General features: G+C 33.2%; 11 protein-coding genes across 17 annotated transcripts; 5 read left to right on the forward strand and 6 right to left on the reverse strand.

The window, feature by feature from the left end:
• Positions 1-1,022: 1,022 nt before the first annotated feature.
• LOC110783733 (uncharacterized) lies at positions 1,023-5,116 on the forward strand. The gene is made up of 5 exons (XM_021988099.2): positions 1,023-1,376; positions 2,834-2,989; positions 3,331-3,463; positions 3,568-3,607; positions 4,623-5,116. Exons 1-5 carry the CDS (start codon positions 1,098-1,100, stop codon positions 4,708-4,710), a joined length of 696 nt encoding a protein of 231 aa, XP_021843791.2. The 5' UTR covers positions 1,023-1,097; the 3' UTR covers positions 4,711-5,116.
• A 992-nt stretch (positions 5,117-6,108) lies between these two features.
• On the forward strand, positions 6,109-8,404 carry LOC110783735 (uncharacterized). Of its 2 annotated transcripts, none has more exons than XM_021988101.2 (3): positions 6,109-6,658; positions 6,742-6,818; positions 7,624-8,404. In XM_021988101.2, the coding sequence occupies exons 1-3, from the start codon at positions 6,581-6,583 to the stop codon at positions 8,189-8,191; spliced, it is 723 nt and encodes a 240-aa protein (XP_021843793.2). In that variant the 5' UTR covers positions 6,109-6,580; the 3' UTR covers positions 8,192-8,404. The 2 variants fall into 2 exon arrangements, with proteins under 2 accessions (XP_021843793.2, XP_021843792.2); XM_021988100.2 differs by having other exon boundaries at positions 6,130-6,658; positions 7,579-8,404.
• Positions 8,405-12,350: 3,946 nt separating this feature from the next.
• Positions 12,351-17,975, forward strand: LOC110783736 (ATP-dependent zinc metalloprotease FTSH 2, chloroplastic). 2 transcript variants are annotated; one of them, XM_021988102.2, is made up of 5 exons: positions 12,351-12,547; positions 14,183-15,386; positions 15,579-15,892; positions 16,974-17,214; positions 17,473-17,975. In XM_021988102.2, exons 2-5 carry the CDS (start codon positions 14,208-14,210, stop codon positions 17,812-17,814), a joined length of 2,076 nt encoding a protein of 691 aa, XP_021843794.1. In that variant the 5' UTR covers positions 12,351-12,547; positions 14,183-14,207; the 3' UTR covers positions 17,815-17,975. The 2 variants fall into 2 exon arrangements, with proteins under 2 accessions (XP_021843794.1, XP_021843796.1); XM_021988104.2 differs by having other exon boundaries at positions 12,455-12,585.
• Positions 17,976-19,081: 1,106 nt separating this feature from the next.
• Positions 19,082-25,162, reverse strand: LOC110783738 (pentatricopeptide repeat-containing protein At2g41080). Of its 3 annotated transcripts, none has more exons than XR_008932567.1 (4): positions 24,840-25,162; positions 22,515-24,668; positions 21,911-22,177; positions 19,082-19,459 (listed from the first exon to the last, which is right to left on the reverse strand). XR_008932567.1 is itself a non-coding variant. In XM_056843186.1 (2 exons), the coding sequence occupies exon 2, from the start codon at positions 24,625-24,627 to the stop codon at positions 22,648-22,650; it is 1,980 nt and encodes a 659-aa protein (XP_056699164.1). In that variant the 5' UTR covers positions 24,628-24,668; positions 24,840-25,162; the 3' UTR covers positions 22,354-22,647. The 3 variants fall into 3 exon arrangements, 1 of the variants encoding a protein (XP_056699164.1); XR_008932566.1 differs by having other exon boundaries at positions 21,911-22,207; XM_056843186.1 differs by lacking the exons at positions 19,082-19,459; positions 21,911-22,177 and having other exon boundaries at positions 22,354-24,668.
• Positions 25,163-31,602: 6,440 nt separating this feature from the next.
• Positions 31,603-41,308, reverse strand: LOC110783739 (ras-related protein YPT3). The gene is made up of 2 exons (XM_021988106.2): positions 40,917-41,308; positions 31,603-32,343 (listed from the first exon to the last, which is right to left on the reverse strand). The coding sequence occupies exons 1-2, from the start codon at positions 41,135-41,137 to the stop codon at positions 31,911-31,913; spliced, it is 654 nt and encodes a 217-aa protein (XP_021843798.1). The 5' UTR covers positions 41,138-41,308; the 3' UTR covers positions 31,603-31,910.
• Positions 41,309-48,959: 7,651 nt separating this feature from the next.
• On the forward strand, positions 48,960-55,491 carry LOC110783740 (2,3-bisphosphoglycerate-independent phosphoglycerate mutase). 2 transcript variants are annotated; one of them, XM_021988107.2, is made up of 10 exons: positions 48,960-49,119; positions 49,318-49,479; positions 50,032-50,159; positions 50,249-50,399; positions 50,485-50,688; positions 51,511-51,935; positions 53,023-53,215; positions 53,305-53,400; positions 54,868-55,023; positions 55,131-55,491. In XM_021988107.2, the coding sequence occupies exons 2-10, from the start codon at positions 49,330-49,332 to the stop codon at positions 55,293-55,295; spliced, it is 1,668 nt and encodes a 555-aa protein (XP_021843799.1). In that variant the 5' UTR covers positions 48,960-49,119; positions 49,318-49,329; the 3' UTR covers positions 55,296-55,491. The 2 variants fall into 2 exon arrangements, with proteins under 2 accessions (XP_021843799.1, XP_021843800.1); XM_021988108.2 differs by having other exon boundaries at positions 48,964-49,119; positions 49,326-49,479.
• A 4,665-nt stretch (positions 55,492-60,156) lies between these two features.
• On the reverse strand, positions 60,157-63,691 carry LOC110783741 (probable WRKY transcription factor 65). The gene is made up of 3 exons (XM_021988109.2): positions 63,246-63,691; positions 62,804-62,950; positions 60,157-61,044 (listed from the first exon to the last, which is right to left on the reverse strand). Exons 1-3 carry the CDS (start codon positions 63,392-63,394, stop codon positions 60,462-60,464), a joined length of 879 nt encoding a protein of 292 aa, XP_021843801.1. The 5' UTR covers positions 63,395-63,691; the 3' UTR covers positions 60,157-60,461.
• Positions 63,692-81,927: 18,236 nt separating this feature from the next.
• On the reverse strand, positions 81,928-85,584 carry LOC110783744 (chaperone protein dnaJ C76, chloroplastic). The gene is made up of 9 exons (XM_021988113.2): positions 85,241-85,584; positions 84,790-84,918; positions 84,585-84,714; positions 84,339-84,459; positions 84,144-84,225; positions 83,525-83,575; positions 83,108-83,146; positions 82,896-82,995; positions 81,928-82,227 (listed from the first exon to the last, which is right to left on the reverse strand). The coding sequence occupies exons 1-9, from the start codon at positions 85,475-85,477 to the stop codon at positions 82,097-82,099; spliced, it is 1,020 nt and encodes a 339-aa protein (XP_021843805.2). The 5' UTR covers positions 85,478-85,584; the 3' UTR covers positions 81,928-82,096.
• A 2,233-nt stretch (positions 85,585-87,817) lies between these two features.
• On the reverse strand, positions 87,818-90,227 carry LOC110783746 (60S ribosomal protein L11-1). 2 transcript variants are annotated; one of them, XM_021988116.2, is made up of 5 exons: positions 90,075-90,227; positions 89,795-89,902; positions 89,647-89,689; positions 88,697-88,892; positions 87,818-88,255 (listed from the first exon to the last, which is right to left on the reverse strand). In XM_021988116.2, the coding sequence occupies exons 1-5, from the start codon at positions 90,075-90,077 to the stop codon at positions 88,057-88,059; spliced, it is 549 nt and encodes a 182-aa protein (XP_021843808.1). In that variant the 5' UTR covers positions 90,078-90,227; the 3' UTR covers positions 87,818-88,056. The 2 variants fall into 2 exon arrangements, with proteins under 2 accessions (XP_021843808.1, XP_021843806.1); XM_021988114.2 differs by lacking the exon at positions 90,075-90,227 and having other exon boundaries at positions 89,795-89,908.
• Positions 90,228-114,025: 23,798 nt separating this feature from the next.
• LOC110783747 (aspartate aminotransferase, mitochondrial) lies at positions 114,026-119,759 on the forward strand. The gene is made up of 10 exons (XM_021988117.2): positions 114,026-114,362; positions 114,515-114,600; positions 116,131-116,337; positions 116,440-116,545; positions 116,635-116,739; positions 116,839-117,011; positions 118,336-118,495; positions 119,063-119,158; positions 119,261-119,355; positions 119,440-119,759. Exons 1-10 carry the CDS (start codon positions 114,159-114,161, stop codon positions 119,510-119,512), a joined length of 1,305 nt encoding a protein of 434 aa, XP_021843809.2. The 5' UTR covers positions 114,026-114,158; the 3' UTR covers positions 119,513-119,759.
• A 345-nt stretch (positions 119,760-120,104) lies between these two features.
• LOC110783748 (shaggy-related protein kinase eta) lies at positions 120,105-124,887 on the reverse strand. The gene is made up of 12 exons (XM_021988118.2): positions 124,535-124,887; positions 123,568-123,660; positions 123,405-123,464; positions 123,045-123,317; positions 122,455-122,529; positions 122,305-122,361; positions 121,957-122,097; positions 121,803-121,853; positions 121,617-121,712; positions 121,221-121,304; positions 120,829-120,930; positions 120,105-120,674 (listed from the first exon to the last, which is right to left on the reverse strand). The coding sequence occupies exons 1-12, from the start codon at positions 124,631-124,633 to the stop codon at positions 120,591-120,593; spliced, it is 1,215 nt and encodes a 404-aa protein (XP_021843810.2). The 5' UTR covers positions 124,634-124,887; the 3' UTR covers positions 120,105-120,590.
• Positions 124,888-144,179: the final 19,292 nt, after the last annotated feature.

Here is a 144,179-nt window from a genome sequence, read left to right on the forward strand (position 1 = left end):
AACTCTCCATGAATACATGACATTTATGTACAAAGCATAAATAACCTCTTAACATGTTTGACATTACGTACAAACATAAATAACCTCTTGACATCTTTGACATTACGTACAAACATAAATAACCTCTTGACATCTTTGACATTACGTACAAACATAAATAAATCCTCTTGCATGCATATAATCAATATATACATAAATATATTTGGACAACATGCTTGCTATTTAAATTCAACGAACATGATACCTTACTAAACATGCTTGCTAGAAAATCAAACATGAACACCATTCGAGTAACATGAATCACAATCAAACAAATACTCAACATGTACACACATGCATACTAGGTTTGACTTAGGCTTGTACGTACCTTGTGTACTTAATTAAAGGGGCCACCTTGTTATTCAATCTACTCAACTAGAAATCGCCTCCTAGAAATCACCATATTTAATAAATTTCCAGCAATATATTTTAATTTTAACTTATGAATTAATTAATTTTTAAAGTAATTAATTAACCTAATTTATTCCTTGAAATCCTAGCATGAAAATTTAATTATTTCAAGCATTAAAACCTTCAAAATTGGAGCTTTAATGATTACTCCCTCTGTATTTATTTAAGAGATACACTTGCCTTTTCCGGCCGTATTTATTTAAGAGATACACTTGCCATTTTTAGCAACTTATCAACCCCACCATCTAATTATATAATATCTATACACTCCACCCCCACCCCCACTCCCTAAAATAACATGGTCCCCACTTGTTTTTCTTATTAAAATATCTATTCAACCCCACTTGTTTTATTACTTTATTTCATTCAATTCTTTTTATTAATACCCGTGCCCGGTCAAGTGTATCTCTTAAATAAATACGGAGGGAGTATAAAGTAATAAATTATAATCTGGCGTATTTTGAGAATTAATGCATCTTCCAGCATTATCGAAGGAAATCTCTCCTTTGAAAAGTGATAATTAAAATAATAATTAAAAAAATGTTAAATTGAGCCGAAAATGAAGATTTTGATACGGAGTATGCTATTAAATTGAGCCCACCACAGTGATATTGGGTGGTTCTTTGTTTGTTTGAATCAAAAGAAGAATGGATGCTTTAGGAGGTTCTTCATGGTGGAGCACCCACCCTTTCAATCAATTCCGGCAACGAGGAAGAAAACGTAGAGGAGAGAGAAACAACAAACGCAATGTCTCTTCGTCGGATTCTGCCGCACAATCCACCGCCGGCCACCGTTTCCCACTTAAACAAGCGGTCACTGCCGGATCTCTCGCTTTGGCCGGCGATACCATTGCTCAGCTCCGACATCGTTGGACTTCTAAACCTGACTCCGACACTGTTTCTTCCACTTCCGATGACTCAGATAAGGTTCAACTTTTATTCTCTCTCCTTTTCAGTGACTCGTTGTAGTTGAAATGGTGTGTGTTTGCAACAAATTGTTGGTTAAATACTTGAGTGAAAGATTTTGTGCCATTTATGCAATTATTTGGCCGCCAATTTTGTTGTATGATCAATCATATCACATTTTGTGCAATTTTTGCTGGGTGTGTAATGAAATTGCAGTTTTTCAATTTGATTGTTTTTGTATGATTTGCTGGATTGTATTTTGCGCTTGTGTTTCTTATTTAGAATGTAAACTGTATGATTGATGAATTTTGATTGAGTCAAGGACAACAGACGTTGAAAATTGGCCCTCTCTGCCGAAGAGACAGGGGCTCCTGTGTTTCTTGTTTTGTGTGTTAGAACATACATTCATGCAATTGATGGCTGTGTAGAGGTTTATGCACAGTACAGCATACCCAAACTAGAAAGCAACAATTTAGCATGAGCATCTATACGGGAAAGTAACACGTTTGTTTGTGCAAAAACACAAGAACAACTGACCAGATGGTGAGGTTTAGGGAGATCCACTGTAAACAAGTTAAACACTGGCCTACCATTACTGTGTGCATAATGTCATTGCAGTTTCTTGATTACGATTTATGTATGTTTCTGTATGGTTTATTGATTTGTATTTCACGCCCGTGCTTCTTATTTGTAGTAATAGGTTTATTGGCAATTTTTTGCTTGTTTTTTTTTTGTAGAATTCTCTTGCATTGTCATGACTTCATACTATTGGAAAGTCTTTCATAGTGTTAGCACATACATTCATGAAAGTGATGGTTGTATTGAGGTTTATGCATAATATAAGTATTATATGGAATCCAGAAACAAATTAAGCATTGGCGTTCTATATGGGAGAGTAACACGTTTGTTTGTGCGAATGATTGAATAAGTTCAGCACAAGAACACCTCGGCATTTCCTCCCCCATTAGGGCAAGGTTAAGAGAGATCCAGATGTATACAAGTTTAAGCCTAACCTGTCATGAAAATAGTATTTAGTGATTTGATCGTGCTGTATTCAATTATGTGCGTCATGCCTTAATCTATGCCTTCTCTCTGTTGGGATTGTCAGATAGCCAAATTTCAGCTTGCTTCTCCTTCCCATCGGCTGAATGTGATTCAATCTCCGATTCATGTATTGAATGTGGCATTTTAGATACGGAGTACCTTCTTATGAAAGCGATAGGCTGAGGCTCAAATCCTCAACCCACTTACCCAATTCTCCCCCTCCCCCACCTCCTCCTCACTATATGGGTTGGCCTCAATATTGTTATCTTGAGAATTTATCCAAGTGGAACTGTGAAAGGTGAACTTGAATTGCCATCAGGCATTCAAGCTCATATTTGATCGGTAACTCGCTGAGATTTTTCTGGCTTTATTTCATGGTATTTGCATTGTGGCATTGTAGATTTAAGAAAAATTAACTATGGTTTTTTTTGCAGGATATTTTCCAGATTCTTCTTGCGAATCATGACTGGCTACGAGCCCTTCGAATGACTTCCTATGGGTTTTTGTTTTATGGGCCTGGTTCTTATGTGTGGTATCAGACCCTAGATCGATATCTACCTCAGCCAACAGTTCAGAACCTTCTGACAAAGGTATTATTCTCTAAGACTCTAACACTAGACACCATTCCTCCAAAATTGGAGAGATCTAGAGGGAAAATGGAGGTCACCTTCTCTTTCCCTTTGTTTCCCCTCTCCGTCCTCATCTTTCCCTCTCCTTCCTTTCCGTTCTATCTTTCTAAGTTGCTATCCAAACGCACCGTAAGTGCTGTCATTGTTTACTATCATTGTTGTTGCCTTTGCTTCTTATGTTATTTCCTTGTTTGTTTTCTCTCATCATTGAGTGATTGATTGGATTCACATGCTTTCTGTTTGATGGATTGCTCCAAACCTGGACTTGTGCTATCCGAGGTTAATCATTTAACAACTCTCAGGTTTTGTTGAATCAAATAATTCTTGGTCCAGCAGTTATTGCTGTTGTCTTCGCATGGAACAATTTATGGCAAGGGAAGCTGTGTGAGCTACCAAAAAAATACCAAAAGGACGCCCTTCCTACTTTGCTCTTTGGTAAGCATGCAAATACAATTGTTATGTGTTGTTTTTTTATTCAAGGTCAAGAAATCCTTTTGAGCTCACGACTCTGATGTTGTGTATTTGTATTTGAATTGCAGGATTTAGATTCTGGGTTCCATATAGTGTACTGAACTTTTGGTACTACTTCTATCTCTTTCTTTTATGTGGAAAAATGAATTATATATTGATGTCATGCTTTGGGATAAACTATACGTAGTAATATGCACTTAGTAGTTGACACAATACACACCTATAAAAAAATTGTCAAAATAAGAGTAGACTTTTCCCTGATTTCTTAACGGCTTTTCAAATGTGAAAATGAATTATTGCAAATGTTGACATGTAAATATGTTAATTAGTGAGTACGGAGCACCAAGGAAGGCTTGACTAATGGTAAAGCCGTAAAAGTTTGGCCTCATGACTTTCAAGGTCATGGGATCAAACCGTATTGGGCACTTTGGGATGAGGATTCCATTATACTTCCCCATCACTCCGAGGTGCCGGGGTTTAGCAGGTTCCGTCTCCAGATATCTAAAACAACGTGTTAAAAATTTATTAATTTTTAACTGAAGGATATGAAAAGGAAATGATTTACTTGATCAACTACATATACATTTTTGAAGAATGCAAACATTTGGGGACATCTAAAAGAGAATTGTAGGCAACATTTAGAAATGGAGTATATGTCTTCTCTATTGTTCCAAAATGACAGCTATTAACAAATTACCTAGTATTGATCCCGTGCTATGCACGGCTTTTGTTTTGTTTTAAAAGTGAGTTTAATTTTTCAATTTATCAAAAAAGAGTAAATATATTTCATTTCTTGTTTCACTAAGAAAACAGTGAAGATAGAAATATAAATTGGTATGTTTCTTGAAATTAATAGAAAAATTTAAAGATAAAAGGGTATGAAGTTTATTGGAGGTGAAGGGGCATGAATTTTTTTGGTAGTGAACAAACATGGAAGTGGAGAAGGAAGGGGCATTGATTTTTTTGGTGCCGAAAAGACATGAAATTGGAGAATGAAGGGGCATGAAGTTTAAAAAATATAAAATGTGAAGATGTTTGCAAGGAGGGACATGTGGCACTCCAAATTTCTTGCAAATGTGTCTGTTATTAAATTGTTAAATTGATCTCCCCTGGCTTATTGTAGGGTTGTTCCTCTTCAGACACGGGTGGCTTTCATGTCATTTGGGTCCATCTTTTGGAACTTTATCCTCTCTTCAAGAATGAGCAAGTAATGCTGCATTGCCATGATAAAATTGTGCAAACAATGTGAAAATTTCTACAATCCAGCTTAACAGGTGCCAATCCTGATTAGGTTTCTTTCTTCCTAGCCGCTGATCATGCAAACTGTTCCAAACTAAACCACGAGCCTAAACAAGGTACTACTTGAATGCTTCGGATTTGACAGACCGACAAGAATTGATCTTACTTAAATTTGGCTGGATAATTTCACTGAGCAAATTGTAATGGTCTAGGAGATAATTTCACTGTTATATTTGTTTTTTTTTCAGACTTTTGGTTTTCAGGTCAGATTTTTATGAACTTAAATTTGATTGCAATTGAAATGTAATGTGTTTGCGGACGCGGAACATTTTGATGCAAATTGAAACATACACTGCTGAAAAATTTACTGGCTCAAAATTCACGTGGAGTTTGCGGACGCGGAACATTCTGATGGAAATCGGAAACATACACTGCTGAAAATTTTACAGGCTCAAAAATCATTGTGGAGTTGCTGTTGACAATGACTTAATTTTGGAGAAGTGTTCAAATTTTTCATAAAATGGCACACACGGACACATACTATGCTACTAGTGTCAGTGTGGTAGTACGTAGTAACTGATTTTGTGTTAAATTCCTTCCTAATCCTATGTGTGTAAGTTAAAGAAAGCGATTTATGCTCTCAAGCAAACCCCCTGGCTTGGTACACTGGACTCACAAATTATCTCGTTGGACAAGGTCTCAAATGATGTGTTTCAGACACATCTCTTTTTATTCTCCATCATTCTACTATACCAATTTATCTCATTGTGTACGTGGATGGTATTATCGTCACTGGGCCTAATCCCACTTATCTTGAATTGTTCATTAAATTCGTTACCAACGGGTTTTCTTTGAAGGATCTCGGTAATCTCTCGTACTCTTTTGGTGTTAAGGTCATGCCCACCCCCATAAGGTCTCTTTCTCAGTCAACAAAGATATATTTTTGATCTCCTTGAACGAATGGGTATGCTTAAGTCATATTCTTCTGAACTTTTTCTGGCTGAATTGAATAAATAATAATACAACAATAGTAATAGTAATAATAATAATAACAACAACAATAGTAATAGTAATAATAATAATAACAACAACAATAACAATATAACCATAATAATAAAAAAAAATTAAAGATGAACATTACAATATAATTAAGAGTAATACTTTTTTTGATTTCTAATACTTGCAACGTTGGTCACTTTTACGTATGCCTATGCACAACTTTGATCATTAATATCTTTAATTCACTTTAAACAAAAGTTATAAAAAGTTAATACTTTGAAGCTACAAATTGAGACGAATTTAACAAGATCATACATGATTATGTTTTTTCTTACCTATAAATCACAACAATAGTCAAAATAGAATATGTGAATACTGAATAGTGTAAAATACACAAGCGTTGCGAGTATTAAAAATCGGAGGAAGTAATTAACATCATGATAATAAACAAAATAATAAAAATTAAAAAGAATTGCCTGGCTTTGTAAATATTGAAACGGTGATCCGATCAATCCAAACTCAACCGAAAAAAGTATGCAACTAAAACCGTTGAATCCTTTGTCAAGACCCCACAAAGAATCAGATTCTTTCTTTGATATACATCAAAGTCATTTCTGTGACACCCATTACCCATTGCTGAGTATCTTCAACAGGTACAGAATAAAGTAGCAGAACAATTTACAAAGTGTAAGTGGCAAGAGACAGGCAGCAATGCTTAGTATGAGACGAAAAACTTGAATAAAACTCCATTCTTTTAATGCTATAAGAATTCTCTGCACTTAGCAGCAACCCTAAAGATAATCTCCATTGCTTTAACCACAAAGACTTGATCGAAAAGGCACAATGATCAGGGGGTATAGAGATTCTCCATTTCATCAGGATGAGCAACTCAGATGGAACCATCATTCTATTTTTCAAGACGTAAGGCTAGTAGTTGAATTATATAACTTTGAATGAAGTGCTATAATCTTATTTCATGTTGTTTGATGTAAATATGACTGCAGAACCCAAGAAATGGCGCACCGGCTGGATACAGGCCGTTTGAGGAAACACCTGTCATAAGACCCTTTGGCCTAACAAGGTAAATCTTAAAAATTCTTCACATGATATGCACATGTAAGGAAAAGGAAAAGGAAAAGATAAAGATGTGAGATGGTGTACAGTTCACCTTCGATGTGTTGGGTAAATCTAGCATATTCGTTTGTTTTTGTGTTTAGAGCAAGATTAGCGCTAGTCTGAGCAACGGTCTTATTGAGTATTAATCTAAGACCTCCCATTTAAGTGGAAGAGTATGACAAAAGTTTGAGCAAGAGTCTTGGAATTCCAAGACTCTACTTAAGACTTTTAAACCGTATATTCAATCTTAATTATGATTATTTTTTCTTTTTTATTTTATTGTTTTCTTAAGTTTGAGGAGTTTTGAATAAGTACGAGGGGTGAAGTGGAAAAATTAAGTAAGTCTGAAAGGGTCTCAACAAGAATATGAGAAATTAAAAATTAATAGAAAAGATTATGTGGAAGTCTTAGCTTATACCAGCGCTAATCTTGCTCTTAGAATAAGTTTAGAATGATATTATGTTGATTGTCTATATGTATAGCAATAGTGGTCCTACATTTTTTATAATTATGATGTGAAATTCAGACGAAAAAGGACATGTTTGGAACTTTAGATTAATAGATAAAGACTAATATGTTGCGTTAAACGGATATTGTGTTGTATCAGTAGTTGATTAGACCTGTAAGTAAGCATGAACCTGCAACACGGACAGATTTACAAACTCTGATTGCTGATGTTGAATATGGAGATTCTGTTTTTTAGAACTGAGGCCTAATTATTGCAGTTTTCCCTCGGATTTTTATCCTGCAACACGGTTTGTAATTCTCAGCAACAACACAGGTCACGGTGACGGAATGAACCCTAGGTTTCCACAATCTTCACAGAGGATAATACCCAGATACACTAGCAATGAAAGCACGCATGTACCTACAGAAACCGATGATGACTCAAAGCTGACAAAAGAAGAACAAGTGATCGTTCTCAAGAAACTAAAGAAAGAAATATACAATCCAATGCCTAAGATTCTGGCAAGAAGAGTGAGCTTATACTACAGGGATGTTAACAGAGACATTACTAGCAAGTCAATGGAAAAGCATAAAGATGAAGATGGGAAAAGTTGTGCTGTTTGTTTAGAGGATTTTGAAGCTAGAGAAGAAGTGATGGTGACACCTTGCAGTCATATGTTTCATGAAGAATGCGTAGTACCTTGGGTGAAAAACCATGGAGATTGTCCTGTTTGTAGGGCCACTTTTTATGAGAGGAGAGAAAGACTAATTAGAGGCCAGCCATTCAACGACAACAACAGAGGGGTTAGGGTACCTGCTCTGTTTTCTGATGAGCTCCTTTCTCTTTTCCAATCACTGGATGAAGCTTTTCCTTGGAGATTTTTGAACTAATTTCTCCCAGATTTTACAAAGTTATGCCATGGCATAGAGGATAATTAATCGTGTAATGTGTAGTATCAAAACAAGTACAAGTATAATATATATATTTCGAAAATGATAAAGTTCGCAACATGCGACCTTTAAGTCGTGTCACAATGATGACATGGCATGCTTATGTGTCATGATTTAAATTGGAATCTAAAATATTTAACTTATAAAAATCCATTATATATGTTTCAAAAAAGGTAGGAAAATCTTAATATTCTAATTTGTTTCCTTCTTTATATCGACTACCTTATTTACATATTTTCATAGTAAAAATATTGAATTGATAGTAAAAATATTCTGATGACACATAGCCTACGTGACGCCTATATGTACCAATTAAATTGCGACACATATGATTGTGATAACTTAATGTTGTCACAACTTGCGACCTTTATCGTCACCTAAATATTTATCAAACTTATGGTTGGGCCTTTCATAGTATGACATGATCAATTCAAGATGCTGCAAATTGCATGAATGCAAGATCTAATGACAATAATCCGAGAACTATCAACTTTTTATTCAATCAAAATATAGGATACAGTCATACAGGTAGTTACAAACCATGTAAAAGTCCCCAATATAAGTTTATAGGATCAGTTCACATTTTTGTCGCAACTCAATCACCAGGTACTATTTTAGGTTCCGTACACGTACGGATATTCAAAACTTATTAATTGACCTTCTTTTTTATAAAATATTTAACTGAAATATTTTTCCCTAAATCTAATGCGTAATTAATAAATCTTGAACGTAATCTTTAATCATCTAAGATAAAATTTTCTCTCTAATATGTATTTTATATTTGAATTATATGTTGAATATGATAATTTGACCAAAATATTTTATATGCTTAATATGTTAATTTGACCAAAATATTGAGTAAATATATTTTCTATAATTGATTCGGAGTATGTCGATTTGACTAAAATATTATTAAAATCGTCTAATACTATAATATTCTATAATCTTATACTGTATTTCTTTTCCCATACATAGCAGCTTATACAAAAGAAGAGAAAATAAAATAATAAGTAAAGTAGATTAGTTTTTTAAGAAAGACTTTTTTGGCGGGAAGATGACATGTGTCATTCCCCACGCTTGTTTTAATATAATCTCTATTTTATAAGAGCATCTCCAACCGTAAGCTAATTTGACAATCAACTTGTTATGCCACATAAGATTTCAAGCTATTTTATTGTCTAGCTAATTTGTGCTCCAATGGCTAGCAACTAGCTTGTTATTTAAATTAGTCCCACTTGCCCCACTTGTCAATTAATTATTTGACAACTTTGGGAGCTAGTTGTCAAGCTAATTTGCTTGGCCAAGCTAATTTATTATTTTCACTCCAATGATCTAGCTATTAACTTGAAACTTTTATAAATTTCAAGCTAGTCCCTAGCTACAACCATTAGAGATGCTCTAAGGTAACTCTTGAGGTCATTATAGTAAATGACTTTTTAGGTTCCCTGTAGAATATTCTATAATACCATACTCACAATTAAAATTGAGAAATAATGCCAAGATTTAAGGAAAGTGCGATACAAATTTACTACCTATGCTATTTTCCTAAAGAAAGCATTCTTATTAGAAAATAGTCAAAGCAAGATTATTTAGTGACAACAATTATTCGGTAAAATATGCAAATAATACATATAGTATATTCACTTTTAAAGATTAGGATAAAAACGAAGTAATAAAATGCTTAAAGTATATAAGTACTCCGTAATACAAAAGATTTAGTAGTCATTTTTTAAGATTAGTAGCAAACTGTATGATTACTTTATTATACACTAGAGATGTAAGGGGAAAAAAACATACGCTTTACTCAGCAAAATATTAGTGTTCAATACAATTTGCTAAGAAGAAGTAAATTATACTCCCTATTAATTATACACTAAAGATGGAACAACAAAAGATACATTAATAACACTGATTAATAATGTTGGTAAAATAATACTTGGAATAAGAAGAATATCAAGGTATATAAGATCGAAAGTCGAAATGGAGGCATAAATTAATACTCCATTTCGGTCGAAGGTCGAACGTAATACCTAATTTTTTTTAAGAAAAAATTAATTTCTGATTCAGTTTTATAGGTTATTGTTTCGACTTACCATATATATTTAATTGTGGTACTTTGAGAGTAATAATATTATACGACCTCACACAACACACGTACTTTAGCCTTTAGGCTACTTAGCTACGGAGATAAAAATTAGTATTTTAACAGGCTTCAATCTATTACTCCGTATAACTAAATGCTTTTATGATTTTATTTAGGTCATATTGTATTTAAAATTAAAAGGGAATTCTTTTACTCCTAATGTATGTAATCCTGTCATGAAAAAGGTATTCCCAGCCTCCATAACCAATTTTTTTTTTCGTGGTGTTATCCACGTCAATTGAATATTTTAATCCAGAACATTCCTATAATGTTAATTATGTGCTTCAAATCAATTGGCAGAGGAGTGCAAATTGTTAGACAAGTGTATTGCAAGGGAAAAAAAAAGTGAAACCACTATTTTATATGTTTAATTTATTTATTTTGGCACTACAATTTAAATATTTCGTCATGTAAAGACATGAGTATTACATTGTTTCACTAATTAGATGTTTATTTCATGAAATGATGTCTAATTTTTCTTTAGATATGATGAACTTTGTAAATAATTTTTCTTGGCTAGTATTTTTTATGTTTAGTTGTAATAACATAACTTTAAATTTTTGTAAACTCTCGCATGCATCGCGTGCATAAAAGACTAGTGTAATAAATTAGAAGAGCAACTTTTGTTTCTCTATTTTGAATCTCGATCTTATTTGCATACTTAAAATTTTTATTTACATAATTTGCAATGAGCGGTGGGATAATCTCTACCTCTGAACTAGGGTTGTTTATTTGTGGGCTTGGGCCGGTAGTGGGTTGAGCCCTAAGATTATTTTTTGTCCAACGGGTCTGAATGGAAAAATCAACCCATTTTTTACGGGATTGACTTCTTGTCCATACCCGCCTATTAACTGGGTTGGGCTTGACCCCGAGCTAACGAGCCTAAAAGTATTTTAAATTCTTTTACTAATTATAATGGATTTACTTTTGTGTTTATGGTTTGATTTTTTCTTTTAATGGTTTAAAATTTTATTTTGCTTAAATTATCTCTAACTTTTCGAGCTTCATCCTATAAAACAAAGTGAAAAATAAAAATGGTGTGATATTCTTGTAAGAAACCAAGAAAGAAACAAGTTATTTGTCCTAAATATATAAGTTAATAATGAAAAGTCAAGAATCCAATGTTTTTCTATCACTTACAAAATAAAAATTAAATAAAAGTATAATAGATTAACTAAAAAAACTTTTAAATAAATTTACTTTTTTTTTTTAATAAACGGGCTGGTCGAGCTTGCACGCGACAAATATTATCTCGTTCATATCCATCAGTCAACATTAACGGGTAGGGCTTAACCCACCCAAATTTTTATTTTTTTCCAAATTCATTGTCCAAGCCCACTATTTAAACGGGTCGGATAGACCGGACTTAACAGGCTATTCCGTCCATAAACAACTCTACACTCAACCCTTTTTCCATGAATCAATACACTCAAGCATCTTCTAAGCATAGATGAATCATTACACTCAAACATCTTCAAAGCATAGATGAATCAATACACTCAAGCATCTTCAAAGCAGAGAAGAATGAAGATGAAGCAATCAATTCCAATCATTGTGGTCGAGAATCCATATATGCCAATCAATTTTCCCAAATACGTATAAGGAACATGATGTTTTCAAATACGTTATTCTACTTTTCAAGAATTAACGATGAATGATTTTGACTTACCCTGATTTTAAGGATCTGTTCTCTGCAACATACATAAGGTACTATCATGGTTTGAATTTTATAATATCCGAATTTTTCTAGTCAGATTCGATCTACTAGTTTGTTTAAACATTAATCGCATTTCTACTTTAAAAAATAAGAAATAATCAATCATCATATTTTAGTCAACTAATTGAGTGTATTATAAATTTTTTAACCACACCCATCTAAATTCTAAACATAAATTTGAATTTGATAGCTAATGTGGGTAGACACAAGCAAGAAGAATTTGTAGACATGGGCGAGACAACGCAAACCAAAAAATCTAAAGCATTAGAATTCAGAAGGGATCATGACTAGCCATTACAAGGATGCCACGTAACCGCTTCAAAACCACATCCATTTCCTCTAAAATACACTACGAACCCCTCTTCCTTTGTATCCTCCTCCCTCCCCCTTTTCCTCCTCAAATTCTCACTTTCTCTCTCCTCTGAATACTCCCCAGGTACTTTTTCTGCAAATTTTAGCTATTTTTGTTTGTGGGTATGTCTTATTTCTACTTTTAAGTTCATTTTTTCTATTCAATTGTTCATGAATTCTGCTTAGTTTAGTGCTTAGTCTTGGAAATATACAACTTTTGTTGAATATTTCATTTACCAACTTCCATTTTTTATTCTGTTCTCCAAATTTTGTGATATTACGTTAATTGAGTGATTTGGGTGTTATTGATAAGCATTTGTCTTGTTAAATTAGGTATTATCTAGTTCCAATTGAGCATCAATTTTGTCATATGTATGAATATTGAGGTCCTATATTGGTTGCAGCTTTAGTTTTGCTTTATTGGTTGATAACTTATTTTTATTGGTCACGTTTGATTGATTACTAGAGGTTCCTGTGAAGTAAGTAAAAGTTACCATGACTATCATCATTCATCATCAATCTAATCAAGTGCAAAGGATGAGTTGCTATTAATATGTAGCATTTTACGAGTATTTGTAGAACTTTACCCCGTTGTGTGGCATGGTTTTAGCTTAAGAAGCTATAAAAGCAAATAATTGATTGATATGCGATTGATTCATAGTGGGTGTTCGGTTTTTAATTCTCTATCTGTGATAGTGCCCTTTCCATCTGCTCATATAGTCTAAGGAATTAGTTCTCTCATCTCTAGATATCGTATGTACGCTCCTCTTGGCTCTTCATCCTCTCCATATAGAAGAAATCTGTGTGTGATATTCTAGCAGTTTCCTTTCGTATCCCTTCTAGTTTTTACCGGCATTTTTTAACAGAAGAGACACCACTTGTGTTGCCTGAATCTTTGAGTCGATCTTGACACTTCTGTTTCCAATGCTACTACTAGAGCCGTCTGATTTAAGTAGGTTGACAAGTAGTAGAAGTCTAAGGATTATCCTTAATTCACCGTATCAATACAAAATTTGACTGGCAAGAATGACAAGGGGATGATAGCTGAACATTAAAAGTTATGTTTTCAGTTGCTTCAAGTTTCTCTTTGCGACTATCTTTCTATCCTTAAATAGTGAAATGTATATTGTATGGCAACCCTCAAAATTTGAATTCCCGTGATACAACCATTAGGTTGAATAGGTTCTAATTTTACCCAACCAAAATCCAATATCAGGATCCAACAAGAAAGTTGTTACTTTTTAAAATTCAAAAAGGTTACTTTTTAAGCTTGCAAAGCTTCAGAATATTACATAAGTACAATTGTTAAAATGAAATAAGGGCTAATTTTTAACTGATACAAAAGGAAAGGAATCAACTTACCAATTATCATCCCCGTGCCAGAAATGAAGTTCAATATCCGCCTTTTTTGTTGAAAGTGCATCAGTTAGCTACAGATTTAAGTGCAAATAGTACCGTGGAAGCGTATTGTGTTCACAAATAAAAGACTAGTGTTGTTATTGTGGAATACTAAAATCTTAAGATAGTTGGTTCCTCAAATCAAACTATGAAATTTTGAGCAAGATATGGAAGTGCCGATCATATTAAAGGCTAATGACTTTAAGATCTGTGATGGGCTTTTTCTCTGGGATCTTGTTCAGCAATTATACTTAATATTCATATGTTTTTGCTTCTGGGCTGATTTCTGCCTCCTTTTTTCCCCCTTTTATTTGTCTTATAGGGTAAGCACTCGCAGTTTGTGTGAAATGGCTGCTTCATCAGCCTGCCTTCTGGGACATGGTTCATCTACCTCAAGCAGTAAAACTATTTTAAAAGAGAGACTTTTTCATGGGCATCTATTTGCAGGACGCTCAGTACTGTTAAAATCACAAAAAGCTTTTATTGTGAAAGCGTCTTCGGACAAGGCACAAAGTGATGGAAGAAGAGGCTTCTTAAAATTGTTGCTTGGGAATGCTGGAGTTGCCTCGACTTTGGTTGCTAGTGGAAATGCTAATGCTGATGAGCAAGGAGTTTCTTCTTCAAGGATGTCTTACTCGCGATTTTTGGAGTATCTTGACAAAGATAGGGTGCAGAAGGTAGATTTATTTGAAAATGGAACCATAGCTATTGTGGAGGCCATCTCTCCTGAGCTAGGTAACCGTGTGCAACGAGTTCGGGTGCAACTCCCAGGTCTTAGCCAGGAGCTTCTGCAGAAGCTTAGGGAGAAAAATATTGATTTCGCTGCACATAATGCACAAGAGGACTCTGGTTCTGTGTTGTTTAACCTGATAGGAAATCTTGCTTTTCCACTTATCTTAATAGGGGGTCTTTTCCTTCTCTCTAGACGTTCTGGTGGAGGAATGGGAGGTCCGGGTGGTCCAGGAAATCCTTTGGCCTTTGGCCAGTCAAAAGCCAAGTTTCAGATGGAGCCTAATACTGGAGTAACTTTTGATGATGTTGCTGGTGTTGATGAAGCAAAGCAGGACTTCATGGAGGTAGTGGAATTCCTGAAAAAACCTGAGAGGTTTACTGCTGTTGGAGCTCGCATCCCTAAGGGTGTTCTTCTTGTTGGCCCTCCAGGGACTGGAAAGACCCTGCTAGCTAAGGCTATTGCTGGAGAAGCTGGTGTTCCTTTTTTCTCCATTTCTGGGTCAGAGTTTGTTGAAATGTTTGTTGGTGTGGGAGCATCTCGAGTGCGTGATCTTTTCAAGAAGGCAAAGGAAAATGCTCCTTGCATTGTGTTTGTTGATGAAATAGATGCAGTGGGAAGGTCAAGGGGTACCGGTATTGGAGGAGGAAATGATGAAAGGGAACAGACACTAAATCAGCTTCTGACTGAGATGGACGGATTTGAGGGTAACACTGGTATAATAGTTGTTGCTGCAACTAACCGAGCAGACATTCTTGACTCTGCCTTGTTGAGGCCTGGACGTTTTGACAGACAGGTAAATCTAATTTTCTATCTTCATAAAATTGACCATTTGCTGTGATATTTTATTACATCTCTTAGGTTGTTTTCTTGTGAAATCAGCATTCCAACTTATCTGTCGTCTGGAAAGACCTGAAGCACAAGAAAAAGTAGTTAGTTGAAACGATGAGTAGAACTAAGGTATTAACAATCCTATGTTCTTATACAGGTATCGGTAGATGTTCCTGATGTACGTGGACGAACAGATATCTTGAAGGTCCATGCTAGCAATAAGAAATTTGATGGCGATGTCTCCCTCGAGGTTATAGCTATGCGAACACCTGGTTTCAGTGGTGCTGATCTGGCAAACCTCTTAAACGAAGCAGCTATTTTGGCTGGACGCCGTGGAAAGACAGCAATTTGTTCCAAAGAGATAGATGATTCAATTGATAGGATCGTAGCTGGAATGGAAGGAACCGTAATGACTGATAGTAAAAGCAAGAGTCTTGTGGCGTATCATGAAGTGGGACATGCCATCTGTGGGTAAGTGAAAAAGACATTCCTACTTGGTTATGACTTTTGAATGATACGAATAAATTAAGAAACTTGATATATCTTTGATAGACACATGTAACTTGCCCAACATTTTTGAAGAGTCGGAGTAGTTTAGTGTTATAAAGTAAGTAAGTTACCGACAATTAGTCACCCTTTGTTTTCTTTTCTTTTTTGTCTTTTCCTAATTTTCCTCCAAATGAAATGAATAGAGTACGAAGGTCTCTGTATTTGATTTCTTTTTCTTGTTTTTAAGTAACATTTCCTGGTCATGAGATATTTTGTTCTGCTGTTGTTTTACCATATCATGTACCCCTTTACTTCAGGTGATTGTTTCTTTCCACTTTAGTATCTCAAGGACCTGAATCCCGATAATAACATCCGTCTCTAATTTATAAATCACCCATCTGACACTTTTGCCAATTCTGAATTATGTTAAGTTCTATCTGTTGTACAAGCATAGAATATATTTAAGGAGAAAGTGGTATTGCAATTTTGAAAGTTGTTTTTGGAAGTTGTCTCTTTCTAAATTTGAATGATTACGTAGATATGGTGGTAAACTTTAGTATCAGACTATCAGGTGTGAAAGATGTATGGATTAATCTCACTGAAATGGGTAATATAATAAAGAAGTGGGATTTTCTGGACTTTCTTTCAGATCATAATAGGCTTGTGGAATAAATTGCATGGCTTTATTATCAGATTCGGAAATCATTTTATGTGAGAAAAGTTTGGTTCATTTTATTAAGAGTAATAATCTTTTAATAGTTTTTGAGTTCTCCTGGTTTGATAACTTGGATTACTATTTGGATAAAAACTGTTTTTACTGTAAATGTTGAACATGGTAGATTTCAGCCTACAAAACAAATGGAGTATCAGTGAATCCAGGCAAACTCGTGAAACTATTCTAGAAGTCTAGAGCACTTGCAAACTTACGATCATGTTGGTTGTGTGTTTATTTGTACTATCATTGTCTGACATGAATGCCTATTTTGTTGTCAATAAAATTGAGTCTAGTGGTTTTGTCATAGCAACTAGTAATAATAGTGTCCTATCATTAATTTGGATGCAGAACTCTGACTCCTGGGCATGACGCTGTCCAAAAAGTGACCCTCGTACCACGTGGTCAAGCACGAGGACTCACCTGGTTCATTCCTTCTGATGACCCAACCCTCATTTCAAAGCAGCAACTCTTTGCAAGAATTGTTGGTGGTCTAGGTGGCCGAGCTGCGGAGGAAATCATCTTTGGTGAATCTGAAGTCACCACTGGAGCAGCTGGTGATTTACAGCAAATCACTGGTTTGGCTAAGCAGGTAACTTTGCAACCACCTCCTCTTCTCTTGGTGAAAATTGTTATAATTCTAACGAATAAAAAGAAGACTCCTTTTTTTCCTTGGAGTTTTTGTGTTCTTATCCTTTAAGTTTGTTGAAGCCAATACAGTATTATTGATTAATTATTTTTATGTTCTTATTCTTTAAGTTTGTTGATCATAATCACCAGATTTTTTTATAGTTTCTGAAAAAGGAAACTGATTAATTACTGTGTTTTTTTTAAAATTTATTTATTACAGATGGTGACTACTTTTGGAATGTCCGATATTGGTCCATGGTCTCTTATGGATGCATCAGCACAAAGTGGAGATGTTATAATGAGAATGATGGCAAGAAATTCCATGTCGGAAAGGCTAGCTGAGGATATTGATAATGCTGTGAAGAAAATTACAGACGAAGCTTATCAGATTGCCTTGACACACATAAGAAACAACCGAGAGGCCATTGACAAGATTGTTGATGTTCTTCTAGAAACAGAAACCGTTAGTGGGGATGAGTTCCGAACTCTTCTCGCCGAGTTTACCGAGATTCCCGTGGAAAACCGTGTACCTGCAGCAGCAGCTTCCCCTGTAACTGTATAAGCATATATATATACAATCAGGTGTTCTCTCTTCTTGTTCATCTATACCAAGTTATACCATCTCCTATTTGGAGTTTTGACCATATTATTCTCATGTAATTTAGACACTGTATAATTGTAATTAATTAATTAATACTTGGAATCTAATTCCTTTGTGCTGTCTATCCTTCTCTGCAATTCTCTTTAAAGGTCAACTTGATCCTATATTGGCCCATAACAACAGCTACCTGCTACGGAATATGCAATTGCTCAAACACAAGCTCAAAGTCAAACTTAAACTAAACTAATAATGGTCTTGCACACATACAATCCTGAGGATCAACCAATTTAGCTAAACGATCACACAAAGTATAAAATAGTTGTCGCTCGAAATCTCTGTAGAAAAATCGAACTCTAAATTAAAAACATTACTATTTAAAGGTGGAAATTTGCCTCAACAACATCAACTACGGTTTTGGGTGCACCCAGCACAACCTTTGACTAATAGCCAAAATAACACCAACTAAAATTATGGGTGCAACGCATGTCATTAGTAAAGTCGGAATCCCAAGACTCCACCGGAGACTCAAAATTCTGCCGGATCTACAGTATTTTATAATTATTTTTTATTTTTGATTATTTTTTAGGGAAATAATAGTTATTATTTATTTTTATTTGATAATGTAACATAAACATATTGAAGATAACAGAAAACATAAATATCGTGGTCAAATCATTGCAAAATCTAACAATCAAACCGCACAAGAAATAGCATACTCGTACAAATTACTCGTCGGTGAAATTGAAGAGGGAGAAAAAGATCGGTTGATCATTAGTCTGTTCTTTAATAACGAAAGGACCAAATAAAACTAATATTTCCCTAAAAAATATTAAACATATAATTAAAAAGCATATAAAATATTGTAGCTCAGGCGGAATTTGGGATCTACGGCAAAATCTTAGAACTCCAGCATCATTAATGACATGCGTTGTAACTCTAGCATTAGTTGGTGCTGTTTTGGCTATTAGTCAAAGATTATGATGTTGAGTTCACCCAAACTATAGTTGGTGATGTTGAGGCCAATTTGGCTTTTAAAGAAAGAATAACTTCTTTCCAGATATCAAAATAATTTACAACAGACGAAAATATTAATTCTGAACAACCGAGTATATTGCTCAAAATGTGTCTGTGTGTGCCGTTTTATGAAAAATTTGAACAGTTTGTCCAAAATTAAGTGGTTTTCAATTGCAACTCCGCAATGAATTTTGAGCCAATAAAATCAGCAGTGTGTGTTCAATACCATCCCAAATGTTACATACATTAAATGTCAATCGCAATCAAATTTTTAGTTGACAAAAATCAGACCTGCTAAAAACCAGAAGTCTGAAGAAAATAAAATAACAGTAAAGTTTTACAATTTGGTGAGTTAAATAATCCAGCCAAAAGAAAAGCAGATCAATTGTTCTTGGTCTGTCTAATCTGAAGCATTCAAGTATCTTATTTAAGGAAAATGATTTAAGTTTAGAACAGTTTTTGCATGATCAGCGGGCTAGAAAGAAAGCTAATCAGGATATGCGCAGCTGACAGCAGTTAAGTTGGATTTATTTGCTCATTTGTTGAAGAGAGGATAAAGCCACCTGTGTCTGAAGAGCCAAGAGGAACAACCCTACAAAAAAAGCCAGGGTAGATCAATTTATTCAGTACACACTACACACACAAAAAAAACAGAAAATAAAATAAAAATGACAAGGAGGGAACATTGCTTATCCAAAGGGCCATATGCTGAAATTAATTTGTTAATAGCTAACATTTTGGAACCAATATATAGACAAGATAAATACTCCATTTCTGAATGTTAAATTTTTACCACTTGGTCAAGCCTTGTCACTCCCGGTCTGGTTCATTACCTCCCGTCACTTTTTTACTCGGTTCGACTTGGGCAGGTACAAAGAAATTGGGGGAATCTTTAATTTTGCTTTCTTCTTCAGAGGACAGTTTGTCCTTAGTTTAATAGTGTATTGTCAACTACTAAGTACATAAATTTGAAGTCTATAAAAGCATAGTTTATCCCAAGTCAATTATTTATTCATTTTTCCGCATATTTGAAAGCCAATGCATCACAGAGAAAGAGATACAAGTAGTACCAAAAGTTCAGTACACTTATATGGAACCCAGAATCTAAATCCTGCAATTTAAATACAAATATACAACATCAGAGTCGTGAGCTCAAAAGAATTTCCTATCTAAAATGCCACATTCAAAACATGAATTAGAGATTGAATCTCATTCACCCTACCGCTTTCATAAAAGGGTTTGTTCTATCTGAAATGCCACATTCAGTACATGAATAAGATATAGAATCACATTCAGCGAATGGGAAGGAGAAGAAAGCTGAAATTAGCTATCAGACAGTCCCATGAGAGAGAAAGCATAGATGATGCCATGAAGCATCAAAGCAATACTACTTTCATGGTTGGTCAGGCTTAAACTTGTATACATCTGGATCTCCCTAAAGCTCGCCCTAGGAGAGGAAAGTGCTGAGCCATTCTTGTACAGAATTCCATTCGCACAAACAACATGTTACTTTTCCATATAGATTATAGAGCGCCAATTACTATTTTTTATGCACAAACCTCGATACTACCAACACTTTCCAGGTATACTTGTGCTAAGACAGTTAACACTGTAAAAGACTTCCCAGTATCATGAAGTCATGACAATACAAGAGACCATTACCTTGAATAAGAAGCACGGGAGCAAATACAATCAAGTAAATCATACAAAAACATACATAAATCAAAATGAAAAAACTACTATGTCATTTGCACCCAGTAACAGTAGGTCATATTTAAATTTGTTTACATCTGAATCTCCCTAAAGATCGCCCATTAATGAGTTGTTATAGTGTTGAATTAATTCGCACAGAAAACCGTGTTACGTTCCCCTAATGAAGCCCAAGCTATATTGTTGTTTTCTAGTTCCGTACACTATACTAGCACAAACCTCAGTACAACCATCGCTTGCATGAATGTATATGCTAACAGTACCAAAGGCTTCATAATGCCAGGAAGGTCATAACAATACAAGAGAATTCCTCACAAAACAAGAAACCCAGGCGCCCCTGTACCATATTATTTCACGGTGTTGAGCTTATAACTCATAATAAAAGAGGGGAAGATGATGAGCAAAAGATTAAGTATTAATACTTATCATATTTCACTCTATTTAATTATGAACTACAAAACAACTATTTATGTCAAACAAAACAAGCTAAAAAATAAGGAGCCCCATCCCATGATTTGATGATCATGATTAACCCACTTACTAGCATGATCTCAACAACCTAAGACCCACTTACTAGATAACAAATCTGAAGAATTATGAGAAGCATACTAAGCTTCCTGCATCTCTTACGGAGTATTACAGTAGAATAGCTCTCATATGTGACCTCTAGGATCATGTGAACTGATCGCAACAGAATGCCCCTACACCAGCTACCATTTTGTCTGCTAGCTTTCTTGTATACTGCTGTTTAGTTTATTGCTTTGCTGTTGCTTTCTTATTGGTCGCTTAGTGTATATATCTCATAGTATAGTCCTAGGTTTAGATAGAGTGATACAATTGTAAAGAGAGAAACACAACAGGCGCAGCCCTCAAATGTTAATATAGAAAATCTGGGTTGTAACACCCAACAAAACACACACATTAAATTGCATATTTTAGGAATCTGAAAGTATAAACTTTCTTTAAATCAATAACACGAGAATCCTACGCAACTAACTAACTACACATTTGAAGCAACTAATCCAACACCCAGATGACCTTATCTTCAGCAAAGTAAGAGGGTCAATTGCCAACGTCCGTTATCCTTGACTCAACCAAAATTAGAAGCACAAGCGCAAAAATGCAAAATACAATCCAGCAAGTCATACAATAACATACAAGAATCAAATTGAAAAAATGCAATTTCATATATTCACAAAATTGCACAAATGTGACATATTGATTGATCATAGAACAAGATTGGAGGCCCAATAATCACATAAATAGCAAATATAAATATACACCACTACAACTCCAAAGAGTTACTGAAAGGAGAGAGGGATAAAATTTGAACCTTATCATGGTCATCGGAAGTAGAAGAGGCAGAGTTGGGAGTCAGGTTTAGAAGTCCAACGGTGTCGAAGACGAGCAATGGTGTCACCGGCCAAGGCAAGAGATTCGGCAATGACCGCTTGCTTAAGTGGGAAACGGTGGCTGGCGGTGGATTGTGCGGCAGAATCCGACGAAGAGTCGTTGCATTTGTTGTTTCTCTCTCCTCTATGTTTTGTTCCTCGTTGCCGAAATTGATTGAAAGGGTGGGTGCTCCACCACGAAGAACCTCCTAAAGCATCCATTCTTTTGATTCAAACAACTGACCACCCAATGTCGTCACATATTTTACTCTTTTTTATTTAGGGAAAACATAGAATGTACTTGAAGATTAAAATAAATTGCTCAAAGGAAAATCGAACTCAATAAAGGCAAGAATTACAAAACAGAAAATGGCAATAAGCGATCTGAAAAACTAAATAAGGCAGAACTGATATATAAGCAATGAGGATAAAATAAGATAAATATTTATCTGGAGTTCTACCAGCGTAGGGAGGGTAACATGCTAGCTTCTTATTGACTACAATTGCACTTTAACCTTCAAGCTAAAGCAAATTTTAAAAAATTACCTGTTTCCAGCAATCTATAGTCTCCCCGATCGAACAAATAGGATTTTCTAAATGTCTACGGGTGCTGCACACAAGAGCCTGAACAAATTGTCATGGACAGTCAAAATTTCTTGCTGTCAATTATCCTACGTTCCTACCAGTAATCACTGCACGAACATTCACCATTCTTGAAGTGATGAAATCTACTTGTATCGCGCACTATAATCTCTCTGTCCTTAACCGTAGATATGTACTTGATAGCCACATGACAATCATCACAAATACGCAAATTCTTCATTACCCTAATAGGAAAAGCGGGAGGAGTGATCATTAGAGCAAATGCGATGGCCAGCTTTTCACTATGCTGAGCCAAATTTTGCTCTTTTGCTTGTGTGTCCATGTCTTGCAAAACAAATCCAGTATCTGGAATATACCCGCATTTTTTTATGTCTGACATTAGTTCTTTCAGATATGAATAAATCTCCAAGGACCTAGGATGGTACTTAGCTCCCATGGTGAATTGGTGAACCTCATTCTTGAACTCAAACCAACTAACACCTGGCTCTTTCTTTACTCGTCTATCCCTCATGGCTTTTCTCACAGTAGAAACTTCGTCCCACCTCTTTGCAAAGGCTTGGATATTTGCAAGCAGAACATAGGAACCGGAATCCAGAGGATCAAGCTTGAGGACCTCTTCAGCAATCCTCTTAGCCATATCTACATTTTTATGGGTTTTACAAGCAGATAACAAAGCTTTCCATATAACAGCATCTGCTTTTGTGGGCATTGATCTAATCATATCTTCTGCTTGCACGAGACAACCAGAACGACCAAGTAGATCAACAACACACGTGTAGTGCTCTAACCTGGGCTTCAATCCATATTTTTTAACCATTAGGTCAAAATATTCAAGCCCTTCATCCTTCAGTCCACAATGGCTACAAGCATATAGCAAGCTCAAGAAAGTAACCTCGTTTGCCTCCAGTCCTTCTTGGTCCATTTGATTGAAGAGTTCAATGGCTTCCCTTCCTTTGCCATGGAAACCATAAGCAGAAATCATTGAGCTCCACAGGACAACATCTGCATCTTTACAGTTCTTGAAAGCTTTGTTAGATTCTTCCAAGCATCCGCATCTAGAATACATGCTTATCAGTGAACTAACTAGAGGAACTACAGAAGTAACACCCCGCTTTATCACTTCAGCATGTATTTGCTGTCCTTGTCCCAGGGTCCCTAGTTCAGAACACGAGCTAACGACACTAATAAATGTAATTTTATCAGGTTGAAATCCCGCCTTCTTCATCAAATTATACTGCTCTAAAGCACCCTCAGGATACCCGTTTTGAGCTCTTCCAGCAATAAGCGTATTGCATGCAATCACGTTATGGATGGGCATCCCTTGAATGATTTTCTCTCCATCCTCCAAACATCTGCACCTCATATACATATTAGCCAATGCACTGCCAAGAACCAAACTCAAATCATGACCACTTTTGATGGCATAACCATGAACCTCCCTCCCACAAAACAAAGCTCTCAAACCAGCACACCCTCGAAGCACACTACCCAACGTAAACTCATCCGGCCGAAACCCCAGTAAATGCATCCTCGAAAACAACCCCAACCCTTCCTCATTTTTCTCATACTGTACCATCCCCGTGACCATCGCATTCCAAGTTGCAACATTTCGTTCAGGCATTTCATCGAACACCTTCCAAGCACTCCCAAAATCACCACATTGCACATAGCCATTAATCAAAATGTTCCTAGACATCACATTTTTCCACGGCATCACATTATATAACACTAAAACAGTGTCCAATTCGCCAAGTTTTCCATACATGTTCAACAAATGATTGTTCACAAACTTGTCTAAATAACAACCAGAAGTAATTGTCAAAGCATGAAGCTGTTTTCCCCATGAAATTGATTTTGCAGAAATACAACCATGAATTAGGTGAGAGAAAAGATTTGGGTCTGACCATATTTCAGATTTGAAGCTCTGAAATGCTTCTTTTAGGCGTCCCCTGGAGCAAAGGTTGGTTAGCACGTTGATTGAGGAAACGTCCAACGGTTGAGTAGAATAAGAACAACAACCAATTGAGCCAAGCGATCTGAGATTGAGCTTGCCCATGCAACCAGGTTCATTGCCAAGCAGCAGGTTATTCTGTTACTCTGTTACATATAGAAATGGGAGTAACAAAACTGTCTAAATAATAAGTTTGAAAAATAGCAAGTTTGAGTTTAAACTATAAACTAGACCCAAAGCATACTCATAGATCAACAAAATCAGAGGAACAATCAAACAATAGTTACTAAAATTAAATTTTGAAAGAATGAATTTACCTGAATTTCTCCTTGTAGGCGGCGACGGAGTGGGTGCGGGGTGGCGAGTGCGGAGCGGAGCGGAGAGTGCCATAAACTTCTCCTCGTAGTTGGCGGTGAGCCGGAAACGCCGTGGAGTTTGTGGTGATGCTTACAAAATTCAGAAGTGGGTGAAACTGTGAAAGCGGGTAAGCGGCTAGGCGAGTCAGGCGACCGGCGGTGGTGGGTCCGTGGCTGGCCGGCGGCGCTGTGGTAAAATGGGAAGAGAAATTTTTGTACTCCCTCCGTTTTGTGTGATGAGGAAGGGGTTTATTTTTTACTTTTTATTTTTTTTAAAGGTTTTTTTCAAAATTTCTTACTTTTAAAAAAGGTACTAAATGCGATGATATTTTCTCTAAATGCAGTACAATCTATCTATCTATTACTATATACTAAAAGACACACCAGAAATGACACGTGTCACGTCCTAGCGAGTCCTTGTTTTTTTTTCTTTTTTATTAAAAAAAAGCTTTTAATTTAAAAATCTTTTGAAATATTTGATTTCCTGATTATTATTTTCTTATTCTTTCCTTCTATTTAATGTAATAGAAGTATTTATGAAAAAAAATTATGATTTTATGTATTACGACAAGGATAAAAAAATGTATATTATTACTGATTTGAAGAACATATATGTTAGGAATAGAAAAAAATCACAGTTTTTTTGATAATACTGTTTCTATAATATACGTAATAAGCTATTACGGAAACTACATAAAAGCAAAATAGCAAAATATTTTTTTGCTTTTCATATAAAATTTCAAAAAAATGCATTATACTCTTAACCTACAATAGTTAATAAATAAATAAACAAATTACACTGAAATGTGTTACTATACGACCATACCCAAACAAAAAACAATTATTTATTTTTTATTTTATGTAAAACAAGTGTTAAAAAGTAGGTCCAACAAAATTACTTATAAACCTGAAAGCATGTTGTATACCCAAATATAGAAAATAGGGTATTATTGATATGGTTATCAAATCAATACCATAGCCAAAAATTTGGATAGATAGAAGGTACGGGTATGGTTATTGTACGTTACGGATATTATTCAATTCTAAAAGAAACTGATATATAATAATTGTCTGATAAGTTTTTTTCTTATATTTTCCCAACTTAAGTATTTTTGTCGAAACGCTAAACTCTTAAAATCGCACTAATCACTTTACAATCCAAATAAATTAATAATTTTCTCTGATTTTTACCAACATTTATTGGTAAAAAATGATTTTATTTTATTAAAAACTTCGTTTAAATAAATTATTCAGAACAGAAAAAATATTTTTTAGTCTCATCCGTGCGTTGCACGGGACCTAACCTAGTTAATATAATATCAGTAAAATTACATTCATCCTTAATTAGCCTTGTTTTAACTTTTTCACTTTTTTTAATGTTTATTGTCTTGTAAATTACTAACCCCATAAACCTTCGACTTTCACCTTATTTCTTCAAATTGATGGACATTGATGACGAAGCACTCAATGACCTACAATACATATTATTACGCAACAAATCTTTCGCATAATGGTAGTTGGAATTGATCAATTACATGCGCATAAGAACTACCGAAACACTTGATATACCGCAGGAAAATATTTCTGGAGCTAATAGCTAACTGCCGGTGGAGCTCTTGATCACCTTCCGGATGCTTTTTTCGGAGAACTTAACAACCTGGCGGTGTAAGTTTTACATAGAAGGGATTTCCTTAAACAACAAACCACTTAACAAGGAGGGAAATTGATTGATTCAGCATGTGAGAGTTCTTTGGTTAGTGGGTGAAAAGAACCCAGCAAAAAGAAACGAAGAAGAGACGTGAATGGATCTTGGGTTTGAAGAAAAATGTACTTTGGTCTTTTAGGATTTTAAGTTCCATTAACTGGTTATGCATTTAGGGGTTTTTTTACCTGCATTTAGTACTTGCGTTTTAAAATTACCATCTTGAAAGGTGACAAACTTTTAAAGTTACCACCACTTAATAGAAACTGAACATGTTTTTTTTTTGTTAGTCGGGCCCATTTTTTCGTTTTCTTTTATTTTCCCTCCCTTATTTCCACAATTCTTCCTCCTCCCTTCTTCTTCCTTCTTCGTCTTTTACCCAAAATCAATCTTTTACACAACCGATAAGGAAGAAATACTTTTGAAGAAAAGGCTAGATCGGGTTTAACCGTTTAAGCATCGAAATTGTGAATCATCACCTGATTAATTACGCTCTATCGGACAATGATTTTTCTAATGCAATATTTACCGCTGTCAAGACAATTTTAGTTATACTGAACATATGTCATGTGCTAAATTTCTCTTCTTCTTTTCAATTCCCTTCTACTAAATAATGCGCAGAGAAAAAAAAAAAGACAAATTAACACTAAGGGCTCCACTAACCATCTATAAATTGTCCCAACTTTGAATACCTAAGGGTAGTCCCAACTAGGACATACGAAGTATATTTTATTTCAATGGTCAATTACGTGAATTTACCTACTAAATTGGTAAAATTGATCATGAGGCATATTTTCATGTGCTTGAAACTGGGACTTGGATAATACTTCGTACGAGGATATTAGCACGTGTTTTATTGTCATCTTCAATCTCATTATTATTGTCTAAAAATCCTTGTATGTTAGATTGTCTACCTGATTTTCGTTCGTAATTAAAAAAAACAACTAATGGCATGTTTGATATCATTTTTTATTTCCAATTTTCTCTTTTTTCCAAAATTAAACCAAAATATGAAAACCACAAAAAGTAATTTCCTCAAAATCAATATGATTACTATAAGTATGACTATATTGAGTTCATGATTCAGTTTAAATCATACAACTTACAAAACCAAAAACTAGAAACCAACATTGTTACAGAAATTTTTGATATCATATCAAAGGACTACATCTACCAACTGGGTAAATAACCCACCATTAATTTTAAAAAAAATTATGGAGAGATAGACCACCATTAATAAACATTACAAATTTATTAATAAAGCTAATGTGGCTTGTAGTTCCACTACTCCCTATTATTAGTGGGTATTTTTTTTTCCATTTGTCTAATCCACTACTAAATTATTGTATAAATAATTATAGCCATACATTTTATTAATACTCCCTCCGTATTTATTTAAGAAATACACTTCGGGCACGAGTATTAAGAAAATGAATTGAATGAAATAAAGTAATCAAACAAGTGGGGTTGAGTAGATATTTTAATAAGTAAAACAAGTGGGGACCATGCCATTTTAGGGGATGAGGGGTGGGGGTGGGGTGTAGATAGATTATTTAATTAGATAGCGGGGTTGATAAGTTACTAAACATGGCAAGTATATCTCTTAAATAAATACGACCGGAAAAGACAAGTGTATCCCTTAAATAAATACAGATGGAGTATTACTGGAGTTTGGTCCTCCTCTAGGCTGTAGCACATGTTTATATTTGGAGTACTCTCTCCGTTTTTATAAATGAATCACTTGTCTTTTTTGGGTGTCTTTTTTAAATGCATCACTTCTACATTTGGTAACTTTCTACATACTCCCTCCGTCCCAGAATACTCGAACATTTTCCTTATAAAAACGTCCCGGATTACTTGCAACGTTTCTACGAATGGAAATTTTTATTAATATTATATCAATTTCTCACTTACCCAATGACCCACCTCCACCCCCACCCCCTTACCCCTTTAAAAGTTTGTCACACATCACATTACCTATATTAAAAATACCTCACTACCAACTACCATATAATTAAATAATAAGTCAATTACAATGCATTAAACTTTGCGCCGGTTAAACCGTTTTGAGTATTCCGAGACGGAAAGAGTATTTTATAACTCTCTCTATCCTAGATTATTTGCACCATTTGACTTTTAATAATTCACATAATTCATGTTGACCATATTCTTTTGCTGGTATATGAAAAATATTACTCCATCCATTTCTTTTTGATGTATCCATTTGAAATCTGGGGTGGTTTTAAGAAAATTGGAATCTTGATTTGTATGAGTATAAGTGTAATGACTGGGTGTAAGAGAAATGATTGGAGGTAACAGATTATAATAAATAAAAGAGTGAGAAAATAATAAAGAAATAAGGTAAGAGAGAGGAGTGATAATGATGGGTGATAAAGGAGGTGAGAGAGTGGGTATATGGGAAAGGGAAAAGAATTAAATATTATGGGTGGGGAAAATTAGGTGGGAATATGGGTAGAATCTTTAGGTATTTTGGTAATTAAATAGAAATGTAAGGGTATTTTAGGATAAAATGTATGTCCAAAAATAGAATAGATTCTAAATGGATACAACAATATAAAACGCTTAAAATGGAAACGGATACAACAATAAAAAACGGAGGAAATAGTATGTACTCCCTCTGTTCCGCATTGATATTCCAATACACTGTAGATCTAAAGACCAAGAAATAATATAAATAACTGGCGCTGGGTATATTTGGGTCTCTTCAATTAAGTTGATAAGGGAGAGAGGGAGTGTGTGATTAAAATAAATTGAAGTGTGGTCCCAAAATTGGATTTTTTGTGAAAAAGAGGCAGTCCATTTTCAACAATTTAGTAAAAAAAAAAGTGGCGGTCCACTGTAGTTCATATACTTCCAACCAAGTACTCCATACATATTTATTACCAACATAAGTCGGCGTAGTTGGTGGGGAACTCACCTTGTGACTTGGAGGTTACAAGTTCGAGCCCCATCAACTGCAATATGCTTGGGAGTGGCTCAAGCGAAGACCTGCGAAGCTGGGATGGTTAACCTGTGCTATGTGCTGGTTCAGTAGGGTCCCTTCTTCTTACCTTAAAAAAAAAAAAAAAAGTACTCCATATTTATATAAACTTTTATATAAGGCGGTCTTACACAAAATACCACTTTGGTATTATATAAGTTAGGCATTGAAACTAATTAGTTATGCAATGAAACTAATTAATTATGCAATATAACCAATTAGTTAAGCCATTAAAGTGGTCTTTTCGATAAGACAGTCTTACACAAAAATAGTTGCCATATTTAAAGGAATTTTCCTTCACATTTAATATAACAACCACTATGAAAATATACCAAATTCTCTCCTACGGCTACTGTTATTTAAAAAAAAAAAAATCAAGGTTGCTGTTTATATTCTTGCCTAACAAATTAACAATGGCTTTAGATCCATGTTCAAGTCAGCTAGTGCTAGCATCTGGTTTAGACCAGGTGGCAAAGACTCCACCTTCGGAACATGGTCAATTGGTCATCGTGAGCCTAGAGTAAACGTGGCCAAAAAGCAGCTTATCATCCAACTTCTTGAACGTAGGACGACGTTTGATGATCTTTCATAGAGCTCATTTCTTGCAGCATCCCTAAAATTCAACTACATCCCCAAAACCATCAGCAAAATATGGCACAAGGCAGTTGCTGATGTTCAAGCACAAAAATCAATTCAATATGAGAGTTACTACAAAAACAAATGTGGAGCTAAAAACACTCCAATTCCAGCACATAAAATTACAGAAATAGAAATAAAAAATAGGACAACATAGATCCTTGGGAAAGCAGTTGAATCTGGTTGTCTCAACGGTGCATAGGCACATGAAGCAAGGAAAACTCGAGCCACACACCAACCCTTTGAAGCCAAGTTTGACTGAACATAAGAAAAGAGCAAGAATTTCTTATTGTTTAAACTTCATCATGCCATGTACACACACCACAAACCCCACATATTATGATATGCATAATGTAGTTCATATAGACGAAAAATGATTTTATCTTACTAAGGAAGATCAACGTATGCTTTTGGCACCAAATAAAGTTCCACCACCTCGGGCTATCAAATCCAAAAACTACATAGCAAAATTTATGTTTATGAGTGCAGTAGCAAGACAAAGGTGGAATAGAGAGGGAAATTGTACATTCGATGGTAAACTAGGGCTATTAAAACTCTAAGCTAACTAAGTTAGCCACAACAAATAACTACATGGCTACATCGAAACTTCACCTATAATTACAACAATCCCCAAATTGCTAAATTTAATAATTAAGGTCCCAAAATAAATTGGGGTTTTCCTTCAATTGACATTGCAAATCTTAACATTCATAAGAAAATAGACTTTAAAAACACTTAGTAGTTCTTTTGATCCGACTTTTTTTTTTTTTTGGGTGCAAATGAGCCATAAGGACAGGGATGAGAATCGATCCCAGGATCACCTGGAAACGGGATGAAAGCTCTAACCAACTGAGCTATCTCTTTTGATCCGACTTTGAGATATCTGAAAAGTAACTAGGGGAGAACACTTCCTCAATGTAATTAATGACTTCAAGATGTAATGTCGAGGGAGGTATTGAATTTTCATCCTCGACCTTTTGAAAACGAGAGGAACTTGTTATGGGTCTTGAAATTATGTATTTAGGAACTATCTCCATACATTCATAGGTGTCGTCTAGTGCTTTGTCGCAAAGAGAAGAACAATTTGAATCCGGCTTAATAAAGTCCTTGCTCATCTTTTTGGACAGGATCCTTGTCTTTGAAGCTTAAGTAAACAACTTAAGTATGCACATGATTAAATAATCCACCCTCCCTAAGTTTGTTTAATCTCTTCTCATTTGAATTAAAAAAAATTCAATAATCTAGATCACCTGTTTTAACCATCCAAAATCGCAGTAATATAGCCCACAGTAAACTCTGGGAAGGGATAGAATTGTTGGCATGTTCACAGACCACAGTGTTAACCATCCAAAATCGCAGTAAAAACACGAAATAAATGTTAAACGTAGACCAGAACTTATGGTATGTGCTATAGAAATGCAGGTTCGGTAACTGTTGCTATCATTCAAGTGACCTTCTAATGACAATTCTGAACATAAAGAAGCCTTGTCAATCAAACCCATGCAAGAAATACTTGAAAATAGATTCTACTAAATGTGTGAGCATTACTAATATATAGACATTGAAAATCCCTATACTTTTTTTTTGTTTTGTTTCGAGGAACAGAATGATATGCAGAAAGTTCAACCAGTTAGGAATTTTCCCAGGGAACCAAAAAGGTATAGCAGCAAGCAAAGACTGAGTAAGCAACTAGCTAGTTTGAGCAGCAGCCTATTTTCTTCCAAGCTGAGGTTTCATTTTTGATATTTATACTCTCTCCCTGAGATGGAACAGCCGATGCAGAAGCATCACCAGCCTCGACTGCCTTCTTACTGACAATACGATGAATCTGAGTAAGAACCTCAGTGAAAGCTAGTTCCACATTAGTTGCCTCAAGCGCAGAAGTCTCCATGAAAACAAGACCCTCTTGCTCAGCAAAAGCCTTCCCTTCATCAGTAGTAACAGCTACCAGATGCCGAAGATCTGACTTATTACCAATCAGCATGACTACAACATTTGGATCAGTGTGATCCCGTAGTTCTCTCAGCCACCTTGCAGCATTCTCAAATGTAGCTTTCCTGGTGACATCATACACAAGCAAAGCTCCAACTGCTCCTCGATAGTAAGCACTGGTTATGGCACGGTACCTATTTCAACAACAACAACAACAGAGAGGTCCGATTCTGTCATCAACAAAGTAGAAAAATACAGATTTGATTTACTCATAACATGGTAATAATAGAAAGGGAACCCAAAAGCAGTATACACGGTACTGGTGACATGTCTAAAATACATATGCTATCAACAGCCAATAGGTGAAAACCATAGAAGTATTAAGTAAAATGACCAGCAGACTTCTTTTCCCATCACGACCTTGTGGTAACTTATACTCTGTAACTGATACGAACGAGAGGCTGCCATCAATCAATTTTAATTAAACCCAATAGAGCTGAGGGTCTGCAGCTACTTTTTGTTTGAGATGCTTTCCCTGAAGTTATACTCATATCAGAAACCAAAATGCAAAAAGAGAAGGTGGGTATAACTCACTCCTATTATAACATTATCATTTGCATATTTAGTCCATTACTGAGTCTGAACAATTTGTGTGAATGAAGCAAAAGCTACAAGCAGGAAATGAAGAGTATAATCAAGACTGATTATTTTACAACGATAACGATAAATCCCGTCAGCGAAATACATTGTTCCAAGTATTATTAGTTGTAGGAATTAATTTGGTGGATATTTGATCAACTGAAGCTTTTGCAACAATTCACACAGTAAACATTTTCAGAAAGTGAACCAGGGACCTCTGTGGTAGAAAATTTTCAGACTGTTGAATATAGTAGGACGTGTCTCCGTGTAAAGGAGTTAATCCCACCTCCCCCTCCCCTTTTGGTGCAGAGTTTCAACAGTTATCCCACCCTAAACTGTGGAGATATAAAAAGGCAATATCAACCAAATAAATGGCCTACAAGATGTGTCAAATTTTTGTGTTGCCAAAGAAAGCTATTAGAGAAATTCAAGGTTTCTGCAGGGTGTCATTATGGACTGGGGATATAATCTCAATATCAACCAAATAAATGGCCTACAAGATGTGTCAAATTTTTGTATTGCCAAAGAAAGCTATTAGAGAAATTCAAGGTTTCTGCAGGGTGTCATTATGGACTGGGGATATAATCTCCTCTAAAAAATGCCCGTCTCTTGGCATACTCTCTGTATGCATAGAGTGACTCGAGTTTGGAATGTCAGAGATATGGAGAGTGGAATGAGGCAGCTTTTGCCCAGTTTCTGTGGGCTTTTAGCCCATAAGAATAGTAGGCTCTGGGTTCGATGGGTAGGTACTACATTAAAGGCAGAAATTTGTTCAGTTTCCAGTGTCATCTCCCTCTCTCATCTCGATAACTGCATTACCCCCTCTCCCATCTCCGTTACCATGTACTTTTCTTTTTTGATTTTAACATTTGCTGTCCTCTACTCCTCTCTTCTCTGTACGTCCTTATCTTCCTCAGTTCCTCCTCCCCTTTCTTACAAGTCCAATCATCTATTTATCCCCCAACTAAATGAAAGCCATCAACGCCTTAACAACATCAAACTCGTCTACCGCCAAGCTACTCCAGCAAAACCACGATGCCCAGATAGACCTTGGTAAGCAAAGCCATGATTTTCCCTTAATATTTCTTTTTAGACATGTATACTCATTTCCCCTTGTTCTTTATTTCTCTTTCCCAAAATCATATCCATTCATCTGTTTCTTCAAGTATCCTAGTGGACCTAACAAGTCGCTTATTATGGCGAAGTTTTAAGTCCGTTACTGTTAAGCCTTAAATGTATTGAAACAACAGTGTTAATGTTTAGACTTCTAAGCCTTCAACCTGTAATTCGATCTGAAATATTACAGATACTCAATATTGGATACCCAACCCGTACTCAACCCTATAAGACATATAATAGGATAAAATTTATGCATTAGTCTACCCCGCGAAAGGAGGGATACTTGTATATAAAAAGAAAATAATGGATAATCAAGACATTTAGCCACTCTAATCTGAGAATTTATCCACTCTTCATACCCACCCATTTATTTTCAATCACAAGTACAAAGTTTTGACAAGACAAACTCTTTATCCCAGAGAAACAACTCATAACACCCTCCCCAAACCCAAAATGAGCATCTATAGAACGTAGAAGGCATTTTCTTGATAGACAAGCACGGACATCAGCTCAAATTTGCAACCTCCTCTCTAGCAAGAATGCCTGTTCCATGTCCACAGACTCCACACATGAAACCATGATGGGTTTCGTTTACCAATTCCCCATCATCAATAAACCATTGTTTTTAGAGCTCCAATAGTTGGAGCAGCACAAGGGCTAAAATCAGCCTAGTAAAATCAACCTAGTAATTTTTCCTGTTTTGATGTTTGTAACAATGCTTTTTGTTTTATGTTCACATGGCTCTTAGTCTCTTACGTATATTTTCCCAGCACCTTGCTGTATTTGTCATCATCGACTCCATATCCAACTCATAGTAATAGCAATTTTCTCTAGAGTATCTTATCATCTTTCATTACTCACAAGTTCGGATACTAAGGAATTCTCATATGAGACCAGTGCAACGTTAGCTAATTCTCTAATCATCCCAAGAACCGCGAACCATAAAAGCGAATTATAACATGAAGTTAGTCTAATTTAGCAAATTAGGAAGCAAATTACGAACCAGTATCCAGTCTCATACTAGCGAATCAGGTAACAGTGGACCAGTGTATTGTATAAAATGGATGAAAGGTCGCTCATGAACATAAATAAGTCACAATATCAACAAGAAAAAGTCATCCCCAATATACATGAGTATCACCAATTGTTAAAAGCCATCCTAATGGCATTCAGAAGGCAATTAAGTACAAGTCCCTCAAATATACATCTTAACAACTTAACGTCTTAACCCGTATACCCGATGGTATCCTAGAAATCCTCAAATTGCTAAAACTCAAGTGAACTACATTAACTTAACCAAGTATTACAACTTTTTAGGGTAGAGATAAACCAAAAAAGAAAATAGGATTGAACATAATGGGATGTAAGGAATAGTTCTAACAGTACCCAAATGTTGCAGTTGAGGATGCACCAATGCCAAACCTATTCGCCGAGGCTGAGAAAACCTCATGGAAAACCGCAAAGAATTTTTCGAGTGATAAAATCCATTAAAATAATAAAACCCCTCAAGAGAGATTCTTAAATTATTATCTCAAACTAGCTAGGTCAATGTGTATATTTAAACAGATCCATAAATGGCTAAATGCATAGCTTGAATTCTGACACATATGTTAACGTTCATAGGATCATAACAAAGGTAGCACTGTGCATATGGATTGAAAAACTAGGACTTGCCTATAAGATACTAAAGGTGGTAAATAGCTAATATTTTATGAATATTAGTAGGCAACTAGAATTCTTTGTTTAGAAACACAATACAATACAACAGTAGATCCTGAATCCAACTATCCTATAATACCACACAACTTCAGTACATCAAACCATTCAGTAGATTAAAGCAAAAATTTGAATACAAATCATACTAGCACTCTAAAAAAATATTTAACCTTTAAGTCATCTGCTAAAAACTTGTTCGAAATGTAGTTCAAACTACTCTAAAGGCAAGAAACAGATAAATGATAAATAATACAAGTACTATGATAAACAACACATTAGATTTTTATTAATTGTTTACAAATCATTCTGGAAACTTGTTAAACACGCGCCTGGTCAAAACCTCGGCAACACCTTAAACTAGTAGCTGACTTTTAATTATCATACTCACTACGAACCTTACTTACTGTCATGCAATAAACCAAGAATATTTCCAAACACGAAAGTACAATATTTAAAAATCTTCCAAGACATATCAAACTCATACTCTACTTCCCTTAAAACCAATAAAGACCCCAGTACTCCAAATGAAAGAGACAAAGTTTCTATACAGCAGCAACATTTTAACAGCTACTTTTAACACAAAACTCTTCTATAACATTTCCAAAAGTAAGGGATTAGGTGGGACTGTTTTCTCCTTGTATCCTTTCTCTTTTGATATTTTGTGCGCATTTGTGTGCATGTGGCAGAGGCTTAGTAGAAGCATTGCCGATTCATCACAACATCATTCCAATAAAGCTATCAGGTTACCTTTCAAATTCAAACCCATAGGGCCACAGGTGAGGATTACTGCCTAAGAAAAAGCTATCAGTGCTACCAGTCACGCAACTAAGCGGCATTTCTTCCTACTTTTATAATCTCTATTAAGTAATATAGCCCTAGGAAATCAGCATTGGTTGATAGCTAATGGATTGGGATAGCAGGCTGAGTTTACTTAATGTTTGTAGCATCAACACAAAAAGGCTCAAGGCATACTAAGGCATTGGGGATCAATATAATTTCTATTAAGTAATATAGCCCTAGAAAAACTTTTAAATGAAATTGAGAAAAACAAAGGATTGTGTGCCTAGTAGAAATCTCCTTTGCTAGACAAGAAAAAGTGGTTGACCCTTTACGCCTTAGTGCCCAGGTGATCCTTTCTATACTGTAGCACAAAACCACAAATTTAGACTCATCCTCCATTCTCACCCTCTGCTAAAGTGCTAATGACATTATTGATTGTTGGTTCACTTGCTTGTTACAGACCTCTCATAGCTACAGCGTGATGAGTGTAGTAATAAGGATAGGATAGACTGTCGATATCACAAACCCTTTACCATAATTTAATTGATGACCACACTACCACTTGAAGCTAGTACGCCTTATTTTCCATTCACACTGTCTATTCTGCCACAGCCACACTACTGTCATTATTGACTATTGTTGCCACTTGCCACCCTATGACAATTTTAATACAAATATAGGTTGTCCCCCGTAATTTGACATCTTGGATGTTTCTAGTACTAGATGCAATTTTTATGGTTACCTATATAAGCAGGTAAGCGATTTCCACAATGGTCCTTCCCATTTTGACTTTGACATGGTAATTCATTTTCCAGACCTCTATATTGCTTATAGAACAGTTCTACTAGTACAAACCAAAGCTATGGGAAGAGCAAGCATCCTAGCAACTAGGAGAAGGAAAAGAAGAAGGTAACGAACAGCACAATAAAAAACGATATGTACGCAAGGACAGAGCCATGAGAAGAAAGACAAGAAACACCTAAAATTGATGTCACGTCATCACGTGCTACAATTGTATATTAAAAAGTTCAGGACTCTTGCTGCCTGACTGCCTGTTTGGTAGGAGGTATAAGTTCCGGTAACAGAAATAAATTTGTATGTAATTTTCCAAGGAAAGTCTCAAGAAATATCAAAGGAAATCTTCCCCGACCTCTAAGTATGTCTTTTTCTTCTAAAATATCCATTATCATTCCATACCACCTCTTAATAATGAGTGACAATGAAAACATATAAAGCAAAACCCTTTTTTACGAATAGAATTGAATATAACCATGGACATTGGGCAATTTTATTGTACAACCGGTTGTACTGTAAAACCAAAGCTACACTCTGTTTATTTGCCCAATTTGAAAAGCTCCAAATTAGAAACTGCGTCCCTAATTGAGCAATTGAGCAAATGAGCAAATATATAGCCTTGTTTGTACCGCGTACATAGTACAACTGATTGTACCATGAATTCTTTGATGGACATTGGCATACACTTCCTTTGCAAAATTACATATAAACTCATAACAACTATCGTCATTTATTATCCTCTACCAAAAGGGTGTTGTAACTGAAATATTAAAGTATTACAAGCATCTTTATGCAGAAGAGAAAACTAGCAAAACATAATTAAAGCATGCTTCTTACTGAGAACTTGGTGCAGTAACCACTAACTTAATGCCTCCTGAGTCCTGAGCTGTATCTCAATGTTATAACAAGCATATCCATGAAAAGAAGAGCTGAATTGTTCTTCAAGAAGCCTTAGGAAGAATTTGCAACTACAAGCTAGTACAATAAACAATACCCTAAAATTACTCAGCTCTACACTTGAGTAGTACAATCTAGTATTCTAGCACGTATTTTCCTTTATTCTAAGCAATCATCAATAGGATATTTCAGTTTGTGCTATCACTTACACCCTACAACCCTTTAGGTGGTACAATTTAGAACTAACTTTTCTTATAACCCAAGCAACCACCAATAGAACATTGCAGTTTGTGCAATCACTTACCACCAAATAGTTAGGATTTAACCTACAGTGCCTAGAGAGGTCTAATGTACACGATGTTACCACCGATTAGTATAAATTGTGCCAGAGATCGCTAAAGATGCATCGGAATACAATGTTCACCAAACATTGAATGGGCTCCAACAACATCAGATCTTTAATTTGCACAAATTATGTAATATGACCCATGAGAGGTGTGTTCCTATCATCGCAAGCTATAGCTCGGGTACCTTATTTTTCTACGTTAATGGAAAAAAATGTAAACTATCCTTGACAAACAGCAGCATATAAGAATACAGAGGTTACAGACCATCTGTGTATGTTCCCAAATCCATTTATGGGTAAGGTCTCCAAGGACAATCCATCATTGTATTGGCATTCTACCACAAAGCTATTCATGCATTTCATCTTCGCAAAGCCACTACTGTGATCTCACAAGTCAAAAGAATGGAATAATTGTTCTCCAGATTTCCTTTCACAACCCAAGACATTTAAATTTGTCAAAATTTACTGAACATTTGACTCTTCATACAGCAAACAAAATTTGACCCATAAATTAAAAATTCTTCCTTCCCTACCTTGGTTTTCCAGGGCACTCCAAGGCACAAGAAGTCTTGGGGAGAAAACGAGATACACTTAAAGAGGCTTGCTATGTTTGATAGTCCAGAAAGTTTGTCAAACTTATTAGGGTGTGGGTGCAGCTATACTCACCCAATCTGAAAAGAAATATGGGCAAAAGGAGGGAAGGGACCTAAGCCGATTCAAAATAGAATAACTTCAACCATTTGAATTTGGTTGAAAAATAAAAATAAATCTCAATCATGTAATTCACTTACAAATTACAATATTCAATTAGTGAGATCCATATTTAATTAATTTAACTGAACATTATGGCATTCAAAAGTTTCATCAGCGACGGTTAGAATGACCTGTACTAGTTGCAAGATATAAGTAATTGATGACTCTGCCTATCTTTTTTTAACCACATAAAGAATACTAATGCGTTTCTTCTTCTACGGTCATCAATTTCCTAGTTAATAAAATGCCTACATCGGTTATAGGAGTTGGTTTTAGGAGTTGATAAAACAAAGTTACTGGGATATGCTCCTAGGGTTGGTTATAGGAGTTGGCAAGGGAGATAGGGAGCAGGATTGCTGGAAGCTTAAAATAGAGCAGAGGGTTTCAGGAAAACTAGATGAGTAGCTATTTGGACAAGAAGAAGGCATTCTTGAATGTAGAGAAGAGATCAAAAGCAGCTTCTCTTCACACCCAAGCCTCTCTCTCCCCCCAACTAGATCTCATGAGCCTGGCGACTCATTGAAGGAAACGCGAAGCATATACTCAATGCACCTGCCCATTCTCACTCAGCTCAGGGTCCTGTAATGGAATGAGGCTATTACTTCTATGCATCTCGACCTAAAAGTGCTTCGGACAGTCAGATGCACTTTTGGCAACTATATTCAAACTTGCTCTTATTTTAGAATAAGGCTCCGTCCTATTCGACTTATTTTATCCGAACATATATTATCTGAATTTTATCTGAAATAAACTTATTTATCAGTGAAAATGTATGAAAAAAAACTTAAATTTTTCTGAACTTACATTATCTGAACTTATTTTGTCTGAAATAAGTCAAACAGAGCAGAGCCCAAGTAGCCCAAACCTACATTATCCTTATTAGTTTCTTCATCTATGAATAAACATTCACATGTTTAGCACCACAACATTACCAGGCAACATGACCGTTTCATGAGCGTTATATTATAGCCACTATGGAAACAAGGGCTATTGATCTTCATCAACAATAATACAACATAGCATTAACTGAGCGTCCGAGTCCACAAGTAAGCTATAAGATGAAAACCTGTATTACGTAATACTCTTCCAACTACATATCCCTTTATAAGATGAAAACCTCTGCAAAGTAATGTCGTAATCAGCAGCTGACAACGAAACAAACCTTATTGCATAAGTATAACAGTTCCTTTAACATGGTAATTGTCCAAAACTAAAATATACATGCCAAAAAGAACAACATACGAAGTATATCCCTAGGCTAGTGTGCTTGAAACACAGAGAAATAAAAACCCAAGATTGATTTTCTTCTGGTTTTCAATTCATGAGCGTCATCTTGCCAGTGGCAGGGCATGCTATCCTACTCTATAAGTTCTATAACACAACCAATCAAACACCAAAATGCCCGCTAATTCGTTCAAGCAAATAGTCTTCACCTCAATCCACAATAAACCCACGATAAAAAAAAAGGTATAAAACCTACAGATCATCAATCATAGCTTAATACATCACAATTTCATCAAAATATCAGCCAAACAGTAAATCCCATGTCATACAAACAATCCAAATTAGTAATAATTCACAAAATCCCTAATACCACGATATTATAAATTTATAACACAAGATTCTCCGCAAAACTTCACTATAAACTACTATCACATACATAATAACCTAATTAACAATAAGAAAATTACGAGAGAGAAAAAGGGGGTTTATGATTTATACCTCTCTTGGCCGGCAGTGTCCCAAATCTGAGCTTTGATGACCTTGTTTTCAATTGTCAAGCTCCTAGTAGCAAATTCGACCCCAATAGTCGACTTAGACTCCAGATTAAACTCATTTTTTGTAAACCTTGACAACAAATTTGATTTACCCACACCTGAATCTCCAATTAAAACAAGCTTAAACAGGTAATCGTAATCATCATCTGCTTTGTATCCTGCCATTTCTTTTTCTGGGAAAAATGGGGAAGTTTTTCGCAAATTCGACCGTTTGAGATTGACGGGGTTTGCCCAGAATTTGATTGGGAAATGAGGAGAGAGAAAAAAAGAGTTGAGTAGTGGGAAAAATTGGGAATTGCTTGTTGACGATAGTCACTAGTGTGTGATATTTGTGGGTGATGCAATCATGCAAGTGCCCTTCTCCCCCTTTTTGCCCTTTATTTTCTCTGTTTAAATTGGGCTTTTTGTTTATCGGGGATTGAGATTTTAAAGAAAGCGTCACTTCTATTCGACTTATTTTGTCTCCTTTATATTAGGGCTGAGCAAAACTATCTGAAAATCCGAAAATCCGAATACCCAATCCGCATCCTATCCGATTTTTTTGGATATCCGATCCGAAATCAATTTCGGATCGGATACTATCGGATATCGAATCGGATACGGATATTGATTTTTGAAAAATTCGGATATCCGATATCCGAAAAATTAGCAGATATCGAAATATCGGATATCGGATATCCGATTTGAAGATCCGAAAGAATCACTATTTTTATTTTTCAGGGTCAAACCAAATAAACTCTTTGCCCTAAAACTCAAAATTATCTCATATTCTCATCCCTCACGCCGCACTTCAAATCCTCTCACCTTCTCTCTCTTCTAGTCTCCTGACTCTCCTGGCCTTCTGGAGTTCTAGGCTCTCTTCAGTCTCATCTCTCGCCGGCGAGACACTCACCTCACACCGGCGCGCGTCCGACCCTCTTATCTCTCACAACTTCACGGCAACGTCTCACGTCTGGTTTCCTATCTCCGACCACCAGACATCGCACACCACACAATTGATCGGGTAATTGTTAAATCCTTTAGTTTGCATTTGACTTTTCTGGCTGAATAATCGCCTTTTTCTCTAATTATGTAAAGTTTGCTCTGTTTTCTAGTGTTTTAGTTTTAATTTGGTGAATTTATGTGTTATGACTTATGGGAATGTTCTGATGTGTTAATGATGATGTCGATGGTTGTGTAAACTGAATTTCCTATTTATTTAATTAATCGACTGTTGTTTTCTTTGCAATTTAGAAATTACGATTCAACTAGCACATTTAAAGATTCTGAATACAATACACATCTAAAGATGTGCTTCCAAATGGGAACTAATGTAAATACGGGAAAAAGAAACAGTTTCTAACACTAGTTAGTAGTTAGCCAACTTAAATCGGGTTTGATTATATCAATATATCTCTTTATTACTAATTGACCGATTGTTCAAAATGAGTCAATTAATCTATAGATTCCGTTGCATTTTATTCTAGTTTATTTGGTTAATTAACTTAGTAAAATACTAACATATGTTTTTTATTCTTTTGTAGAATTGTACACATTGGTGGAGCAGCCATCAGTTTCAGCAGTTGATGATTATTTATAATTATCATATTTCACTTGTTTAGATCTGTAAACGACTAAACGTTGTTGAAGACTTGTAATTTCGAGTTGCTGACTTGCTGGCAACACTACCTTGTATGGATGTATGGCTAACTGCATCCGCTAGTTTTTAGTTTTTATGCATAGTTGCATACCTTTGGTTTAATTTTTTTGGCCTGCTAGGTTGCTGACTTGCTGGCAGCACTACCTGTAGGCTTAAAATGTACTTGTGTTGTTATAATATTTGTATGAAATAATCCATCCTTGTTTATTATTTGTTTGTAGAAAATAACTTAAACTATGAGCAGGAGCTTGTTTATTGAATTGTTGGTAGAAAATAATTTAAATGGTGAGCAGGAAGAAAAACTAACAGGAGCATTTCGGATATTTGATATCCGGATTATCCGATCCGAAAAAATCGGATATTCGAATATCGGATATCCGAAATTTTCGGATCAGATACGGATATCAAATATCTGGATTTTCGGATACGGATATCCGATCCGAATGTTGATTTCGGATCGGATATCCGATCCGTGCTCAGCCCTACTTTATATTACGGACTTACGGAGTATATCTTAATAATGATAATAATAATACTCTCTCCGTCTCATTTTAAATGCCACATTTCTCTTTTATAATTATCCCAAATTAAGTACAACATATCCATATTATAAGTGGGCCCCATACAAATGTACATATTTATTCTAATTAATTAAATTAAAAATATCTCAAGAACCACTTTCATTAACAATAAAAATATTAAAAAGTGTTTTTTTCTTTTCTTTTTTATGCCCCTAAACATCCGTGCCAAATTCCATTGTGGTACTTAATGGGACGGAAGGAGTAATAGATTTCGTGCATTTACGGATATGTTTTGTAAAAAATTCTTATTTATGAAATGTTTAACTGGTATATGCATTCTCATAAAGAAAATGCATAATTAATAAATTTTAAATATATTATTTAATCATATAATACTTCACCCGTTCTTGTTTATTAGTCCTTTATGAAATATTGAACAATCCACTAATCGGAAACCTTGCAAGAGAGTCTCTAAAGAATCTCACCCATGTCGATAGGAGAGAGAAAAAATTAAGAAAATATGGGTTGGTGGAATGTTTAGTGTTGTTAAATAAGAAAATAAATGGATCACTTTCATATTTATTTGGGACCAAAAGGGAATTACAATTTTAATATAAGGGTAAAAGGAGAATAATTGTTGAACACATAAGGAAAGCTTCTAAAAGGGATTAATAAAAAAACATCCCAATACAAAAAGGGGACTAATAAACAAGAACGGAGGGAGTATGAAAATTTTCATGATATAAGAATTACGTATTTCATATACATAATAGGCTAATTTTTCCATTTGGTATATCTATTTGATATATTTATTTTACAAAATTATTACCAAAATCTATTAATTTTCATATTTTATATTCCATTTGCCATACACAAATAGTTTATAAAAGATGATAGAAAATAAAAAAGAAATAAAGGTGATATATTTTTAGAAAAACGTTTTTGACAGGAAAATTTTGCACTCGGTAAGTGACTTGTGTCAATCCTGATGTCTGTTTTAGTATAATGTAACTAGTATATTACCTGTGCGATGCACGGTTTATAATCTTCATATTAATTTTTCTTGAAATCTAAACTATAATTATAGACAATTATCATCATAATAGAGTTTTCATATATTCTTCTAATTAAAACTAATGATAGATGGATATGTTATTGCCCCATTTCTGTCTTGATCAAAAACAATAAAACAGACATAAATAAAGTTAATTGCACCCCCGTTCATCCCCGTGTCATACATAAAATTATGTTCATCCAACCTTTACTTTGATGGTCATATCCACCATCCAACTCATTACCCGATCACTAACACCTACGGAGTACTCAACCATGTACTTTATTCAGCTAGAGATGACTTCAAGGCGGAGCGGGAGCGGGAGCGGGAGTCCCTCCACGTCCGTATCCACCTAAAGTTTCATCTCCATCCACGCCACACACGATGGGTATGGTACTCATCCCTATCTAAATCTTCACCTTGCGAGATGCAAAATAGACAATTCGGTTGTCTGAATACAATAATAAATTGAGAAAATAAATAAATCATTATAATATGTAAGATAATAGTAAAAAAATGTTGATGTATACATATTCCTTAGGTGAAAGATTAGCGATGCGAACGGGTCCAATTTAAAATCCATCATCGTCCCATCACCCTCGGTAAATACGTTTTTTTATCTTCATCACCCACCAAACTTTTCTACATCCCCTCCACTCGAGGTGGATGTAGGGGGGGTTTCTCACAAACCCTCACCACTGACAATCTTACATCCCTATATTTCGTTAATAATCTACCTTATCTTTCCAGTTAACTTTTATTTATATACTCCGTAAATTTTATTAAATTCGATTTTATTATTAACTATAATATTGATATAAGTATATTTAAAAGTGACTATACATATAGGATTGGGATCGGAAGTGTTTCAAAGCCAATAAATCCAAATACTCTCCATCACCAAATTAGGTACATGTTATCCTTAATTACTTATTACCGTCCACCAACATCAATTCTCTATTTATTCAATATTAATCAACTATCTATTTTTGTTTTCATTTTCAACCGAATCTAAAATCCAAACCAACCCCATCACCAAGGTGTGATCTACGGTTTACGTATCAAAATTTTAATTTTGGATCAAACTTTATATAAAACTGATGTTACAATCCTTTACATTAACATACTGACAATAACATTTTGTTGATAACATATTTGTAATAATTCATTATAATATAAAATACTACAATAGAAACCCTTATATATAAGATACTTATATACCATAATAAAGTCTCTCGTGGAGTTACAAATTTTAAAATTATCGCTGCTCCACTGGCCCAAAATAAGTCCACACACTGTATTCGACCAAAGATTCATTTTATCAAACCACCTTCATATAGATGGGTAAATAACTAAATATGTATAAGGTGAGTTTGGAACCTCAAACTCAATCCTCCCTTATCACCATATTGCGTATTTTTTTCCTTATATTTGTCCGCTACCCATCTAGCTAGGATGGATGTGAGACAAACGGAAATACAAATTTTTTTCATAACGTGCACACAAATATATTACGAAATATATATATATTACGAAATTATTTTATACCTTGCATATTTTATTTTCATACCGTGAGTACATCTTGGAAGGACGGCTTGAACAAACACAACTACACCTAGATTGGATTTATTTATTTTTTACTTGTTTAAATTTTTTTTCACTAACTCATAAGATTATTGTTACTTCTTTATATTATAAGTTTAAACCTTTTCTAGAAAATAGTATAAATTTGCTAGTGTAATACGTAGTACAGTTAAGTAGTATATAAATTAAATTATCTTTTATTTTCCTACAAGGTATGTAAAAATTATGAATGTAATAGTATATCACATTTAATAGACTTGGGACAAGTAACCAACGGGGCTAATAAGGGCTATTTTGTATTCGCAAAGGATGGATCAATTATTTTTTAAGACGGTTGCATGTACTCTAATTTTTAATGCAATACTATCACGTAGTTGGAACATCTTCCCAACTTGACACTGGTCGAATCCTTGCCCATCGAGTTGTTCCTATGTGCGCTTTTGAGACTCCAGAGGTGTTGGAAGCTCGTGTGCTACACGAGGTAATGTTAACGACGTAGCAAACTAGCAATTTGCAATATATACGCCCCTTGATAAAATATGTTTGGACAATATCTTATACAAATTTCAATTTTTAGGAGCATCAATTATATGTGGATGTATTTGCAACATTATGTGAAAAACGGATAATTTGGAGGGAAGATAATGTTCCGCTCATCGAAGTAAATAAGATCCAAAACAATACAATTAGCTTCACCTTTGGCTTTTAGGAGATCAACCTCAAGCCGCAACACATTTTGTTCAATTCTTTTTGTTTTTTGGCTTATTAGAACTTTGACAAAATTTTGGCACAAGGCGAAGGTGCACTCGATATCAAGGCATCTAGGGTCAATTATCAAGGGAAGTTCTTTTGCTGAGCAGGAGGGTCTTTGTCTTCATTGTGACTTCTGCTCTCGAGGAAACTAATGTAAACTACCTTTCACTAAGGTTCTTACTCAGATACATCGTATTGTCACCAAGAAGGCAGTTGAGGCTGGTGATGCTTCTGCATCGGTTGTTCCATCCTAGGGAGAGAGTATAAATATCAAAAACGAAACCTTGGCTTGGAAGAAATAGGTTGTTGCTCAAACTAGTTGTTTACCGAGTCGTTGTTGCTATACGTTTTTGGTTTCCTGGGAAAATCCTAACTTGCTGAACTTCTAGATGCATGTCATTTCGTTCCTCGAAAAAAAAAGAATAGGGATTTTCAATGTCTATATATTAGTAACGCTCTAGATGCTTACACGTCTAGTAGAAGTTATTTTGAAGTATTTCTTGCATTGGTTTGATTGACAAGGCTTCTTTGTGTTCAGAATTCTCATCAGATTGTCACTTGTATGATGCAACAATTGGCGAACCTGCATTTCTATTGCACCTACCTTAAATTCTAGTCTATTTAGACATTTATTTTCGTGTTTTTGCTGCAATTTTGGATGGTTAACCATGTGAACGTGCAAAATTTCCCTTTCCCATTTACTGTTTTCTTTAAAATAAGTAACCAGATTATTAAATCATGCTAGATCTAAGTTGCGGTTTTCCCTTTACTGATGTTGTGGTTAGGTTTTCCCCCATTTCAGGCACATGCGCGGCTGCACGTACTTAACCTGCAATAATTATTTATGGCATGTGAAATTATTTTATTCAGGGGTTAATGATTCAGATTAGGATCGGATGTCAATTAGGTTAATAATGAGACGTCCTTAGCCCCATGAAGTTAGGTCACCCCCACTTTTCGGCTCCATAGTCCTTAGCCCTTACCAACCAAAACAAATAAACTAAACTACGTAGTCTAGCAAAATATTCATCTGGTTTATTTTCTGCAAGTATATGTGCTCGTTAATGAATACTCCAAGTATAAGAGCAAGATCAAATGGTTCTTGTCTTAAACCTTATGTCAAATGTCACTATTTAATAATTAAATTGTTGTTAAGACTCCTTAAAATTCAATCAAATTTAGATTTTCACCCCTCAAATTCATATAAGACTTGTAAAACTATGTACACTATTATTTATTATTTAATTCAACTCACACAACAAGTCTTAAGTTGAGTCTTGTTTTTTCAAGGCTCAATATAAGACATTATCAAGACTCATCCACTTCAATACTACAACCATATTTGTTTGATCTTAAGACTGATGAGTCATATGTTGTGTCAACACAACTCAAGTCTTAGAACTTCGGCTAATCATGCTCTAAACATGTGCTATAGGAGGTCCGCACTCCAGTAACATTAATAAAAGACAAGTTCTAGTTACTACTCCACAATAGTTTAGTAGTGGGTTAGACAAGCGGGAAAAAAATTGTCTACCAACCGGGCAGACTAACCACTACTAACAAAGAGTATCGGTAGTGTAATTCACATTAGCTTTATTAATGAATTTTTAATGTTCTGTTAATGATGTGTTATCTATTTAGTGGTTTTGATAGAGGTAGACATGATATCAAAACTTAAGTTGGAGAAAATAATATCTACTCGATAAATAATATAAAAATAGTATTTGAGGTTGTGATATTATTTGGTGGATTGATTTTTCTTTCATTTTTGGGACATGTATATGTAATCTATACCTAGTATTTAAAAAGGAACACCATAGATTACTAGAAGCCATGTGACATCTCATTATTAGAAGCCATGTGACATTTCTCCTTTCATCCATCAATTTGTTTTGTTTTTTTTTTTCAATTTTTCTTTATTGTTTCTATGATTCGCAACTTCTAATGCCTCTTCCACTCCATTTTCCTTATTCAACATCAAGTTATTAATAGTCTAATATACTTATTAGTCTCTTCCACTCCACCCCTTTAACATCCAATATTTAAATTTTTATATGTTTCCAGCCTTCACATTACACCTCTATTTAATTCATATATTACCAAAAATCACAAGTATTCACTAATTAAAATTTCAAAAGACATCTAAACAACCACTATACAACCGCCCGTTCTATGAACGAGCTCAAAAGCTAGTTTACTAAAATATAGAAGTATATACGTTACAGAATAATTTTATAATCAAATATCAAAATGGCATGCATAGTCGCATAAATATATGCCTCGTATATCCTAACTAACACTATCCTAACTAACATCTGAACAACCACTATACAACCGCCCGTTCATAAAAGCTAGTTTACTAAAATACAGAAGTATATACGTTACATAATAATTTTATAATCAAATATCAAAATGGCATGCATAGTCGCATAAATATATGCCTCGTATATCCTAACTAACACTCTCCTCAAACTTCAAATCGCATAGCCGCATCTGTTCTTCATCTGCTTCCTCTTCCTCCCGCCTACTCCTCCTCTTGAAACCCTCCAATAAAATCAGTATCACCACCTCTCCTTCTCCGCTACTGCTGTTCTCGGTACGATCCATTTTGTATAACTTTTTTTTGGTATTTTTCTGTTGATTTTATTTGCAATTTTATTGATTCAAATATTGTTCTATACCCACTTCATCATTTTATTTGATATTCGATATGATTCATTCTTATAAGATTCAGATTGATTAGGATCCCTAGATGATTGTTGATTGTAATATGTAATTCTGATTGGTGTTTTAGGAAATCAGAGAGATGGCATCATTCAAACTTGCAGATCACCCAAAGCTGCCCAAAGATAAGATCTTAGCGCTGGTGGTGCTTGATGGATGGGGCGAAGCTAATCCCGACAAGTACAATTGTATCCATGTTGCGGAAACCCCTACCATGGATTCCCTTAAGCAGGTCTATCCTATTTCAAATCCATTTTGTTTTTATTTATTCCCTTTATTTGTTGGTATTGTTAAGGATCTAATTTCTTCTATTAATTAGCTGATTATTTGGATGATTTTGTTGCTATGTTACAACGACCCATATACTTATGTGAATCACTGGTAAATTGTAAAAAAAATGAGCTTAAGTTCTTGACTAATGTAAATCACCAGTTTTTGATGCTCCAAACCCAACCTTGCCTCCATGCATATCTGTTATGTTCACATACCTGCATCAGTGCATCCCCGTTTGCGTCCCCTGATGACTGGAACAATGTTGCTGTCATCGTTGTTCCTGTACATTACATTTCAATGTATGTTAGGATAATAGGATTAGATCATGTAGTGTACTCCTGTATCCTGAATACTATCTTTGAATTTTGAAATCTAAATGTACCCTAAAATCTGACCCGAGGTGCCAAGGTAATCCATAATGTCTATGTTACTGCCCTGCCTGAATATCATTTTTAGAAACCCATGTCATGTTGTTGGTATGTTGTTTGCTAATGATTCAATTAAAATCCAGGGTGCCCCAGAGAAGTGGAGATTAATTAGGGCTCATGGTACCGCAGTTGGACTTCCATCAGAAGATGACATGGGTAACAGTGAAGTTGGCCACAATGCTTTGGGTGCTGGACGTATATATGCTCAAGGGTGCCTCATCTTCTCCTCTTTTTATTTTCTCTTATTCTTTGATTTCTTTCTAATGCATTAACCTGATTGGCTTTTAATTTCTTTTGTAGGGCTAAGCTTGTTGACAAAGCTCTTGCCTCTGGTAAAATTTTTGATGGCGATGGTTTTAATTACATCAAGGACTCCTTTGAAACAGGCACAGTGCACTTCATTGGCTTGCTCAGTGATGGGGGTGTTCATTCTCGCCTTGACCAGTTGCAGGTCTTTTCTTGTGTGTTTTATTCTTTGTCAACAATTCATTGTGTTACTTATTATTTTCTTACTTTACCATTGCTTTTGTTTGCAGTTGTTATTGACAGGGTCTGCTGACCGTGGTGCTAAGAAAATCCGTGTTCATGTTCTTACTGATGGTCGTGATGTGTTGGATGGTTCAAGCATAGGCTTTGTTGAAACACTTGAGAACCATCTTACACAGTTACGTCAGAAAGGTATTGATGCCCAGATTGCATCTGGCGGTGGCCGCATGTATGTTACCATGGATCGTTATGAGGTCAGTGTTCAACTTCCGCCTTAAGTTGTATAACTTTCTGGACAAAGCAGTAGATCTTTAATTTCCGTGCCCATAGCCCTATTGTATATTTCTTAGAGTTACTGACTCTTGTATTAAACATTAAGAGATCCCGGGTCAATTTCTGTCGATAAGTATTCTAGTAACCTGCTATGTGACTGTTAGACATCACATAACCTGTGTTCTTGACTGCTTCTTTTTCTGGTTATGGTTTTTTAGATCAATATGAAGACCTCTAGTAGACTAGTGTTGACTATAATAAACACACATGAAACTCTTGACTTTCTTGCCTTAATCAGTAGAATTTTAGGGTAATGACTAGGGCTATGACCTATGAGATCATCTATAGTATGATTTGGATCAAATAGATCATCTATTGAAGTATTTTAATAGCAGAATGTTAAATTAATGTTGCTGGCTGCATTTAGATTGGATGTGTTCCTAAATGCTCGATCCTTATTGACATTTAGCAGGGATATTGATAATGTACTACGTATTATATAGTCTATGGGGCTTTGACTAATTTCTAGATGCTCAGTAAACTAACATTGGGACACCGTATAATATTGTGGATTTCCCCCTTTAATTCAGACCCAAACCCCTTTTTATAGTCTCAAGCTGCAGCTTTTGCCCTTTGCATGGCTGTGCAGTGTGCTTGCGTGATATGGGTGTAGATGATGTTGGATTTTTTTTCATTTCCTACTTTACTTTTTACCTTGATAAAATGATAAGAACAGGTTTTTTTTTTCCAAGTTTGTCCGTACTCTAATTAATTGTCCAAGCATCTTGTCCTTTGTTCTGTAGAATGATTGGGAGGTTGTGAAGCGAGGATGGGATGCTCAAGTGCTTGGTGAAGCTCCATACAAGTTTAAAAGTGCAGTTGAGGCTGTCAAGAAATTGAGGGAGGATACTAAGGCTAACGATCAATACTTACCACCCTTTGTTATTGTGGATGAGAATGAAAAGGCTGTTGGTCCAATAGTTGATGGTGATGCTGTTGTCACTTTTAATTTCCGAGCTGATCGTATGACTATGCTTGCGAAGGCACTTGAATATGAAAATTTTGATAACTTCGACAGAGTTCGATATCCTAAAATTCGTTATGCTGGTATGCTTCAATATGATGGCGAGTTGAAGCTTCCCAATCATTACCTTGTTTCTCCACCAGAAATCGAGAGAACTTCTGGGGAATATTTAGTTCACAATGGTGTACGGACATTTGCTTGCAGGTGAGTGTTAATGATTCTTGAGGTTTAGTATCTGCTGATATATCTGATTTCTGGTACTTCTACATTCCTAATAGTCCAATGTTGGCAAACGTGTTTGAGGGTTTTATTATGTCATGTTATCCACTTACCCGACCTGATCTCTTCCACAGTGAATTTGCCTGCTCATAAAAGTTCATTGTGTTGAATTAGTGGTGTTGCTATCTGATTCATAGGGACATAGGGTTGGAATATAATATTTTTCTCCCTGCCTTTCTTCTTTTGTTTGTCCTTGACCTTTGCTAAGATAAAAGTATGCCCTGTTAAAAAGACCTTACCTCTACGCTCTCCAATCCGAAACAAGGACTCCTGATAGATGTTGGTGATGTATGATGTGTTACATGAAGGCTCAGTTTGTTGACGGAAAATATTGTTTGTTTTTTTAAGGGGTGGAAACGGAATACCATTTTCCCACAACGGAAACCACTTTCCTTTTGTAAGGAAGGAATGCCACATTTTCCCCTCTAATTTACATCCCTTTTTCTCTCCTCTCAAGTCTCAACCATCCTTTCCTTTCCTTTCCACAACCATTTCTTTTTTCTCTATAAATTTTCTTGTAAGCAAACAATAAAAGGAAAAGTATTACACAATCGTGTGTTTCCTTGAAAATTATTTCGGTTAAAACAAACAGAACAGAAGTCTAGCTTAATATTAACTTGCTATAATGCTCATTCACCTTTTTGAAGTCTTCTTTCATCCTGCCTTGTGGTTTTGACATGTGAGACCTGACAGTCTGAGACTGTTATGTTTTTTCTAGGCATGATAAATTTCTTGCTGTTATTAACTCCTGGTTAACTTTTTTTTAGTTTGATTGAAGGCCTTGAGCCTGTAAAGCCCAGACTTTAGTTGGAGATTGAATATTACGGAGTATTGTTATAGATGTGCTGTAATCTGTAAAGGCCGCAAGATGACATGCATTTTTGGGGGGTGCGGTGGGGTGTTGTGGGTCAACTTAGTTGCTGCCTATGGCTTTTTGAATGTTGGTTTGTTGGTGTTAAATCATCCATACTGGTTGTAATTTGTTTCAAATGATATCTTTTCTATGTTACAGTGAAACAGTCAAGTTTGGGCATGTTACCTTTTTCTGGAATGGGAATCGCTCAGGTTACTTTAACTCTGAAATGGAGGAGTATGTTGAAATTCCTAGCGATAGTGGCATTAGTTTCAATGTCCAACCTTTAATGAAGGCTCTGGAGATTGGTGAAAAGGCAAGGGATGCCATTCTGAGCCGCAAATTCCATCAGGTCATTCAGAACTTTCTTTTCATAGCATCCTAGAAGGAGGTTTACCCTTGTAAGGCTTTATTTTAAAAAGTTACTATTTATCTGTTCAGGTCCGTGTTAACATACCCAATGGTGATATGGTCGGCCATACTGGTGATGTAGAAGCCACAGTTGTGGCTTGCAAGGCTGCCGATGAAGCTGTCAAGGTACGTCTCTTACTTCTGCCTTTTTCTTTGGTCTCAGTCCAGACTTCCAGCTTGTTCCTCTCAGCTTTAGGCCAGTCACTCCAGTGGCAGTCTGAGCTTGATGTCACCATGTATGTTTGAGTTGAGTTAATTGAGTTTTGGACTATGATTATTCTATTTAGAGAATGGCAAATGTGGGTGTGTTTCATCTGCTGTCCTACTTGAATTTTAGGTGAATGTAATCATTTGGGTTTGGTTAAAGGCTTAAAGCAGTAAATGTCCTCTCTTCTTTTGCCTCTTTGATCAGTTGAACCAATTTAACTGAGAGCCGGCTCTTTTGTTTATTTATTTTATTTTTTATTTACTTTTCCTGGTGCTTCAAGGTGTTCAGCTGTTCACTCTCTCTTTCTCAATTATTTTTTTATAAACCAAAAAACATACTTTTCCCTACTCTCAATTATTTTTTAATCAACCAAAAAGCATACTCTCAATATGCATGCTCAAGACAAAACGATGTGAATTTGAGAATGAAGGGAGTATTAATATTTCATATGGTGAAGAAATAGACAAATAGTAGGAAAAAAGAAACTCGTTGATTCCTAAAATGAGGGAATGCTAAGCATTTGGCAACTTCTCCAGTCAGGATAAAAAATTCTGATGGAAGCTACTAACCTCTTTTCTCTTTTTCTGTGTTGTAACCGTTGTAAAGGCTTCCTCCCTTCTTCAACTTGTTATCTCTTGCTCTCTTTTCTTGTAGAAACTTGGATCTCACACCCTTGAATCCTTGATCCACTTGGACCTACACCTTTCCTATCAGTATTGGGAGGCCTGGGACTTGGATGTCTATGGTAAACCTGTTGTATGGTAGTGAGAGTGACATGGAAAATGTGGAATGTCTCAACTGCAATTTATATGCAAAATATCCGTGTCGGGAAGTAAAATGCTACTTTGAGTGTTCCTTATCTAGAAACTAGAAAGGTGTACAAGGACGTTGAGGGGTAGTCTATATGTTGTGGTTCCACGGGATAAATATATGGTGAACGTTGGTATCAAGAATTATGAGCTTTCATCTTTCACATATAGAAGGGTGAGGTGATTCGATGGAGGAGACTTGTAATAGAATAGAAGATTTAAGTTTTTAACTGGAGCAACCAGCATGAAATATAAAATTATAAATTTATGTGTCTTAGAGAGGCTGTGGGCTTTGGTAAATAATGCAGGATTGTGAAAACCACACTTGGTTTAAGAGTTTAATGTAAGGATGGTTTACCGTCCTACTCATTCTGTTGCCGTTATATACTCCGTTGTGCAGAAGATTTATTTTGATAAACTGCTGAATTGTGAGTAAGAAGAAATAAAGAAATCTAAAAAGTTACTTAAATCAGTTTTGTTTGAACTCGTGATTTAGTTAAGTATGTGGCAAACCTTATCTGTTGTGTTTCTATAAGAAACTGTCAAATATTGATTGGCTGGATAATTTATATGCAGATGATCTTCGATGCAATTGAACAAGTTGGTGGAATATATGTTGTTACTGCTGATCACGGAAACGCTGAAGACATGGTAAAGAGAGACAAGAAAGGGCAGCCTCAACTTGACAAGAATGGAAACGTTCAGATTCTTACATCTCACACATTGCAACCGGTATGTAAATTGTAAATATGGGCACCTTCTCGAATACATATATGGGTTCTGGGTGGCTGTATGGGAATGTACGGTTGTTAGTTCTCACGTTGTCGTGTATTATTCAGGTGCCTATTGCAATTGGAGGTCCTGGGCTTGCAGCTGGTGTTAGATTCCGCAAAGATGTACCTGATGGTGGTCTTGCCAATGTAGCTGCCACAGTGATCAACCTACATGGATATGAGGCTCCTAGTGATTACGAGCCAACCCTTATTGAAGTTGCAGACGCATAGGCTAGGGACTTGAGGAATTGTTTGTTAATTTTGGCTCAAGTTATTTCTGAGCTTAATTAGATCAATAAAAGCCCTATTGTTCTTCTAATGGTAATATTATGGAGGAAACATCCTGACATACAGTTTTGATCATCCTTTTTGTTACAAGTTACAAACTTACATTCTAGTATTCTTCTGGTTTCTTTTCTGCCTGTTATTTTAGTCCAAATATAAACATGTGCTATAGTAACATTAACAAAAGATAGGTCCATAATTATTAGACAATAATTTCAGTAGTGTGTTAGCCAAACTTGGTAGTTGGCGTGTCTCAATTACCAAGGTTGGCTAACTTATGTGAAAAAGAAAAACTATTGTTTTTTGATGGGAAAATGAAGCTTTATTTGTTTTTTTTTATTAGGAAGGAAAATCGGGTGGATAATTTTAATGATTTTCTATAAAGAAGTACGACGTTCAAAGACTTTAAGACAATAAAAAGGGTGCTGCATATGACAACGAAACTTTAATCTTATACAAACTTTTTTATAAGGCGGTTTTATACAAAAGACCTCATTGGTGTCCTATAAGTTAAGCAATGAAATCAATTAGTTAAACAATGAAACTAAATAGTTAAGCACAAGAACCAATTAGTTAAACAATACAACTAATTAGTCAAGCAATTAAACTAATTAGTTAAGCAATGAAACCAATTAGTTAAAAAATCAAAGTGGTCTTTCCGATAAGGCGGTCTTACACAAAAGTTGTCGCTAATCTTATACGATTCAAGTCCCATTCTCAAGTAAACTTGAAGAATAATTATAAAAGCGAGCAATTACTAGAACAGTAAATTACCGATGCTACAATCTCATGAGAAAGCAAAGCCGAAGCCCAACTAAAAGCTACCAACGACTAAAATAAACCAATCGCAAACTGCTGTACCCGGGTACAACCAGCTCTGGCTGTACCCAAAAAACGACGCGCTCATATTGTTTGTTCATTCTTGTCGACTGTTTGTTCTTTTTTATTGTACTGTTTGTTCATTTTTATTGTACTGTTTGTTCTTTCTTGTTGTATTGTTTGTTCTTTCTTGTTGCCAGCTCTGGCTGTACCCCCAAAAAACGACGCGCTCATATTGTTTGTTCATTCTTGTCGACTGTTTGTTCTTTTTTATTGTACTGTTTGTTCATTCTTATTGTACTGTTTGTTCTTTCTTGTTGTATTGTTTGTTCTTTCTTGTTGTACTATTTGTTCTTTCATGTTGTTTTTTAAATTCATCATCAAAATTTCATAATTGTTGTATTTTTTGTTCTTTCTTCTAGAATTTTATGTTCTTTTTTATATTGTTTGTTCTTTCTTGTTTATTTGTTTGTTTATAATAATCATATGGTTAATGTCCATAATTAAAATCTTCATTAATCTTTTATTCTTTCTTTTTGCATTGTTTATTCTTTCTTTTTGTACTGTTTGTTCTTTCTTGTTGTTTTTTAAATTCATTCATCAAACTTATTGTTTTATTGTTTGTTCTTTCATGTTGGTTTTAAAATTCATCATAAAATTGTTCATAATTGTTGTATTGTTTGTTTTTTTTTCCTGGAATTTTATGTTCTTTTTTATATTGTTTGTTCTTTTTTGTTGAATTATTTGTTCTTTCTTGTTTATTTGTTTGTTCATAATAATTATCTGCTTTATTATTTGTTCTTTCTTGTTGTATTGTTTGTTCTTTCATGTTGGCTTTAAAATTCATCATAAAATTGTTCATAATTGTTGTATTGTTTGTTTTTTTCTGAAATTTTATGTTCTTTTTTTATATTGTTTGTTCTTTTTTGTTGAATTATTTGTTCTTTCTTGTTTATTTGTTTGTTCACAATAAATATATATATGGTTAATGTTCATAATGAAATTGTTCACTTCATTGGTCTTTTATGTTTTTACAAGCGCCTATATTGTTTATTTCCAAATAAATAAATAAATGTTCATTTCCAAAATAATAAATGTTCATTCCAAATAAATAAATAAATGTTCATTTCCGAAATAGTAAATGTTCATTTTTGTAGTTTATTTCCAAATAAATAAATAAATGTTCATTTCCAAAATAGTAAATGTTCATTCCGTGCTTTGCTGATGACCTCTTAATGTTCTGTAAGGGGGACCCCAAAGTGGTGAACATTATGTTGGAAGGTTTCAACTTGTTCTCTGAAACCACAGGGCTTAAGGTTAATGCTCACAAGTCCTCCATCTATTGCTGTGGTATAAATCAGGAGGATATGAACACTATTGGGCACCTTTCTGGTTTCAGATTTGGGTCTCTCCCTTTCAAGTATTTAGGTGTCCCAATCAGTACTGGTAAGCTGAAAAGTAGTGACTGTGAAGCTTTGGTTGAAAAGATGACTCTCAGAATAAAAGTTTGGAGCTCTAGAAACATCTCTTTTGCTGGAAGAATTCAACTCATAAACTCAGTGCTCATGAGCATCTGTGTTTATTGGGCTCAAATATTTGTTTTCCCCAAAGCTGTCTTGAGGAAAATAAATGCTGTTTGCAGATCTTATTTGTGGCATGGTTCTTATGATGATTGCAGGCCTGGTTCTGTAGCTTGGGACAAACTTTGTTGGCCTAAAACACAGGGAGGGTTGGGTTTTAGGAATCTGCTTCTTTGGAACAGGGCTGCTATTGGAAAATTGGCATGGGCTGTGGCTCAAAAACAGGATAACTTATGGGTAAGATGGAACCATGCAGTTTATGTGAAGAGAAAGAACTGGTCTGATTTCACCCCCACTTCTACAGCAAGCTGGGTGGTGAAGTATATATGTCATGTCAAAAAATGGTGCAATGACAAATTCAGTGAGCAATGGCTTTTTGATACTGCCTATACCATCAGAGGTATGTACACCAGAATGATTGAGGGGGGTATGAAGGTCCAATGGTCTCATTATATTTGGAACAGGTTAACTGTCCCAAAACACAGGTTCATCCTGTGGTTAGCTATCCAAGGCAAACTGAAAACAAAGGATAGACTGCATCAATATGGAATAGGAACTGATGATTTGTGTTCCATCTGTGGTAGAGAAACTGAGTCAAGCATTCATCTGTTCTTTGATTGCTGTTTTAGTGATGACTGTAAGAAGGCTGTGCTCACTTGGGTTGGCATTCCTGGTGGGGATCTAGGCCTGTTCCCCCTTCTCAGAAAGGCTGAAAGATACACTAAGGGTGATTTTAGAAGGAAAGTAATGTACACAGTGATTGCTGGTCTTGTGTACCATGTTTGGAAGGCTAGGAATGAAAGTGTGTGGCTGTTGAAGACCCCCACTGTGAATCAAGTGGTCAAGAATGTGCAGACTGATGTTAGAGGCAGAATTCAGAACATCATGGGTAGGAAAGTGAGTTCCAGAGATAGGGATTGGTTTTCTTCACTCTAGTTTGGGTGTTGTTTAGGCTTTTTAGCTAAGTGTTCTTAGCTTCTGTTTTCTTAGTGCAGCTGTTGGGCTGTCACTTTGAGTTGTAAATTGGTGGTTGGTAATTAATAAAATCTGTTACTTGCTTGCCAAAAAAAAAAAAAAAAAAAAATGTTCATTCCAAATAAATAAATAAATGTTCATTTCCGAAATAGTAAATGTTCATTTTTGTACCAGTATTTGTTCTTTCTTGTTTTGTTTGTTCTTTCATGTTGGTTTTAAAATTCATCATGCAATTGTTCATAATTGTTGTATTGTTTGTTCTTTTTTCTGGAATTTTATGTTCTTTTTTATATTGTTTGTTCTTTTTTGTTGAATTATTGGTTCTTTCTTGTTTATTTGTTTGTTCACAATAAATATATGGTTAATGTTTATAATGAAATTGTTCAAAACATTGGTCTTTTATGTTTTTGCAAGCGCCTATATTGTTTATTTCCAAATAAATAAATAAATGTTCATTTCCAAAATAGTAAATGTTCATTCCAAATAAATAAATAAATGTTCATTTCCGAAATAGTAAATGTTCATTTTTGTAGTTTATTTCTGAATAAATAAATAAATGTTCATTTCCAAAATAGTAAATGTTCATTTCAAATAAATAAAGAAATGTTCATTTCCGAAATAGTAAATGTTCATTTTTGTACCAGTATATTAATGTTCATTTTAAACAACACAAAACGACATCGTTTTGATGGGGGTATAGCCAGCTTTGGCTGTACCCGGGTATAGCAAAAAATTTGCGAAAATCAACACAAGTAATCCTATGAAAAGTGATGCCTAATTATCTAGAAATCTGTTAATAAAAAATGAATATATTTTGCTCCCTACGAGTTGATACTATGGTTTTACTTTTTGCACAGTTTCATTGTATCATTTAAGAGTATCTTCACATACGTATTATAAAAAATTATATAAATAATAATAATTAATATTGCGAAATTACACATCTACATGACTACATGAGTACAAGTGAAATATTGAGGAAGTACGTAGTATTAGTTCCATTTTTATTAGAATGTAAATGTAAAAATCTAAATAAAACTTACTCCGTATTAGTTAAACACTTAAACTGATACGGAGCATATTTGGATAATTATTATATCATTGCTAAAAAGACTATATTGCCCTTTAAACAAGTAACATAAAGATTGAAGTGGGATTAAGATTAGATAACTAAATTTTGGATGATTGCATATAGTTGATGAACAATCAACATGTTAACCATATTCATGGCTATACGTATAGATAATCCAAATTTCTTGTCCTACTTTTAATGGGTCCATTTGTGCTACCGAATAAAGGACTCGCATATACCACTTTCATCTCTAAAATTATGGTTTACTAAATACAATGAATAAAGATAGCCAAGGCTAGCACAAAAGAATGTAAGGAATTAAAGAAAATTTTCTATTCAACCAAAGTTACGAATTCAAAAGTCAAGCAAAAAATTGTGTGAATTCCGTGGATCATTCATCAACTCTTTGTAGTATAGTATAATTAACAACACATCTTGGTGTTCCATTAACAACTAAAAATCACCATAAATTTGCAAAACCCAACCAAGACGACTAACGGTGAGTTTAAAAATAATACTACTTCCTTCGCTTCAAAATAACTGCTCCTCTTTAATTTTGGTTGTCAGAAATAAACCGATTTATGATATTTAAAAGAATTTCAACTATTTTGAAACGAAGGAAGTAGTAAAAAAAATTTTACAAAATCAAGTTTTTTCCCCCCTTTATCATGTACTACCACATATCGGAGTGGCGGTGGTACACGTGTCGATGCTTCCTTGGGCATGGCGAAAAACTAAAGAACATTCAGGGAGTTCATCCAAGTCACCAAATAAGGACTCATCTTCCTCTTTCATTGGAAATGTTGCCACGTCAGTATCATCACATTTGGGGCCCACAAGAGCCGGCGTGTAGAATGACAAATCAGATATCCAATTGTACTCAATCCCAATATTTCCTAACATCAAAGTATCACCAACGAACTCTAAGTGAGGTGGATCACCAAATGGATTCATGTGCAACGGTGACGACGGAGAGGGAGACGGTTCCTCGCTACCGTCCTCGGTGGAATCAGACGGAGTTATAGATGCAGGTGGAGTCTCGGGAGAGGGAACACTTGACGTGACGGCGTTGCTGGGTGGTGGTGTTTGATTGTGGTTGTTGTGGTGGTGATGGTGGTGTTTGGTAGTTGGTAGAGCATGATTGTGTTCACAAGCATAGGTGATTATCAGCATTTTGGGGTCCACACGGCTCCTTTCTACTTGTTTTCTAGCAGGGCAACCCTTGGAGCTACTACATCGATAATATCCCCTACAATTAAATAAAATAAAAATAAAAATAAAATTAGGAAAATTAAATACATTACAACGAATACAAACAAAACCACATGAGTATTTCGGCATTTATATCATGGTGAAAAGGAAAAGAGGAGTTGGTGCGCACGTAAAACAACCAATTACTCCGTACACAATTTTAGCTAGAAAGAGATGGAAAAGATAAGCTTTCCCAAAAAAAAAAACGCGTGTGCAACACTGTGAAACCACGTTAGATACATCCCGGACATATAATATTAATAGAGGATACTAAAGGTATACTCGTAATTGTACTATTGTACCATATTATTATATATATGAGTCTCAGGCACCCGTACGGCTTACCCTAATACGGGTCCCTGGGACTCATATATATAATAATATGGTACAATAGTACAATTACGAGTATACCCTTAGTATCCTCTATTACAATATTTTTCTGTTAAACTATAAGTGAAATGCAATAAGATAAACTTAATCCAATGAAAGAAATTAATCACTCTCTAATCTAAAGGTTGAAGAGTTCAATACACCCACTATGAACACTTTAAAGACCGCATGCAGACCCTAAGCCCTTCCTCCCGTTTTTAAAAAGTCTAGCATACTAACCCGAGTTGATTAATCTGAAGTGAGTTGCACCTTGATAGACCTTTTTCGGAAAAATAAAAATTTGGTATATTACCATGTAGTTAGTCTTTTCCTACCTTTTAGGAAAATGGCGGGCATTGGGCAAAAGATTAATCCTTCTCTTAAGTAATCGATTAGATTGAATTTACTTTTTGTTCTTTTATGATAGTCATTGAATTGAATACACAAGTTAATGGATAATGTTATGATTATATTCATTTAAAGTAATTTATATTATCAATGATCAAATTGTCAAACATCATACGTGAGAACATGTTATAGAATCTTGTCATGTTCTCCCAACTACCATAAATATAAAATGTTGCAGGATTTTAATAAATACAACTTCGGAGGTTTTTTTTATCTATTAAAATTACATGGATTTGGAAGAGAGTTATAAGCACGATTATGCAAGAGACGATCAAATTAAGTTTGATAAGAAAATATAGCAATATAAGTATTTACGAAAATTAAAAATTAAACAAATTTAATTTTTTATAATTTGACTTACACGAATTTAAGAATATGATGAACCCTTAATTTCTATTTTGTCTCTCATTTGAGAGTAATTTAATTAATATGGGGTAGTATAAATTATCACAACAACGAAAAAAAATTCAAGTAGGATGGAAATTCAAATTACTATTAAAAAAAAGGATGGAAATTAATTAATACGGGTGCAATTTCATCAAAGTAATATTAAAATTATTCAAAAAATATATTTTTATTAAATATAAATATGAATGTAATAAATCATTTAATTTTTTTTTTGAGGGAATAAATAATTTAAAATTCATTTCCCTTGATAATTTGATCTAATAAAAATCGGGTTCTCCGTCAAATTATATAAAAATATTTATTCAGAATTAGAAATTTGTTCTTATTAGAGGTGCGACGTGTGTTACACGGTCGTAAATTGGCACGTGGTGACTTCCATGATTGGTTCCAACCACTCCATGGGAGGGCGTAATTTAGCAGCAGCCGCCTTCTACACTAAAATACGCCTTCTTACAACTGAGCTCAAACACCGGCGCCTGAGCTTAACATTTGTGATTTGCACAAGACAAAGAAATACACACAGACAGAGATTTGATCGCATACAACAAGGTGTACCATAGAATCATACACACCTGGGATAAGGAGAGCCTTTGATGGGTTTCTGACCGTACTTTCTCCAAGCCCATGAATCAGACGGTGGATATGATTCACCTTTGCTCCTTGATCCATCTACATCTCCTATTGGAATTGATACCACTCTCTTTTGTATGCTCCTCCTGCTACTCTCCCCATACACATCATTAATTGTGATTAGCATAATTAATTACATTCCAAAAAATACAAATGGGAAAACTAATAAAGTAAATTCAATACAAAAATAAATATTGAGTCTGTTTTATTCTTTCTAAATATTAATGGTACATGTTTGTTTATTCTTGGGTTGGTTAGCTCATCATTAATTCCCTCGTGGCTCGCGTGATGAGCCTGAGGGAACTGAAATAGAGCTAACCAACCCAGACAGGTTTTGATGATTACAAACAAATAAATGAAGTTGAATAAACATTTTGGACATACCTTTTCTTCGGAGAAGGTGCGGTGGCGGTGGCTCTAGAGTCATCGCCGGAGAATGGAGAGTCGGGCGCTCCATTCTCTGATGAGCTCTGAGGGTCATCTTGTTCATGAGAAACATATGAACTCATTCTATGTCTATTATCCATAACCATGATATAGATTAATTATTGAATTGGAGACACCACAAAACAAAAACAAAACACAAGAATCAATTGTATGTGATCCTTAATTAATTTAAAAGGGTTGTCTTAAAAAGTGAAGAATATCATAAATTTATGGTTAAAAATACAAAAGAAAAAAGGAGGGAGAAAGAGGAGATTTATATGATATGATGATGGAGTAAGTGTGTTGAGGTGAGAGATTATGTAAATGGTGGGATTATAGGGGAAAGAAAGAGGTTTAATTAATTTAGTTGATTTAAAAAATAATAGTAATAAGTTAAGGTTAGTGGTCATGTTTACAGATGGGCAAGTGGGAATATTTTAATTTTGGGTCGTGCGAGCAAATACGCAATCATATGATGATAATCAACTCATTATTTCATATGACAGCGTTTTAAATAATTTCTACTCTTTTTTTTAATCCTTTTTATCTATTAATAACTGTAATGGATCCACTCTGATTTTTGAAGGAAATGGGGGAGGTTACGGTGTTATTTACGTTGGGTGTTATCTGAACTTATTTAAAGTAAATTTATTATAACTGATAAGATCTAATTGAGATTTTATGGACCTGATCAGAACGGATTGTAAGAGAGTAAATTTATTAGACTTAATTGGAACATATCGACTTGATTATACCTGGTTGGAACTTATATAGCATATCTAAATTGGTTATTAGATCTGAAACTTATACGATTTTTTTTAAGGAGAAAAGAACGCCCGTTGGTTCTCATATAAGCCCCAGGAGACATTATAAGGAAAAATTCGTACTCAATTAGATTAGGTATCGTGATTAGTGTATGAATTAAGCAATGAACTGAATTGTTGAATAATTAACTTGGGTTGCTACTTATACAGTAGAATATATACTAAAAGGTTTTTGGTTTTGATAGTGAACACTAGAAGATTCATACTTATTCTCATTTTGGACGCACAAAATAAATTCATTGGGAAATTTGAAGTTATACTAGTATAGTTCAGTCCTGCTCTAGTAATATCATGTTGTAATAAATTCATTGGAAAAATTGAAGTAATACGTAGTACTTCGTATATGAGAGTCCTGCCCTAGCATTGGATATCATATTCCATGTAATGATTGTAAATGTTAGATAGGTCTAGCTTTGTTAGTTCTTAGGTCTTTTTCCTTTTGTTTCCGATAGTGTAAATGTGTAATGAAGTTGTTTCTTGTTTAACTATTAAACACATATAAACATGTTAATTATTCTATAACATGAAAAATATAGATGTAATTGTACATAACTATAACATTGATAAATTTACTTCATAACAAAAGTTTAAAATCATTATTGAAATTACTAAATCTGTTTCAAAATGATCGCGCCTCTTTATGGTTATTATTTGCACAAATATTAGTACTCCATACAAAATAAGGAAATTAAGGCCCAATTCTTTTGGACTTCATTTCAATTCCATTCAGCTCAAAAGAACGATATTGTGTTCATCTTCGTCTTTAATGATCTTACTTTATTATTAATTTTATTAATTTTATTATTATTATTATTATTATTATTATTATTATTATTATTATTATTATTTATTATTTATTATTTATTATTTATTATTTATTATTATTTATTATTATTATTATTATTGTTGTTGTTGTTGTTGTTGTTTACTGCTGCTATTACTATTACTATTACTAATGTTATATTATTCGAAAATAAGGGTGATGAATCATTAGTCATTATTATTTATTATTATCTATTATTTTTATTGTTATATTATTATCTATTATTATTATTATTATTTATTAATTATGAATCATTAAGTTCTATTTAGTTCAGTTCAGTTCAGTTCTATTCAGTTCAGCTAAAAAAACTCAAAAGAATAGGGTCTATGTGTGTAAAAATATGGACAGATATAATAAAAATATGGATAAAGAAAGGTAGATGTGTAAAAATGTGGGTGGTTGTAAGAAAAAATAAAGAATAAAGTAAGAGAAAGTAATATACTTATATTTTCTTTATTCTACTTTTGGACATGAATAAAGAAAATATAAGTATATTATAAAGCGGAATACAACATAAATTGTGTAAAGATTATTTTGAAACGGAGGTAATAGCAAATTAAAAAAAAAAAAGAATTACTAGGTAACTCAAATAAACACTCACCAAATGACCAAATCTAAACCCTTTTTTTAACGGGGAAGTCCAACCTATATACTTGTAGATGGATTGAGTAAGAAATCACAGGTGTGTAGCTAAGAAGGTACTCCCTCCGTTTCTAAATAGGTATCCAGTTCTCATAAATAGCGTTCCCTTATAAGTTATAAGTGTCCAGTTTTCATTTTTGGACATACACCTTTCCCACTTTTCTATACACTTTTCCCACTTTTCCATACACTTTTCTCACTTTTCTATAAATCATTATTATTTTTTCTTACACATTCTACACTTTTACCACTTTTCAATCACCACATCCACTTTTATATATATTTTATCAATAAACAATTATCTACCTTTTCCTTTCCAAAAAAAAAAAACATTCTCAATCATTACCTCTTACACACAATTCATTTTTATTAAATCCCGCGTAAATGTCCAAAGTAGACACTTATTTAGGAACGGAGAGAGTAAACTTTCAGTTTAGTTTTGTTAATCCCAAAAATCTAAACATGTAACGTATACTTATAAACTTTTTTTTAATACTTTTCCGTACTTTAATGATTGGTGTATTTTTACCGGCACGAAATTTAATGAAGGTGAGTTGATTTATTAAAAAACGAAATAAATGGGGTAAGCGTGGATTAAATAATTGAAATATAAGATAATGAAGGTGGGTCTAAGTGGAATAAATGTGGATTAAATGTTTTTTTTTTTTTTTGACGGGGATAAATAATTAAATATTTGTAGTGGGTATTTGGGGTAAGAAATATATAATAAAATAAGAGGAGAAATTTCCAAAAATAGAAAATACACCAATCATTTAAAAACGGCCGATTAAAAAAAGTGTATTAATTATTAAAACACCGAGGGAGTATATTAGTACAAATGTGGAGATAAAAAAAGGGAAAGGAGAACCTAATTACAATTTGGCCCTGTTCGGCGGTAGCGTTTGAGGTAGTGCGCAGCGTTTTGACATATTCAAAACGCTACTTGTAAATTTTTTAAGTGTTTTGTGTAGTAGCGGTTGATGTAGCAATTTTTTATTGTATTTTACAATTTCAACAACTACTTTTACCAAATATTTACACTAATATAAACCTGGTCCATGTTAACTTAGCGTGGACCAGGGCAACGGAGTAATTTTTATGGGTAACATATGTAACTGTCACGTGACAGTTATTTTGTAATTTTAAATAGTAACTATATGCGTATTACAGCAACTATGTGTTTTAAAGAGTTACTATGTGTTTTGAAGAGTTTTAATGCGATTTGTGTCTAGCCCACTTTATATGCGTTTTAAACTTTTTTATTTTTCAAAATTTCAGATCTACATTCTGTTCATTCTCTTTCATTTTCTCTCTTCATTTTCTCTCTATGCTTTTCAAAATTTAGCCCAAATTTCTAGGTTTTGTTCGATTTTTTTCGTAATTATCTTATAATTCTTATGATTGGATCTTTGATGATGAAAAATTGGAGGAAGTAGTAGATCAAGAAGGAGGTTCGTCGTTGCCGAAATCGAATCTAAGAATTTGCGCTCGCCTACAAATCTTCGCAAGAATTTTTAGAGATCACATCTCGGTTTGTTGTTTTTTAAAGAATTTTAAGTCTATTTTTATTTAAAATTGAAAATATTTGTTGTTTTGAAGAAATTAATGTTTGTGTTTTACCGAAGTATTGTTTTCACTTCGCGAATTCGATCAGTGACTTCACGATTTTAAATAGTAACTATATGAGTAATACAGTAACTATATGGTTTAAAGGGGTACTATGTAATTATAATGGTTACTATATGTGTACAATAGTTACTGTATTATTTTAATGGTTACTATATGTCTACAACAGTAACTATATGTGTACAATAGTTATTATTTTGTTGAGTGATTCGAAATGTTTGTTGTTTTGTTGAAATTAGGGTTAGTGTTTCACATAGTTAGTATATAAATGATATAGTCACCTTTAATTTATGTTGTGAATTAGTGCTTTTAATAGTCACTGGAATGTTCGTTGTGTTTATGTTAGTAGTAGTTTTTAGAGTAACTATACTTTTTTTAAAAGTTACTATAACTTTAAAACAGTAACTATGTGTTTAAAATAGTCACTATATTTTTTAGAAAGTTATTATAAGTTTAAAACATTAACTATGTGTTTAAGATAGTTATTATGTTATGAACAGTTTATAGTGACTTTTTGATAAATAATAGTTACTATACGATTACATTATGTACTATGTTATTTAGAGTATGTATTTGTCCGCTTCTTAGATAGTGACTATATGATTATAATGGTAACTATATGTGTTCAATAGTTACTATATTTTAATAATAGTCACTATATGTTTTATATAGTTACTATATGGTTTATATAGTTACTATATATTTGATATTTGTATAAGAAAATAATACGAAGTATCAATCACATGTTATTCCAGGTCCTAAAGTTGCACTATCTAGTGACGAATCATCAAAAATACTTTACAATATCATTTGTATAAGAAGAAATAATGCCTTAAATTTAGAAAAAAGAGACAAAGGCTGTGAACTTTAAGAATTGATGCAGCAAAGCACATGAGGTAGAAATAGTGTTTGTTGTTTGGGTGAAATTAGGGTTAGTGTTTCATATAGTTAGTATATAAATGATAAAGTTACCTTTAATCTATGTTGCGAAATAATATTTTTAATAGTCATTGTAATATTCATTGTGTTTATGTTAGTAGTAGTTTTTAGAGTAACTATATTTTTTAAAAAGTTACTATAACTTTAAAACAGTAACTATGTGTTTAAAATAGTTACTATATTTTTTTAGAAAGTTATTATAAATTTAAAACAATAACTATGTGTTTAAGATAGTTACTATGTTAAGAACAGTTTATAGTGACTTTTTGATAAATAATAGTTACTATACGATTACATTATGTAATATGTTATTTCGAGTATATTTTTGTATGCTTCTTAGATAGTGACTATATGATTATAATGGTTACTATATTTGTACAATAGTTACTATATTATAATAATAGTCACTATATGTTAAGCTAGTTGTTGTGTGATTATAATGGTTACTATATGTGTACAATAGTTACTATATTATTATATTAGTTACTATATGTTTGAAATAGGTACTATGTTTATTTTATCATGATGTGTTACCGTATGTTTTTTTTCTTCAATAGTTACTATATTATTTATATAGTTACTATATTATTTATATAGTTACTATATGTTTGAAATAGATATTATGTTTATTTTATCATGACTTGTTACCATATGTTTATTTTCTTTAATAGTTATTGTATGTTTTATATAGTTACTATATTTTTGAAATAGGTACTATGTTAGTTTATTATGTTATGTGCATGTTTTTATGTTATTCTATATTTTTAATGATATAGGTACTGTATTATGGATAGAGTTACTATATTATTATCACATCAACTATGTCTGCAACTCTGTGACTAAATGACCATCAATAATATTTATAGGTATTATATCTTGTATTATAGTAACTATATGTTTGGTATAGTTTTTTTATGTATATTATAATGTTCTTTTCATGTTCTTTGTTGTCTTCTATGTTATTAGTAATAAGAGTTACTATGTTATGATCACAACAACTATATGATCATAACAATAACTATATCTACAACCTTGCTCGTATATGACTATCATTAATATTAAGAGTTACTATATCATGTATAATAGTAACTATATATTTTTAATAGTTATTATCTTATCATTATGTTCTTTTTATGATCTTTCTTTGTACTCCATGTTATTATTAATAAAAGTGACTATATTATTTTGACAGTAACTATATGACTATAACAATAACAATAACTATATATGCAATTCTACAAGTATTGTACCATCGTTAATTGTAAGAGTTACTATATGATGCATAATAGAAACTACACGTTTTACATAGTTACTATGTTATTTTTTCATATTTAAATGTTAAATTGTTAACTTAGTTTAAATATTATTGGTTCAGAAATACAAAGATGATGCACCCAGAATTGAAATCGTGCAAAGAATAAATTCTGCAAGGAAAACAAAAGCAGGAGGATAAGAAGAAAATCCTGACAACAATGGAAACCAATAACGTGGTAGAGGAAGGACATGATGTGTTGGTGGAAAAAAGAGACGTGGTCCACGTGGACGTGTCGATTAGTATTTTTTAGTTCAAAAAACATTTGAGTTTAACATTGTTTATTTAATAGATGCAAAGAATTAGAATGTCGTAGCTAAAACAACTAACCAAGTAGTTAATGTTTTCTTTATTATTGTTCAAGAGTTATAATTACTGTTACTTTTGATATAGTTACTCTTTTATATTTCAGTAATTATGTGATATATAATAGAAAAAATTACTATATGACCTCTAAACCATCTATATCATATTGTTTATTTTTATAATATAGTAATTATTTTACAGCTTAAGTTATTTTTCTATATAATATAGTTAATCTTTGGATAGAATAATTGTTCTCATCGAAATTACTATATTATTATTATTATTATTATTTATTTCATAGTTAATATTCTGAAAATATAGTTACTTTACAGAACCTATAGTTTCTATAATTTACTCATTTTGTCCCCAAGAATGAATATATAGTAGTAATTATTTTACAGTTAAAATTACTTTTCTATATGATATAGTTACTCTTTGGATAGAATAGTTATTCTTATCATTATTATGTTCATAGTTATTATTCTGGAGATATAGTTACTTTACAGAACCTACAGTTTCTATAATTTACTCACTGTTAAAATTACCTAATTACCCTGGTTCATGGTAATCTTATGGTGGACCGGGTCCATGCAAGTGGAATTGTTTACCAAACACGCATATAAGCTACCTGCTACTTTGACAGCTAATCGTTACCCGCTACGATTGACCGTTACCCGCTACTCCAACAGATACCCGCTACTCAACCGCTAAACACTATCCGCTACCGCTAATTTCGCCACTCCAGGAGCAACACTTCATGGTCATTATGGAGAAATCATTTATGAAGGGGATACATTAGTAAACAGGGCCAAAGTTCATTGAATTGGCTGACGTACGGTGAAGAAGTAAACAATACCATAACCTGTTGGTTTAATGTACTCCTGTGGGTTTAATTTAATTAAAGTTAAATTAAATTAAATTATGATTGAATATTCAACAAAAGGGTTGCCGCTATCATCGTGGAGGAATCAGGTGATCACTGATTACATTGGCTAATTATGAGGTTAGATCATAGGCCCTATAATTTTATTAATACTAATTGATCAATCATTGATTTAATATAACTAATATTTCTTTTATCAGTACTTATGCACTACTTTAGTTTACCACTAGTCCACTAGTATAGGACCCGGGCGATGCACGGTTTATATATTTTAACTTTAAGTGTAAAGTTAAATTAATTTAGAAAAGAAACATAGAAAAATACGTACATTTTTTTTTTCTTTTCACGCATCACCCATAATTTCATGTTAGGTATAAAATCAGTTATCATCCTGCTCACCTATCTTATCTTGTTATGTCTTTTTTATATTATCTTTCGATTTTTATTACACTTTTTTTCAAAAAAATTTAGAAAACAATATAAATCCAATCGATCTTCTTCCTTCTCATCTATTACTTACCCGGCCAATGCCTATTTTATGTATCCCGGCCCTCCACTTATCTTATTATGATTCTATCCATAATTGTGCAATAACTTTCTTTTATTATGTTCTCGGCAATATAAACATAAACAGATGGAGTATTTATTTAGTTAAATTTTTGTGTCAATATTACGACATGTACTTTTATTAAATTAGTTTTGCATGGACATAATATGAAACCGATCAGTTGCGTTGACATTTACACCGTATGTCGTAGTAATACCATTTAATGTTTACTACTTCACCTACACATAAATATAAAAGATAATTTTTAGTTTGGCAACAATATCTTTTAAAAATATACTTCGGAATAAGATATTGAATTGAAGTATTTATCATCCACATAAATGATTTGTTTAATTAGGAAGGGGAAAAGAACCAGAAATTTTTTTAGTATGTTTATTATCAACATAATCTTTAGGATTTATAATGAAAATCAATAATATTTTTCATTAATTAAAGTGTTTTAGTTATTTTTATTTAATTAAAAGAGAGGTCAATCAATGAGTGACAAATGTTATCACCACATTGATTTCCTCTCTTTTAGTATATTATATAGATAGATTATATAGATATGTAGATATATAGATAGATAGATAGATAGATATATTAAGTTTATCAATTATTCCGTGCTAAAGTTTAGTTCTTATTCACAATATAACCTTTTTCTTAGTTGAATTCAAGTACTCCGTATTCAATTGCATGCCTATGTATTAAATTGATCTTAATTCGACAACTGCTCGATATCTCTTTTCCTCTCTCCTCGTTGTTTACATAAGCACGGAATAAAATCTAAATATTAATATTGAATATTGACAATTTATATGTCAAAAAAAATATTAACAATTTAATATATACAAAGTACGTAGTAGTATATAGGTAGTTTAACATAAACACTCTTATTTCAATACAATTTAATTAGATTATAAGTTTTGTTTACGTACATAACGTTTACATAAGCGTGGGAATATAATATTTACTTAACTATATTTTTACTTTTTCTATTTTTATTTAGTATTTTTAGGATGTTAATAGAATCTTTAAGATTTATATTGGCAAACAATAATATTTTCTCTGGTACATATTTTTCCTTAAATAAGACAATTTAGTTTAGATTATTAATTTTAATTATTTTTTAATTTAAAAGAGAGGCCAATCAATGAGTGACAAATGTCATCACCACATTGATTTCCTCTCTTTTAGTATATTATATAGATTTGTAGAGGTGTTAATTATACCCGGGAGCAACAACTAATTGAGTTAAGGCAATAAATAAGCTCTAAGTTATTACTCCGTATATTTTTTACCGTTTGAGGTTCAATTTTTTTTTTTTCCACCATTGGAATCTAGGATGTATTTTTTGGCCAAGTTTAACAAATTGACACTTCAAAACCATAAACCCTTGGTTAAAAACTTAGACCCTTGGTTAATAAAAGTAAAATCCTTAAATCTTGGCTCTTTATTTTTATGAATCAATTAGTTAATTCATACACTTAACTTCTTTGACTATAAAAAATGTAAAATGATACAAAAAATTAAAATTTTATTTTCAAAAATTACAATAAAAACTATTTCTCACGTTTTCCTATTCCTGTTGGATTTTTTTAGTTGGTGATATATATGTACTTTACCTCCAAAGTAAATAAAATTTCGTTAAATTTGTATGAATAACGTATCAATACATAATCTGGAAAATCTTTTATTTTTAACAATTCAATAACTAAGTATATGAGTATTATACGAGAAAATTTGCCGAGAAAGACTACTTGCCGAAAAAACATCATAGTGTGGAATTTTCAGAGAGCTCCTTCCAACGAAGGAGTAGGTTAATAATGGACAAAGAGAAAAGCTATTAGGTTAGAAGAACTTTTCTTTTCTTTGTATTTTTATTTCTTTTTTGAGGGTAATACGTTATTAAATACGAAGTATGTTCTAAGGATTATATTTAGTACGGAGTACTTCGTATTTCATTTTAAAGTTTTTTGGCAATTAAAATAATTTTTAATAACATTTTTATTTGAAGTATGCTTAAGGGTAAGTTAAAAGGTGAGTTAAGATATTTGAAAATAGTCTTATATGCATGCGATGCGTGCGAGATTATATAAAAACTTAAAATTGTATTACTACCACTAAATATAAATATTGGATAAAAAAATTGTTTACAAAGTAAATAGTGAAACAAAGTAATCATGCCTTTACATGAGAAAGAATCTAAATCTTAGTTCAAAAATGAAGAACTAAATCAATTTGTTGGAAAATAATACAAAGAAAGATACAAAATCTTATATGCACACTTCTAATTCATAAAATTTCTCTTCAACTTATAAGGTCTGATCGAACTTGTCTGGACTTATAGGACCTTATTTAACTTATAAGACCTTATAATTAAGACTTTATTATTAACTTGTAAGACCTTATATGACCTTATTTACCTTATTGAAACTTATAGGAATTAACTTATAGAGCCTTATTGGAATTTATAGGACCTTATAAGACCTTATTGGAACTTAACACCTTATAAGACCTTTTTAAACTTTATTACTCCCTACGTTCTTGTTTATTAGTCCCTTATGAAATATTGAACAATCCACTAAAAGGACACCTTGCATGTGAATCTCTAAATAATGTCACCAATGTGGGCAGGAGAGAGAAAACAATTAAGAAAAAATGGGTGGAGTCTTTACTGTTGTTAAAATTAGAAAATAAAGGAACCATTTGCATATTAATTTGGGACCGAAAGAGAATTAATTACAATTGTAATATAAGGGTAAAAGGGAAATAATTGTTGAACAAATAAGGAAAGATTCTAAAAGAAACTAATAAAAAAATATCCCAATAAGGAAAGGGGACTAATGAACAAGAACGCAGGGAGTAGACTTTATTTAAAGTTTATTAGATTATTACTAAACTTTTAACAAACAGAACATTGATAATAGTTTATTGCAAATATTAATAAATATAAATTAATAAAGTAATCATTATTTAGATCTTATATTAATAATTATATTTTTATGTTATTATTAATAATATAATATAAATTATTTACTCTGTAATAATTATCCAAAATTTATAAAATCTAAGTACGAATTCGACCGATTTTTAATAAATTGTTTGTGATTAAATCTTTAATAAACCTAGTTATACTCCGTAATGGAACTTTATCACGGACCAAAAATAACTCTTTGATACTCCCTACGATTATTTCACTTATTGTATTGATGTAAATAAGTAATATTATGAATATTGGAAGTTATTATTTTCAATTAATGCATTGATGTAAACAAATAATATTATCAATGTTTTCGTCTACCAAAAAAATCGTTCATTGATTTGTGATGTACACGTAATTTTAAAAGTGTTTATTAAGTTTACCCTTATAATTATATTGATAATAATTAATAATAACATATTAATTAATACTTATGTATCACTGATAATTATTATCGTCAATTTGTAACCACAAATTATTTTAAAGTAATAATATTATTATGATTTATTTAATATAAAAACACAAATAATCATAATACATATTTTATTTAAGACCTTATTGAAATTTATAATACCTTATTCGAACTTATACGACCTTAATTTATAGGAACTTATAGGACCTTATTGGAACTTATAGGACCTTATTGGAACTAATAGGAACTTATTTAACTTGTCTGAACTTATCTGAACTTATAGGACCTGAAAATAAGGTCCTATAAGTTGAAGAGAACAAGGTCGTAATGTACATTTTAATTACTTTATGTGTCTATTTTATTTTTGTATAGCTAAGTTTTAATTTTCATCAATTTATTATGATTATTTTAATAACCGTTTGTTTTGCTATTGACATTATATTATATGTTACATTATCACCAACGTTGATGGTTCAAGTTACTACGGAGTAGTTACTTATTAGTTACGGAGTATTAGATTAATTTAGTAATAACCTTAACATGTACATAATGTGGTTCTACTTATTTTTATATTTATATCTTAAATATTTAAAAATGCGCATAAATAATTTAAAATTTCATAATACATAAAGTTATTGTATGTCGAGCAATGTAAGTTCTTATAACACTTAACAAAATATTCCGGCATAATGGCATATTACACGGATCAAAATGTTGGTTCGAACTTAAGACAAAAGTGTTTCTTCACGTCTATCTAAACGTTAGACCTATTATATCAATCATTTTCGTTAGAGAAAAATCATCTTAATATGAAGTCACAGTAAATTATTAAAAATTTATCTCATATACGATTTAATCAGGTATTGATGTTTGAGAATTTTGGTATAGATCATCCTAACCATTTCTCTATGATATATATATGCATGTCATGTACTACGAGGGCACAAGGGAATTTCAGAAATTGATTAATTGTGGCTATTATTACATTAAATTTAAGTAATTAAACTGTACTCCCTCCGTCCCGGAATACTTGACATGTTTTCCTTATCGGGCCGTCCCTTAATACTTGACCTGTTTCTAAAAATGGAAATATTCTAACAATATTATATTATTTCTCACTCCACCCCTATTAACCCACCTACCCCCTACTCCATACAAAAAATAATTAAAAATTTAACCCCTACTCTCACCCAACCCCACCTCTTAACACACCACCCACTAACTACATTAAAATAATACCCCACTATCAACTACTACCTATTAAAATAAATAAGTCAATTAAAGTCCCTTAAATTCTGTACCGGTCAAACCGGGTCGAGTATTCCAGGACGGAGGGAGTATTAATTTGTTGAATGCTTATCCAATTACGAAACTACAGTATTCCTTCTGACAAAAAGCATCTTCTCTTACTTAAAACCATTTAAATAAAACGACAACTAATACTAACTTGTGGTTGGTCAGCAATTTAGTTATCACTAAACTTGTTTGTTTTATCATTATTTAAGTATTTACTACCGTGTATGACAATGAACTGATTCCTGGGCATGACTTATTCTCTTAAATTAAGAAATAGACAAATAATATAATTAAATAATAATAACAAAATGAATGACCTGTTCTCATATTTTAATGACAATGACGATTTGTAAGAATTGTTAAGATGATCACAAATCTTTAAGAAAATGATTTCCCCCCTTTTTATGCTTAATTAATTATCTTGATATGTGAAAATTGAAATGGTCTTGTTATAGCAATGTGCTACACTAGCTAGATTAGAAGTGGCGAGCGAACTAGTGGTCCCGATCTGATTTGTTTAAGGTTATGCAGATCGGGTTATAATGTGATAAGTCTTTCAATTCGGGTCATGTATATATCCCAGTCGTTTGACAATTTAAATAAATTATATTATCTTGTTATTAGGAGAAAAACTGGGTTAGCATCGAATAATCTAACAAATAGTTTCGGGTGATAAGAGAGAAATCAACATAAAATGAGGAATACCAATAAGAAAGTGTTGAGGATGAATGACCTTTGTCTATCATGGTGCTAAGTTTGTCGCATAGTTAGCCTTCCGAAAACAATATTTATACAAATATTATCTGTTTGGGAATACAAATGGCTCATGACACGACGACGCATGGGCCATACGTAATAGGCCCAGACGGACATTAACATGAGCAAAATACGAGTATTAAGGATGACCCACGAGGAACGACCCACAAGGGTCGGCCGGCCCGTAATCGTTATGATCGTCCGTTTGCAATTCGCCGAATGGATAGACTCTCAAACCTAAACAAAAGTCGGTTGGGCGAAGAGTTAGTGTTGACCAAGGAACCAGATTAGGGTTTCTATCATATATATTCCTATATATACGACCCGAATACACATCAGAAGGCACACAATCAATAAACCCTAAGCTTAATTCTTGAACTTCAGCCTAGAACCTCCTTCTGACTCCGATCTGGGAAGGAGACTCTTGAAGACCTCTCGTCGTCTTTACCGGACGACTCGCTTGTCAAGGATTCCCTGTATTCATACCGAAACAATTTGGTGCCGTCTGTGAGTATTCAAACAAAAAGCTAGCAAGAAACCATGTCTAATGGAGATTACGATGGACGAGCTGAGTCCGTATCAACTCTACGGGATCTGGAGAGAACGGTTGCCACCAGGACCAACTCAAGGATGACGCGAAACCCATAGGTCTCGATATGACCAACAAGGTATCCGACGGTCGACCAATGGTGGAAACCCCTGTTGTGGCCAGATTGATTGCCGAAAATCTTCTAGGATCCTCGAACGCTGCACCAATCACGCCGGAACAAGTGGTCGGCTACATGAACTTGATGAAAGACCTACTCGAGGCCTTCTATCAGGCCGCTACGCCTCATAAGAACCAACCTAGGGCGAAACCTGTCCAGGAGAATAGGGTAGAGCCCTCCAGGGAAACCCTAAGCAGGCGCAAGACCGGTGAGATAAGATCTCACCGCACAAGTAACGTCTGTAGAAGATAGGACGCCCCAAGCCAAGCGAGGAGACGTTCTCCCCCTAGAGGATCTGTCCGGACCCCCAGAAGTTGGGAACGTTTGAGAACATATTGGGAAGAGGAAGAATGGAATAGCAGGTTTCTTCAATCGACGAGGGGCGAGGTGATTCGGTCGTCGGCGGCGGTGGCTTCTGCAAACAACGAGTCAACCGGAGTTCGCTGGCTAGTCGAGTCTTGGCCTCGCTGCAGCGCTGCTGCTCACTGCTCACTGCTCAAGTGCTCAGTTGTTAACTTGCTACGAACGGCCGGACCGGTGGTGGCGAGGAAGAAGAACGGCGGCGATGGCACAACCGGCGGGCTGCGAAACGACGGGTGAGTAAGGCTTCGAAGAGAGGTGAGAGAGAAAGTGGGGTATTTGGAAAATAAAACCTTTAAAATTTGAATTTGGGTCTTAAAACTTCAGTAATAGCTGTTGGGTACGTGGTTTATATCCAAACACGTATCAAACCGTACCCACCCGTACCCAAATTCAACCCGCGTACCCACATTTTGGGTTCGGCCCGGGGACGTTCCCTGGGCGTACCCGTCCCGTACCCGTACCGTACCCGTACCTGGTACGGGAAACGGTACTTCCCAAGCGTACCCGGGCTTCATAGGTGACAACTGGGCAAGGCAAACATTAAACTCATTCAAGACGTCAACAAAAAATGGACATGCAGATCTAGTTTACAAAACTAAAGCATTATCCAAAAAATGGACATGCAGATCTAGTTTATCATTACCTTTGGTTTGTTTGTCTCGGGTAAGAACTTCACTAGATCATACTTCTTATGTCCCGAAATACTTGAACTGGTTTGATCGGCACAAAGTTTAGTGCATTGTAATTGACTTATTATTTAATGACATGATAGTTGATAGTTTTTCTAATGTAGATAGTGGGAAATGTGTCAACTTTTTAATGGGGTAATGAGAAATGACTCACTTTTTAATGGTTTTTTTAGTGAGTAGGGTTATAGGTGGGTCCATGGATAAGTACAATATTAATAAAAGTTTGTCATTTATAGAAACGGTAAAATTAATCCGGTACGGTTTTATAAGAAAAGTCTTGCGAGTATTCCGTGACGAGGGGAGTAGTAATATATGACTATACGTATCGATAAATCTTGGTTTAGTGGTTAATTAATAATTTCTCCGGTTTTTTTTCTTACACCATTTTTCTTTTATGAAAATTATATATTGCTTACACCATTCCTTTTTATGGTACATTTTCACTTTTTTTTTTTTGGCGTATTCAAACACTAAATTATATGAATATGAATTTTCTTTTGCCCTTAATTTGCTTGGGAAGGGGACAAAAGCTGAGTGGGTTTTTGGATCGTTATATGTCCGTACTCATTTCTCCATAACTGGAACTTGAAGAATATACTTTGGAATAGTACTCTTTGTTCTTTAGGCAACAGAATGTGTGAATCTACTTTTTGCTTCCATGGCTACTCCCTCCATCCTCAAATGATTGTTCCATAGAGAAAATTTTAAATATGAGTTGGTAAAGCAGGACATTAAGTAGAGAGATAGAGAGAAACAAAGTGAGAAAACTTACTAAACAAGGTATGAGGTAAACAAATAGGGACGTAACAAAAAGAAATTTGTGACAATCTTTTAGGGATCGAGAGAATAATTTTTTTAGAACTTTTTTTTTTTAACTTATTCCTTTCGTCTCACTTTACATGTCTTGTTTGACCAATTTTATGAGAATGTTTTTGGTAAAAGAAAGTAAGTAGAATTAGACGGAGGGAGTAGTATTTTACTAAAAGTACGGAGTACTTATTAATACGTATTTTCATTACCAACAAAAATTATTTCTAAAATGTGAAATTATTAGGACGAAATATAATTAGTCCTTAAATGAAACCATTAAAGTTGTGCTTAGTGACCAAGAAACCCATTTCTTAACTACTGATTTTATTTTCAACTTTCATTAAAACATTAAACATTGTACCACCCCGCTAACGAGAAATAGGTAGTGTTGAAAAACTTGAGGATAAAAAAGGAATTTTTAGAGTGAGCTTGCAATTTGCAAATAAGAGTAAATAACACGTGTTGTTTTATTTTATTTTCTATTCTAAACAAATATTTCCGCGGGGAACATTTGAACACTAGACTACCATACCAATCCATCAGTCCGTCACTACATGTTATTTTTTTTTTTTTTTGGTGCGAATGAGTCACAAGGGCAATATAAATTACAAATGGGGGCGGGGGGATTCGAACCTGAGACCTATTGTACACAGGCCCTCAGTCTTAACCACTAGGCCAAGACATCATTGGTGTCACTACATGTTAACATGTGTATGTAACAACTTGCATTCACACAAGAATGAACCCCGGCCCGAGCCTTAGATATTGTCTACCTTTTATACGATGCAATCAATCATTAATGATAAGGAGGACATAAAGTTGCTTATCCCATAATATATATTGCTTGCACGAAATCTTAATTCCACTGATTGTCTGTTGGTTCAGTCGTGATTGAGGCTTAACTTGGTAGGGAGAACCTGTGTTCGATTCCCTGCAATAACAATAACAATTGGGAGGAGACTGAAACCTATCCACCCAGAACTCGCCGGGTATAAATTTTATACCAAAATATTTAAAAGTTATTTCTATATAATGTTAAAGTTATTGTACTTAGTCATAAATTTGTTCCTTTTAATTAAAATTATCTTTACAAAAACTCACAAGTCATAAGGTATAAAAGTAACCATGTAATCTTTCAAAAAGTGTATCCATAAAAATTATCTCCTAATATAAAAAGTTAGTCAAAATATGGTAGAAGTTACCAAAAAAAAAAAATGTATAAAAGTTATCCCGATATACAATGAATTATTGTACATAGAATGTGTACAAGACCTTTCATATTTTTATGCACAGCATGTCCCCAACTCTTAGAATTAACACAAAAAAGTGGATGTTTACGCTCATGTGTAAGTCAATTGGAGTCCGATAACTTATTTAATACTCCCTTCCTACAATAAACTCACTCTCTACTTTGATTAAAATACTTTTCTTCATCATCATTTTTCTATTTGCTTATTACTCCATCCCCCACTTACTTTATTATTTTTATTAGATTCAACTATCATTCCTTAATATGCATGACGGTCAATATGTGACTCCTAATAAAATACGGATAGAGTAAAGTCTTATGTGGTGGTATATACTTCGAATCTATTTTATAGTCTTTTAAAGTAAAACAGTATGAAAGTATACATTTTTTTTTAAAAAAAAAGGGGGATTAAATGACTTTTATTAGAAAGAAATGTTTTAATGGAAGAAGTACAAGTATATGTTAAAAAAAAGGGTCAGAATTAAATGGTTTTAGTGAAAAGAAATGATTTACGGAGTATATCATCTTATTTCCCTCAAGAGATGGGTCCAAGATTTCTAATTAAAAAAAACAAAGAGATGGGCCCAATACATATAACCGAACAAAATAAAAACAAAGTGATAAATAAACAATGCATTTTACACCAAGTCATGAAACACGCTTTGTATAAATGTTAAGAGTATTGAAATTCCAAGGAACGTGACTTCTACTTCTACAAATCTGACTCCAATCCCAAATCTAACCATAAACAATACTTAAATACTTTGCATGTTCATGTCTTCCACCCCTCTTAACTCTGATTTCCGTATCTTCATGTATGAGGAAGTCGTTTCAAGATTCAGAACTAGGCCGACTAGTCTTTCTAAATTCATACCTAATAAGTTATACGAAGTATATAGTTTGGTAAAAGTTAATCTAACTTCACTCACAAGAGTTGCAACACACGCAACCACAACTAAAAAAATATGTTTATGTTAAGGTTAATCAACCATAAAATAAGTTTATATCGATATTACCCTTTTACAGTACTATGCTTCAAATACAAGACAAAAATAACGAGAGATCTCCTCATATTTACTTTTCTATTTTAGTAATCAAACAAGATAACATTATATAATCCTCGATTTATCCAATTTTATCCACATTTCGCACCTGTCATCAAGAGAGAGTCAACTTAACACGACCATAGGAGGTTTCACTTTAAAACCATATGGCAATAAGGGGAGTAGCCCTTGGCCTTATTAAGTGATTATATCTCTTCTCTTTTATCAATGTGGGACTCACACGTAATGTTTTATGGGTCAAATCTTAACATACGAAAATGGAAATAGGACAAATAATTCCCAAAAAGGAAATCGGGGCAAGTGAAACGAGACAGAGGTAAACCAATTTAACTAGATGGGCTGGGTTAATGGCTGCTAAGTTGATATGCTTTCAGATGCAATGAACAATTCAAATTTACGCGGTACAGAATTTCCTTGTCAAATATTTCTAGTTATATATACTTTTCATATTTTGAGATTCTAGTTTGAATTTTGATCACATGATAAATAGAAAAGAGGGTAAAGAGATATATGCAAATTATAAGCTATACATTTGTAAGATGAATCCCAAAAGTTAATGTATGCATGTTGGACGGTGATTACTCCATAGACACTTCCACTGCCTCAGGAAGTTTATAGGTGGGACGTTTATCAGCGCCTTTCCTTGAGTATTCTCGCCACCTACGAGCTGCTGCAGCTGCTCGTCCTGCTCGCTCTTTTACTTCTTCCTCTGCCATACAAATTACGAAATTTAGAGCTTCAATAACGTTGAAAAAGAGATGATGATAACTTAAATAGAAAGTTTAATGGAAGTAGCTATATGTTGTATAAACATTCTAAGAATAATGTGCACTTTAAGACAATACTAAAAGTCCTTGTCAAACAATATATAGACACTAAACCTCAGTAATACAAGCCCATCCAACAGAGGGTAAGCTAATTAGTAAAAGCATATGCCCAACGGCCACCCCAGAAAGAACCTCGCTTCCTTTTGAGATAGGCTATGTGTTCTGCGCTCTGCAGAGGGTAAGCATAATGCATAAAGGCACACTTCTTTCCAGGTTCGGTATATAATAATAGTTTGCAATGAGGCTCTCCTCTATACTTTTATTTTGATGCATGAAAAGAATAGGACATACAATCCCATGTTCATGTTCATGTTCATGTTCATGTTCATGTGCATGTTCATGTTCATGTTCATGTTCATGTTCATGTTCATGTGCATGTGCATGTGCATGTTCATGTTCATGTTCATGTTCATGTTCATGTCCAATCTCCATCTCCATCTCCGAGACAGTTTATTGGACTGGACACTGATTTGAGAAGCAAGACATCAAATGCCGGTTTTCCATTACCTCAAGGGCCATATCGATTCAGTTAGATGGTAGGTCTAGTTACCTGTAGTTTGGTACCCTTTCTGCTTTCCCCAGAGGTTATCCCAGTATGCGTCAGCAGCACCAGCGCCATTCTCTCTCATCATCCTCAATCTAGCTTTTTCCTGAAACAAATTGAACCTCAAGAGTATTTGATACATTGTACAAAGCAATATCAATTTATATACGAGGCTGACATCAAATGTATACAGTTTCAGTAAATCAGAGTTCTCTTACCAGAAGTTTAGATTGTCGTTTCTCCCAGCGAGAATTAGCCTACAAAATTTGAAAGGCTAAGAAAACTAGAACTAACAGATGGAATAGCATGTACAGTACAACTCACTGACGGCTGGATGGGGAACCTTTAATATGATGAACAATACTGAATTTTAAGCTATATCATGCCAAACAAGCTTTCTCTAATCAGCATCATAATTTCTGAAACCTAGATGCTTTGCTAGCTGATTACAAGTGCTTCAACAGTACATAAAAGAAGGTTAATTGGTGATTGGGATTTGAGAGAGGACTAAAACTGATATTCAAATATAGGGTTGTTGTTTTGTGATGGAGGGAGTATTAGAGGGATCGTACATATATCTGTTGATCTAATAAACGTGCACATCATTCTAGCGAACAGGAAAAAGAAGAAGTTACCATTCTGAATACATCCGATGATGCTCCCATGCCTGCTAGCATCAGTGCAACCTATCCATCATGTCAAAATGAGGATATTGTTTAGCTCAAGTAACAGAAAGGAACCAGGAAATTAAATTAAAGTTGTGTAAATTGCACAAATTTTCTCAATTTGCAGACCTCATGTAAAATTTTGGATCCAGGATCAAAGTAGGCTTTTAGTCTGGCTTATCAATCCAAGTGCCATGGTATATCCAACTCTAAGAGAGTTTAAATTGGTGCGTTTGAGTTGGAATGGGTTCGACTAACAGTGACACTCATATACAATCTAGATCAAAATAAACAAAAGAACAACTTGATCCTTATTTTGTAGAGACCGATGTTACTCAGACTGAGCTGTAGGTGTCTGAGATTGGTACATGTCCAAGAGACTAGGCTATTTTATTTCAGTAATAGGATTCCGTGTTTTGGCCGAAGATCCAACACGAGTGCTTGAAGTTAGAATAAAGAGTTTGAATAGCATAGGCACAAACACAGTTTCAAGGCGATATCAAAAAAACTTGATCGCCACAGACCAATGATAGCAATAAATCAGAGTCCTTGAAATAAAGAGAGGGGGAAACACACACTTTCTACTTACATTAACTCGCTCCACTCTCCGCATCTCATCTTCAAGCAAAGATAGTTGTGCAGCAGAAGTCCAATGGATACAATCAACTGGGCTGTAAATCAGATATCCAGTCAATTGAAAGATAACAAGCAAATACTACTATTTTTAGTAAACTTGAACATCATTTTAATCAATACACCAGAGCCATTGTAAAAGTGGTCATACCAGCTCTCTATCGCTTGTTGAACAAGGTCAGACATGCCACATTGCTTGTACGCTCGAGCCCTTCCAAAGTCTTCCTCGATTTCAAAAACATCTGGTGCCACATTAGCACAGTTTTTACATCCTGAAATGGATTATCCAACGTGTTTGTGATAACATTCAGCATACCAATCACAAGACATCTTTAACTAGTAGACATTAAGAAGATGATCAATTTCAAAGCAGTGCATCTGCATCATCTCCACACACCTATGCAGCTGAATTCATCAACAAATACGTGATCTCTAGAGCTCGATGGATCCATGAACGGGTTTATCGCTGTCAAAGAATACCCATGAATTTCATCATACACCATTCGTTGCACTGGATCACTCAACACCTAAAACAAGCGAATCTGTTCAGTTTCTTTCCGATTATACTATCATATCATGCAAAAATAAATCAGAATCATTACCCCATATACTTCATTGATGAACTTGCAGAAGTTGACAGTGTCTGGATCATCACCACTCAAATCCGGATGACAAGCTTTCATGCAATTATAATAGGCTTTTTTAATTTGCTGTGGTGTAGCATCTGGTGTCTGCCAATTTTGTAACACACTTTTATTCATTAAAAACATCATCATCACTAAAAACATAACTAAAATCATCATCATACCCAATTTCTCTTAACATTTTTTACCCATTTGCAGAATTGCACTTACAATAACTAAATTTCAACTTTCAAGCATCATTTTCTGAATCAAACCCAATATCCCAATTAAAATTTTAATAACAATTGGAAAATTTGAGCTTTAATAATAACCCCACAAGTCCACAGCATATCAACTATGCTAAAATTAATCAAAATTCACACCCTAAAATATTGTTTAAGAAAAATTAAAGTATAGTGATAAAAATTACCAGACCCAAAACTGCATAATAATCATCAGCAACCTCATCCACCATTCCGATTGAATCATCAGCAACTGCCTTTACTCGGGTCGAACCCCGGCTTCTATTCTGACCCATCACACGCCATTTATGACAGCGTGTAGAAAACACGCTCCGACTACTTCTACTTGAAAAGGCATTAAAATTATGTACTGGGTTTTGCAATTTGAATGGATCTGTACATACTGGGGTTAACAATTGAGCCATTTTTACAGTTTTCAAGAGCTTTTTTTAGTTTATTTTTTAATTATTTTTATTCAGATTATTGGCAAGATTCTTTCTTTATTTATTTTAAGGTTTTAATTGGAAATAAATAAAGAATTTTTGAGGATGAGAAATTTATAGTGGAAGTATGGTAGTGATGAAGTGGCAAAGGGAGCACCAATTGTTTAACAAAAATTTGGAAGAATCTGAGTGGTAGTTTAACTTCTAACTTCAGCTTGGTCGTTGCTTGCACGTGTCAAAGTGTGCATACATTGTTGCTTGCTCACTTGCCCAATGTTTTTAGTCTTCCTTTCGTACTTCGTATTTTATTAGCTGAGAATTTTCTAATTTCTTCGTCTATTTGGAACCATCTGTGCAATTTTCATACTACCCGAGGAGGAAGTCCAAATACATGTCTGGCATGTATTTGCAAAAACATGTCAACCCCAAATAAAAAGGTAAATGTAAATGTTAAATATTTTTGGGGGGAAATGTATAACGAAATTGTAAATTTGTAAAACGGGGTGGTGACTTGGCATTGCTGAGTTGGTATTGGTATTACAAAAATGGTATTGGTATTACAAAAATGGTACTAAACTTTTTTTAAATGAAATTCATTTTCCTTAAATGGTACTCGTTTTGTACTAAATTTTATAAAGTGGTATTAATATCACAAAAATGGTGCTAAATATTTTAAAATGGTATTCATATTACAAACGGGATTCAAGTTGGCAAACGGGGTTGACTATTCAACAATTTCAAAATGGATGGGAAAGTACAAACAAGCCCATGGCATGTATTTCATAATACATGCCTGGCTGCAATTTTGACGCCCTCCTACCCGAGTGTTAGCAAATAATTTTGGCACATAAATTTTTGTTAGTTTGACACACTCATTGAGAGATACTCAGGACAGTTTTTTTTGTTCTTTTTACAGACGGTGTACCAAAATCAATTTAAGGTATGCTAAAATCAGTTTTTCTTAGTTTTACGGAATATAGCTTTGACAATAACATGTTATAGTTCCTATAAACACTTTCACTTTTATTATTAATTATAATGATACCACTTGAAAAAATACACACGATGAATTGCCCCATTAGAAAAAAGAAGATAATAAGGATGTATACGCTTGAAGAGTTACTCCTTCGATCCTAAAGATGGTGTGTGCCGGGTCGGGCCTGCCCGAAGCCCAACCCGGTCCAACAAGAAAAAAGCCCAGCCCGACAGAGGCACAAAGTCGTGGGCCATGCATGGGCCTAATTTTTTTGGAAAACACACGACACGACAAAGCATGCTAAATTTAGTCAATTTAACCTTAGGCACGACGGGCCGGCCCAGCTCGGCACGAAAGCACGTTGGCTCGGGCCGGGTATGTGCCTTGTTTTGAACTTTTCGGTCCAACCCAGCCCAGCCCGGCACAATGTGAGCCTATCGTGGGCCCAACCCGGTTAGGCCCACGGCCATCTTTAATCCTCCCATATTGGCATCCTCATAGTCATCACACGGATAACGGAATCACACCATTCTCATAAACCTTGATAATATCCCTATTATGTATGTTATGTTGCAATTAAAAATAAAAATTATGCTTAAATTTATGGGGTCAAGGAACTCGAGGGTGATCATTGATCAACCCCAAACAACCCCTTAAAGACTTTTGAGAGGTCTTGGGAACTCTGTTATTAGTTCGTGGATCACACGGCAATACTATTTTGATCAACTTGTTGGCTAGTTTTTTAAAATTAAAATTTGGCAGAAAATTTGAACAAAAGTCCAAGACCTAGTTTTAGTAGAAGATCCAATGAATAACACTTTGTAGCTCATAGCCAAGGGAGATTCAGGCATTGAGCTTACAAAGGGAATCAATAACACCAATATTTTGTGATAAAGAGGAAACTGCTAGATTCTGTAATCCAATAGCACTCTACTTCAAATAAACAGCACCAACACAATCATGTCATTATGCAAACAATCAAGTCTTAATATGCCATTAAGAGTAACACCAGCTACATTACACCATCTGAAAGAGCAGAAACAAAATCCCGAACCAAAAGCAGCCAACTCCAACAGAAACTTCCCATTCAACCATTCTTGTTTGGAGTACTCAAAACTACCATAAACACATGTTTACCCTTAACAAATTACACCATAAAACTACGTGCCACTGTCTACAAGAAAAAAAATATCTAAGACAGGAAAACAAAACCCATCGCAGCACATTTTTCCCAAACAAACACAAAAATCTCCGGCACAACTAAATAAAATGCCTTTCCAATTTTTAATTAACAGACAACAATGCAACCACATCAAATCCCACAAATCAATATCACACTGATGATATAAATCAAGGAAAGCTGATCAAACTACAGCACTCGATTGATGTTAATAGAAGTACGATGGTAATGACAATCTGTATAAGCAGCGTAATGCATCATAGCAAAAAAATCTAGAACCACTAAGATCCAGCAGTACAAAGAAAACTACAAAATGGTCAAAACTTTTTCACTAGTAATTCAACTCAACCCTAATCGGGAAAGGCTAAGATGGAACAGAAGTTTAACATAGATTGGCAACAGAACTTAAGATCCGGTGTTGTGGGCCTTGTTAAGGATAACTCCTTCATATTTGACCTGGAACCACTTCATTGAATCCTCCTTGGTCACTCTATGCTGAATTCCAACACGGGCCTTGCACCTTCTGCGACGGGCAACACGGTATCCAGGGCGCTCAAGCACGACGTAGAAGTCCATACCATAAATACCAGTAGAAGGATCATACCTGGAAAAAGAAAAAAAACATGTTAATGAACTATAACTAACTGACTTACTTAATCAACTCAAGTCACAGAATGAGACATGAAACGAAACAATAGGCACGACAAGATTGTAACAACTAACAAGTGATCAACTGAGAAGATCCTCATACTCAGCCAAAATAACTATGGAAGAATAATGTGGAGGAACTATCATACTTTACCTAAAGCTTTAAGTAATAACTATCTTAATAACAACAAATAATACTGGGGCATAGTCCTGGCTATATAAAGCATAATCTAAAAAGCCAACACTGCATTTTAAAGGACTAATCAGGCTTTGGTTTGGGAGACAATTATAAGCTTATGAATAGCATACACGTCTAGATAATAAGCTTATAAAAACGACCAGCAAAAACAGATTCTGCAAACAGAGAATCAGAAAGTCAATAAGCAAGAAAGCTCACTTGATCCCAAGATCAATGTGCTCTTGGATACCAAAGCCGAAGCATCCAGTCTCACTGAAGTTCCTCCTGAGCAACTCGTATTCCTTGACCTTCAAACCACTTTCAAGTAGCTGCATTGCCTTGTCACCTCTAACAGTCACGTGACAAGCAATCTTCTCATTACGCCTGATTCCAAAGGATCGGACAGTGTACCTAGCTGTTCATCATAAACAAACTACTGTAAACAAACCAAACAACACTTCTTCACAAATCATACACATTCTTCCATTAAACGATTAACCAAACACGTCATGAACAAACTACACTAACAACAGCAACAAATCACACAAATGAAACATCATTACCAAAATAAAACAAAAAAGATCAATAAAATTACATTTCTTGCTTTAATCCAACATCATATGTTAGCCTATAATTAACAACAGCAAAAAGATATTACTTAAGTAAAACATTCCATCACTTTCTTTTTTATCAGCTCAGTAAACCCATATCATAATAATTCTTCATAACAGACTTACAGTATAATCAAATAGAATTACAGTAACAGCAGAAAACACAAAATATGTCTGCATTACTAATGTAAACCTTCATTTATATATAAATTACAGAACGGCAAACTCCAGTTATCATAATTTTACTCATGTGTTATTATCTTTTGCTGTGAATAAAACACTGACAAACACAACTGGGATCACCATATCAGGGCGTTCATAAAAATTATAATGCACGTTAACAATAAGAACTCCGTTAAATTATTCCAGGACATGGAATATGTATCATCTAAACTCAAAGGCATTCACAAAACTCGATACCAAAAACCAGAATATACATTTGTCTTCCTAAGCGCAATTTAATCACTCAAACAACATTCATTTCACTTGAATGATTCTTCCAATCAGAAAAACTAAACCATTCAATTTCGTGCAATTATTTTTAGATATCATTATTACCTTTGGAGTAAACAGGGGTTTGGCCACTGAGTTGCTCCAACACCTAATGAATTAAAAAAAAAATACATATATAAATCCAAGATATAAAAAAATTCCGACACCATTAAGATCAAATATAGAGAAAAAGAAATCATATAAGAAATTATACCTTAGCAGCTCTGGTAAGACGATCACCGCTCTCACCAACAGAGATGTTGAGCACGAGCTTTTGGACCTTGATGTCCCTCATTGGGTTCGACAACTTCTTCTCTGGCGCCTGCATTGGTTTAAAAGGAGTTAATTCAAAACCCTAGATACCGCTAAATTTAAAGCTTTAAACCTTAGATCCCATTAAAACCAAAGTTTGAATCGAAGAGCTATAAACCGTAAATCTATTGAAATCAAACTAACTAACATTGAGGATGGAAGAAGATAAGAGAGAAAAGGACCATTTCTGTAGAATTGCAGCAGCCGACGAGAGAGGGAGGGTGTGAGAAATGCAGAGAAGAGAAGAATAAAAACCCTAATATGAGGTGAGGAAACTAGGTTTATATGTTGATTGGGAAAATATGGGTTTGGGTTTTAATGACAATTTTCACTACTTCTTTTGTTTTGTTGGGTTGCAATGTATTGGACTGGCCCAACTCGTATGCAGGAACATTAAACTTGTTGGTGTTAATTACTCTTTTGCAAAATTTGACGTCACCAGCCTTAACCATGGTCGACTGATCGTTGTTCTTTAAAACTTCTCAACTTTTTCTTTTTTTCAGTAGTCCCTCCGTTTTTAAATATAGGTCCTACTTAGATAAATGCGCGGGTATTAAAAAAATGAGAAGTGTGATTTTTTTTTTTTGAGGAAAGGATAAAGTAGATAAATGATTATTGATAAAATACAAATAAAAGTGGATGTGAGGATTGAAAAGTGAGAAAAATGTAGAATGTGTAAAAAATAATAATCATGATTTATAAAAAAGTGAGAAAAATGTATGAAAAGTGGGAAAAGTGTATGTTCAAAAATAGAAACATGAAAGGGAACGTTTTAAAAAAAAAACATGACACATATTTAGGAACGGAGGAAGTAAGTAGTTGTTGAACTGCACGCTAACTCCCAATGTATAATATCAAAATAGTTAAACTAATAGTGCAATTATTCAACGCAAAATCTGCAAAAATGTATTAACATAAGTCATTTACTCGAAATGTCAGCTTGGGGTATGTCACAACTCACAAGTGCTGATGCTAATTTGTAAAGTATATATATAGTACGTACCAATTTTGCATTGAAATGACCTTATGTTACACTCATTGATGGTTGATGGCACCATGACCAGACCAACAATTCAAGAACCTTGTTGTAAACCAAGCTCCAAAACCTCTACAACTACAGGTTTTGTCTGGAGAGAGAGACATGGTGAGCCTGTAAGTTGTCTGTTTAAAAAAAGTATGGCACCGGAACCGGACCAACAACTTTAGAACCCTCCTGCAAAAATGATGTAAGACGAGTACATAGTGACTGGAGAGAGCATGTAAGTTGTCTGTTTGGGAAATCTTTCTTTCTCTACCATTTTATAATCACGCAGCTTTCCACGTTTTTGGCCCAAAATAAAGATACTGATGTCAATGACCATTGTCAGAGTGTAGTTAGAGTTCTTTTTTTCTTTTTTTGCTTCGTTTTGCAGTTTGTTGTGCTCTATTGTTTGAATGAGAGCTACATATTAAATTAATTTTTGCAACTCCGGTTGATCTTTGAGTGTTCCGATCCTTTTTTAGAATGTCCAAGAGTGTATTCGTATGCCCGAAAAAGGAATTGTAGGCCATTCTAGGCCTTCTTCAAATTCGATCTAGCCAAAATTGCGACGCAAATGCACCTTAAAGTACGACTGCAAATGAGGAGTTATCTACTAGTGGTAACTCACTCCAAAAAGGGATTTGATTCTTCAAAGAAGCTAGATGTTGTTTGTGAAAACGAGCCAAGTGGGGGAAAAGAAGGCGCACAAGGATGTTGTGTGTAAAATTAAAGCTAGAAGTGACTGGTATGGGTGAGATCGAGCATTGTAGGGGTGCTCGAGAACACGTGAAAATGCCAAAGACTTGTAAAGGTGTCACAAATAGGAATAACAATGGATCGGACTCGGGTCGAACTCTAAAATTGCATCCATATCCAAATCCATTTAAAATTCGGACTCCAAAATTAGATCCATATCCATATCCAAATCCATATTCAAATACAAATTGCATCCATATCCATAAGCATTTGTTAACTTTACTTACATGAATTTGTATTTTTTTTTTAATTATAAAATAAATTAGAAATCATATTTCTCATTTACCAAAATCTAATGAGTTTCTAATAAATTAATAAATTACAAATATAAGCACTTTAATTGAATATATTAGATTAAATTGGAAACTTTTTTTTAAAGTTATGTACGAAAAATAATACACGTTGAAATAATTTCGGGTCATTCGGATTAGGGTCGGCTTCGGATTTGGGACGGAGTCTCTGCAGACTCCATATCCATTCGGATTCGGATGTTTTTAATCAGATTCAGATTCATGCTTTTTTTTTCCTGGGATTCAGATCGGATTTTTCCCTTCGGACCGGGTTTGGATGTGATTGTCATCCGTAGTCACAAAGGATGTCAATTTCAGGTGGGAGCACGGTATGAGTGCTCTGAGAACAAAGGTAAAGGCCCTTGATTTATGGATGTTGATCATACGAGGTTGGTTGAGGCCTCGATTTTACTTTTTTGTTGATTATAAAGTGCATTCCTCCCTGGTTGAAAGGAGGTGTGGGTGTTGCCTCCCAGGTTGAGAGGAAGTATTGATGTGTGTTTGTCTCCTAGGCGTTAAATTTTATTCTTCCTTGGTGTAGAGAAAGGTGGTGTTTGCTTCTTTAGTAGAAATAAGCGAAAGTGCTTGTTAATTGAAACATCATTATAAAACGGATGAAGTAATACTAGTCTCACTAATCATGTGATCCTTAGCATTTCTTATTTCTATTAAAATACACGTAATCCAATGTGTGATTTTTAGCACGTTCTTGTTTCTTGTTAGTAAGTGGGGGTGTTATATGCTCTGTTATGGTCTTCTAATTTTTCTAAAGTTTGACAGTATTTACACATTAATACATACAAAATATTATCGATCAAGTAATTTCTTGTTAATTCGTCATAATATATACTATATTTTTCGAATATCAAATATTTATAAATATGGAATTATAGATGTATGAGTATGACAATAAGCCGGTATAGTAAGATCCGGTGTAACTTTTCTAGTGTGATCTTCTAATTGGAAAAGGCTAGGAGTACACATGGTATTTAAAATACTTAGTATTATGTCTTCAAAGTAGAAATAATAAGATGATTTAAAATAGCTTAGAGAAAAAAAAAATTAGGACGTAATTACGATAATAATCATAATTACAGAATAATAAAACGGGCTAAAAAAATACGGGGTGTTACAATTTGAGTCATAAAAAAATTGAATTATTGGATTTACACTTTTTCATCCTTAACAAGGATTGTTTTGGTAACTTGTTGCTTTTAAGGGGACTATTACATAGTTTAGTGTCCTCGATACAAAAAGGGATATATTGGAAATACAAGAATGATTTTTTCTTATAATATATATTACACATATATTTTTATTGTTACACAAGGGCTTATCGTAAAACATAACGATTCCAGATAATTTCTAACGATCTTTAAAAAAGTTGTTTCTTTACAGTATGTTTAAACATGTACTAAATTTTATTATTACGATCTTTTACAGTAGTATATTATTACGATATCCAAAAATAATGACTCTGTATGTTATAAATAAATTTTGTAGTTGTATTTAAAAGTTAGGTTACATGTTGATTTTTTTTAATTAACCTTGTCTACGATTATTTAGGATCAGTTAACTTAAAAAAGAAACTAAGTTTAAATAAAATCAAAATCAACTAAATTTTTATAATAACTTAAATTGTTCACATATTTTATAATAAACACCAAGATTGAAAAGTTACCTACAACACAATTTTATTAATTATGAATATGATTATACGAGACCATTTCGCCTTTAAATAAATTAAAATTAAGTTAATTCAAATAAATAGATTAACAATATTATTTTTCAAAGATTGACGTGTTGATACCCCTCGCCTCAATGGTCGCTGCTATACTTCTTTAACACCTAATCTTTATGCGAGCACCCGTGTTTGAATCCTGACAAGAGACAAAAGAGCATCTTTTATGTTTTAAAAAGAAATTATAGGATCATTTTTGTGATAAAGAAATCAAAAAATTGGATGTGTTTTCTTCAAGTTTAACTCATTTTTTTTTGCTAACTGTTACTTTATGGTAACTATACGAATATATATTGTCCCCATTATCAAAGGGATAGCTGAAAATATAAAACTGATTTTTTCTTACAAAATATATATATATTTTTTATTTTTGTTTTTTTTATGATTATACAAAAGGTTAGTAATAGCACAAAACTATACCAGAAAATAACTACCGATCTCCAAAGGTGATTTTTTTTTCTTAACGTATGTTTAAACCTATATAATATTTATGATCTCCACGTTTTAAATAAATTGTTTGGATCGTAACTTCGACAATTAATAAGTTGTGCATCAATGATGCCGATCGTACTTGGTGTGTAATTGTTCAAATGTGTGACTTCTAACATTTTATGGGCGTGTTAAAAATCCAAGTTGTTTGTAATATAAAATTACGACCAACCAACAAGATTGGAAAAGTTAACTGCAACACAATTTTTTATTTACTTAACTAACCTTTAAAGAAATCAAAATTATAATAAAGATAACTTAGATAAATTAGATTAATAGTATTAAAGTCAACTTAGATAATCACAAAAAATCACTCTTTAATCACCTTCAACCTTTGTTTTTTTTGATACTGCCTTCAACCTATGTAGTTTCACCTAAATAATTAACCGAGAGATACTCATGAATAACAATGCTCGGCCGCCTAGAATGTAAGGAAGAGATAATTATAAATTCAATAAAGAGCAAACGATGAAGCAAGGAAAAACAAATATTCATATTTAATAAATTTAGGGAAAACAACACACGTCCTTTAATCGTTGGAAATTCATGAACACCCCCCTTTAATTACCTTCAACCTTTCACCTCCAACTTTCATCGATCCTTCACCTAAATGATCGACCGAGAGCTGAGATGTTTATGAAGAACAATGGTTGGCCGTCCAGATTGTAAGAAGGAATTGTTATAAAATCAATGAATTGAAGAACGTAACAAAAGATGAAGGAAGGAAGAACAAAAGTAGAATTGATTAAAAAGGTAGAAAATGAAGAAAATACCCAAATTAATTATTTCAATGAAGAAGATATTAAGAACACAATAAAAAAAGGATGATGATAAAGGTCGCAAGTTGCGACAATATTTAGTTGTCGCAATCTTACATGTCGCCGTTTAATTGGTACATATAGGCGTCACGTAGGCTATGCGTCATCAGAATATTTTTACTATCAATTCAATATTTTTACTATAAAAATACATAAACAAGGTAATCAATGTAAAGAAGGAAACAAATTAGAATATTAAGATTTTCCTACCTTTTTTTGAAACATATATGATAGATTATATAAGTTAAATATTTTAGTTTCCAATTTAAATCATGACACATAAGCATGCCATGTCATCATTGTGACACGGCTTAAAGGTCGCATGTTGCGACCTTTATCATTTTCGATAAAAAAAATAGAAGGAAGAACACGAGGGAGAAAAAATGAAATGTAGAAAACTGATAAAAAAAATGTTTTCTCTCTCCTACTTTCTCCGTTTCTTTTTATTCTTTTGCACGTTTATTAACGATTAAGTAATGTGCATTGAGATTTCTCTACTTTTTTTATTTAAACAAGGAAAATTACGTTTATTTATAATGTTTTCGCTCTTATCAAAATTATGATGTTGGGAAAATGAGAAAACCTTAATGTCCTAATAAAAAAATGTGAGAGATTAAATGACCCAATGAATTTAATTGGTTAAAATAATCACTTGACACAAATTTTGATAGAATATTAAAATATTTATTTGATAATATAAAAAGAAATGTAAATAACATATTAAAACATCTAAAAAAGAAAAACGTAAAGAACAAAAAGAAATGGGGAGAGTACTTTTTTTTGGGTGTTAATTAGATCGTTGAAAAGGTAAAATAAAATTGAAATTCAAAATAAAAATAAAAATTTCATGAAAAGAGAATATTTAAAAAATAATGTGATATTATTCAATTGGTGATGTGCAAGATGCCATTGCATATCTTCACAAATAGATTAACCCTTGTAATTTTAACAAGAATACATAGTAGGAGTAATAATAATTAACCTATTAGTGACAATAGTCACAATTCCTACGGAGTATATGAAAGAGTTAGGTGTAGGTGGCAAATGTGATTACGTGTAGTATTAATAGCTAGCATTGGGAAGCCTTGACGCATGCGTAACATTTACTAGACCCTCTCGCGATCGATCTCTCTTAGACTCTCTTAGACTCTCTTAGACTCTCTAATCTCTATATATAAATATTACTAACACATCCTATTATATGAAGTATCCTACAATTACATGAGCACAAAATCGTAGGAGGAATGAGATAAAGAGAGAAACAATTAAAAATGTTGTCAATCACAACCACAAGTTTACGGAGTATTAAACTATTAATCTATTGGATGAGGATCCTGTCATTTTAATGTGCTAATGTTTAATCAATTACTCCCTCTCTCTCGAAGAATATTTCTATTTATAAACTTATTATAGTGTTATTTTTTGTGCCCACTCTTAATTTTAATTGGTCAATTTTTTTAACTCATTAAATTTATTTATCATTTTCCAAGTATGTTAAGTTAGCAAACTTTGTGCTTTTTCATTATTGGTTCATTTTGATAAATAAAATAATCTTATTGGTTGTTGTAATGATTAGTGGATTGAGGTTTTGTTTGGGTTAATTTTTTAATAAAAAAGAAAAGAATATCTATTATACATTAATAAACGTGTAAAAGTCTAAACGTAACAAATAAAATTAAACGGAGGGAGTACATCACTTCATAATCCGCTCTTTTTTCAGGTGCATCACTTCCTATTTATATATAGGAATTATTACTCTTTTTTTTAGTACCTTCTCCAAATAATACTACGTGCTTATCGAGTGGTAGTTAGTACATATTATTCTATAGGGCAAAGTTTACACAAGTATAAACATAGTTTGGTTCAAATAATATTCAACGTTTGAACATCACGTATAAAAATTACTACTCTCTCCGTCCCTTAATACTCGATCTGTTTTGAATTTTTGCACTATTCACATAATTTAATTTGATCCTGTTTTATTTCGACTTTGTTGATGCCCCCTAAAATATAACACGGTAATCTTTTGAATTATGCACTTAACTAATTATAAGGAGTATATTGAAACTCATAACAATGCTCAGAACAAAATAAAAGAGAAGATAAGAGGATATTTTTCTGTGTATTTTCAAATGAACCCAAAAATTGAATTTGAAGTAAGAAACTTTTGTAACCTAAACAGCTATTCAATGGGACAATTAAACAAAAGACGGAAATTAAGGGACCGTTTTCGGAAATCACACAATAGTTACAAAAACAATGAAGAGTTTAGAGTGAGTTTCGTAACTGAATGGTATCATAATAATTGGACGGTCAAGAGGCCACACGCACCACGCACGTGTCATGAACATGACCTGAATCGAACGGACGACGACTAATGGGGATGTCCCCTCCTAGCCCAAACCACTAAGGGAAGTATTTCAAAGTTCCTTTTTCCACCAATGAGGGACAAATTCATTCCCACTAAATTGTACTATCTCCGTTTTATAAAGATCTTTAGGGTTACTATTTGTACAAGTATTAAGACAAAATGGAAAAGTGGTTTAATATAATAAAATATGAATAAATTAAAGTAAGATAAATGTGTAAAAAGGTGAGTGCGTGTAAGAAAAAAGAAAGAATAAAGTAAGAGATCGAAAGTGAGTAGTTAATTATAAATATTATAGGGTAAGAAAAGCAAAGTAGTAAATATTCATGTCCAAAAATAAAACAAACCAAAGTGCAAAGAACAATATGAACGGACTAAAACAGAAAGTGTAAATATTTTGAAACGGAGGTGGTAGTACTTTAAAACCCATGCTTTGCATTTCTACAAACGTGGGACAAACCCATTTCCACTAAATGGTACGTAGTAGTACATAAAACTCATACTTTGCATTAATCCAATATTATATCGTCACGTTAGAATGGAGGGAAAGTAAATCATTCATTATTTTAGTATTGATCTCGTGTCACGTACGATTTTTGTTACGTTTTAAAAGTGAGTTTTAATTTATTAATTTATCAAAAAAGAGTAAACGTATTTTATTTTGTATTTCACTAAGAAAAAATTGAACATAGAAATATAAATTGGTACGCATTAATTGCTTGAAAATAATACTCCCTCCGTGTTTTTTTGTTCTTTGCGTTTGGTATTTTACACACGATTTAACGACTAATTAATATGCGTTGAAATTCCTCTACTTTTTTTTATTTAAACAAGGAAAATTACGTTTATTTATAATGTTTTTACTTTTATCAAAAATCTGATATTGGAAAAATAAGAAGAATTTAATTTCCCAATAGAAAAGTGTGAGAGTTTAAATGATATAATGAATTTAATTTGTTAAAATAATAATTAGACACGACTTTTGATAGAATATTAAAACATGTGTGATAATATAAAAGGAAATGTAAAGAACATTTCGGGACACCCAACAAAGAAAACGTAAAGAACAAAAAGACACAGAGGAAGTAGAAAGTTTAAAGATAAAGAAATATGAAATTTATTGGAGATGAGTAGACATTAATTTTTTGGTAGTGAAGACACGTGGAGAAAGAAGGAGAATACAATTTTTTTTTAAAAACAAAATGGAAAGATTTTTCAGACACGTGACACTCCACATTTCTTGCAAATTTATATGTTATTAAATATTAGTACATATATGACCGTCGATCATCATGAATCTTAGACGGAAGAGAGCATTATACACATTTTTTTCCAAAAGAAATCATTTTTATTTGCAAGAAACTTAACAATATATATTATTCTAAAGAGGATGTGTTTTTTGTTTGTAAACATGTTTTTAATCAATAAATATGTGCTTTTAAATATAAAAATATGCTTTTTGAATGATTAAAAATACAAAATGATCCGATTGTATATAAAACTACATATAACTGGATGTACCTTCTACCAATTGGATTATAATAGTGATTCATTCTCAAAAAAAAATGGACACGATCTATCTTCGTGTTTTCATTAGATGTACCACATACTTCCGGAATCATGAATAGTCCTAACCTCAGTTCGTTGTTTAAATTTAAATGGAAATTGTAATTACTTTATGAAAAATATGTTCAAAGCTTTTCATCATTTACTTTGTTATTGGAACTGAAAATAAAAACAACAGTCAAAATTAAATCTTGGTGAAAGTGAACAGTCAAATTGAATTCTGATTTTACCGATAGAGTTACAATTACCAATGAATCCTCCCGGTCTACCCCGTAGAGATTTTAAGTACCGAAGTATAATTACTCAATTAGGCGTTCCAAATACGAAAGTTGTTGCATTGGGAACGCGTGCTTTGCCTCCCTATTTACTCTCACAAATAATTAAAACAGCAAAACATCACAATAATACTAATTTTACGAAGTACTCCGTAGTACTCTTTCCGTCCCATAATATAGTGATCGTTTGACATTTCTTTGGGAATTAAGGAATTTAAAAAATCGAATTATTAACTATTAATGTTGTTGTACTGTACCAAAAAGTACACAATTTATTTTGTTTTTTAAAACAAAAGACAATAAATTATAGGACCTCATTTTCAGGGTACAAACATTGACAATTGGACCACACGGTTTTCAATGGTACAAACATTAACTATCAGGCCACATTTTGTAAGTAAAAGTAGGACAATTGCGCTATTTAAGTTGTTTAATAAGGATATGTTGGGTAAAAATCAATTGATTAAATATGAAATTGTAAAAGTAGACATAACATTTAGAAACACCCAAAATGAAAAATAAGCACTACATATTTAATTACTTCGCAAACCAACGATTGAAGGTATGTGTGCCATATATGATATATTCAGATACTCAATATGTTAGTCATAATGCCCTCGTTGCTCAAACGGACACAAAAAAAGCTAGCCAATTAGGCAATAACTAACTATATATACGTCCAAAACAAATACTACAGGGAGTATATATTCGAGTATGTTATACATAGTACACAAGTACTCCCTAATACTCCCTCCGTTCCGAAATACTTGACTTGTTTTTCTTATTGGGTCGTCCCTTAATACTTGACCTGTTTCTAAAAATGGAAATATTCTAACAATATTATATTATTTCTCACTCCACCCCTATTAACCCACCTACCCCCTAGTCCATACAAAAAATAATTAAAAATTCAACCCCTACTCTCCCCCAACCCCACCTCTTAACCCACCTCCCACTAACTACATTAAAATAATACCCCACTATCAACTACTACCTATTAAATTAAATAAGTCAATTCAAGTCCCTTAAACTCTGTGTCGGTCAAACTGGGTCGAGTATTCCGGGACGGAGGGAGTAGTTGCTGATGGCATAAGAGCATCTCCAATGGTTGTAGATAGGGATTAACTTGTAATTTTTTAGAAATTCCAAGCTACTAGCTTGACCATTAGAGTTCAAATGATAAATTAGCTTGGCCAATCAAATTAGCTTAAACAAGCTAATTTGATTGAAAAAATTGACCTATGAAATACTATTAAATAAAATTTTATTTAAAATATTGACTGACAAATATGACTACAATAATATCAAGCCAGTAGCTCACTATTAGAGCATCCACAATGGTAAGCTAATTTGACAATTAGCTTATTATTCCACATAAGATTTCAAGCTATTTTATTGTCTAGCTAATTTGGGCACCAATGGCTAGCAACTAGCTTGTTATTTAAATTTATTCCACTTGTCCACTTGTCAATTAATTATTTGGCAATTTTGAGAGCTAGTTGTCAAGCAAATTAGCTTGTTTAAGCTAATTTGCTTGGCAAAGCTAATTTGTTATTTTCACTCCAATGGTCTAGCTATTAGCTTGAAACTTTTATAAATTTCAAGCTAGTCCCTAGCTACAACCATTGGAGATGCTCTAAGGGTACCAACTAGCTAAAAAGGAAAATAGCTTGATATATTATGTGTCATGACAAGCTAATTTAGCAATTAGTTTACCGTTGAAAATTCTGTAATGTCCCTACAATTACTTAAGAAATAGATATCCCTCTCGCATGGAGGGTTTCTTTTGTATTACACAAAGATAATTAATTAAAACGAGCAGTAGTAATTAGGAAAAGCAACTAGTATAATACCCGTGCGATGCACGATTTATAATCTAAACATAAATTATTATGAAATCTGGTATATAGACAATTATGATCAATATAGAGTTTATAGATATTCTTCAAATAAAAAATGATTAATAATGGATAAATTGTTATTGCTCATTCGGTATCTTGCTTAATAAAACAATTAAAACAAATAAAGGTACATAGATAAAATTATTTCCATTCTCATTCACCACTTGTGTCAAGCGTAAGTTATCTTACCCGTCTTTCACTTCGTTATTAATACTCACTTAATACTTGCACAGTCACTCGTCAACCTGATTACCCGGCCACTTAACATCTATCTTGACCATGTACTTTATTGAGCTAGAGATGACTTTGAGGCGGGGGAAGACTTGCACACCCGCACCCACCTACAATTCTCATCTTCATCCTCCCATCCACGATAAGAAGGATACTCACCCCTCTCAACCCCCGTCTCGAGAGGTACAAAATAAAATCCATCACCTTTTCATCACCCCCATCCCTATGTATCCACACCCACCACTAAACTCGACTTTTGTTTTGGTAAGAGAGTTTGAATTTTAAAAATCTATTATGGAGCCTCTGAAAATTCGTTTGTCTGATTAGAGTTACTGAGTAAATAAACAAAACATTATAATATGTAAGTTAGATGAAAGATTAACGACTCAGTCGGGTACAATCTAAAGTCCATCATCGCCCCTTCGTCCGCCACACATACATTTGTTGACCCCATTAAACAATAAACTTTCGTCCATTGCCGCCCAATTAAGGCGGATGCACAGAGAGATCTCCCAAAAGACCCTCCACACTGACAATCTGACATCCCTATATTCAATAAATAATCCAAATTTTCTTTCAACTAAATTTTAAATATATTGACTTAAGTTTATTACGAAGTTTTAAAATTAATTGTATTAGTTATAATATTGAAAAAATTGTATTTAAAAGTGACATACATAATTAGGATTGGTGAGTGTTCTTAAATTCGATCAATTCAAACTCACCCTATCACCAAGGTGGTTACATGTTATTCTTATACCCATCAACTAAATATCTCTTTTTGTTAGTCAACATTAGTCAATCATCTATGTTTAACTTTATCGTCCGACCAATCTAAAATCCAAACTCGCCCCATCACCAAGGTGGTTACATGTTATTCTTATACCCATCCACTAAATATCTTTTTTTGTTAGTCAACATTAGTCAATCATCTATGTTTAACTTTGTCACCCGACCAATCTAAAATCCAAACTCGCCCCATCATCAAGTGTGATTCACCATTTACATATATTAATATTTTTTTGCACAAAATTTAGTGATATTGCAACCATTTATATTAATACATAAAACTTATTTTGTTATTGCAAACATATTAATAATATGGAAGTTTAATCATCTAAATCTTATGACTTTGGACATAGTTGATTTCGATATATTATTCAAAACTTCAATCAACATGCTCTTAAGACTTCAATAATATAAGCGAATAAATTATTATTCGTGCTCCGTATAAAAATATTACGATAATGAGACCTATAAAATGTTTGAGACAACCTTATTAAATACATTAAATCAATAGTTAACTTTTATTATGCATATCTTTATTCATTATATGACACAAATTATTAAAATATTGACAGTATTATAATAATATAATTGATAGTCCAAGTTAAATTATTATAAGATTTTCTATATTAAAGGAACGTTCGAACATGTCCGTACTAAGTATATGGCACAATATCTAAACAAAACTTGATAGCACTTACAATTAGTCATTATATATGTTATAAGAGAGAGAAATCATAGAGTGACATTTGTCACCTCTACATCGATTTGCCTCTCTTTTAGCATAGTACGGAGTATATAGATTTAAATTACGAAATTTATGGACATGAGTAAATAAGTAATTCGTTTAATCAACTATTACCATAAGTAAATATAAGATTTTAGGTAAAATATATACAAATTATATAATATTTTATCATATGTTAGTCATCATTCACCAATATTATAAAAGAGGCAAATCAGAGCGGCATTTGTTAGCTCCACATTGCCTCTCTTTTAGTATAGTACTCCATATACATATGTTTGTTAAAATTTGACTAAAATATAAGTCATTTGTCAGCCTAAAATATTTGAGGAATTTTTTTAAAGTAGAGAGTATTACGTGTTAGTCGCGCATCATTTTTCTTCTTTACGACTTCTTCCATCTTTTTTTGGATAAACCACTTTATTTTCACGGTTGTTAAAAATAAATTCAACTATTAATATCTTAAATTATCATTTAGTAAAACTTATTTTAAAAAACAGTAGTATTATGTAAGTATTTAGAAAAATCCAACAAAATGTTACGGAGTACATGACTATGTTCAACATAAAATATTAATAATCACAAAAAAAAAACAGAAAAAATAGAGGTATGTGTGAATATAACAGCTAATGTAAAAATCAAATAGTTGCATCTAAAAAATTTAGGAATTATGTAGTAAAATAGTAGATATATTAGGTTATACAATTAATTTTTCTCATCTTTAAAGACGTTACATATTTTTTTGAAAGTAGTACAATATTACTATTAACAGTGGTGATAATTATCGAATTTAGTTGCTAAATATACTACGTATAAAATAGTACAATCACTGACGGTTATAATTATCGCATTTGGTTGTTAAAATATTGTAGAGTACTATTGTAATTTTTTTAATACATTCTTATTCTCACTTGATTGATTTTTTAAGTTATTTGTATTCGAATTATGTAAGTACGAAATACAAATAAATTGACTACTTTTAAATTTTTATAAAAGTTATACTATGTACTCCGTACAATGGATTAATTTTTTATAAAAAGATAATCTTATATTTGTTACCAAATATAAAAAAGATAATCTTATTATTCTTATATTGGTTATATTTGTTACAAAATATAAAAAAGATTTATAATTTTAAAAATATTCTCTATGTACAGATTGTAATCTAATATATATATATAAAGGAGGCATATTTGCTGAATTATTAGAGCGCCACATAGAATTACTAATGGTTTCGGCCAATGAAAAATAAGATTTCTAATTTATTGTTGAATTAAAAAAATCGATTGCCACATAGATAATTAATTAGGTGCCACATAGATATTTTAATTAATTAATTACTAATATATACAATTCCATCTAAAATCAAACACTATAATAATTAAAAAAATAAATCTAAAATAAAATTCATCCAAAATTAAACACTAATCTAAAATAAAATAAATAAAATTCAATTTAAAAATCAAACATTAATCCAATAAGCATATTTGCTGAATTATTAGAGCGCCACGTAGGATTACTAATGATTTCGGCCAATGAAAAATAAGTTCTACTTTATTTTTGAATAAAAAAAAATCGATTGTCGCGTAGATAATTAAATAGGTGCAACATAGATATTTTAATTAATTAATTACTAATATATACAACTCCATCAAACACTCTAATAATTAAAAAGTAAATCTAAAATAAAATGCGTCTAAAATCAAACACTAATCAGAAAATCAAACATTAATCCAATATTAGAGCGCCACGTAGGAAATCTAATGGATTCGATCAATGAAAAATAAAATTTCAAAATTAATTTTGAATTAAAAAAGTCGAGTTCCACGTAGATAAATAATTAAGTGCCACGTAGATATTTTAATTAATTAATTATTAATATTATGCATATACAATTTCATCCAAAAACAAACACTCTCATCATTAAAAAAATAAATCTAAAATAAAATTCAATGCAAAATCTAAAACTATTCTAATCTAATACCAAATATATAAAATTGGTTTTACAAAAAAAAAAAATATATATATAATTGGTATATACATAAGAGTTTTATTTAAACTTAACCATTTAATAGAAACCGTGCATCGCACGGGCTAAAATCTAGTCTTTTTTATTTTAAGGAAAAGGGAATCAAATATTTTTTTTCAAGGTAAAATCTAACAAAATAATTATAGCATCAAGTATTGTATTTAATTTTTTAATTTTTTTAATATCTATAAGAGAGGCCAATCAATGAGTGACATTTGTCATCACTACATTGATTTCCTCTCTTTTAGTATATTATATAGATATAGAGTACTACAGTAACTTTTTATTATACACTCTTATTCACATTGTATTGATTTTCTAATTTATTTGTATTCTAATATATTATGTAAGTACAAATTGGTAGATTACTAACTTTTTTTAAAAAAAAATATCCTACTACGTACTCCGTATAATGGACAATTTTTTTTTATAAAAAGATAATCATATTGGCTATATTTGTTAACAAAATATAGGAAATATTTTACAAAATATTTCCCATGTATAGAATGACATCTTTTTTTTTTAGGAAAATAGAATCATATACTTTATAAGGTGAAAGTTAACAAAATACTTTTTTTTTATATATCTATAAGAGAGGTCAATCAATGAGTGACATTTGTCATCACCACATTGATTTCCTCTCTTTTAGTATAATATATAGATGGGTAGGGTCTAGCCCAATAACCATATTTAACAAATTTCCATCCCTATTGGACGTAAGTAGTACTTAATGCATTGATGTAAAAAATTAATATTATGATTATTCGAAGTTATTACTTTCAATTAATGTATTAATGTAAATAATTATGGAGTAATATTATCATTATTTGTTTCTCACAAAAAAAGATCGTTTATTGATTTGTGATGTTATGTAATTTTAAAAGTATTTATTAAGTTTTACCTTAATAATTATAATAATTAATAATAACATACTTCATTAATACTTACGTATTATTGATAATTATTATCTTCAATTAGTAACCACAAATTATTTTAATATAATAATATAAATATGATTTATTTAATATAACAACGCAAGTAATCATAATATTACATATCTTATTTAATAATTTATTGAAACTTATACAACCTTATTAGAACTTATACAACCTTAAAATCTTATTGAAACTTATACGACCTTTTTAGTACTTATACGACCTTATTGAAATTTATAGAACTTTATTGGAACTTATATGACATCATTTAACTTATATATAGGAACTTATCTGAACTTATAGGACTTAAAAATAAGGTTATATAAGTTGAAGAGAACAAGGCCTTAGAGAGTGATTCATCGTTAGATGAGTAGGGATGATTTTGTGATTTTTTTTGAAATTTTGTTTATTTTTATGTTTGTTATGTTTTTAATAAAACTTTGTGTGTGTCTAATTTAATTAGGGTGTGTTCTTTTCAACTTATAAGGCCTGAACTTATCTGAATTTATCTTATCTAAACTTAATTATCTGAACTTATTTTAACTTATAGGACCTTATAGGAACTTATAGAACCTTTTTGGAACTTATAAGAACGTGTACGACCTTATAGAAACGTATACGACCTTATTGGACCTTATAGGACCTTATTGAATTTAAACTTATAGGACTTTATTGAAACTTATAGGATCTTATTGGACCTTATAGGATCTTATAAGATTTTATAAGACCTTATAAGATCTTATTAAACCTTATTAGACTTTATTTAAAGTTTATTAGATTATTTTACTAAACTTTTAACCATTAGAATATTGAAAATTATTATCTAAAATTTATACTATGCTGATTGAAGCAATCAATTGATAAGATATGAAGTATAAGTATTATTATTATTAAAAAACAAAATATGTTACCTCTAAATATTTACATGCAGACGGTGTTGCAAAACGTTGTGATTACTACTACGTACATGTTATTTGTTGTATGTCTCTCCAAAAAGTTCGTCAATTGATTTGTGATGTACACGTAAAATTTAAAATTAAGTTTTTCCCTTAAAATTATATTGATAATAAATTAATAATAATATATTAATTAATATATACTTACAAATTATCGATAATTCTTAAATTCAATTAGTGATCACAAATTTTTTTAATATAATAACATACATATGATGTATTTAATATAACAACGCAAATAATCATAATATTATATATTTTATTTAATAACTTATAGAAACTTATACGATTTTATTGGAACGTATACGATCTTATTGAAATTTAAAGGATCTTATTGGAACTTATAAGCCCTTATTGAAACTTATAAGGAACTTATAAGAACTTATTGGATTTTATAGGATCTTATTCAAACTTGAAACTTATATGATCCGAAAATAAGGTCCTATACGTTTGAAGAGAACAAGGCCTTAATGTACTGGTAATTGCACTAACCTAAGCTAGTAGCCCAGTAGCCTTTCTTTTCCTATATATATATATATATATGTTGTCCTATCCTTCCCTCTCCTTGATTAAAAACCCTCTTAAAGCAAATACTCTCTAACAGCAAACAGTGGCGGAGCCACGGTGCCCTCAGTGGGGTCCTTGACCCCACTTGAATTTTATTTTTATTTTTTTTTATAGTTAAAATTTCAATTTTTTTTTAAAAAATAAATAATTTTAGTGAAAGTTTCGTCAATTTTTAAATAGTGACCCCACTATCTCAAATTTCTGGATCCGCTACTGACAGCAAAACAGAGAGAGAGATGGAAAGGCAAGGGAAAGGGAAAGGGCAAGGCAGCGAAAGCAGCAAAGAATGCGATGCGGCGATGTCTCTGCCCAACAACCCCAACAACCGTGTGAACTATTTAGAAATTGGTATTGCTATTTTGACAGTGGGTTGGGGAATTTATACTTTGTTTTCAGGTGGTGGTACAGAGGAAGTTGCAAAAATGATGAAAGCTCCTGGACAATCTGGTGTCCGTATTGCTAGGGAGGATCCTTCTTCCTACTTCCGTAATCTTCGCAAGAATTAATTACTTCTCCATCAACCACTTTATTAATCAAGCATCTTTATTAATGTTTAAACTTCTACTAGTATGCTTTAAGCGGCTTAATTACTTAAGTATTATCAATGCTCTGATTGCGATGGTTTATAGCGAGTCCGGATCCTCTAGAGTTTTAATAAAACTCTACAAAGTAGAGTTGTATCTAAACCATACATTTTAAAATCAATGGCCTCATATTGATGAGAAAAAATAGAGGGGAATTTTGGAAAGATAATATATCAACCATTGATTTTTCATTTAATGGTTGATATGCTCAAACTCTACCTTGTAGAGTTATTTTAGAACTCTAGAGGATCCAAAACCGTTTATAGCTACTTAATTAATAATAATAATAATGGGCGATGATAAAGGTCGAAAGTTGCGACAACATTTAGTTGTCGCAATCTTACGTGTTGAAGTTTAATTGGTACATGTATGCGCCACGTAGGCTATGCATCATCATAATATTTTTACTATCAAATTATGTAAATAGTGTAATCAATATAAAGAAGGAAACAAATTAGAATATTTAAAACATGTATAATAGAATATATAAGTTAAATATTTAAATTTCCTATTTAAATCGCGACACATAAGCATGCCATGTCATCATTGTGACACGGCTTAAAGGTCGCATGTTGCGACCTTTATCATTTTCGATAATAATAATGTTTGGTTAGTAATGTTTTAACTTTTGTTTTCTTTTGATTTTCTACTGCTTTCCTTTTTGTTTCACCCTCGTAAATCTATAACTAGTATTTAAAAAAAGAACACTATAGATAATTAGAAGCCATGTGGTATCTCATTATGAGAAACCATGTGGCATCTCTCATTTCATCCATCATTTTGTTTTGATTTTTTTCAATTTTTCTTTATTGTTACTATGATTTACAACTTCTAATGCCTCTTCCACTTCATTTTCCTTATTCAACATCAAGTTATTAATATACTAATATACTCATTAGTCTCTTCCACTCCACCCCTTTAACATCCAATATTTATTCAACATATAATTTTTATAATTAATATATTACCAAAAATCAGAAGTACTCACTAATTAAAACTTCAAAAGACATATGAACAACCACTATACAACCGCCCGTTCTATGAATGCCTGAACGGGCTCAAAAACTAGTTAACTTTTATCGATGTTACATTATGTTATCTTATTTTTTAGAGACCAGAAAGTGGAGATCGAGATGGATTATTTCCTCAACCGGCCTTTGAACCTTCAACATTAGCAATGATGTATACACGGGATTTGATCTAACCTGAATACGTAACTAATTTAGTTTATATTTACATATGAATGAATGGATTATTAACTTAAATACATAAATTTTCTAAGGATCGTTGTAGAATTGTGTACATGATCCTTGAGGCAGCCTAACGACTTCGTATGTATATGAAATATCAATTTATGTACTTGTTAGTAAGGCAATAATGCATATATATCAGTATATGTACTTTTATTTTAAGATTAAGAAAGACATCAGTACATCATGTAGGAAATGTAATATGCAAAATCGGAATTTGATTAAGGAAATATGAGCCGAATATTTGATTTGTGTATACAAAGTTGTAACGTGTTAAAGAACACTGTCTTAGAAGGTAAAATTCACCCCGACCGTAGTGTAATCGGAAACGGCGATGCCCCCAAGTAAACAACTATCTTCTAAAATGTGCACTCAGGTAAGGAGGATAATGGAACAAGGAAGATATTTTATGTGGCTTTCAAATCATCCCAAAAACTGATTTATAAAGTCAGAAAGTTTTGTAACCAAAAAAGCAGTAATATAGGATTTCCGTCATTTTCAACCACCCTTTCAGAATCTTAAACCTTTCGATCTTTTAGTGAACCAATCAAGTTAAAGTTAAAACTTACTTGGTACTTTCTTATTTTTATTTTATTTTTTTAGGTAGCGAAAGTTTTTCTTCATTGTTTTAGTTAGATCTAATTAGATATATGAAGTGTCCGTTAATTAATGCACTAGCTTAAATTGCCCCTCAAACAAAACAGAAATTGGGTACAAAGCGACAATGGTACATTTGCGGAGATACTTCAACTCCTTTTTTTTTTTTTTAATTTTTTTTTACGACATAAGTTTAATATTGCATAAATAAAGGAGTTTACAAACTAAGGTCTTTATAAACCATTACATCTCAATTATATAAAGGAACAACTGAGGTTCATTTGGTAATCACACTTTTCGTGTCCCCGACGTAAAAGACAAAAATACCCTCTACCTTTTACTCTCAACTCTTCGTTGTTCACTCTCTCCTCCCTTCACTACTTCTTCCGCCGTTACATCACTCTCACATTATCTACTCCTCTCAAATCTTCAGTTCTCTCTCTCCCTTCACTCAAAATCGATTAAAATTCCCAAATCTCTATTTTGTGAAAATCTCCAATTCGATTCATCAATCCCCAAAGACTAATTTTGCTCTTCTAACCTCAAAGAATTCGTCACATGTAATTTCTCTCTCCAAAACCCCGATTTCAAACACCTAATTTTACGTTTCGGTCACTAAATTCTCTCAATTTTGATGTTTCAGGTGTTTCATTAAAACAATTGGAAGTTTAAGGTAGTAATTTAAAATAAAAATTTCATAAGGTAGTAAATGTAAAAGTGGTGTATTTTTAAGGTGGTAAATACTAAAATTTCCTTAAATGTTTTACATTATCGTATTCTCCCTGTTTTATCAACTAAAATGAGTTGAAATGAATTTACGTTACTAGAATAGTTCGTTACCGAGTCTTCGACTCACTATTTTTGTTTTCTGTTTTAGGTACTGGCGGGGACGATGGAAACGAGTAGTGGCGAGAATCTCAGTTTAATAATGTTCACCTAGTTTTTGTTCTAAGTTTTAATAGTTTAATTAAAAACTTTCAGTAAGTTATGTACTTTTATTTTGGGAATAAAAATGATTATTATGTTCATTTGGGAGATTTAATAGCTTACATTATGATGTTGTCTTGTAATTCCAAAGAGGGAATTACGGCAGGTAATGTCCCAACCGAATTAGGTAAATTCCGCTGATTAATTCCTTGAATTAGAGGTCGGGGCGTTACATGATAGCATAGTAGTAAGACTGTTATTGCCTAAGGAAGAATCTTTTTTAGAGGCATCGCGGTGATTCTTTTTCTAATGAATTTTTTTTCTTCCATAGGTGAATTGGATTTGCTAGTTGAAGGTCTTGGTGTTGGGCAGAGGTCAGATCTATTTTGTAACTCGTAAGTAGAGTAGACATTTACTTCTTTTTTTTAAAAGAAAAAAAGCTTCATAAACCGAAAAATCAATCTGACAATCATTATAACTAATAATTATTGTCCCCAAAAGATAATCACTAAAGATATTTGTCTTAGTGGTTTCAGTAGATGAAAACTTTGACTTTTGCAAATCCATGAACATGAGTTCGAATCCTCATGTTGGATTTTGCATTAAAATTCTAAATAATGAACTATGCATGTTTTCTTTAATCAATTTTTTTTTTCTATTTATAAATGTATGTTTTATTTAATTTTTAAAATTTTGCTACTTATTACATTTTTGCACATCATATTTTAAATCCTGAATACGCCACTTGTGTTGGGGATAGAGCTTCAATGGAAGAGTACATTGTAGAATCAACACAGGAGAAAGAACTTGGTGCTAAAAAAGACACAATGATATTATATGGAGCAGCAATTGATTGATTCAAACAGTAGTGACTAATGTTTAGGAGCATTTGTTATGTTTACTTGGTCAATAAAGCATAGGATGCTTAATTAGTTAAGAGTATGTCGTTAGTGGTGAGATTATATAAGCTACTTTTATGTAATCCGATCATGTGATTCCTATAAATTGTGTAGCTTTGTATTGAGTGGAACACACAATCATCATTTATTATTTTCTTTCCTTACTACTCCCTCCGTCCTGGAATACTCGACCTGGTTTGACCGGCACAGAGTTTAAGGGACTTGAATTGACTTATTTAATTTAATAGGTAGTAGTTGATAGTGGGGTATTATTTTAATGTAGTTAGTGGGAAATGTGTAAAGGGGTGAGGTTGGGAGAGAGTAGGTGTTGAATTTTTAATTATTTTTTGTATGGAGTAGGGGGTAAGTGGGTTAATAGGGGTGGAGTGAGAAATTATATCATATTGTTAGAATATTTCCATTTTTAGAAACATGTCAAGTATTAAGGGACAACCCGATAAGGAAAACAGGTCAAGTATTCCGGGACGGGGAGTACCTTTCTTCATAATTACCTTTGATATTATCATGACCTTAGTGGATCAAGAAGGCGTTGTGCGAAACGAAAAGGTTCTCACCTCCTACAGTAACATAATTTGTTTGGGACTCTTACATATATGGACCCGTATGGTGTGGATGATGATTTTGAAATAAAACTCATGAAAAAAATGATACTCCGTATGAAATTAACAAAACAATGTCTAAGCTACAATAAACAGTCAGAAAAAGGGTATTTATAAGCAAACAATAAACAACGACTACTTTTCAAACACAAAATCTAGTCACTAAGCATCAAAATTGGTAGTTTTAAGTTATGGGTATTTGGTGAATTATGTTTCAGAATATGGGTATTTGGTGAAATAAGTATTAAAATAGTGATATTTGGTGAATTATGAAACTAGGTTTACGGAGGACTAACGGCGCGTCATTGATAAGGGTATCTTGGTATTTAGTCATTTGTAAGGGGCATTTTATTTGTTTCTGAAACTTGATGAGCTTTTGTTGAATTATGCTAAAACTCGTGGATATTTTATGAAAAAATCAATATTAAAAATAAAATAAAATGAAAGTTATAAAAACGCCACAGCACCTGAGGATAGATCCATCAGTGTCTTAGGCCCTGTTCTTTAGAGCTGAACTGAACTGAACTGAACTGAACTGAATTGAACTGAACTAAACTGAACTGAATGCTCCTAAACTGAACTGAACTGAACTTAACAGAATATATTACCGAAATAAATAATAAATAATAAATAATAAATAATAAATAATAAATAATAAATAATAAATAATAAATAATAAATAATAAATAATAAATAATAAATAATAAATAATAAATAATAAATAATAAATAATAAATAATAAATAATAAATAATAAATAATAAATAATAAATAATAAATAATAAATAATAAATAATAAATAATAAATAATAAATAATAAATAATAAATAATAAATAATAAATAATAAATAATAAATAATAAATAATAAATAATAAATAATAAATAATAAATAATAAATAATAAATAATAAATAATAAATAATAAATAATAAATAATAAATAATAAATAATAAATAATAAATAATAAATAATAAATAATAAAAAATGTTAAATAATAACTAAAGAATAATTATTAATTAATAACTAAATAACTATATAATAAATAATAATAATAATAATCAGTCATTGATTACTCAATAATTACAAAAAAATATAAATATAAATAATAATAATTCATTTTTAATAACTAATAACTAAATAATTAATAACTAATAATCCGTAACTAATTAATAAATAATAATAAATTATATTAATTATTAATAAATAATAAAAAATTAGTTATAAATAATAATAATAAGTAATATAAATATAAATATAAATATAAATAATAAGTAATATAAATATAAATATAAATATAAATATAAATAATAAGTAATATAATAATATCATAATATAAATATAAATAATAAGTAATACAATAATATAAATAATAATATAAGTAATAATAATAATAACGTTTTGGTGTTTATCTCGGCTCCCCTCCAACTTCTTGTAGTTCATTTGATCTTTGTAGTTTGTTAAGCTTGTAACGTTTTGGTGTTTTCCCACAAAAAATAATAATAATAATAATAATAATAATAATAATAATTATTATTATTATTATTATTATTAAATTAAATTGAATTGAATTGAATTAAACTGAATTAAACTGAACTGAACTTAATGCTCCTGAACTGAACTGAACTGAACTGAATGCTCCTGAACTGAACTGAGCTGAACTGAACTGAACTGAACTGACAAATAAGTGCTAAAACTGTAATTAAGCCAAAAAGAATAGGGCCTTATTACTGTTTTAATCTAATTTATTACTTCTACTAATACCAACTCGCTTTTCTTTTCTAATTAAAGTATTCAAAGAATCACAGTTCACAACAAAACCAAAGAGTTAAATCTCCACACCCAAAAAAATATCCCACCACCGTCTGCCCTCCGCATCCACCACTCTTTCTCTCTCCAACCTTTAAATTCTACCAGAAATGGCGGCGGCGCTACGAGCTACGTCCTCCGCTATATCAAAAACAATCACCAGCGGCAGCAGCAGAACACCACCGTTGTTTGGTGGAGCACGGTGGTCGTCTTCGTGGTGGGGCCATGTGGATCCGGCACCTAAAGACCCTATCCTCGGTGTAACCGAAGCTTTCTTGGCCGATCCTTCTCCTCACAAAGTCAATGTCGGAGTTGTATGTTTTTTGACTTTGCTTAAGATTCATGCATGTTTTAATATATTTGTTCTGATAATTTTTATTATTCTTCTCATTTCTTGTAAATTATCCGATTTTAAAAACATATTGATTTTAATTTTTGGTGGTTTTAATTTCGATTATTTTTTTAGGGTGCTTATCGTGATGATGATGGGAAACCTGTTGTATTGGATTGTGTTCGAAAAGCTGAAGCCAAAATTGCTGGTAATTTAAACATGTAAGTCCCCTGTTTTAAAAAAAAAAAATTGATATCTTAATTTCCATGAAATGTGAATTATAATTAGCTCATGTCATGTCTTAGTTTGCTGCTGTTTTTAATTTATACTTAAGGATTGAATTAGTATAGTTGGGAGATGGTTGAGGGTTTAAAGCTGATTTGGGTATATGGTGTTGTTCGACTTTGAACAATTTTCTGGGATGATAATCTAGTTGAAACTTTTGATTTGTTTCAATGTAAGCTAGAAGAATCTCAATTTCGTGAGGTGGAGATTTCGATAATAGCTCATTTGGAATTTGGTTCATTTTGAGTTTTATTTATTTGTTAGTTGTTACTGAATCTTTGTTCAGTTAAGGTGGTAGGTTAATGGAATATGATAAAAATTTTACAATGTATGTAACTTTAATGGGGAATAGCTAATAATTACGGAGTAAGGGTAGTATTTATGTCCAACAAGAATTTTAACTTTCTTTTGTTTTGTTTGGAAATGAGAAAGAAAAATTGATAACCTACTTAAGAATGTGGTTGGGAACAAATCATTTGCCAACAAAAGAAGAAGGAAGTTTGTGTGTATAGAAGTAAAAAATAGAATAACTTGCCCCGTTGAAGTATCTTTGTGTCCTTAGGTGGTTGGCTTTAAGTAATGTCTAATCCTCTATGTATTGGATGTTTTCATTCGAGTCGATACCAGATGTTTGGTTACTTTTGTACATTGTCTTTTGGTTCTTTTGTATTTTTCTTTGGTTGTAGGTACTGGTAAATTAGCATTTAGTTGCCCCTCATTTGGATAGTCCATATGGCCAAAAGAATCTAACACTTGCTTAGCTTTCATAAAGCAAATGAAGTAGGGATTAGACCTATTTTCAATCATATACTCCGTTCTACATACAACACTTTAGTAATTGCTTGTGGCCATATACAAGGTGTGAGTGTGTGACATTGGCATTTTAGCGAAAAATATAAATTTGTGGCAAACTGTGTTAGGTCAAACAAAGTGACCATCGAACCCCCAAGGCTTTGTGTTTTGCTTTTATCAAAAGAAATTAAAGATGTACACTTACTTGTTATGTCAACCAAATTAAAGATGTATACTTTATGTCATGAAGTACTTTGATCAGTCAGTCAGTCCATAGTACTGACCCATATAAAATGATGAGATTGATTAAGCCTGTAACTTTGTGAAACCTTTTTGTTGGCTACTTGTGAAACCTTGGGCAAGTGTATGTTAAAAGTACCAACTTTCTTGGCTATTCCACTAATTTCCCAAGATATGATTGTCATTGTTCTGTATTAATAGTTTGCACTGGACCATGGTTTTGGACTTTCGGATAGTTGCATGCTTACCTTTGTTGTTTAGCATTATACTTCGTATCATAATTTCCTTATGACAACTTTGCGGATACATTTGATTGCCTCCTCTTAAGCTTCATGTGAGCACTGAGAAGCATTATGCTTTGTAGAAACATGCCTTCATTTGTTACTGACTCTTATCTTGAGTGCATGAATTCACCCATTTTTTGTTGTTCGTAGGGAATATCTCCCTATGGGTGGCAGTAACCACATGGTTGAGGAAACGTTGAAGCTTGCTTATGGTGAGAACTCTGAGTTTATCAAAGACAAGAGGATCGCAGCAGTACAGGCCCTCTCTGGTACTGGAGCATGTCGACTTTTTGCTGACTTCCAAAAACGTTATCAGCCTGAATCTGAAATTTACATTCCTGTCCCAACCTGGTCCAAGTAAGTTCAGCTAATGTGATTTGTATGTTTTAGTTTTTTCTTTGTCTTACCATCAGATTATATTAACCGACTATTTGGATGTATTATGCTATATTTCAACAGCCATCATAACATTTGGAAGGATGCAAACGTCTCACAGAAAACATACCATTATTATCACCCAGAATCAAAGGGATTGGATTTTTCAGGAATGATGGATGACATTAAGGTATATGAATCATTCTTCCGTCTCCAGAAAAACTGACATACTTGCTGCTAAATGCTAACCATTATTTCCTTTTCCCTCTGAATTGTTAGAATGCTCCAAAAGGATCTTTCTTTTTGCTTCATGCATGTGCTCACAATCCAACTGGGGTTGATCCTACTGAGGAACAGTGGAAAGAAATTTCACAATTGATGAAGGCAAGAATTTCAACGGCATATCTCTCTTTGTATATTTTATTATGATAGTTACCCCCTTCTTTAAATGCATTGTCATAAAGCTTTCTGGAAAATTTCCAGGACAAAGGGCATTTTCCATTCTTTGACATGGCCTATCAAGGGTTTGCTAGTGGATACCCAGAAAAAGATGCAAAGGCTATTAGGATTTTTCTCGAAGATGGCCATTCACTCGGAATTTCCCAATCCTTTGCCAAAAATATGGGACTTTATGGTCAACGAGTAGGCTGTCTTAGGTAATTATTTACGGAGTATATGCTTTGTTCAATTTTTCTGGTCCATTTATTCTTTGCTTTGTGTGCTTTATGAGTCTGTGCTTATTAGTCATCTATAGTAGAAAGGCTGACTTGTTAAGATGGTAAACAAATCAGTTAGTTATCAACTTGTCCATCATTTATTTGTTAGCTTAAGGTGATAAGGTCTAGCCTGTAGGCTCTGATCGTCGTGGAAAATTCATTATGGCAATCTGGTCACCCAAGTCATTCACATAATATTAACAGTATGAAGTCACGCCACAATACACTTTGTTTTATATAAAAATTGTCTTGTTACCCTTCTAAATCAATTTCATACACTTTTTTCTCCCTCTTCTCCGTTTCCAGCCATTTGCAAAAGCTTCACTGGGCCGGACAATTATCGTTGAATCAAGGGGGTGAATTAATTGCACTCCTCTTACCCTATCATAAGAAAGGATAATGTCAAGCTCCCTTTGTTTTAGGTTTTCAACCTCTTAAATAGTTAAGAATGAATGCCTCTACAAACTTGAGTTATGTATAGTATTGGTTTCATCGTCACAAAAACTTAACCCAATATCAAATCCTGCTTCTTCATGCCCGCAACAAGGAGATTATATGTGATGCATCGTTGAAGAGGCCAACATCCAGGCTTCATTTATTTAAGTTTCTGTGTGAGACTGACTGATTATAGTAAATGTTCTTGAGATTGATATATTTTTTACTTTCTGGAATTTAATAATGATAATACAAATTTAGTTGGAAAGATTAAGAAGCTTTGACTTGAGGCATGTTCAAGCAATATGTTTGGTGGTGGCTGGATAGTGGACATAGCCGAGGCTAACTAAGGAAATAATAGGTTAAATGAGACAGATGATATGAGCAGAATGGTGAATTTATCAAAGGCCAAAATATATTGCGGCAATTTAGGTAGCGAGGAAAGGAGATAAAGTAGATTCACTAGTAAACAAGAATGTTACTTTTTATTTAAGATTGTTTTAAACAAAATTTAAGAAAAACCTGTTTGAGAAGTATAAAAATTGATAAAAGTCACGGATACCATGTAGGATACTAGGCTTTCCCCTCTCCCCTCCCCCCTCCCCTTTTGTATTTGAGCATCATTTGAGATGGACATTTAGATTGTTAGGCAATGCAAGTCTATATATTAATATCTTCTTAAACAAATGTTGGGACAGGTAAATCACCTAGCTTGATCCCCTTGGTGATTTGATTATCATCTCTGAATCTCTGATTTGAGATGTACTTTGTGAACTGCATGCAGATTATTTTGCCTCCACTAACACCCTTTCCCATGCCAATCTTGCAGTGTGCTTTGTGAAGATGAGAAACAAGCTGTGGCTGTAAAAACTCGATTACAGCACATTGCAAGACCTATGTACAGTAACCCTCCTGTTCATGGTGCCCTTCTTGTTTCCATTATCCTTAGTGATCCAGATCTGAAGAATCTGTGGCTCAAGGAAGTTAAGGTAAGGAGTGCCTACTGCCTAGGATGAAATTTTGCAAGGTTAATGCATATAAGTTAAGTCAGTGTGTGGATGTTTATAAAGATGCACCTAGGCTCAAGGTGTTAGGGGACATGTGTCTTTTGTGGTCTGGGCAAGGCGATTTTTAAGTGAGGTGCATCTAAGGCGCAGGGAACTCCAAATCGCCTTGAGCATTTTTGTGCATTGCAGATGAGATACTATGTTTGTGCTAATTAAGAATTTTATGAGGGGGTGTATTGGTGAAATTTGATTTACCTAGTAGAGAAAATATGAATCAACTGATGCCTTTTTTTAAAATGTACTCAAAATCAAGTCGGGCATCGAAACCAGTATTCTAGTTGGAAGTGTCCCTATTTTTTTGCCCATAAACAGAGAAAAAGGGTAAAAGAAGTTGGGGTTGACCTTAGAACCAGTAGCACATAAAAGGAGAATTCCAACACGGGACATATTGTACCTTAAACATCATTTTCTTTTTTATGCCATCATCATGAAGAATCACGTTCATTGACTTGTAATGCAATCGGATCATTTGAATAAAATGAATTTCAGGTCATGGCAGATCGCATAATTGGAATGAGAACAGCTTTACGCGAGAATATTGAAAAGTTGGGGTCACCATTATCGTGGGAACACATCACAAACCAGGTAGAATTTTTTGGTGATATTAAAAGTGATGCACGCAATCTCGTCATCAATCTTTTCTCATCAGGTCAGTATAATTCACATATATCTGCTTTGGATGAACAGATTGGTATGTTCTGCTATAGTGGATTAACACCGGAACAGGTTGATCGATTGACAAGTGAATTCCATATATACTTGACCCGAAATGGGCGAATCAGGTAATAGTGCTTTCCAATAAGTTAGTTCTTACCAGCTATCTTGTTAGTTGCTTCTTACCATCATATGCCATCATCATTTTGCAGTATGGCTGGTGTTACAACAAAGAATGTCGAATATTTGGCAAATGCTATCCATGAGGTCTCCAAATCTTCTTAAAGGGCGTTTATGAGGAGCTGTCATTTTTGCGCGTAGAGAATGTTGTTACCAATAAGATTGCTGTAAACATCTAAAAGTTCTGATACCCATTTTACTAGATCAGGATAAGATAAGGCAGCCTCTGAACTTTACAGTGAACCGTTGGGTGTTCAGTAACTGAAGATTCAACTGTTTGCTGTTTTGTTACTAGATTTGTTCCCCTGCAATTATGGGGAAGATGCAAAGATAATTGTTGTGTTTCGCAAAATTTACTCCTTGGCAAGTTAAACAACAATAACTAAATAGTGTAGTGGTGAAAACATTCAGGAATGTGACACCAACAATAGCAGGTGATGATCGAAATCAAGCAGGCAAACCGCTCCCCTGGTTAAAGACTTGGTGATGTATCATATATATGTCTGTTTGGTTTCGAGTTCACTTGATTTTGGATACAATTCAGTGTGGATTAGACAAGCAATCAGATGGGGTACAACTTTGGGAATCGATGTATGTAAAGCAACACCATAAGAAATCCCTGATTTGAACATGGAGTATGAGTATCAAACAATATATACATCCCCTTGGATAATTTCCATGCACAAAACAAAACAAATTGGAGAACTTTGGACAAACATTTCCGGAAATTTACTTGTACGAATGTTGGGTAGGAATATGAACAATGGTAACGCGTTAAAAGTCTACCTAGTGGCCAAAGGGCAAGAATACATTTAGGAAATGAGCAATATTTATGTATGTCATACAAGCCAGCCTAAATACCGACTTTCAGGCTTGCTTCTATTTGGCAACCCTACCTAGCTTTAATATTGCTTTGCACCTTAGTTTTACACCCTAACCTGAGACTTTTAAGATCAAAATGATGTACAGAGCTCAGAAATACAGTACATCAAGACCCAGATATTGCAGCTCTTGCCGAATGGCTAATATAGGTATACATCTTTATAGGGTGTGCAAAAAGCCACAGAAAGGCCACAAGGTTCACCATTATAAAAACCAGGAAGCACTCCTGGGTTTTTACCATCCTCCATTTGCAAGCAAAACATTACCCGCTCCGCTCCAACTCTCATGCCCCAGATTATGCTTATCCAGGAAGAGAAAATCCCATCTGCCGCCGCACATGCTCCGGTATTAGTCGGTTTATCAATTCAGATGGAACTCCAACTAACTGCAACAGTTGTAAGGAAATTGAACAATTATCATCTCTATACTTAGTTAATGATCCTTTCCTTTAAGGAATCCCCTTTCTAGAAACATGATCAATCTAGTAATGTACAACTCAAAAATCACCAGCCATACATGACAAGAAAAAACAGAAATACCTCTTGCTTGAAATTGAAAAGAGGTGGCAATGGGCGGCCATTTGGAAGACGTGCGTTTGGTTCCCGAAGCTCGTCAAAGAAAGGATGAACACATGCTTCCAACTGCAAGCCAAAAGTTGAATGGAAAATATAAAGTTCAGGCACAAAAACCCTAACAAACAAGTATTCCGTAATACAGTTCAATAAGATAATTTCATAAAAGCCTCTTTTTTCCGTCAGTTTATTGTTACAAAGAGGAGAACGTTTACATTATGCATTAAGATAATGTCCTACTTAATTAGATTCAGTTTTTGTTTCTATAGTCATAGGAAGAAAGGGAGGTAGTATGAAAGAGATTGTCTCTTCCTAAAATGGGGGGAAAAAGAAGTTGATGAGTTACAATTGTTACTTACTGCAGTGCATCGAAGACTAGGAGAATATTGAAGTAGTCGTGAAGCAAGATCAATTGCTTCAGGTGGCATTCTCTTATGAAAAACCTGCATCAAAAACACCATTACCCATAAATAAATTCATAAAGACTCAGATTTAAGTAACTATCTTCAGATATAACAACTACAAAACATCAAATTCAACATTTGATAAGCAATTATGCAAACAATGACATGTTTCAACGATCAGATGCATTTATGCATTCATACAGGCCTAGAATGTCTTCTTATAATAATTCAATGGCTCAGTTATGTCAAAGCAATATGAAATCAACTTTCAACATTGCTAATCCCCTACCATAAATTTCATCAAGTATGATGCATAAAAAAAATAACGGAAAAAATTAAACAGTAAAATACCTTGTGCCAAGGATGGGCTTTAATTTGAGGAAACCTAAAATCAGTATAGTTCGGATTCATGCATCTAATTTCCTCTCTTGTGGGAGTACCAAGAACCTGAAATGCTTTAATATAATCAATAAAGTTTTTAATCACATATGTAAATCAGTAAATGTAGCAATATCTACATGAGTATTAAGGCCAGACCTTGATAATTTCCACGAGTTGATCCACTGCGTTCTCACCCGGAAACAATGGCTATCATATAAAAAAAGGAAAGTAAATTAGGAATAACATAAAGAGGGTGATGGATGGCAGACAAGAAACATGTATACACTTTATAATTTACCACAACACCAACCTGGCCAAGAAGAAGTTCTGCTAGAACACAACCAGTTGACCAAATATCAATTGAAGATGTATATTCTGTTGCCCCGAATATAAGCTCCGGTGCTCGGTAATAACGAGAACATATGTATGATATGTTAGGTTCTCCCTTGACCTAGAATACAGAGAAGGAAACTTAACTTAAGGAAACAAGTAATATGCAAGGGAAAGTGCCAAGCACAAAAAGATGCACATAGGCAGCTAGCTGGAGATAAACACATCAATGTTCTCATATTATTGTGTTTCTTTTAAATTTCATCGAAGTTTAGACTCCAACATAATGAATACGAGAGGATGAAAACTGAGAAAATGGCACACTTACCAAAGCTTTAGCACTTCCAAAGTCACAAATTTTAAGTTGATGTGTAAGGGGATCAACCTGGGAAACACCAAACACATACATGAGAATGACAAAAGAGAGGCTGTGAAAATCATCTAGAAGAATAACAAGATGACACATAAATCAACATACGAGGAGATTTTGAGGTTTGATGTCTCTATGGCACACACCATGAACGGCGTGAATGTACGCCAATCCGCAGAAGATCTGCAATATTGGTCCGGCTTAATGATGAGCATAAGAAATAAGGTGGTGTCGTAAAAAAAAGCCAAAATAATTTATAAATCATAACAATAGTGGTTTTCATCAACTTGTCCTTTCAGCCTCCACCTCTAGCCCCTCCCTCTGACCACCAAAAGGGGGAAAGGATTCTAAAAAGTACAACCACCATAAGTTGGGAAAAGAGAAACCCCAAGCACAACGTATGTCATACCATCCACCTAACTACAAATTTCATATCATTGGTTAACCACATACAAGGTCATCTGTGTAGCCACCATTCTCACCATATTCTATGCTCCAAGTGCAGGTTGTGAGTTGCAACAGCACCATAGGCAAAAAGGCATGGTAACTGGAAGTTCTTTTTACATTTGATTACAAATAGACCGCCCTAAGTCCAAAAGTTAACTCAATTCAACTTGCTCATAACATAGAAAGGATTATCATACAAGAAGGAAACTAAAACTCTTGGAGAGGACAAAATGAGAAATATTTTTTTGTACCTGATAAGTGTATAATTTAATATAAATCAGTGGCATCCGCTGGTTCATAGTACTGTAGTGCTTGAGAACACGATACAATGACTCAGGTACAAAATCCATCACTAGGTTGAGGAATAGCTCATTTTTACTAGTAGTTGAAAAGAAACAATGCTTGAGGGAGATCACATTTGAGTGATCTAGTAAGCGCATCAATTGTAGTTCACGATTCTTGTAACGCCTGTCCTGCAAGACTTTTTTAATCGCAACAGTCTCTCCAGTCTCCAAGCATTTTGCCTGTAATATAACAAGTCGTGAATTAGTTGATGCCGCAAACAACATAAGCAGACTATAAAAGCTTTCAAAAGAATTTCAAGCATGTACCTGAAAAACAATCCCAAATGATCCTGTGCCAACAACACGCTCTGCCATATAACTGATGGTCTGCAAATAAAATCAATAAATGAATAAACCACTCATTAAATTCCTACAAAATCTACTCCATGAATTCATGAACACGAATGGTAATGTGCAATAATTTTCTTACCTGTTTGGGTTCGCCATTTTTGCCACCAATGGTTGTGGATATTATATGGCCTGTAACCTGATCATTCCCCTGTATTACAGCGGGAGCCATTTCCTGCAAACAAACAGCCGATATTTTCAGCTAAAATGATCAGAACACATGTATGACAGCAGCAATTCATCAAAGAAAGCAGCACAAGTGCTATATGAAATCACCAGCTTCAACATTCAATAAGGCCCGAGAACTAAACCGCGAATATCTCCAAATCCTTAACTAGCAGAGAATTCAGGGAAGCATAATAATGCACGAAAACCACAACTCAGAACATACAAAATGACCTCTATTTACAGAAAAGAATCAAGGGATAATGAGTTAATGACCTAATGAAGCAAACAACTAAAGTCATACTTGGAAAAAAAAAAACTTAACTAATTATAGCAAGTAAACAAAAAAATAAATAAAGCTTCACCTACAAGTTAAAAACGGGAAAAAATTGTAAAGACAAGAAATATTCCTACCCAATTGCTAACGCAACCAAGTCAATTTAGAGATCTGAAACTATAATTCTCAATCTAGAATAATAAAAAAAATTAATTCATAAAATAAAATTATGTGATCCATGAAACCCTAGAAAGCTACAGTTCTAAAAACAATTAATTAACCCACAACAACAAAAATGTAGTGAAGTCATGTCAATTTCATCAATATTCAGTAACAAAATAACATTAAAAAAAATCCAGAAAAAACCTTGAACACACATAAATAGAAAGTACTAAATCATTTTATAAAAACCTAAAAATTCAAAAACAAATTATTTAAAACACCCAAAACACACCAGAAATTTTCCAGAAAAGAGACCCAGAAAATCCCTTAAAAAGTCTGGGAAAAACCCAGAAATCAAAAGTTCAACAGAAGAAAAAATTAAAAGGGGGAGGCAGATCAGTAGAAGAAAAAAAGAAAGGAAAAAAAGAGGAGAGAGAAAGTAAACCTTATCATCAGACATGGTGGTAGAGTGTTGTTGTTGAGTGGGAGGTTTGGAATTAGATGTTAGAGAATCCGGAGGAGCAGCAGGTCCAAGAGCCGCCATGTGAAATCCAGCTCAAGCTTTCTCCCTCTAACTTTAATTTATTTTTCTCTCTCTAACTCTGTTCCTGCTTTTCAGTGGGTAGACTCACTAACCCTCCTTTGTTTTTTCTTCTTCTTCAACTCAATTCAATTCATTCGTCTAAGAATGAGTATGACCAGTTTTTGTTATTGCAATGTAAAGTCTTCCTACATTACTGTTTTTATGTTTCTCCCTTTTCTCTCTCCTAGTCACCTTTTTTATGTCTTATGTTTTTTTTTTTTTTGGGTGTGAAATGTCTTATGTTTATATGGTGGAATTTTTATTCTGTTATTCTTGGATAATTATGTTTATTGAAATTTTGGGAGACTATGGACTGTTTTTCTTTGACCATCTTTGTTCTTCGTTTTTGCATCTCTTGCCTCTTCACATTTAGCTTAGGTTCTTTTTGTCGGGTGAAATCTGAACTTATCTTAATTTTATTTTATCTAAATTAATTTAAAAGGATTAAATCTGATGGATTTGGTAGAACCTGGTCATATAAGAGTGGAGTTTATCAATTGAATTTGATCAGACCCGATTGCAAGTAAGAGAGTCAACTTATATAACCTGATTGAAATTTATTGACCTGATAGGACTTGATTGCAAATTATCTTAACTTATCTGAAATTATAGATCCAAAATTTTCTTTTTTGGGTGAAAATAACGCACCATTATGGTTTCAGTACTTAACTAATTAGTTCAAGTGCTTAACTAATTGGTTCCATTGCTTAACTTATATGATACCAAAATGGTCTTTTGTGTAAGACTGCCTTATAGAAAAGTTTGTAGTCATTCATAGACACCAAAAGTCAAAAAAATTCAGGAGTACGTCTCCTTATACTGATAGAGAAAATATATTGTAATAAGAATTTTTAAGGTTTGAATTTATATTATTTAAACATTTTGACTTTTTATAAGAGGGAGAAAACATAGATAAAATAAAAAGAAAGGTTGAAAATGGTCTAATTATTTAGGGTTGAACTTTGGGATCATGGGTTCAAATCTTATTGAAACCATATCACTAATTTTGTTAATGTATATAAATAAGTTGAATGAGATCCATAAAGAAGGAAGAACATCATGTGGCACATGGATTTGCATGATATTCCCTTAGTTCATGAAAATTTATAACAATTTGACTTAAGCACTACTTATATATTAATTTTGACCGCATTTCTTACAAATATATAAAATTAAATGTTATTATGCAATATATTGTTGGATTAGACTTAATGCATATTTGTTCAACTATCAATTTTATAATTTACTAATATATAATTGCAAGCTAATGACTTGACATGTGTGTTAGTCAAGCTGTTACAAGCATTAAAAACAGATGATAATAACATAATATATACTGTAGTATGATATAAATCTCATTAAAAAAACGTAAAATTTAAATAATTTATGACACATGTCCATCATTCAATTCTTGTTATCTTGTAAAGTATCAAACAATTCATTATCATCATTGTTAAAATTTGATAACATAACAAAAAGTAAAAGGGATTGAACACAAATGAGAAATAAAGGAGCAAGTACTTCTTTCTTATCTCTTAAATGATTAATTATCTTAAGGTAAAGCTAATAGGCTCTAATATGACATTGACAACAATTAGAAGCTTGTGAAAGAAGTATAATAGATATAAGTGAAAACTAAACTCTATATAATTTTTACCATATACTCCGATATTAAAAGATTTTTATTTATTTTGATCCAAATGAGTTACGTAGTATAACAAATACTACTCCGTAGTAAACGAGAGAGGGAGATTAGTACATGTACATAATATTGGATTTAATCTGGGTAAGTCTTCTCTCTGGACAAATTTTTTTGGTAATGTATATTTAATTTCGATTTCTTCCTAAAATATGAGTATAATGAATGAATGATATTACCCTGATACTACCAATCTTCCTTATAATACTGTACAAAATATGTTGTTGCATAAACTCGTAACTTATTATGCATACACATTTAATTTGTAATTCCTTTTAATCTTTGCTATAGCTCGAGGCGTTTTTATTGATATTTACCTGGAAGATTGATTTAAAAGCATAGATGATTTGTTTCTTTTCGAAACGATTCGATGAAATGATAAAAACAAAACGAAAATATGGTCATTTTAAAACTTATTTCCCAATCTATCTATTACTTTATACTAAAACAGACACTAAGAATGACACGTGTCACATCCTGGTGCAAACTTTTCCCGCCAAAAATCATTTTCCTAAAATAGATATCTGTTTTATTTTATTTTTATTCTCTATCATTATTTTATAAACTTTATATTTAAGTATGGAAAAAATATTAGGTTATAAATTGTGGCAATAAATCAATAATAGATACTACGTAATGATAATTTTGCTAAATATTTTATGGTAATATTTTATTCAAATCGTTATATTAATATGGAAAACATATTCACTCGATATGTTGGTCACATTAGCATTTTTTTATGGCACATTAGCATATTACACATATATAATATGCATATTAAATATTTAGCAGCAGTTTGAGGATATTCTGTTAAATATTTTGCAGCAGTTTGAGGATATTAAATATTAAATATTAATTATATTCAAAACTTTATAATTATGCAGCAGTTTAAGGATATTCTGTTAAATATTTTGTAAAAAATATTCATAAACCGTGCATATGCACGGGATCTAATCTAGTTTACATCAAAATGAAACTTATTTACTAACCTACTATCCACATAGGATAGAATCGGCGTTCGTTTAGAGCAAATCGCTATTTAAAATAGTGGTTTTACTGGTTTTATTATTTTAATGCTTACTTAATGTGGATTACCGTAAATGCGCTATTTTTGTTTCTTTTCTAAATTACTAGTTGAACAACCGCGTGCTACGCACGCGGTAGTCAACTTGGTATTTTTGTAAGAAAAATATACTATGTGTATTTCTTCTATTCTTTTGTGTTAAATACTCTTTTTCCATGTGTTTAGAGTGGTTTATAGTTTATCTTTTCTAAATTATTAGTAATAATAAAACTTGTATTACTTCTTGTCTCAGATTGAAGTTTTGTTTTTTTGTAAGGTTAAGGTTAATTATATTTTATCATTATATTTAAAAATACTTTAATTTATCTATTCGAACTTAATAATATATGGAAACTTATTGAAACTTATAGTAGTTAAGAATGAATTTAGGGATCCCCTTTTTCGTTAAGTAAACTCATTTTCCTAAACTTGACATGGTTATTTTTTATATTTTATAAACCTAATTAATTTGAACTATTTACGAAATAAAACTTATTTTTCTTTAAGTTAAATACACAATAATGTTCTTTCCTTGAGTTCTTCCATATTAGGCTTTGTATTTTTTTTCACCTTAAAAAAAATAATATCAAGTAAAAAAAAAAGGTTGAGTTTGGAAAAATTAAGCCAATTTCATATATGTAGCAATTGTATTGTTGAAGTAAATCTTAAACATTAATGAAGTACCGATGGAGAAAAAAATCAAGTATATATAGAGAAGAATGTAATAGTAACAAGCATATACTTCGTATTACTAATAAAGATTAAATAGTAATCTAATGAAATAATTGTATATAAGTTTATCTTAAAAGAGTTTTTTCGATAATATAGAATAAATCTTGATTAGTTTAATTAAATATTTTCTCGTGTTTGTAACCTTATTTTATATGCATAGTCTTGTACTCCGTAGGAAAGACAACTCCCCCTACCTTCCTCCTCCCTCCCCTCCTTACCCCCCCCCCCCGGTCTAATTATATGGATATGATGTAATTGTAAGATTGATGATCTTAACTTACATTATTACTATTCATGTATACAATCATATCTACTTTGTTTAGACCATCTGTATTCTTGACCTTTGGTCAAACATAAAACAACTTCTCTCTCATATTTCTCCTTCATTTACCTCATTTTCAATAACTTGACATACATCTTACTCTAATCTTCCCCCTTTTTTTTTCTTCCGCAATCTTGACCTTTTACATACCCCATCTTCAATTATCTCTTATACACAATACAAAGTACTAACTTAAGTAAATACTCCTTCCGTCCCAAAATGTTCATTACGTTTGGTATTTTGTGCACGATTTAACGACTAATTAATGTGCATTGAGATTTCTCTATGTTTTTTTATTTAAACAAGACAAATTACATTTTTTTTATTATGTTTTCGCTTTTATTAAAAAGCTAACGTTGGAAAATTAAATGGAAAAGATTTAATGTCCTATGGAAAGTGTGAGAGATTAAGTACCCAATGAATTTAATTGGATAAAATAATTTTTGACACAAATGTTGATAGAATATTAAAGCATTTATGTGATAATATAAAAGGAAATGTAAAGAATATTTTGGGACACCCAAAAAGAAAAAAAAGTAAAGAACAAAAAGACGGAGAGAGTAATTTGTACTCCATCTGTATTTTAAAAAGAGATACACTTTCCTTAAATGGCCGTATTTTAAAAATATATACACTTTCCTTTTTTGACATGTTTTGGTCTCACTTTCAATTATATAAATATTTCTCTCTTTTTGTTGGTTCTCACACGTACTCACATCATCTTTTTACTATAATAAATAATTCACCCACTACCTCACTCTTATCTTATTTTAATAAATTCAACTCACTCTCCTAAAACTATGTGCCGATCAAAGTGTATCTCTTTTTAAAATACGGAGGGAGTAAAAAAAAAATTAATCAAATTACCAATTATAAAAACAAGTTGCTTTTAATTAAATGGTATTAGACGGAGGGAGTAATAATTAAATATTATTACATGAAAGTATAAATAAAAACTCATGTATGGAATGAAATAAGGAAAATTAATACCACACACTCACTCCCATAAATATATTTTTAAAAACAATACACAGAAATGCAAAATTATGAGATGCATAAAAATAAAACCGAAGTATTACCCTTAAACTAATGAGCACTTAATTACATACCAAAAAAATTGAAACCGTGCAACGCACTTTATTACTCCCTCCGTTCTTTTTTAAACTTTAAGTTTGGTATAATTCACACGATTTAACAACTACATACAGAGTAATAACGCGGTAAAGATTCATCATTTTTATTAACTAAACAATCAAAATTACATTCTTTAATAATATTTTTGCTTTTATCCAAAATTTAACATTTTTTCTTTTTGGTTAAAGTTATAATTTTATTCTTATTAAAAAGAAATTTGAGTGATTAATTTAACAACCAATAAAAATACTTTATATACTTTTCCACTAAATGAGAAAAGTGTGATGAATTTATTCCAAAATGAATTTAACTTATTAAATAATCAATTGGAGTAAATTTTGACAGATTAATGAATTATGCATTTATGTTAAAATATAAAAGGAAATATTCTTTTTTTTCCCAATTCTCCTATGTAATGTTTTTTTTTCCAAAAATAATACTCCTTTTGTATTTTATTGAGTTACAACTACTATACACTGTCACATTTTAATACAAAGTATGAGTTATATTTCACATTTTATATGCCTTTACATTTTAATAATTTCACTCATATATGGTCCTCACTCTACCCTCTCATATCATTTTCTTTGAATAATTAATAGCTCAATCAGAGCATAATAATTGACGAGCCTCTAATTGAGGTACAATAGCCTTTCATAAACGATTTTATTTCTCCGATGGTGAGTCATATTATGTTTTGGGACTTAATTTGAGATTCTAATTTCCATTGGTGGAACTCTAAAAAATCAATTTATTATTTATTATTTCTTAACCTTTGTTGTAAAATTAAAACAAAACTTTCCTATATTAAGGAAAAAATCTTTTGAGAAAAGGTATAAAAAATTCATACGTAACCTAGTTGCAATAGGAAATGAGGGAAAAAAATTAATCCCTTCGCCCCTTGTTGTTTACCCACGCACCAAAAGTGCTTTATTAAGAGTTGGTTGAATGAAATTGATAAGAGATAAAACTGATAAGGACCAAATGGATGTTACTTGATAATAAAGTTATAGTTCTCGTGAGCATTTATTGTAATGGAACAATCTTTTCAGGACGAACAAAAACAACAAGTGGGATAAAGTAAAAGAAAATGAGGGTATAAAGATCGAAAGGAATTTAGTTATGGAGTAAACTATTAGGCAAAATGCTACTGTTCATCAATAATGAACTTAAAAATTAAATTTCTTTCATATTTTTCTTGTCTTTTTCCTATTCAAATAAATATTGTCGAATATATATAATAATGGATATCTATTTGTAGAGTTTGAAAAATAAATCTTTATATTATTTTATTTTATTTTTTGAGTTGTAGTTTTTAAAATGTACATGAAAAAAAGTTGTTACTTTTGTCTCATTTATGTGCACGTAACAATTGTAGATTGGTTGAATAAGTTAGATGAATATTCATCCAATTGTTCACCTTTTAGAACTATGTAAACGTTTGTTGTTCAGACCAAAAAAATATTTATGGCCATGAACAATTAAAACCATGCTTTTATCACACATAAGTACATAGCTAGGTAAGGTAAAAAATTGAAAACCAGAAAGTCAAAAAAGTTCAAAAGTTTTGCATACATCCGAAAATTTATTATATATCGGAGTAACTTGTATCCAATTTTGGGTAACTTTTTGTAGTTTGATTACTTTTGTTTTATGAAAAAAGGATGTATGTTTAAAGGGTTACATAATTACCTTTATACATTATTAGTGATTGTAAAGGGATAATCTAATATAATATGTAAAATATAGCAGTTGATATATATATATATAAGAGTTTTATTTGAACTTAACAATTTAATAGAATACGTGCGTCGCAGGGGCTAAAATCTAGTTTTAAATAAAGTTGACAAAATTGATCACTAACAAATAAACAACTTTTAAATTATCATGTTAACTTTTAAACATTTTGAGCTATATTTACTACGTCGTACGATAATTTTATATTTATTTTACATAATCTTTAAATAAGAACTTGTAAAAAAAAGTTAGGGAGTGAGAATTAGTTTTGGAACGTCGACGTAATTTGATAGTGTAGACCATGTTTTTGATCACGTGGCAATCACATAGTATTACAACATATATATACATTTTTTTTCAAAGGTTAGTGTTACAACTTACAACATATATCATGATAATATTAAAAGATGGAAAAAGGAAAAAGCAAAGTGGGACATACGTGTCATTTTTTCAAAAGTCACCACTATTCATTTACCCTTTAGCCCCAAACTTCTAATTCTCTTTTATATGTAGTTGTAGATAATGTATATGCGTTAACAGTAATATTTGTTTCCTCCGATTATCAAGGTAGTGTAATTCTGAATGAGAAGTTTAGTTTTACTAAGAAAATCATTTCAATGGTATCATTGAAATTTATATTTGTTTGCTTGATTGAAATTTGATCTGTTTTTAGTGATTGATTTTTTTTTTTTGGTATGATGCAGTTGACAAATACAATTGAAATGATTAATTATTTTTTGGTGTTACCACCCAGTTTACCCTTAGTAATTGAAATAATTAATTTGGAAAGAAGAATAGCAGAAATTGGACTGTATGTTTAATATTTTTTTCCTTTCATTTTTCCATGGTAAAGTTACTATCCGAGGTAGATATTATGCTAGCGGTTTTTCTCTAAAGAAAAAAAAAAAAACTGAATAAATTTGTCTGAGTCTACGTGGACAGTAGTTTGATGTCGAAAATACAATAGAAAATAAGTTTTAAAAGAGGCATTTTGTAAGGCCCTGTTTAGTTCACCTTATTTCAAGACATTATTACATATTTCAGATTTAATCCGATTAGATCAGATCAGATCAGATCAGAAAGAATAAGTTCAGATCAGATCAGATCAGAAAAAATAAGTTCAGACCAGACCAGATCAGATCAAATCAGACAAGATTATTATTATTATTATTATTATTATTATTATTATTATTATTATTATTATTATTGTTATTATTATATTTAATATTTTATTACTATTATCGCTTTAATAAAAAAGAATGTTGTTGTCGGTCAATTAAAATCTATTACTTAAGGCATAAAAAAACATTAACAAAACATTCAAATTCATCATGTCCAAATTAAAACCATTAAGTCCAGATCAGAAACGATATGAACATGCAGGTCATGTTCATATCAGAACTGATTTTTATAGATCAGAACCATTATATATCTAGACCATAACTGATAGGATTAGATAATATCCAGATCATGTTCAAATCTGAAAAGATCTTGTCTACATCAGAACCGATCCTTACAGAACCAATATGTATAGATCAAAATCGATTTGTACAGAACATGTCCAGATCAGAATCGATATGTCCAGATTATAACTGGTTAAGATATCGACTCTGTACAGATTATATTCAGATCAGAATTATTCTGCAAAGATCATGTCCATATTGGAATTGATTTGTACAGATCATGACCAGATCAGAACTGGTCTGTATAGATCATGACCAGATCAGAACTGATCTGTACAAATTATGTCTAGATCGGAACTGCTCTGTACAGATCACGTCCAGAGCAGAACTGATCTATATAGAGCAGAACTGATCATGTCCAGATCAGAACTGATCATGTAGAGAACATGTCCAGAGCAGAACTGATCAAGTCCAGAGTAGAACTGATTTGTACTTATCATGTCCAGAGCAGAACTTATCTATCCAGAGCAGAACTGATATGTCCAGAGCAAAACAGATCTGTCCAGATCAGTACTGATTTGTACAAATCATGTCCAGATTAGAACTGATATGTACATATCATGTCCATATCAGAACTGATCTTCATAGATCATGTCCAGATCACAACTGATTTGTACAGATTATGTCTAAATCAGAACTGATATGTACAGATCATGTCCAGATCAGAACTGATCTGTACATATCATGTCCAGATTAGAACTGATCTGTACAGATCATGTCCATATCAGAACTGGTTTGTACAGATCATGTCCAGATCAGAACTGAACTATACAGATTATGTCCAGATCCGAACTGATCTTGTCTAGATCAGAACCGATCTGTACAAATCATGTCTTGATAAGAACCGATATATACAGATCATATCCAGATAAGAACTTATATGTCTAGATCATAACCGATCTATCTAGATCATGTCTAGGTCTATCTAATATAAGGAATAGTTAAATCATGAGCAAAGTCAAATAAATAGTAACAATATTATAAATTTGTGTAACATTTATTTTACATGTAAGTCGTTTAATACTAATAAATGTAGATTTTTGTTTAAACTTAATTATAAAGAATCAGATCAGATCAGATCATATCAGACCAGATCAGAACAGATCAGATCAAATCAAATCAGATCAGACCAGACCAGATCAGATCAGATCAGGAGAAATAAGGTGAACTAAACAAGGCCTAAATCATTCGGAAAACGGTCAAATGAGTCAAAATTAAGAAGCTGATTAACACATCATTGTTGTAACCCGACCCCTATGGATGGGCTATGGCCCTCTGAATAAGTAGGTAGTTGTTACCCCGGCATGTAAGACTAGTCATCTCTGCCACATTGCAAATCCAGCGCAACTCTAAAGACTTTATTGTTTGGTCAAACTTCCTTATTTTCCTACCATTTTGTCTTGATTTCATTTTCTAATATTTGCCCCCTACCTCATTCTTTTCGATATACGGGTTCAATCTTTACCATATGCATAAACTCTTATCAAGAGACTCATAGAACAAGTAAGATGTGCAATCTGGGTCGAAGGCGGATATAATCCGAGCTAAGAATCTAAGATCATATGAACAAGGTGAGCCATGCATAAAATAAATAAATTAGTGTTTGAGTCTCTTGGTGTTTAGTAGTACTTCCGTTAGTTATTGGTTCGTGAGGTGCCAATTTATTAAAGAAAATGTTTTTTTTTTTTTTTTTTTTTTTTTTTTATAATTATAGGCTTGTTTGGCGATTGGCTGTTGGATGTTGACTGTTTCACTTTACTTGTTTGACCGACGGTTTGTGTTGGCTTTTTATGTTAGTTGTTTGACTGTCGATTTTCAACAAAAGTATTTAGTAAGTTGATTATTGGCTACTAGCTGTTTCATACAAAATGTAAATATAAAAATTAAAAGCCAACAAAAAGCTACTCTTAGTAGTTTTGGCGAAAAGTCGGCTTTAGCCAAGAAAAAGTCTTTACCAAACATGTATTATTTGTTGTTTGACCACTTAAAAAGGTCAAAAGCCAATGAAAAAGCCAAACAAGCTCTGTATGCAACTGTTAAATATAGCGGTGTGTGAACATAATGGTTCGATGATTAATAGAAATGAAATTTGAAACTAGGTTATAAATCCAATAAAATTAAGTATTAGTGTTCATAAGTTTTTTTTGATAGCTAATATACATATAATCGCGTCTCAAAATAACAAAGTAATATAAAAAAATCACGGAACTACTTGAATTAAATATATTTACAAAGAGTTAGTTTAAGGTATTTCATTCTAGTGAAGTAAGTAGCCCACTTGTCTTGAACATTATGTATTTTCTTGTTGGTGAAAGACCTCTCCCTTAGGGTATAGAAAACCTTATAAAAAAATTCACATGAAAACGATAAAGATTAAGTTAGAAATATGGACAATATCTAAAGAACCAAAATAAGTAAAAGACAACAAAACCTAAATATATTTTGCAGTGCTTTACTCATAAACCATAAGTATTCAAGCAACTCATGAATAAGCTACTTTTCCAAGTCCAAAGAAACCAAATTATCTTCCTCCAATAATTAAGCCCCCTCCAATAAATTATCTTCCTAAGGCCTTTATATCATCAGTTATACCCAGTACAAATAGGAAATGCTCAAAACAAATTAGTATCCATCCAGACAACAAAATGTTGGTATCATTTCTTAGCGCACGATACCGCTTTGTAGGGGAGAATCAACGTCATCTTCTGAATCAATGTTTCTTTTCAAGCTTCCTCATCACAATGTGAAGTGTTAAGTGTGTATCCCACTAATTGATGCAGTTTCATTAAGGGCCATCTTGTTTTCTTTGATCTCAGAACCAGTCTCCTGAATTTGATATGAGACTGAAATCTCTAAATCAATGGTTTGTTTTGGTTTATCAAACGCTGAGTGCTTCTTCAACCCACTTTCATGAGTAATTTACCCACAAATTAAATCAATTAGGGTAAAACCCTAATCTGGTTACAATTCCAGCAATTTTAAGTTTCGATGATGTAAAATACGGAGTACTAAAGTGTCGATTTGCAACTCTAAGATTATAGAATGCAGGATCCAAGATAAATGAATACCATAAACATGGAAAGCCTGGGGAAACAGTAGCAAAAACTATATAGTCAAGTACTGCCAATTGCATCTTGTAGACAACTAGACCTGGTTATCGGGCGGGGCGGGTCAGGGTCGGTGCGGGTCAAAAGAGGGTCGGGTATTGAAAGGGTCGTTTTTAGCGGGTCGATAATGGGCGGGTCAAAAGCGGGTCGCGGGTCAATAGTGGACGGGTCAATAAACGAGCAATGAAAAATGAAAAACAAAAGAGCCATGTGCAAGTACAAGTAAATACGAAGCTATACACGTAATTTTTTGTATCATTACTATTTTAATTTTCAAAATAATTGTAGTATAAGTTTGACCCTATAATGACCCTTTCCAATAAAGGCCCTGTCCAATAAGAGCCCTGCCCAATAAAAGCCCTATTAATTTGACCCTAACCCTATATCCATTGGACTACCCTGTCCAATAACCAGGTCTATAGACAACATCAACTTGACATATTCTACAGATGCTCGAAACAACAAATAGTAGTTTAAACTCTGTACAAAGCAGAGGATCGGATAATCAAGAAGTGACGAAAACTGATGTCTATATTAACAATAAACCAGCCTAGACTCAAAATGCTTGCGACTGCTAGTTACATGATAATACGAGTAGAAAGAACAGAAAAAAGGTGAATATCATGCAACCATGCAAGGTACCAACATCATAAACAAAACAAAGGTGAGTAGCATGCAACACTTCTAAGGTACCAAGATACCATGACAACAAACTTGGCCATCAATATAATATAAATTCACATGAGCCATGTTGCAATGCCTCGAGGACTAACATATCAAAGGCAAGCATAACAATTACAAGTAATTTGATCACTATTTTTGTTCAAGCAAGATGTATAATTAATAAATTTTGAAGTCCGGGGTAGCAAGACCAATGATGTCTACTTGACTTGACTGTGCATTTCGTTTATTAATAACGTGTCTATGTATGAACAAAAGGATTATAGACAACTGACTGTAATTGGTCTAAAATAAGAATTTGACTAATTTTGTTTCCTAGAGACCCTCTTCTTCGAAACAACTTCTTAAACTTAATGCAACTATAGAAGTGATTTTTCATACTACACTAATATACCTCAGTTACACCAATAGAAATCGAAATTAAAAGCTCAGGAGCAGACCTTGACAAATACTCCGTATATTTTTGAGGACATAGCTCTTGATTAGAAGCACACCCCCCCTCCCCTCAAATGCCATCAAACATCAACACAAAGCGAGAATGCAAGATCTTAGCACGATAGGCACCTAATTATCTGTCCCCCTTAATGCAATACATCAAGAATGAACTTAAAGGATAAAAATATGATATGTAATAGCCTTGATTTTAAGCAGCTCTTAATATGATTTTAAAAGTAATTATTGTCTTAAACGTGTTATTAGAATTTTTCTTAAACCTAATTTTGAGATTAAGATCTTTATTTAATTGGTGAATGAATTTGAATTTTTATTTAAAATATTATATTTAAGCTAGTCTTAATCAAGAAGTGCCATTTATAGCATCTAATAGAAACATAATGAACTCTACATTACCTCAAACTCAGAACGATTTCTTGGCTTGGCAATTGGTAAATATATTGTGGAGGGTTTGTTTTCCCAAAGTGGGCGATGACTTTGTTGGTGTTGTATCAACTTTTGTAACTTTCAATGTTGATTTGGCGATTGAAGGAAATCTGCAAGTTACACATCTTAGATGAAACCCGCGCGCATATGATAGTCCAAATTAGAAATGCTCATTACAAAACTAAAAATACAAACTACAGACTTTCAGAATGTTGGTTGATGTTGCAATTCTCTAATTTAAGTTTACTGCCAAACAACTGAAATGAATTGACTAACACATTATGAAAAACTTTAGCTAGAAAAAGGTTAACAAAAAAGGCAATCCAACTTGGACAATATTATTATTGCAAGATTGAAACACGATTCAGAGCACACGACTTTGACTACAAAATGCCAGAAGGTTAAGTTCATCGCATTTGTTACTGTGTTAGTGTCTGTCAAGAAGTGAATAATCATTTTAGAGGCCAAACCTTAAAATTATCTTTTGACCGCCGAAAAAGGATTTCTACATTTGCATTCATTGACCTGAAAACAAGTGAAGGATGCATCTAGAATAAGTTAGGTGAACAATGCCATTCACACATTTATACAAAGGAAACATACTCATGCAATAATTAGTTAAGTTAAAATTAGGAGATCTAAACTGATTGTCATGCCTTTACAACTGATGATACAAATCCATGTATACCATTTTTACCCTCTTAACAAAAATGTTCTAAAAAGCAAGGTGACGAAGCACTCGAGATGCTTCACCCTTCGCCAAACCTTTCCCAGCTCCATGAAGCTTCAGAGTATTATGCTTGTATAACGTAATTAAAGAAAGTAGCAGTAGCAATATTTAATTTAGACACACATAATACAGACAATACAACCCCCCAAAAAAACACTCTTTAAAATATCAATTAGTGCTACAACTACTTGCAATATAAATGTTACTCGTATAAATTATGGAGTTTAGATGACTATCTATACAGATTAGCTATCAGAATCCGGAACACTTACAACCGATGCTACAAATATCAGTATGAGTCTACATGAGCCCCACAAGTGTCAAAATATTGCTTCAGTTAGATACCTGTTAATTACAACCTCCATGCTGGTTACTAACTATAAATGTTACCTTTCTTAACCTCCTTCCGACCATTCAAAATCGGATGATTGTCCTCAGAGATCTTGAGTATACCAGAAGAGTCATTCAGTGGATTATTTCTGTTAGCAACCTAAACTACCGAAACGTTATTGTGCCATATACCGATATAACGATCAGCAGAGCCCAATAGGGAAATCACAACAAATAAAGAAGGAAATTAATTCTTAGCTAAGGTGGCTAGAAACTATACTCCAAGCTTTGAAAAGGATAATGCTACAATTCCAGGACAAATTGAACCAAACCAACATGTTTGGACTTCCACTTTTTTGGAGGAACAAAACCTAGTAAACTCGGGATAACTCTACATCTAGCTAACTCAACGGGAAAAGAACCGTGCTAATCAAAATTATTCCACAGTAAGGTAATGACCGCATAACTGCAAAGGCCATTACTTGAAAAATCCAGATCAAAACAAAAACTCAAATTTCTAACTCACGAATTCAATTAACTAATTAACTGATAAAATAGGTAACTTATATAAATATATTCAATGTTATAATTAGAATCGTGATTTATTAACTTAATTTGAAAGAGATAAAACATGAAGATAAACCCTAACCTTGTGAGAGGAGAAGATCCGTGGAGAGGGGATGCAGTGTTTTGAACCCTTGCCTGTGGTCGATAGTGTTCCGACAATGGCATAGTATTGAAAAACCCTTACCAGTGAAGGTGGAGAATTGTGCACTGCTTCTGGTAGTGGAGAGCCTCCCAATCCTTAGCCAGTGGTGGTGAAAATCAAAGAGAGAGGAGTGAAAGTCGCCGGTAGTGGATCTAATTGAAGAAGAGGAATTAAGAGAGAGTGAAGCTCGATGGTGGTGGAATTCGAACTGGTCGCCAATGAGGAGGAGATTTCGAGGGAAAGAGAAGTTCATGCTTGCGTAAGGGGAACGTTCCGTAGGAGGAGATTTTTGAAGGAGAGATTTTCGAGTTCAGTAGCAAAAACAATTTAGCAGGTGAGGTAGTCCAATTCATTCGGGAAGGGTGGAACTTTGAAAAATAAGTTCCACCTTTGACACATCTCATCTTCAAATGTATCACTTTTCTTTGAAGTGCCACACATACTAAGTTTTATTTCTCAAAAAATTAAAATCAATAGTCAAATGTGTCACTTTTTTAAAAAGTGACATTTAATGTGATGCATAGGAACTTTGTTCTACTACTGGTTGATTGGTCATAGAGATGATTTTTTATGTGTGTATTGTGTCGTTGTAGCGTTGTTGATGACCTCGTACTCGGGGTGGTGTGGCTTGTAAGAGTTTCACTTTTCTTAGTACAATTCCGCCAAGTGTTGGGTATCGTGTGTGCTGTGATTATCGTCAGAACAAACATTGTGCTCATACGCATATGACGAGGGAGTTGTGTCGTCGATGTATTTTTGTTGGAAATATTGAGGAAGATGTAGTGGGCTTTAGTTTATTTGTGGTTAATTGATTGAGTAATGTTGATGATCTTTGAGTATGGAAGAGGAATTACAAAGATACTTTTGTGGGGAATTGTTCTTGTTGTATTGCTAATGCTTTACAATGCTACATATTTATAGTAACACATTGTTGGTGGTTTCCACCACTACACTATTCTAGACTATTCTACTCTAGACTATTCTACTTTCTTCCCTTTGTAGATAGTTCTAGGTTTTTTTACTCTTAGATATTTGTTTAGGATAGTCTAGATATTTTATTACATGTTTCTAGATTTTTCCAGATTATTGTTTTTAACACTCCCCCTTAATCTGAAAAATCTTGAACTCCAAGTTGTCGACGAAATTGGATGAATTTTTCTGTTGAGATTGCCTTTGTGAAGATATCCGCGAGCTGCTCCCCGGTCTTGCAGAATTGTAGCTCGATCTCCTGCTTCTCGACTAGTTCTCGGATAAAGTGATGACGTATCTCGATATGCTTCGTGCGGCTGTGGAAGACTGGATTTTTTGTCATGGCTATGGCAGACATGTTGTCGCAATACATTCTTGTTAGGTCTTCTGTCGGTTGTCGTAGATCGCCAAGAATTCTCTTGAGCCAGACTGCTTCACATGATGCACTTGTTGCTGCAATGTATTCTGCTTCTGACGATGATAGAGCCACGGTCGCTTGTTTCTTTGATGACCATGAAATGGCTTTAGTTCCCAACTGGAATACATAGCCACTTGTACTCTTCCTGTCGTCGATACTACCAGCCCAATCACTGTCGGTGTATCCCGTGAGCTTGTAGTCATCTTCAGTCTTATATAATATTCCATAGCTTTTTGTGCCTTTGACATACCGGAGGATTCTTTTTGCTGCTGCGAGATGAGCTTTACTAGGTTCTCTCATAAACCTTGACACGATGCTGACAGCATGTACGATGTCGGGTCTTGTGTGTGTAAGATATATGAGAGATCCGACCAAGCTTTGATATATTGAGGCATCTACTTTCTCCTTGCCATCATATTTGGAGAGCTTCTCATTGGGTGCCATTGGTGTGACAAATGGCTTGCAATCTTCCATGTGAAACCTCTTGAGTAGATCGTCTGCGTACTTTTCTTGTGATAAGAAGATCCTTCCTGGTCTTTGCCTGACTTGCATCCCAAGGAAGTATTTCATCTCCCCAAGGTCGGTCATTTCATATTCCGACATCATGGCCTTCTTGAATTCTTCGACCATTCTTGAGTTAGTGCCCATGTAGATAAGATCGTCTACATAGAGGCACAAGATGAGAAAATCATGTGACCCTTGGGTCTTTATATAGAGTGATGGCTCGCTTGGGCTTTTTGTAAAGCCATTTTGTAGAAGATAGCCATAAATCTTGCTATTCCATGCACGAGGAGCTTGTTTGAGCCCATAAAGGGCTTTTCGAAGGCGATATACCTTTTCTTCTTGGCCTTCGATGACATATCCTTGAGGTTGCTCAACATATACTTCTTCATTGAGCTCCCCGTTGAGAAATGCAGATTTAACATCTAATTGAAAAACTTGTAATTTAAGTTGAGCCGCAAGTGCGAGAACTGACCTGATCGTCTCCATGCGGACGACTGGAGCATATGTTTCAGTGAAGTCGACTCCTGGTTGTTGTGAGTATCCTTTTGCGATCAGACGAGCCTTGTTCTTTTGAATTGATCCATCTTCATGCTCCTTGATCTTGTAGACCCATTTGAGGCCTATCACTTCCTTGTCTTCAGGCTTGTCAACGAGCTCCCATGTGTTATTTTTCTCAATCATTCGAATCTCCTCGTTCATTGCTTCGATCCATTTTTCTTCTCGTGTTGCTTCATGAAAGCTTAGTGGTTCACCGGCAAAGAGAGCCATGATAGCATAATTGCATTCATAATTCTCCAAGTAGGATGGAGGACGCCGATCACGTTGAGATTGTCGAACTGCTTGAGTTGGTCTTGAAGAACTTGAAGTTGATGTTGTGCCTTGTGAACTGGAAGGTGATCTTGGGCTCCTTGGTGATGATGGACTTGATGATGATTGTGTTGCTGGCTGAATTGGGCCTTCTTCTCCATTTGGGCCTAGTGGAAGAATGTCTCCTTGAGAAAGTTCTGGATCATTCTCGTTCCATTTCCATTGTGCTCCTTCATCAAATTTCACATCTCGAGAGATGATTAATTTCTTGGATTCGGGATTGAAGAGACGATATCCTTTTGATTCGTCACTGTATCCAATAAAGATACATTTCTCTCCTTTTACATCCAACTTTTCTCGATTTTCTTTCGGGATGTGGGCAAATGCAATGCACCCAAAAACTTTAAGGTGCTCAACTCTTGGCTTTCTTTTGTGCCAAGCTTCATAGGGGGTGACTTCCCTGACTGCTTTTGTGGGAGATCTGTTAAGAATATAGACAGCTGCATGGACAGCTTCCGCCCAAAAATATTTAGGAAGATTTTTCCCTTGCATCATGCTACGGGCCATTTCAGCAATTGTTCGATTCTTCCTTTCCGCAACACCATTTTGTTGAGGTGTGCGTCTTACTGTTAATTCCCTTTTAATACCATGCTTTTTACAAAAGTCAATGAATTCACTACTTGTGAATTCTCCCCCACGATATGTTCTTAAAATTTTCAAAGAATGCCCACTTTGTCTCTCCGCGAGGGCTTTAAATTGCATGAAGTGAGAGAATGCTTCTGATTTATGCTCCAAGATATATACCCACATCATGCGTGAAAAATCATCAACGAACAATAGAAAATATCTTTTTCCACCGAGAGACGGAGTTCTGGTAGGGCCCCATATATCTGAATGAACAAGCTCTAACGGAGCTCTAGCCCTCCAGGATGATGTAGGGAATGGCAATCTATGCATTTTGCCATATATACAACCCTCACATATTTTTCTTTCATTATTTATTGGTGGCAGTCCAACCACCATTTCCTTTTTCTTTAACAGTTTTAAACTGTCAAAGTTTAAATGCCCGAATCTTAGATGCCACAGTGTGGATTCATCAACAATGGAGGAGAGAGTCATATTATTTTCCAATTGCATTTTTAAAGGAAATATTTGGTTAGGAGCCATATGGACTTTTGCAATTATTTGGCCATTTTTCTTATCATATATGAGGCATATATTATTATCAAATTTCACCATATAGCCTCTTTGAGATAGTTGGCCTACACTTAATAAGTTTTGTGTAAGCCCAGGGACATAGAAAACATCATGAATGAATTTAGAGGAGCCGTCTTTTGTTTTAACGAAAATAGTCCCTTTGCCAGCAGCATCTTGGCTACTTCCATCACCAAGTATAATTTGAGTTTTTATGTTTTTATTTAGACTGACAAATGAATTTTTATTGCCAGTCATGTGGTTTGAACAACCACTATCAATATACCAAGTATCACTTGGTTCATGTTGTGCATTTAAGCATGTATAAAATAATTGATCGGCGTTTGTGTTACTTCCGGTGAAATTAGCCTCTTCTTTTTGTCGGTACCAACAATCTTTCTCAAAGTGAGTGTGCTTGTTACACCTTTTACATTTATACCGACAATCTTTTGTATTATGGCCATTTTTCTTGCACAAATTGCAATATGAACTTGATTGATTATTTTCTCGACTCCCTTGATTTTTATAATTTCCTCTCCCTCTGCCACGGTTATATGAACTTCCTCTTCTTGATTGATAATTTAAACCGTGACCATTTTTATTTTCTCCATTGTTAGAAAATCTTAGTTTAGCTTGAAAAGCTTGTTCTAGTGGCTCTTCTGAAAAATTACGCATTCTTTCTTCATGAGCTAAGAGTGAACCCATTAGCTCAGTTAAAGTGAGTGTTGATAAATCTTTATTAGCTTCTTCTATTGCAGCCACTATGTGATCATATTTTGCTGTAAGACTTCTTAATATCTTTCTTATAATTTTAACATCTTCTATTGTGTCTCCATTAGATCGAATTTGATTAACGATGGTTGAGACTTGATCAAAATATGATTGAAGATTTTCATCTCTAGACATTTTTAAAGTATCAAATCTTCCCCATAAAGATTGTAGTTTAAAGAGAATTACCTTTTCGGAGCCTCTATATTTTGTCTCCAAGATGCTCCAAGCCTCCTTGGCCGTTGTAGCAGCCATGATGGT

The sequence above is a fragment of the Spinacia oleracea genome, chromosome 4, assembly GCF_020520425.1.
Source record: "Spinacia oleracea cultivar Varoflay chromosome 4, BTI_SOV_V1, whole genome shotgun sequence".
Lineage (NCBI taxonomy): Eukaryota > Viridiplantae > Streptophyta > Magnoliopsida > Caryophyllales > Amaranthaceae > Spinacia > Spinacia oleracea.

Coding starts and splice junctions, on each gene's coding strand:
- LOC110783735 (XM_021988100.2), top strand. CDS start 6,581: ATGATCAGGGGGTATAGAGATTCTCCATTTCATCAGGATGAGCAACTC. Junction 6,659..6,741: donor ATCATTCTATTTTTCAAGAC/GTAAGGCTAGTA, acceptor ATATGACTGCAG/AACCCAAGAAATGGCGCACC. Junction 6,819..7,578: donor AGACCCTTTGGCCTAACAAG/GTAAATCTTAAA, acceptor TAATTATTGCAG/TTTTCCCTCGGATTTTTATC.
- LOC110783746 (XM_021988114.2), bottom strand. CDS start 89,908: ATGCAGGCGCCAGAGAAGAAGTTGTCGAACCCAATGAGGGACATCAAG. Junction 89,690..89,794: donor GTCTTACCAGAGCTGCTAAG/GTATAATTTCTT, acceptor TTAATTCATTAG/GTGTTGGAGCAACTCAGTGG. Junction 88,893..89,646: donor AACCCCTGTTTACTCCAAAG/GTAATAATGATA, acceptor TATGATGAACAG/CTAGGTACACTGTCCGATCC.
- LOC110783748 (XM_021988118.2), bottom strand. CDS start 124,633: ATGGCGGCTCTTGGACCTGCTGCTCCTCCGGATTCTCTAACATCTAAT. Junction 121,713..121,802: donor AACTCGTGGAAATTATCAAG/GTCTGGCCTTAA, acceptor AAAGCATTTCAG/GTTCTTGGTACTCCCACAAG. Junction 121,305..121,616: donor AAGCCCATCCTTGGCACAAG/GTATTTTACTGT, acceptor TTTTTGATGCAG/GTTTTTCATAAGAGAATGCC.
- LOC110783733 (XM_021988099.2), top strand. CDS start 1,098: ATGGATGCTTTAGGAGGTTCTTCATGGTGGAGCACCCACCCTTTCAAT. Junction 1,377..2,833: donor CTTCCGATGACTCAGATAAG/GTTCAACTTTTA, acceptor TTTTTTTTGCAG/GATATTTTCCAGATTCTTCT. Junction 3,608..4,622: donor TATAGTGTACTGAACTTTTG/GTACTACTTCTA, acceptor GGCTTATTGTAG/GGTTGTTCCTCTTCAGACAC.
- LOC110783740 (XM_021988107.2), top strand. CDS start 49,330: ATGGCATCATTCAAACTTGCAGATCACCCAAAGCTGCCCAAAGATAAG. Junction 53,216..53,304: donor TGAGCCGCAAATTCCATCAG/GTCATTCAGAAC, acceptor TTATCTGTTCAG/GTCCGTGTTAACATACCCAA. Junction 55,024..55,130: donor CATCTCACACATTGCAACCG/GTATGTAAATTG, acceptor TGTATTATTCAG/GTGCCTATTGCAATTGGAGG.
- LOC110783738 (XM_056843186.1), bottom strand. CDS start 24,627: ATGGGCAAGCTCAATCTCAGATCGCTTGGCTCAATTGGTTGTTGTTCT.
- LOC110783747 (XM_021988117.2), top strand. CDS start 114,159: ATGGCGGCGGCGCTACGAGCTACGTCCTCCGCTATATCAAAAACAATC. Junction 118,496..119,062: donor TGTGGCTCAAGGAAGTTAAG/GTAAGGAGTGCC, acceptor AATGAATTTCAG/GTCATGGCAGATCGCATAAT. Junction 119,159..119,260: donor GGGAACACATCACAAACCAG/GTAGAATTTTTT, acceptor TTGGATGAACAG/ATTGGTATGTTCTGCTATAG.
- LOC110783744 (XM_021988113.2), bottom strand. CDS start 85,477: ATGGCTCAATTGTTAACCCCAGTATGTACAGATCCATTCAAATTGCAA. Junction 84,715..84,789: donor TCATCAATGAAGTATATGGG/GTAATGATTCTG, acceptor CGCTTGTTTTAG/GTGTTGAGTGATCCAGTGCA. Junction 84,460..84,584: donor TGATGAATTCAGCTGCATAG/GTGTGTGGAGAT, acceptor AATCCATTTCAG/GATGTAAAAACTGTGCTAAT.
- LOC110783736 (XM_021988102.2), top strand. CDS start 14,208: ATGGCTGCTTCATCAGCCTGCCTTCTGGGACATGGTTCATCTACCTCA. Junction 15,387..15,578: donor CTGGACGTTTTGACAGACAG/GTAAATCTAATT, acceptor GTTCTTATACAG/GTATCGGTAGATGTTCCTGA. Junction 15,893..16,973: donor GTGGGACATGCCATCTGTGG/GTAAGTGAAAAA, acceptor ATTTGGATGCAG/AACTCTGACTCCTGGGCATG.
- LOC110783739 (XM_021988106.2), bottom strand. CDS start 41,137: ATGGCAGGATACAAAGCAGATGATGATTACGATTACCTGTTTAAGCTT. Junction 32,344..40,916: donor GACACTGCCGGCCAAGAGAG/GTATAAATCATA, acceptor TTGTTGAAATAG/GTACCGTGCCATAACCAGTG.
- LOC110783741 (XM_021988109.2), bottom strand. CDS start 63,394: ATGGTTATGGATAATAGACATAGAATGAGTTCATATGTTTCTCATGAA. Junction 62,951..63,245: donor GCACCTTCTCCGAAGAAAAG/GTATGTCCAAAA, acceptor TGGGGAGAGTAG/CAGGAGGAGCATACAAAAGA. Junction 61,045..62,803: donor AAAGGCTCTCCTTATCCCAG/GTGTGTATGATT, acceptor ATTTAATTGTAG/GGGATATTATCGATGTAGTA.